This window comes from Amblyomma mixtum, chromosome 3 (genome assembly GCF_055824585.1).
Source record: "Amblyomma mixtum isolate Tamu chromosome 3, ASM5582458v1, whole genome shotgun sequence".
NCBI classification, from domain to species: Eukaryota; Metazoa; Arthropoda; class Arachnida; order Ixodida; family Ixodidae; genus Amblyomma; species Amblyomma mixtum.
In genome coordinates this window covers 267,946,014-268,090,192 of record NC_143014.1, presented here as the reverse complement: position 1 = coordinate 268,090,192, position 144,179 = coordinate 267,946,014, and the positions used below count along the sequence as shown (strand labels likewise).

The window sequence follows — 144,179 nt, the reverse complement described above, 5'->3', positions numbered from 1 at the left end:
CACGACGTAGTTGACTGGCGACGTCTGCTGGACGACGCGATAGGCCCGTGGTATTCTGTGCGAAATTTAGATGACAAGCCGGGTGGTGTGCCGGGAACCCATAGCCAAACTAGGGATCCAACCGGAAAAACGTGTTGCCTGCTAACGTTATCGTGGCGATGCTTTTGGCGGCCTTGGGATTCGGAGGTAAAAGAGCGCGCCAACTGGCGGCAGTCTTCTGCATGCTTTGCGACTTCGGAGAGAGGCGTCCACTCGCAGGCGTCAGGATTATAAGGTAATATGGTGTCCATCGTGGACGACGGCTCACGCCCATACAGAAGGAAGAAAGGGGTAAAGCCGGTGGTGGACTGCGTGGCGGTGTTGTACGCGTATGTCACGAAAGGGAGGACGGCATCCCAGTTGGTCTGATCTGCTGCGACGTACATCGTGAGCATGTCTCCGAGAGTACGGTTGAAGCGCTCGGTCAGCCCGTTAGTTTGAGGATGGTAGGCAGTGGTGGTCCGATGTACGATGCGACATTCGGCAAGCAGTGCTTCAACGACTTGAGAAAGGAAGGCGCGGCCTCTGTCACTGAGCAGCTCGCGCGGCGCGCCGTGACGAAGAACAAAATGGTGCAGCAGGAACGTAGCAACTTCGCGGCTTGTTGCAGCAGGAAGGGCGGCTGTCTCGGCATACCGGGTGAGGTGGTCGACGCCGACGATAATCCAGCGGTTCCCAGAGACCGTACAGGGAAGCGGTCCGTAAAGGTCAACGCCAACGCGATCAAAAGGACGTGCTGGGCATGGGAGTGGTTGTAAGGGGCCGGTCACTCGGGGAGTGGAAGTCTTCCGCCGCTGACAGGCGATGCACGATCGGACGTATTTTCGAATATAGGCGTACATGCCGCGCCAATAGTAGCGCTGAGAAATTCGTTTGAATGTTTTCAGCACACCGGCGTGCGCACACTGAGGGTCAGCGTGGTAAGATGCGCAAATTTCAGATCGTAAATGGCAGGGGATCGCGAGAAGCCACCGCCGACCATCAGGCATGTAGTTGCGGCGGTATAGGAGGCCGTCCCGGAGGGCAAAGTGCGTAGCTTGGCGCCGTAAAGTTCTAGAAGGCGCAACGTTTTCTGATGAAGACACGGCGTCTATGAGGGACGCAAGCCACGGGTCTTTTCGCTGCTCCGCCGGCATATCAGCGATGGTAAGAGACGAAAGCACGGGATCGGTCGCCGAGGAGCAGGCAGCGTCGCTGGGAAGGGGAGACAGAGACAAAGCATCGGCGTCCATGTGCTTACGGCCGGAACGGTAGATGACGCGGATGTCAAACTCTTGAAGGCGAAGAGCCCACCGAGCGAGGCGACCGGATGGATCTTTAAGCGACGATAACCAGCAGAGCGCATGGTGGTCCGTGACGACGTCGAACCGGCGGCCGTATAGATAGGGCCGGAATTTCGTTAGCGCCCATACAATAGCTAAGCATTCCTTCTCCGTAACGGAATAGTTGGATTCAGCTTTGGTAAGCACGCGACTCGCATACGCAACTACGTATTCTTCAAAGCCATGTTTTCGCTGGGCCAAGACAGCTCCGAGGCCAACGCCACTCGCATCCGTATGGACCTCGGCAGGTGCTGTGGGGTCATAGTGTCTGAGTATTGGCGGCGAAGTCAAAAGATGGCGCAGGGTAGCGAACGCTTCGTCACACTCAGCCGACCAGCCAGATATGTCATTGGTCCCGCCAAGTAGCTTCGTCAGCGGCGCAATGATGGACGCAAAATTGCGTACGAAGCGCCGGAAATAAGAACACAAACCTATGAAGCTTCGAAGTTGCTTGAGCGAAACCGGCTTAGGAAATTGCGCCACAGCACAGAGCTTGGCCGGGTCAGGGAGAATGCCTTCCTTGGAGACGATGTGCCCCAATATTGTCAACTGCCGAGCTCCGAAGTGGCACTTCTTGAGATTCAGCTGCAGTCCGGCGTCTGTCAGGCAAGTCAAAACCTGCTTTAAGCGTGCAATGTGTGTGGTGAAATCGGCGGAAAAGACAACAATGTCATCCAAGTAGCAGAGGCATGGTGCCGGCCACCAGCTCCACACTCTTGGCGACGTGCCTTCACGGGTGGCACGTCAACGGGGCTCCTTTTCCCAGTCGTCTCACATCCCCGAGAGAGCCGAGCGCCTGGCCGGGAGAGACGCTGGTACCCATTTGTGAAAAAAACCGACTGGGTGGGCCGGCGGCAGCGGGAGTCGAACCCGCAACCTACCGCAGCCGTGGCCTTGAGGTAGAGCGCCCGCCTCGGCTGCGGGAGGTTGCGGGTTCGACTCCCGGTGCCGCCGGCCCACCCAGTCGGTTTTTTTCACAAATGGGTACCAGCGTCTCTCCCGGCTAGGCGCTCAGCTCTCTCGGGGATGTGAGACGACTGGGAAAAGGAGCCCGCGCCTACAAATCCCGTGGCCAGTTGTGAGCATTCTTCATCGTCGTCGGCGCTCTGGCAGCGATCGGCCTAGGCGGTATCAGGCGCGGCCGTCGTGGTTCGCTACAATTGAGGGGTAGTTCGTTACGGAGAAGCAGGAAACCGCAAGACGATCTCCTGAACTCTATGGCATAAAAAAAATGAAAATATAAATTACTATATTATCAATGCATTTTTTAGTCAAGTTCAGCCTAGTACTAGCTGCTAATTTAGAATCAGTAACAACTATTGTTTGGCATGCGTCAACACTACAAGCTCAGATTGCACAAATCAGTTGCCTAAATACTTGTGCAGTGAAACGTTCTTGCCGCACCACAAGCGAAAACCCAAGCTCGTGCTTCCCGGCCCCAAAGAGCATGTACACTCCCCGTCAAAAGTATACGGCCCAAGAGGTTCGCTTGTGAGGCCTCCTGCATGCCTCGTTATGCAACCTCAGCGGAAGAAAAGGGGATAACAGAGGTGTTTCGAACTACCGCCCCATATCAATATTGACTGTGTTTTCTAAAGGTATGGAAAAAATCCTATTCAAACAACTTTCACGTTTCTGCCACAAATATGATATAATCACAAAATCGCAGTATGGCTTCCAAAAACATCGGTCTACAGAACCGGCACTTCTTGATCAAAAAGAATACATTTTGCAAAACTTTGAGCATAAGAACTATACGTTCTGGGGATTTTTGTTGACTTTACGCAGGCTTTTGACAACATTAATCACTCCATTCTTTTTGATAAATTACATCACTACGGTATCCGAGGACATGCACTTAATATGTTAATTAGTTATCTCTCTCACAGAAAACAATTTGTCCGAGTAAGCCATTTAACATCTAATCAGAAAGCAATAGTCGCAAGCGTACCCCAAGGAAGTATTCTTGGTCCCTTACTCTTTAATTTATACATTAATGACATAGTATGTATATCATCTGACCTGAAGTTTGTTATATATGCAGACGACACTAGTATATTAGTGCCTTCATCGTCTTGTGCTGACGCGTTCGTTAAAGGAAACAGCCTTAAAAAAGTTGGAAGCTTGGACAGATAGTAATCCACTCAATATTAATACAAAAAAAACAAAAGCAGTAATTTTGCACCCCAAGTGTAAGCAGCTATGTACCGATTACGATCTTCTATTAGAGGCACAAGGATTGAGGTGGTCGAAACTATAAAGGTTTTGGGCGTTTCCTTTTCCAAGACGTTGCAATGGGATGACCACGTAAACCATATCTTGCAGAAATTATGTTCCATAACAGGTATACTCAATCGAAATCGTTATGTCTTTCCAATGTCTGCAAAACTAGCCGTTTATTATGCCTTATTTTCCTCCTACATAAACTATTCTCATTTAGTCTGGGGCACAATGACCGACAAAAACCTCAGTAGTCTTTTAAGGATGCAAAAAAAGGTTTTACGGATCATTAATAATTTGCCTAAGTCTCACTCAAGTAAACTTATCTTCAGAAATCTTAAGGTCATTCCAATAACTAAAATGTATCAATATAAACTCCTACGCGAATATAAACTCAGCATCAAGGAAATTCAAAGGCTGTTTTTGGACATATAGAACTTAGAATTAATAGGCAACGCGGCCTATAATACAAGGACAATAGGCCGTTGGAAGGTGCCAAAATGCCGTACGAACTACGGGTTTCAGAGTCTTAGCAATAACCTGCCTCGATTACTAAATGAACATATTAAAGCAGAAGAGATATTTTAGAACTAAATTTCCGGAACCTGAAGGCGTTGTTTTATTAATTTGCATGTCCCTAATACGTACACACCACATATTTCATAAACAAAACACCTTGCAGACATTTTTCGCCACTGTTCCATTATAACTGTCTTTATTCCCCGACCGTGACATGAGCTTGTCGCCATATCATTCATAAAAATGTCAAATTATAATTTTGTTTGTTTCTGTATATTTCTGTACATTTTGTTCTGTACATTTGTATCTGGATTGTGTAGCTTCGTTGCCGTCAATGCCAGGGGGACCAAGATTTTTTTCAAGCCGTAAAGGAACGGCTTTTCTTCTTGGCCCCTTTCACAATGTGTACGTCATGTTGTGAAGAACAAATAAAATGAATGAATGGATCCTCCCAAGCTTTGGACTGATAGATGTGCTAGGGAGCCCCGCTAAACAGCTTAGAAGTAAACCCCTTGAGCTGTGTACTTCTGACGGGGGCACTGCATCGTCCAAGAAGCATGCAGGAAATAGGCAAACTATTTTACCCTACGTAAATGTGGATCGCTATAGGCGATACAAGATTGTTTAACTCTTTACGCCCGATATTACGAATTGGCGAGATATTCACGGTTTACCGTGTACAAGATCCTACATGGACCTTGGATACAAATTTTGATGTCAATATTTTCCTAGCAGGTAGCCCTTCTGATCGAAAGGCTTCGATAAAGTGCAAGGAAGGTTTCTTCGACGACTCTTCGCCGTTCATATTATCGAAAAATAAGGTATGTTTCTTATGGATAAATAACTCATTACGCTGTCTGGACGCTAGAAGACTGCCTTCGTTGAAACTATATGCAGGAAATACTTTTGTTTTGCGCATAATTTGTTGATTCCGCTTTGTCAGAGATCACGGCGGGGGCCATTAGCGCCCTTAAGTATAAGTTCAAGAAAAAATATTCAAAATCATTGCCTTGGTGAGTTTTCGTGTTTCTCTCAACGCACAATGCGTGTCATAAACTGTTGCGAGTCCAGTCAGCTTTTTTTGTCCGAAAATGCTGGTGCAGCTGCTTGACGAAGCAAAAGCCTGAACAAGAGAAGACAAGAAGGAAGCCTCAATTCGGTGAAAAAAGCATAAACCCTTACATAGAAAAGAGCTCTCAAAGACAGTGCAAACCGTCTTACAAGCCCCTTCTATTTCCACCCTCCAAGCCTGGCCTTGTCTCGCGGCGTGGCGGTACCTGTATCTCCAAGGATCACCGCCAGTGCCAACGAAGAGAAGACATTTTCTGGAAACTATGGGCAATGCACTGAGTATTCTCCCCATCCCTCCCTGCTTACAAGTTTTTATGTGTGGAAGGATCCTCCTCGACCTTATTTCCCGTGAACAATTCCATGAGTAGCCGCGACAGTAACGACCCAGATTCCCTGTACATTTCAGAAGGAATGAGTTGTATGCATAGCAGCAATGACGAATCGAAGGAACGTTGTAAACTCCAGCGATACCACGAGCTTGTATATCTCAAATAATACAAAATAACATAATAAATAAAAGAAAACTGATTTTTCTGACGAATAAACTGCGATGCCCAGATAGATTTCTGTTCCTAACTACACCATCGGCACCCCTCTAAAAGCAAGAACAACTGTTTGTACGACATCGATTACAAATGAATGTTTTGAAGTTGCTCTACGCAATTCTAATTGCATAAAAGGAACGAGATGCTCATTGCTGCGAAATCATGACATACAGTGTTCTCAAAATTTTGAACTTCCTGGTACTTTTCTTACCGTCCTGGTGCCGTCCTGGTAAAAGTACTGTCCTGTTACTTTTATTACCGTACTGCTCCTGAACTGCAACGCCATGCGTAGGCACTCCGCCGGTCCGGCAACGGTCAATATTGCTCATGTTTACTACTCGCAAATGTAAAGGCAAGAATATCCGAATTCTTCACGGTAATTGGTTTAACCTCATCGATCTAAACTAACTACACTCCGTTACACTATAAAGCGGGATCCTAAAGGTCCCTCCCCCTTTGAGCACCAAATCATCAAAGTCTCCTCAGCATCTGGCTGTCGAGTGACACCGCCGAAGTGCATCAGCTGCGGTAGACGACGCGTCACCAGCCGTGGCGATCCCAGAGATTGATTCTTGGGGGGCCAGAAACACTTCCGCATACCAAAAAGAATTGAAACAATGTTTTTTATTTAAATTGTATTTGGCGAACAATTTTTGTGCGCTTTCTTGTTCAAATAGATGGCGAAGGATGTACATGTTATACCCTAAGTCATGCTCCGAATGTTAAGAGTTGCGTGAGCAATAGTCATTCCGATACGAGGGGAAAACAGTTCGTCGTCTGAGATTTCCCGCCACGGCGTGTCCAGGAAGGTCGAAGCACTTGCCCGGGCATTTCTTTTAAATAGTGTACAAAGCTCTCCCCTGTCCTTTCTTGCTATCCCTCCCTCTAAACTTCTCCTCGCTATCCTCTCCCTTTCCCTTCCACCGCCGCCGGCTGCAGCTCGGGTGCTTTTCCTTCACCTTTTTCTTTTTTTTTTAATAAACCACTACCACCAGGAGCGGGTTTAGTGCCCTTCATTACTCAGTGCGGGGAAGGGGCTTTGTTGCATCTTCGGTCCCCTCCGACAAGGCGGCTGTTCGGTGCTCCTTGTCAAGCCAACAAAAGGGATGATCCCCTCGCTGGCGTCACTGTGTCCCATGGTGGGGTGAAGACATGAATGGGTGGCTCCTTGCCGTCCCGACGAGATTGCTGGCCACCGCAGGTGAATGGCACCGCCGCCGCCGTCATCGCTGCGCCGGCGCCAAGGCGTGACAACGGTTGGGGCGCGGCAGGGCCATGATTCCTCGACAATCACTACGAATTGTACTCGTGCAACTACCAACCTGTACAACGTACAATTGTGTGAAATAAGACAGTAGCTAACACGGTGGACGTACAAAGTAGCGGGCTACTTGACGCATCACAGACGAAAAAGCTTTTCAGTTCTACGTCAAAAAACACATCTCGCCCTATGAGAGCCCAAAAACGGACGTTCGGGAAGATGTGCAAAGGCTTTTGGGGAGAGGGCGACCACCCCCTCCGCTACCCCGCCCCCCCCCCCCCTTAGGCCCGCCACTGGTCACCAGTTGGCGTAATCCTCCCTTCGATACTCTCTACGTAGGTCACATAGAATTATTTAAATTTTTTTCTTCGGCAATGAATATTGCCTAAATGCATAAACAGAAAGATTATACGTACAACAGGCTTCGTGAATGAATGAAGCCCAGACAGGACAAGTAATGGTGTCTCTGTGTCCGGGTAGCATAGGACGCTGCACTGTTCTGAGAGAAACTCTTTCCTGACAGTGCCGCCGCGGAATTTATTTGGAGAGTTGACTTTCTTCGTTCAGAACAATAGCATGCAAATTACTTCGATTTTTCCTGGGCGTGTCTTACATTTCAACGAGTACTGACATCCTTCTGCGCCAAAAATGTTTTGGAAGCACTGAGCCGATCTGGGTGGCGGTGCAGGAAGCTTTGCCTCTGTCCCTTAGATCGAACAAAATTACGCAGTCGTGTAGTCTTCACAATTCTTCTGACAAGAGCCGTGTCATATTCGTTAGGTGCGCTCCGACATATGGGGAAGTCCACTTCCGAAATTTTTCATAATACTCGCAGCTGACAATGTCCCCTCTTCGGCTGAGCCAGTTGAAATCCTCTCTTAAGATCTCGTAGAGGGAAATTGGGTTAAAGATGATTGTTGTAGGATTCTTGACGTCTTGCTGATTCGAATTGCTCAATCACATTGCAAGAGGACACTTCTGGAGAGGTTAACTTTTTATAACAATTAAAAGCACAAATGAAGATACAAGCAACGAGAAAACATATTTACACTTGACTGGCTCGTACTTCTAAGTGACGAAAACCAGCCCTCGGTCCTGCCGAAGCAGCGGGTTTTAAATTCTATGTCCCCGCCCTCGGTGGGAGGAATTACCAATCAGGTACTGTACAAACATCCACCCAATAACTTATTGGGGAAAGGAAAACACAACCAATCAGTGATTGGGGAAAGGAGGTAGCTCATCGCGACACCGTACACATATCATATGTACACTTTCCACCATCACGATTTTGCTTTCCTGCTGCGAGCTTCGCGAACACTCTCACTTTCCCATAATGCAGATTACTTCAACGTCCGGTTGACCCAATTTCCAGGAAAGCCACTTCAATCCATCTGTTTCTCATCGTCGCTCCTCATGCCTGCAGCTAGCGTGACAATATGTCAAAGCACGCCGCTGCAGACATGGCACAAAAGCCCGCGCACTGTGATGCGGCCTAACGACTCCGTCCATGAGGGGAGTTTGACGTCTCCCGTAATCCCCCGCCATTCGGCGCCTCCTTTCTCCCGCTGGGTTGACTGACCCTTTCTGTGCGGTTGTGCGGAGGGCCCAAGAAAAAGGACGTAATGGGCATTGCCATAACGCGACCGGATGCGGCAAACAAAATACAACACCGCGAACTTCACTCCCGCAAAACATACCCGCTAAAAATGCGCTAAAAAAGCGCCAAACTTTTGCATCTTGCTCCCCACTGTTTGGAGCACCCTAGAGAGAATACATTGGCCCCAATGGGAGTAGTGTGCTCAGAGGTAGCGGTTGCAGATCTACTTTAGTAGTGAGATCCTCGCCATAACAAGCATTGAGAGCTTAATCTTAGCGTTCCTACCAGTTCATTTATGCATGTCAAATTCATCGTTTTTGGTGACTGTCTGCACAAAAACAGATTCCGGTTGGGACCTTTGCATCAAATGTTTCTCCCGAATCTTCGCTTATAATATGCGTTTACTTCTAAGTTATCCTTGCGACCTTCTGCGAACGCCAACAGTATTTCTCTTCCGTGCCCAGAGATTGCAGCGGAACGGCTTTATAGGAAGGTGCGTATCTCTCCTCCGATATCTGGAAATAATTTCTCTCACATAAACAATTTTTTTTTCTTTGAAAACGTACTGAAGCATTTCTCTTTTTTTTCACTATTCTCATTTCACTTTCTGGTCGTTCTTTTGCTCTTCGATGCTCCTGAGCGCCGAATGGCGTACACATATGCTTGCACTATAAAAAAAGGAGTAAAAGGCATGTATCTTCACGATTTACGCTATCTGAAGACGCATGCACTAGCAATGCACTCTGCAGGTCTTTAGTCTATTTCGAAAAGCTTGCATTCTTTCTAAAACCAGCTCTGTTCCTCCCGCCCGAAGACGCCGCGCAGCAAAGTACGCAGCCCGCACCGTCTCCCCTCTCGAAGATGGCCTTCTCCCGAAAGCGGGGTGGCTGGGTTGTCTTGAGGACAATAGTTAAGAGGTACGCTCTCATCGTCTAGCCAGAGCAGGTAGGCACGAGTCACCTGTGGACACAGCTTCCCACTGCACTGATCCTTTTGATTCTTGACTCGAGGACGCTGGCGAAACTGACCGCGCCTCTTCGCTTCTGCGAGGGCCCAGAAGGTGCTAGACCAAAGCACGGAAACGTTTTTCACGGAAGGACACGCACAGCGATCTCCTCTCCATTTCCGCCTGACATAGTCGACAATAATGGCGGACGAGGAGACCTGGCGGATGCGCAAAAAGTTACTGGAAAAAGGTTCCTTGGCCGCGATCGGCCAAGACAACCATCACGCATGCAAACATGCTCTTGGCTGCTAATTACGATCAAAATAATCACTAATGTTCAGTGCGTGCGCTTTCATACTCATGATTGGATATCGTCTTAAAAAAACAATAAGTCGGCAAAGACCGACGGAATGATGGATGCTTTGTTACTCCGTTGGCCAATCACAGCTCTGAACAAAATCATTTTAACGCTTTAGTTTAACAAACACACCAGAGGCATAAAAATTATTTTCTTGATAACTTCGGCATATGATCAACCTTTTATTAAAGCCGTCATAAAGCATTAAAAGGCACCGCTTTGCATCAAAGCCTGATTCATCTCTATTCGTTCCATGCAGCTCCAGCGTTGTTTTTTATTTTCTAGCAGCCTGAGATAAACACCACGACGCTTAATTCCCCCGCGCAGTGCCGAATCACGTGCGCTGCTTTCGGAGGAAACCTTCGTTGTGGCACGTGTTCCTTGAGCAAATAAAGCAACATAGCGTCACGTGAAATTATATCTACGCTCTCTCTTGAGACATTATTGAGACACGAGATAAATTCTACCTTCCACCCGTCAATACTGCCATCAGCAGTGCGCTGCTCGTTATACGAATAACAGAAATGATTGAGCTCAACATGCATACAAGTTATTAAATAAAAATCTGACGAACGAGTGAATTGTTGACAGAGTAATTTTATGTTAACTCAAGATACATGCTGAAAAACAAAAATGCAAAAAAACTAGAGAAAGAATAATTTGGCAGCTGAACTACATTGTGATAGTGGAGTGAAAAAACATTCCATACTACTTTTTTGTTCGAGCCAGGTCTCAGAGTTGCAGTTTTGCTGATCTACTATGAGTTCACCAGCATTTGTACATCCCCTCGGAAACTCTTCAATGCAGCGTAAGACATTTAGACGTTTCCTTTCCAAAAAGTTCACGCACTTTCTCTCGACACGAGATATCGCAGTCCACTGTTATCAGTTTTCTAGATAGCTGCATTTTCGGATCACGTTTTGGCGTCTATAAGTGTGTCACATAGAAGCAGTTCAATTTCAGCTTATTTTAAATTGATAAAAAGGAAGCGAGGCGATCAAAGCAATTTAAGTCTATTACGAACCTCTTTTGCGGCTGAAATTGTGCCGCACGCTCACAAGAGCATTAATGAGCTGAAATTCAGTACATGTGTATGCCATTTTTAGCTTTTCAGTTTTGCGTAGCTTTCATGCAGTCGAGATAAGCCGAAATGGAGTTGATTGTATCCATTTTTTTTGTTTCGATTAGTAGCGCTAAGAAAGCATCGTATTCAGCAATAAACCGGGTGCCTAAGGAAACAGTATGTAACCTTAGTGATTTGAAAAATGTGATTTTGTAATTACGATGGTTGTTAGCAGCTTGTACTGCCGCCTTGCTTGTTCCAGTGAATGTGTTTGGCGCGATGCTGAAATGAGCTTGGCGTTATGCAGGTAGTCGCACTGGTGGCGTTGGTTGCAGTGGTCGCGACCGATGTGCGAGGTACACGACGTTGTTTCTGCTGCGTACCCACGTCTGATTTTGATACTGTGCTTGAAAACTCACTGGACGGTTACACTGTCTCCACTGAAAGTTACGCTGCCGCGAAACGTGCAATGTTTCAGAATGACTGCGCGATTCTTATCGCGAATTTGTAAATCCACTTCACTGTGGTATTTTGAATTACTGACTAATAATTTAAAGTATGCAACCTTAGCGATTTGAAACAGTGATTTTGTGGCGCTGATATTACGGCAGTGTATTTTGAATTCTGATGGAATGGTTCATGGGTCAGGAAATAACTTTTTCTTTTAAAGGCTAATGACAAGCCCTAAATGGTACACTTCACTGGATAGATGCAACTCGAATACCCAAGCTCGGAATTAAATGAAACTATGGCGTATAAACAGACAGGTTTTCTTTAAACACAAATAAAACTGAGCTAAAGGACACATTGTATTGCACTATTAACCCCGTGAAGGATTAATAAATTATGAAAGAAGTAACATATGAAACATACATTCCCAGCAAGCTATGATACGCCTAAACAATATGCAGCCCTCAACAGGCCTACCTGATTGACTCACTCGAGGCCATCCAGAACCGGGCAGCACGTTTCATCACCTCGCAGTACAAACCTCGGCTCACTGTTACTCTCATGAAATCATCTCTCGGTCTCAAATCATTAGCGCGTCACCGAAAATTTCAATTATCTGCCTCTTCCACTAACTGTACTTTAACTTTCCACCACTTCGGGAAAACCTTCTGCGCACTCCGGTACGATCATCTTGCCGCTCATATAATTCATTTAGCATACAGTGCTTGCACGGCTCCACCAATGCATTCAACAAATCGTTTTTTCCTTGCGCGATCGAATTCTCTAATAACTTGCCCGAAAAAATTGTCTTTGAGTCTAATCCTTTCAACATTAGACTGCTACTCACCGACCATTTCTAAGAACAATAAAGCGTTACCTGTATCAGCTACGATGCACTGCAAAACGATGAAACACTTTACTGGACATGTTGTATTACTGTAGTGTGTATTTCTGTATGCTTCTTTTTTACATTGTCAGCGATTGACTTTATTAATTTGTTTACTGATTGCCTTTGCCTAGTTTTCTTCTTTTTTGCCTTTTCTTCCGTCGAACACTTTTATCACCCCCCCCCCCCCTTAAATATTGTCCCCACGGGACCCTTAGGGGTTAATAAATGATAATGATGAAACAAATCTTTAACAAAAACAAACTCAGCGGTGGCAGTTGCCTATCCTGAATAAAATGAAAGGACGTATAATAGACAGAATCACCTGTCGCTTGAGGGCTGGCAGAGCGCTGGCAGTGCTCAGTTTCTGCTCAGTAGACCCATCTTTGAAAATATTTCGAGAACTCCGCGTACACTCGAGCGATGAGAGGGGAGAACTGCTGCTGCATCAGTGGTCGACTGTTGTTTGAAACCCTCTTCTGCGCCATCTTCAACGAAAGGCCAAATGTCTTGAATGCCCTTTGTTTCCTTGAAACTTCTGAACACTCGGTGCGGCTTTGATAAATCCATATTTCTATAGCTGTATCTATTTCGCTCGAACTAAACTATTTTGGAACAGAGCTAGCTTTTTTTTCGCTTCCTCGGAATCTCCGGAACGTGCGGCCCCTAAGCAAAAGAGAAAGCTGGAACTTCATAACAGTATTACGAACTATTACTCTATCTGGCATAGAATCAATAATTATCTAGCATTCACATCGCTATTTTACCCAGTTCTATGAATTACTTCGGAGTGCAGGAAGGGAAATTTATTGACATTTATTTCGCACTGGCTTCCGTATGCGGCAGTAAATGAGAGCGGACGAACTCTGCTCGTAACATTAAGCTGCAGCTACTCTGAAAACTATTCCGTTGCATACACCGCAGAGTTACGGCAGCATCTGCGTATTCTGGCTGCCCCAAAAGCTTCAAACGGCTACTGCAAGGAATAGGAGGAACAGCCGGGACAAGACAGGTCTCGCCGGGCTCGTTGCCTCTGGGAACGAAAGAGCTGTGTGCATGCCGAAAACGTGGAAAAAGGCAGAGAGGCGTCCGCTAAAAGACTGCAAGCAGCGAAGGCTGTCGCCCCGCACGCGGGCGGCGTGTCCTTGGAACACAGCTGGGAATGGGGGTGCCGTTCCCTCAGTTACAGTGGCTGTACCTCAGTCAGCGGGGAAAAAGAAAAGAGGGGAAGCGTGGCGTCCGGCCGAAAAAAAAAGCAAGGCGCGAAGCAATTTTTTTTATACATTTGGTAGTTTTTCCCTTCGCTCTTTACATCACGTGCCTGTCTATTTGGATTGGCTGTTCGCTCCCGTAGAAGCGAAGACGAAGCCGCTGTTTACCGCGCCTGTCGTAGTTGTTGCGGGTTGTGCGTGTGAGTCACGGCGTGCGTCCCTGTTTTTTTGTGTTGTACGGACCGGTGGGCTTTTTGAGTTCGGTTGTGTTCAGCGATTACTTCATCGTGCACGCTTCCTCGATGTGCGACGCTGCAGTGAGCGACATCTTTTCGAAAGAGTCAAAGTCTGAAAGAAGCAGCGCACACCAGATCGTCGCGGCGCAGCTCATCGTACGGATTATTGGCGCCCAATTTGAACTGTACATGTAAGTGACCTTTTTTTGCCTGACATCAAATTATGGTGTATTCAGTAACGATGCTTTATCACGGATAGTGCGCTCGAGCCGCTACTTAATGCTATTGCTTCTTTCGAGCCGGTCGCGTAGAGGCTGGAGGGAGCCGATTCGTGTACAACGCACGACCGCAGCGGTGCAATGTGCAAGAATCTTTCGCACGCTGTCTTTCGCTGCCTGCTCGGATCTTTCGTGTCCTCTGCGCAAGAACATTGCCTGTAGTCATTTCAGCGCAACTTATTTGTCCCTGCTCACGACCATTGAGTAAGGTATGTCGAAAGCACAGTCACCGTTCAGAAAGGGGCGAGAATTAGTGTGCGCGCTTCTGTGGCACGTACTGGGCGCAGTGCTCACATCTACGGCAGCACTGTCTGATTCTCATTGGACAGTGAAATTATTATAATTTTAGCCCTACAAGACTACTCTTCCTGCCAGGTCACTTTTTTGCCGTCTCTCTTGTGGGTGAATGGACAGCGTTTTTTTTTTTTACCATGAGGTAGAAAGCAAACGTTAAAACAGTAAACGCGAAACGTTGATAGGCAAGAAATTAGCAGCTCATTTGTGCTCTGCGTCGACCGAAATGCCCCACGCCTGACAAATCGGCGAGGTGTTGAAGGATTCCATTGTAGCAGCTGCAACGCTTGCAAACCCCAGTAGCTTCTTTCAGAATCGCTACGCGAATGTTTGGTCCGCAAAAAGGTTCCGTTGTCTAGACGCTGGTATCTGTAACCGCTCTGCATTCCTGGCCATTCTTAAGGTAGCAGACGTAATAATGTTCTACTGATAACAAAGCTTGCACGAACTTACACGCGCCTGATAACACTCCTTCATTGTATTTCCAACGACCCGCAGACAGCCAGACCAAATGATTATACTCAGGTAGCTACAAACCACCTGCGAAAAATTAAAATTCTACAACGCCTGGCGCTTCTCATTTCACAGTGCAGGCAAAAACCCACAGAACAGAAACTTTCAAGGCGTAGTAAATATTGTGCAAAACTACAAAAAATACAAAGTAAGCGGCGAAACATGAAAAAAGCGTACGACAGCAGCAGAAAATGTCACTCAGAAGCTGTTCAAAGAGGAAATCTAGCGATTTCGCTTATAACACGCGGCGAAATGCAGCGCGGCGTCCGTAAATGTCGTCGTAAAAAGTCTTCTTGATGTGAGCCCGTTGAAGCGGGCTTCCTATACAGCCGTAACTGCCGAGCATGCGCGGGAGCAGATATCAGAGCGCCGCTAGAAGCGGCAGGCCGGCTTCAACTGTGGAACGTTTCTGGTCGCTCTGAACGCAAACTAGTGTCGAACTGTCTGTAGTGTCTGGTCGAACTGAACACAAACTAGTGTTTTTTCGTTCGCTGTTCAGACAAAGCCTAATGGGTTCAACCGAGTTGTATCTTTGAAGCAATACTCGCTTGCCATTTGCACGATTACCAGAACCCCTAGCTCTGAGCAATTCCGGAACTCAATTTTGCTTGAGCGTTCCATTGAAAAACTTACGTGGAGGTGCTTGCATTCTTTTGCAGCTGAACTTCTTTAATAACCAAATGAAAGTGGCACCACAATTTCTACGTAATTGTAGACGTGATTTGTTGTAGCGCACAGGTATACAACGAGTCCGAGCTTACCTGTCCACTTGTATATCGAGGATTACAGAGCTGCTCTTTATTCTTCCGTGAGAGTGCGTTGCAGGAGCGCAACAACACTCGTACCGAGTACCCACCACGGTGCAGAATATAAACATAATGTGTCAGCATCTCCAAGGCGCGCCTTTGTTTACCGCGGCCGGCGTGAGCTTCACTACCCAAAAAAAGGTATTGGAAGAATAATGTCGCACAGAACATGGAGAGGCACACTGAGAATACTAAGCTGCGTTTTCTAGGTCCTTAAGGTTGTACCATGGGGTATGAAGCAGGCGATAAAACAGTAAACGCGAAATGCTGACAGGCAAGAAATTAGCGCCCATCTGACCTCGGCGTCGGCCAAAATTCCTCGCGCATGACTACATCGACGAGAAGTAAACGATTCCGCTGCAGCAGACGCAACACTTCCAAACCCCAGGAGGATATATTTCAGAATCGCTACGCGACTGTTTGGGTAGAGTGTAGTTTGGGCTCCAAACACGTTCCTTTGTCTAGGGGCTGATATCTGTAACTGCTCAACATTCCTGGCTATTCTTAAAGGGTAAGTGACTGCCCTTTGGTCGATAATATCTTCTAGCTCTCTGGTAGCGAGGCTCCTGGCCCTCCGTTCCCTCCTCGAGATTTTTCTTTCTCGCGCCTCGTCGAATAGGCTCCGCAAGAAAAAGTCGCCCTTCCTCCTCCGATGTTAGCCGGAGGCGCGGTGTCTGGTGGAGTGCGTCACATGGCTACGTCATGGCCCCGCCTTGAAAAGAATTCTTTTCTTGGTTTTTGCTACCTGGTCTATGTGAGGGGGGGGGAGGAGCGACGGGTCTCCCAAAACTAGTGCAAGTAGCGGCGTCACGGGTCACGCGTTACTTTTTTCGGTAACTTAGTAACGTACTCGTTACCATTTCGGAACTGTAACGGGTAACGCACTTATGTTAGCATTTTCCGGTAACGTGAGGCGCCACGTTACTAGTTACGTTTTATTTCAATTGTCCCCCTCCGCCTCTTTTTCAGAAAAAAAAAGCCGAAAATGGTGTTGCAAATAAACAAAATCTACATGTGCTCTCGACGACCCTTGTTGCGGCTGCATACATGCCAGAAAACACCTGCCATTGACGACGCACTCAACTAAAAAAAAAACAAAACACGAACACGCATTCACACACTTCTCTTCATCCCCAAACCACTAACACACACAACTCTCTAAAGAGTGGACGCATGCCGAGCCACCAATGGACCATTTGCAGAAATCTAAGTCATAGCGTCCTCGATCACCTCGCACCGGGTGCTCCCCGAAACCAGCGCGGTTCCCTGCGCACCGCGGCGGTGGCGCACCGGCGAGGGTCAACATCGAGGACAAGATGCACCCCGCAGGGGCTCATGCATGCGGCGCCGCCTTTAAGGTGCCTTTCTTCTGGCGCGTGCATTTGATTGTAAACCACAACACCTTTCACACGCTTTCGGAACTGCAAATAAATCACACATTTCACATGTCCAAGGCCATGCACACTGCAGCTACATATGCCAAGCAGTGCAATGTAAACAGACGCTTACTCCGGTATCGGCGAGGCGCCTGACGGCCCGATAAACAAATTTTCGGTCGTTGATCGCCGTGTTTAGGCCATCAAGTCGATTATCATGTCATCTTCGCTATCAGACGAACTTGACAGCAATTGATCAATGGCGGCAATCATCCGTATTCTCTGCTCCATCGCGTGATTCTGTGCGCAGACACGAGCAGTATAGTATGGGCCACCGTGTTACCGTGTACGGCTAAAGGCGGCTTGTCCGCAGCACGCGTCCCGCAATGCTTGCCGGGATTGCACCCTTGCGAACCGCCGATTTTCCGGGTGCGAGTCGGGGCAACGAAAAACTGACCCGGTAGGGTGCGCTTCCGGTGATCGAGGACTGCGGGTGCGCACCGGTGCAGTTGATCGAGGATGGAAGGTGCGCACCAAGGCACCCCGGTGCGCACCGGTGCGGGCGATCGAGGATGCTATCAGTTTCTCCGTACGGTTGTTTTCCATCCAGTAGGTCTCGTTCCCAGGCGACACTCTCGCATTCTTTGTGGAAGCAGTTCCCTCTTCTGAGTAAACTCAGGAATGTCGCCAGTTTACTTCAAGATGGCCCCAAGAGAGCAGTCGAAAGAGTACAATGGTACAGCACAGAAAAGGGGATTGCAGTCAACCGGCTGTAGCACCGAAGTAGAGGAAAAAAGAAGGAAATGGGCCTTTGTTCCTGTGCGGGCAGTAGTGAGCTACCTCATACTAAAGTTTCTAAAAATTTTCTGCTCAGCAACACTGTCGCTCCAACTTTCTCCCTTCATAGGCATACCCCCCCCCCCCCTTCTCCCGTAGCCAGAACAAGTAACAATGCACTCCCCACAGCACTGTGACGAAGGACGACGAAGGAAAGAATGAGCTGGCTTGGATTTGAATTGTTACAGCTCTAGTATTTTGCAGTGGTTATCTTCGATGCTTCTTCTATGCAGTGGGCTTGTTTTTCTAAAATGTCCTTACCCTGGTCAGTTGCCCCGGAATATCAACATCTGTGATATTCCTGGAGCAGAAAAAATTTGTCGATCTCGGCAGCTTGAAGTTTCTCCGACGAGGTTGCGCACCCGTATCCCTCCTCTAGATTTCTATCTACACAGGTCTGGTTTGGCGTTATCTCCCCTCTGTGCAGTTTGCCGTGAGCCTGAATCTGTCGATAATTTTTGGCTCCATTGTCGCCGTTTCACCTCTTTGAGAAGAAGATTGCTGGAGGAGTCTGCAACAACTTGGCCTTAGTTTGAGCAGCCCACCCTTGGTATCATTTGGTGCCACCGCACTTGGGTTCTATCACACCTCTCTTTGTGCCGCTGTTCGAAATTTCTTGCTGGAATCTGATCGACTGCATTGCTAAATGTCATAATATTTTATTTTCTATGCCTTATTACATTTTGACTTAATCACTTCTTCCTTTTCTTTTTCTCTCTCTCTTTTCCATCCAAACTCTCATCTCTTTTCAGTCCCTGCCCTCCTTGTGAATGAATCTCCCGGTGTTGCTCTCCCGTGTGCTTTTCTTTTGCCTTTATTATGTACAGGTGAATAGCACCCTCTGCCTCCCGATTCTTGGCCGATCCTCCAGAGTGGGTATGGACCATCTTTTGAAAGGCTAACAAGTGCAGTAAGCAGCGATTATGTCGCCGTCGCTCTTGGTCAGCACCCGCGCTGTCAGCGCAGCCTGGTTTCAGGCTTTGGGAATTGTTTACTTGCTAGCAAAATGCGCACTCAGCACATGTTGAGGTGGAAAAGAAGCCGCCTTACATTTTTTATCACGACTACTGGGTCTTCCGATGCTTCCTTCACCGACGGCTTGTGCACCCAGCCGCTCGTGCACCCACACTTTAAACAAAAGTATACCCAAAAGGTAGTAAAAATGGTGGCGGCCACCCTTTTTACTCCATTTGTGAAAACATATACTCCATGAGTGGGAAGCAAAAAGGTGGACTGTCCTCCATTTTACTCCCATGAGGGAATAATGGAGTTAAAATGAGGATTTACCAGCATTTACTCCAGTCTAGAAAGAGAGTTAATTGAGCCAAATACCCCACCAGTGCCGAAATGGGGTAAAAAAACACCATTTTGTGCAATCCGCCCCGCCACCTAGCGTCGCGTCTGCTTCTGGTCAGTCGTCTGATAATGGCGGCGAGTGAAGACCGCTTGGTTACCATCGTCGCTAGATCTCTGCTACCTTCTGCTCCTTCACGGGCGCCTCCCGCGGTACAATATATCGGCTTGTCGCCGTTTTCCGCTACAGTACGGTACATAATTAAATTGCTCCTGTGGAGCATCCAGTGCTCTAACTATACCTAACTTTCCTTTGTTTGTGTCCCCACCCCGTTACAGCCCCCGCTTAGGCCTAATTCTCACAGGCTTTTTGCAGTGTGGTCCTCGCAATGTATTGCAGCATATTATGTGTTTCATGATCATGGAACTGTGATAGAACATAGTGTCAACCCTGAGCTCTTGACTGAGCTCATGAGGCTACATTTTTCCTCAGTCATATTGAAAAGCCAAGCCTTAATGAAGTGAATATGGAAGCAAACACTGCCATTCCAAACTACCATCAGGGGTGTTTTAAATTTTTTGCTCTGGTTTTTAGTCAAATATAGCGTGGTGCATGAGCGTGAAAACTACCCAGTGACTCCTTTTCAGTTTTGAACTATTGATTATAATGTTATATCCCTTTATCTACAAACACGGCCAACCAAACGAGCTCGTACAGGAAAGAGAGACGACAAGCAGACGACTCCTGCCGCCTACGCCGCCGCTGGGCTTGCAGGCGGCGAATAGAATGCGGGACTTGGCAGCGCAGTTTCCCAAGTTGGGTTGCCGGCGGCCCGCAGTGCTACTGCCCGTTTCCAGTTCTGTCACTGTAAGAATGAGCCTGAGTGAGGATAAATAAACTATAAACATCCCGCCATTTTCGGGCTCCATTTCTACAAGGGAGTAAAAATTTACTCCCTTCTCACTCCTTAATAACTCCATTATGTAAGGGAGTAAATAAAAAATACCATACATATGGAGTAAAAGAAACCTCCTTTTGAGTGTGCTTTAGAGGACAAGCCATTTACTCCCTTTTGGGTGTTTTTTTGCTAACAGTGCAGTTGCGCCTGCACTGCTGAACTGGCGCTGCATGAGTGCGGCACTTTTTTTGCACCGCCATGGGCTGCTTCACATCGTGTAGGGCGAATCGAGCGGACCTCGCCTCGCTCCTTCCTCCTTCAACGTCCTGCGCATCCTAGCTACCCTGACGAAAGCGGGTGGCTATGTCACTTGCGGAAGTTCACGCATGTTTATCAAAGCCTCTGAAAGCATGAGCAGCGAAGAATGGGCTGAAACATTTAGCCGACATGCTTACTATTCAGCCCGAAAGTGGGCATGTGGTGGGAAAAATTCGAATGAAATACGGAGACGTGCGGACTGTATTGAAGCTTCTGTGGTGAATTACGAAGGTAGAAACAGGAATTCATGATGCGCCCGTTACGAAATAATCTTATGCCTTCGGAATACTGACACTTCATATTCTCTCGATGGTGGATAGGCATTCAAAGATGCAGCAGTGATACTGCCAATCACCATTGATTGTAAACTATTTTATTCGCCGGAAAGAGCTACATAGCCCTCGGCGGCTTTATCAGCCCACTCCAGCCCTCCACTCCACCAGAAGCTGGGGACGATATGCAGACGACTGAGCGACAAGCTCACGAACGGGCTAGATGCATGGCGTTGCCTTGTGTTCACCGGCAATATCAAGGTAGTGTTTACTGCACCCAACAAACTCGGAAAAGTTTTCAGAGTTGTTAATGATGACTCCAACGGAAAACTGCCGTGCCCCATCAAGCATGGGAAGCCATTTTTGGCCTGCAGGGTAAATGGGGTCTATACGAGGGGGTGCTGAGAAGTTCCTGGCTTTGCACAGAAAGAATGTAGCCAGAGTTTTGAAAGTGCACATTTATTCAACATAATCCCCCCTGAGTGTGATGCACTCGTTGCATCGTTCTTTCAGCTTTTCTCATAAATTTAAAAAAAATTATGTGACAGGTCGTCAAACTAGCTTTCAGCAGTAAGTTTGACGTCAGCAATATCGTCGAAATGACGACCCTTCAGATTTTTCTTCAAGTTGGGAAACAAATGGTAGTCAGAACGGGCCAAATCGGCTGAATAGAGGGGATAGTGGACCATTTGGAAACCCAGAGCCTTAGGTTTGACAGCCAAAACTTTGGCCGTGTGCGCAGGTGCATTGTCCTGCAACAAAGGGATTCCTTTGTTCAGCTTTCCCTGGCGTTTCGTCTTAATTGCCTGTTTCAGCTTGTCGAGAAGGCCGGCATAATCTTCTCCGCTTATACTACAGCCCTGAGGTAGGTAGTCTACCAGCAGAATTCCATCTTTGTCACAGAAAATGAACACCATGTCTTTTATGGCCGATTTGTGGGCGCAGAATTTCTTCTGTCGCAGGGACCCACTGTGGCGCCATTCCTTTGACTGTTCCTTGGTTTCGGGATCATAAATGTGGAGCCATGTTTCATCGTCAGTTACTAATCTATTCAAATTGGGTTTTTGTAGTATCAAAATGGGTCAAAACAGCTCTGGATGCCTCAACTCGAGCCTCCTTCTGTTCACTGTTCAAACATTTCGACACCCACTTCGCTGAAAGCTCGCGCATGTCTAGGATGTTTACCTGCAGTTTTCTACAGTGCACCCAAAAACTCAAGAGTGTAATCACCAGAAGTGTTGAGACGCGGAGCCTTCAGACAACCTCGAGCTCGGTACGCATTCCGCCAAAGCTGCAACACAGGCGCTGCGCTTCTGCGCTACTTCGGAGCCCGGACGTTCACTAAAAAGCACCGCTGGCTGGCAGTCTGGTAACTGTGGAGGAGAGCCTATTTCCCATGAGTCAGTCCGCAAAAGGGCCCTCGGCAGCGGCGTCAGAGGAGGATGGCTTGCAGAGGCTAAGCGCACTCTCTCCTAGTTTTTTTTTCCTCCATGCGTGGACCGCTTGGCGAGCTCAGTTTTGGCCACGGTGGTTTTGGCCCCCTGGGCCCTCGGCAGCGGCGTCGGAGGAGGATGGCTTGCAGAGGCTGAGCGCGTGACGTCATGCTCCCTCCTAATTTTTTTTCCTTCCTCCATGATCGGCGGCGGCGCACGGCCATTTTCCCTCGGCGGCGGCGGCGCGGCGGCGTAAAAACCAAAACCACAAATTAAGAGAAAGCTGTTTCGCTACATCCTTCTTTGTTAAACAGGTTGAAATTCTGTACTTTTAATGTTAGGGGCTAATAGGACACACATACAGATGTGTTGAGAGCGAGAGAAATGAAAAACGATTTGTAAATCTTATTTTCCAGCCGACATTAAAACAAATTGGCACATATCTCAGTGCGCGTATGCTGAGTGTGTCATTATATATTTATTTTTCCCGGAATGTGCAGAACCTTCCTTGTTTTTCTTTGCCGTAGTCACAATTGTTTTCTCTATTTTGTCATACCTAGGTTTATATGACATTTTCAAGTGCGCAGTCAGTGAATTTCTCTTACATTGCTAAGCCAGCACCGACGCACGGCACACACTCGAAGCATTAACCTAGCTTCCATTTCTCCTGACTGAGATTGTATTTATACAACATGCTTTATGTACAAAATAAGCATGCCCTTTCTGTTACTAACCTTTAATTGTTTGATTCAGCACTTAAGCTTTTAACCAATCAGTACATGTTATAACACAAATGTTCCCGGCTGCATGAAATCACGTGTTCTGAATATTAATCGTTCTTTGCTTAAGTAACTTTCTTAGAACGGTAGTTTCCCGGAAGAAAAAAAAAGAATCAAAATACTTTTCTAGTAGGTGAACGTATCTTCAGCTGAGATATGACGATGTAGAATAGAAATTTGCACAATTCGTTAACTTATCACCGGGTTGAATGAACAAAGTGCGGGTTAGTTAAATGCAGGCATAGCTGGGGGGCACGATTAATTCCAAAAAGTTATTTTGAATCTAGAAATAGAAACTTTTTATAGTTCAGTGCAGCTATCGGTGTCAGTTGCATCATATTTGGGATATATATGAATGCTACAAAAAACAGCATCGTGGAGTAGAGATGTGGAAATATTTTTATTTGGAAGTCCAATGAACGTTTCAAATTTTCCAAACAATAAAAATGACAGGTAATAAAATTGAATATTTTAAAACTTTTAAATATTAAAGACAGGATATATATATATATATATATATATATATATATATATATATAGTAGTTGCAGCAGGTCTTATCGTTCAATGGGCCTCGGTAGACTTGTAGAAGAAGGGGCCACAACTTTCCAATTATCTTCATTTAATACCAACCGTTTCGAATGGAGGACCGTCCTTCATCAGGGTATACACACGTTGTGTGTATAAGTTGTGACGCCTTCTATGGCGCCCAGCCGCGCCGCCGCTGGCCGCCATGATTGACGTGCACGTAGCAGACGAACTCCCGCTCCGCGAGCATGTTGTCTTCGCGTGTCGCGTTCAGACTGCCGTTTGGAACTCAATTATGGCGGCCGGCGGCGGCTCACCGCAGCGCCGCGGCGCGTCTGGACGCCAGTACATACCACCTATATGAAAAATACACCATAAAACACATCGCAAACGAACAAACTGAGCATAACAATGATTGGACAGAATTTAGTTTAGAGTGTAGATGGGATTTGTACACCGAAGCTTCTCAACGGGAGCAGGGCTAACAGCAGTCCGAGGTCAGGCAGTGCAGCCAGGAGCGTGCACCAGGCGATGGCAATGTGGCTCGCGCGTATGCCCGTCGTCTCCCTTACAATGGGCCCCGGACAGAAGAGGAGCCATCCTGGCGACTTAAGGGGCGGACAAGACAGCGGGGTCGTGGTATGGCTTGAGGCGGTTGATATGGACGGTCTCACGGCCGCGGCGTCTGAGATCGGGTGACGACGTGAGGGGCTCAACTATACAGTTGACTGGAGATGTTTGCTGCAAGATGCGGTAGGGCCCGTGGTACATAGCGAGCAGTTTCCTGGAGAGGCCCGGAGTACGGGGAGGTATCCACAGCCAGACAAGAGAGCCGGGCGAGAAATGTTGGGGAGGTTGATCTTCATCGTGGCGGGTTTTCTGAAGGGTCTGGGTAGCTGTCGTGAGCGACCGGGCGATCTGGCGGCAGTCTACGGCGTGCCTGGCGGCTTCGGAAACGGTGGTGCACTCAGATGCGTCAGGGTGGTAGGGAAGAACAGTATCAATGGGAACGAAGGGATGTCGGCCGTAAAGGAGAAAGGAGAAAATCCGGTTGTAGACTGCGTAGCAGTGTTGTACGCGAACGTAATGTACGGGAGAATGAGGTCCCAGTTCGTGTGGTTCGAACCAACGTACATCGCCAGCATGTCCCCCAGAGTTCGGTTAAAGCGTTCAGTGAGGCCGTTTGTCTGAGGGTGGTAAGCGGTACAAGTCCAATGGATTATTTATTTATTATTTAGTAAGGAACCCACAGCGCCGTGGCATTACAGTGGGGGGGGGGGGGGGGGCAATGTACAAAAAAGAAGCACACATGACACCTCCGCTCGCAGGCAGAGTTACAAGCATAAAGCGTTCGCCATGTACATCTCACTTCAAAAGAACACATCACAATCGCATCACATCATTAAAGAACGAAAGAACGCATCATTTGATGTCACACTCACAACATCGCTCGGTAGTCTGTTCCATTCTCTAATGGTTTTCGGAAAAAAAGACATTTTAAACAATTCAGTTTTTGCCGCGAATTCGCGGACTTTAAAAACATGGTCAACACGGTTGGATCTATAAAAAGGCTCCTGCACATACCTTTCGCGTTCAACCCGAACAGTTGAATAATAAACAGCAGGAAATAGCTTCAGACGCAACTTCTTTCGGCGCGTGTCAAGCAATTCCCAGTTGAGTGCATCCTTCGTACGCGATGCACTGTAACGAGCCCCGCGTGTGCCAGACACGAAACGAGAGGCAATGTTCTGCACCCTCTCCAACTTATCTTTATCTCTAGCAGTAGGCGGGTCCCAGACAGTGCACGCGTAGTCCAGAACCGACCTGACATAAGTCTTGAATAAAATGTCACGACATGACAGCGGAAAAGTGCTTGCATTTCGGCGAAGAAATCTCAAGTTTCTGCATGCTTTAGCAGAGATATAATCGACGTGACGGCGCCAGCTCAAATCAGGAGTAAAATAAACGCCTAGATATTTAAATTCGAATACCTGTTCTAACATTGTGTTCCTAATAACATATGAATACACATCAGGGTTTTTCTTGTAAACTTCATATGGACAGTCTTCGACAAATTCAAATTCATATTCCATTTAACGCACCATTCTGAGATTCTGTTCAAATCTTCTTGGAACATTTCAACATCTCGATCACTAGTGACAACACTATAAAGAACGCAGTCATCCGCAAATAACCGCATTTGAGATACTATTCCGTCACCAATGTCATTCACGTAGAGCAGGAACAATAGTGGTCCTAACACGGAGCCCTGGGGAACACCAGACACAACCTGCACTCTTTGGGACTCGGCGCCATTCATAACCACAAACTGCTGCCGTAAACATAGGTAATCATTTACCCATGATATCACTTGAGGGCTAATATTGTAAAAAGACATTTTTTGAATTAGTAAAGAACGCGTCACGGTATCAAAGGCCTTTTTAAAGTCCAAAAACACGCAGTCCACGCTAAGTCGCCTGTCCAGTGCCTCAGCCAGATCGTGCGCAAATTCAGTCAGCTGCGTAGTACACGATAGGCCCCTTCGAAAACCATGCTGACGAGGATTAAACAATGAATGTGCGTCCATATGTGCTGCTATACTGGTGAACAAAATATGTTCGAGTGTCTTGCACGCAACTGAAGTTAGAGATACCGGTCTATAATTTGATACAGTGTTGCGAGGGCCAGATTTGTGGATTGGCACAACACTTGCAATTTTCCAGTCATCTGGAAGGCAGGATTCCTCAAGCGATTTTTCAAAAATTATCTTTAAGTAGGGTGCAACCGACTCAGCACACAGTTTGTAGAATTTGTTTGGCAAGTCATCAGGACAACCAGCCTTAGCAATCTTCAGATTCTGCAGCAGAGACTGTATACCGTTGATGGTGATCACAACATCATCCATAACACTCGCCACTGGCTGGAAACTCGGGGTATTCATATCAGCATGTTCGATTTCAGAGCTGAAAACAGAGCTGAAATATTTATTAAAGAACTCAGCTTTTTGTGCATCATCATCAACAAAGGTGTCACTAGAAACAAGAGGTGGTATAGTTAGTCTTTTCCATTTCTCTTTACATGTTTCCAAAATTCCTTTGATTTTCTTTTAATTTCGTCTCCATTGAAATGCCAAACGAATTCTTTGCAGCTGCCACAGCAACTTTCATTCTTCCGGCAATTTCCTGCAGCTTGAACTAATTCTCACGCGTCGGATTTCCCTTAAATTTAACGTAAACACGTTGCCTTTTGCGTGTAAGACTGCGTAGCTCCCGAGTAAACCATGGTTTGCTTTTACTCCCCCTTTTCGTTAATATCCATGTCGGAACAAAGCACTGCCTCAGTTCAAACATCTTATCCTTAAATCTAGACCATAGTTCAACCACTCCAGAGTTATCGGCATGCGCTTCAAAGATCATTCGGTACTTATTCAACTCTTCATTTATCTCCCTTACGTTTGCTTTTTCATAGTTATATACTCGCCTATGTGCTGTACCAGCGCTCCTTACATGTTCAACTTTCATTTCACAAAGCACAGCACTTCGCTTATTCCAGGTAGCACCTGAGTGGAATTGACGAATTCAGGTTGATTTGTGAACAACAAATCTAGGATGTGATCCCCACGTGTCGGTTCCAGAACCGTTTGACGCAATGCATAAAGTTCAACCAAGTTGATCAGTTCTTGGCAGGAGCGACTCGTAAAGGACTGGAAGTGAGGTTGATTAGTCCAGTTAATGCTAGGCAGATTGAAATCACCTCCGATCACTATAAAATCTGTTTGAATTGTGTCAACTGTCCCCGCCAGCTGCACAAACACATCAACGGATGAATCAGGCGGGCGGTAGAACGAACACACAGTTATAACTTTGTTGTTATTAAGCACCAGTTTACACCATACAGCTTCACATTCATCTGCAACATTTATTTGGTAAGAAGAAATTGTAGCATCCACAAGAATAAATACACCTCCTCCATGCAAGTGTCTGTCCTTTCTATAACATTTAAAGCGATCTGGGAATACTTCACCATCTGCAATTTCATTTGCTAACCATGATTCAGTGCCGAGAATAACGGACGGCTTCACCATATCAATTAGAGCTGCAAATTCATCAACCTTGTTTTTTATGCTACGGCAGTTAATTACAAGAAAGGAAATAAGCGTTGCATTACGCCGACACCGTCACTCAACCGGTACTACCTCCTTTGTAGCTCTGGCCTTATCGCCTACTATCGGTACGACCTCATTTGTATTATCATCAAACAAGTACTTCTCGCCGTTTATAGTAAGAGTGTCATACCTGAGGCTGATCTTGTCGCCACTTTGTTCTCGTGATTTTGCGAACTGCCATAGAAACTTTCTCTTTCTACGAACTTCCTCAGAAAAGTCCTCTGAAATACTGACATCACTTCCTTTTAATTTAAAAGCTCTCTTTAAAACCTTCTGCTTGTCAGCATATGAGGCGAAAATCGCTTTTAAAGGACGGTTTCTACCATACTTGAATCTGCCTAACCTGTGAGCATTTTCTAGTTTTACGGATTGAACACCTAATTTCGAATTACACACGTCAATTACGCATTCTACTGAGTCCTCATTTGACTCGTTTGGTTTTGTATCCTCGACACCAAAGAAAAGCAAATTGCAACGCCTCCTCTGGTTCTCCAGATGCTCAACCTTTGCCATTACTGAACTCAACATCCGCTGCTGATCTAAAAATCGTTTTTTCCATTCACCAACCGCACAGTTCATTTCATCAAGGCTAGCTATTCTTGATTCTATTGATGCAATACGGCTGCCGAGATCATGCATGGCTCTCTTACTTTCAACTTGGGTTAGTTCTATTGCACTCAACTTGGCCTTAATCGTATCTTGGCCATCTAGGAGCACCTGCAGAGTTTCTGCGGTAGACGGACCTGGGTTAGGCTCAACATCACCACATAAGAAGTAGCAGCAACAGATAAAAGGAAATACGACGCAATAACCGAAAACGACGACGCGAGTAACCTTTCGGTTGCGAGCGAGTTCTGAGACAAGAAAATAACACATGGGGTGGAACCGGCAAAACGAAATGCGCGCGAAAACAGTGCAAGTTTGTGTTACTAACCTGCAAAAGCAACAGGAAAAACGTGAGCGGCAGTGCTTCAGCCATGCCGGTTCCACGCCCCCCTGGTTGACTGCCAGATCCCGGTATTTGTAGGCTGTCGATAAGGCAATCACTGCACCAGTGTTCATAGACAGGTACGGCACATCTGTCGAAGTCAGCGGCGACGCACGTCGAATCGTCCCTGGCAGCAGCAGACGAACTTGCGTTCCTTGATCCGTCGGCGCATATCCCAGACGAAAAGGGTGAACTCGTAGGCGATGAACACGAAACGGCGCAACCGCAACTTTCCTTCAAAGCTGAGACGCCATGTGTCTGCAAAAGCAACAGGAAAAACGTGAGCGGCAGTGCTTCAGCCATGCCGGTTCCACGCCCCCCTGGTTGACTGCCAGATCCCGGTATTTGTAGGCTGTCGATAAGGCAATCACTGCACCAGTGTTCATAGACAGGTACGGCGCATCTGTCGAAGTCAGCGGCGACGCACGTCGAATCGTCCCTGGCAGCAGCAGACGAACTTGCGTTCCTTGATCCGTCGGCGCATATCCCAGACGAAAAGGGTGAACTCGTAGGCGATGAACACGAAACGGCGCAACCGCAACATTCCTTCAAAGCTGAGACGCCATGTGTCTGCAAAAGCAACAGGAAAAACGTGAGCGGCAGTGCTTCAGCCATGCCGGTTCCACGCCCCACTCACGTTGCACTCACGGAGAAGAGCTTTGACGACGTCAGATAAGAAGACACGGCCTCTGTCGCAGAGGAGTTCACGCGGGGCACCGTGTCGAAGGATGAATCGACGCAGAAGAAAGGATGCCACATCCTGTGCCGTGGCAGCAGAGAGCGCGGCGGTTTCAGCATACCTCGTGAGGTGATCGACGGCAACAATGACCCATCGCTTGCCAGAAGCAGTATACGGGAGGGGCCCATATAAATCGATGCCAACGCGGTCGAAAGGGCGAGGCGGACAAGACAGCGGCTGCAACTCGCCAGCAATAAGGTTGGTGGGTTTCTTGCGGCGTTGGCAGTCGAGGCAGGAGCGTACGTATTTCAAAACGAAATTGTACATGCCACGCCAGTAGTAGCGGAGGCGGAGGCGCGTGTAAGCCTTGAAAAGGCCCGCGTGACCGCATTGCAAGCCAGCATGAAAACATGAACAGATATAGGACCGGAGGTGGCGAGGTATGACGAGGAGCCATTTTCGTCCATCAGAATGATAATTACGGCGATAAAGCAGGTTATCTCTGATCTCAAAATGTGAAGCTTGACGGCGCAGGGCGCGGCATGGTGCAACCGCCGATGGGTCGGAGAGAAAGTCGAGAAGAGCACGAATCCAGGGATCCTTGCGCTGCTCAGAAGGGAGGTCGCTGATGGTGGGAGACGGAACAGGGGCGTCGATTTCGCAGAGGCTGGCAAGCTCGGCGGGGAGCGGGGAGCGAGACAATGCGTAGGCGTCCTGATGCTTGCGGCCCGACCGGTACACGACTCGGATGTTGTATTCTTGAAGACGCAGCGCCCATCGCGCCAAGCGGCCGGAAGGATCTTTCAGTGAGGAAAGCCAACAGAGGGCGTGATGATCCGTAACGACGTCGAAAAGACGGCCGTACACGTAAGGGCGAAACTTGCCTAAGGCCCACACAATGGCGAGGCACTCTTTTTCAGTCACAGAAAAGTGAGACTCAGCCTTGGTAAGTGTAGGGCTGGCATAGGCAACGACATATTCGTCGAAGCCAGATTTGCGCTGGGCGAACACTGCACCAAGACCAATACCACTGGCATCCGTGTGGACTTCAATGGGGGCCGCCGGGTCGAAATGGCGCAAGATGGGTGGTGTCTTGAGGAGACGACGCAAGGTGTTGTAGGCGTCGTCGCATGCAGGTGACCAAGCCGAAAAGTCAACATTGGTGCCGAGCAGCTGAGTCAAAGGGGCAGCAATTGAGGCAAAGTTGCGAATGAAACGCCTAAAATAAGAGCAGAGCCCTAGGAAGCTGCGAAGTTCCTTAGTTGTGGAAGGTTTGGGAAACTCAGTCACGGCTCGAAGTTTCGCAGGATCAGGGCGTACACCATCTTTCGACACAACGTGACCTAAAATTGTCAGTTCGCGGGCAGCAAAGGTGCATTTCTTTTTAAGTTCAGCTCCAGGCCTGCGTGTCTGAGGCATGTCAAGACGTGCTTCAGGCGACATAGATGCTTTGGAAAGTCGGGCGAAAAGATAACTATATCGTCCAGGTAGCACAAGCATGTCTTCCACTTGAGGCCACGCAAAACGGTATCCATCATTCGCTCGAAAGTAGCAGGAGCGCTACAGAGGCCGAAAGGCATGACGTTAAACTCGTAGAGGCCGTCAGGGGTCACGAACGCGGTTTTGGCGCGATCTGCAGCTGCCATTGGGACCTGCCAATAACCAGAGCGCAAATCAAGGGAAGAAAAGAGCTCCGCGCCTTGTAGACAGTCCAGAGCGTCATCAAAACGGTGCAAAGGGTAGACGTCTTTGCGTGTGATCTTATTAATGCGGCGGTAATCGATGCAAAATCGAACGGAGCCGTCCTTCTTTTTGACGAGGACAACCGGTAAGGCCCAGGGGCTGGTGGAAGGCTGAATAACGCCGCTCTGAAGCAAGGTGTCTACCTGTTCTTCAATAACTCGTCGTTCAGTGGCGGAAACACGATATGGGCGCTGTCGCAGAGGGGCATGGGCGCCGGTGTCAGTGCGGTGCTCGACAGTCGTCGTGCGCCCCAAAACACGTTGGTGGCAATCGAAGGAAGAGCGAAACTCCTCAAGAAGCGCAAGAAGCTGGGTTCGCTAAGTTGGCGGAAGAGTGGCGTCAATAGAGCGAAGGAATAGGTCGGTCGACAACGTGGCGGGCGCAGGAGTAGGTGAGCTGAGGGCGTCCATGGCGACCGGCGGTGGTTCTGCGGCAGCGTCGGGGTGGTTGAAAACAGAATCAAAGAGCTGCACGGTTCCGACGCATTCCCCGCGGCACAATGCGAAGGGGCTGGAAAATGGGTTGAAGACCCACAGTGCGGTGAGGCCGGCGGATAAAGTGAGCAGGGCATAAGGCAGCGGCAGACAATGGCGGCGTAGAAAAGTGGGAGACGGCGTGAAGATGACACTGGCATCGCGAACACAGTCACAGGATAGAGGCACAATCACGGAAGAGTACGCAGGAATATCGGTACTGCCGGAGACAAAAGCTTTGGCAGTAACAGGGGGCACCACAAATTTCAGTCTCTGGCACGGGATTCGGCAGCGTAGAGAGCGCTACTTGAGCCCGAGCACAGTCGATGACCGCGTCATGGCGCGATAGGAAGTCCCAGCCCAAGATGATTGAATGCGAACATGACGGCAGAACGATGAACTCGACCAAATATAAAATGTCCTTTATGACTACTCGAGCAGTACACGCTGCTAACGGCTGGATGAGGTGCGCACTTGCACTTCGTAACGACAGGCCAGAAAGGGGCGTCTTCACTTTCCTCAAAGAGCGACAAAGCGCTGCATCCATGACAGGAACCGCAGCACCGGTGTCGACAAGCGCCATGACAGATACGCCCTCTACAAAAACTTCAATTAAATTAGCGACAGACTAACGAGGCCTTTCAAATTTCGACTACTGCGCAGTTCTCGCCTCAGGAACTGCGGCACCTAGTTTTCCTCTTGAGTGGCCGAGGGACGCCGTCACATTGGAGAGATGGAGCGCCGACGTGGAGAAGGCGAACGGCGTCCAGAGAAGGCGGTGCGCTCAGGAGACAGAGAACGGCTTAGGGGCGGCTCAGCAGGAAGCGAATACTGTCGCTGGGACCAGTAACCGGAAACTTCAGGAGGTGGTCGTGAGGCATTCATGCGTCGATGGCAAAGCCGCGCCACATGACCTGGCAAGCCGCAGAAGTAGCAGATCGGACGGTTGTCAGGCGTGCGCCAGGAGTTGCCCAGTTGAGCTGGCGGTCGAATGTTATCAGGCGTGCCCCAGTAGGTTCGCAGATGAGCAGGCGGTGGAATAAAAGTAGCAGGCTCTCGAACAGGACCAGGAGGCGGAGCATAGGTAGGTGGTCGAGGTCGCGCAACAACCTCCGCATACGTCAACGGAACCGCGAGAGGTGTGGGCTGAGGGGCTTGCGGGAGAGCCTCAGCGACCTGTTCTTGAATGACGTGCCTCAGATTCGGAGTATGTGTGGTGATGGCTCTTGATGGCTTGAAATAAGCGAGAGCTGCCGAGCAACTTCTTCACGGATGAAGCTCTTGATGTGCGGCAGGAGCTGGTCTCTTGCATCATTCAGGCCAGCAAGTGAGTCGATGCTCATGGTGTGTTCGCGTGTCAGAGCCCTCTGCTTGCATAGTTAGTCGAAGCTCTGACATAGGGTGACGACTTCGGCGACGGTGCGCAGGTCTGGAGCCAACAGCATCTGAAAGGCGTCGTCATCAATTCCCTTGAGGATGTGCCTGATCTTGTCGGCTTCGGACATCTGTGCGTTCACCCTCTTGCACAGGTCCACGACATCCTCGATGTAACTCGTAAAGTTCTCTCCTACCTGCTGCGACAGCGCACGCAACCGCTGTTCGGCCCGAAGTTTTCTGACAGCCGGGCGGCCGAATACCTCTGATAACTTCGTTTTGAAAACGGACCACGATGTAATGTCCGCCTCGTGGTTCCGATACCTCAGATTTGCCACGCCCGTCAGATAGAAAATGACATTGTTCAGCTTGGTTTCCGCGTCCCACTTACTGTATGCGCTCACCCGCTCATACGATGTGAGCCAATCTTCAACATCATGGTCGTCCGTGCCGCTGAAGATAGCGGAGTCCCGCTGGCGGAGAGAACCAGCACACACGACGGCGGCCGGGCTCACTTGTACGGCTTGGTGGGTCGAAGGCATCGCGGTAAGGGGTAGCGTTCGGCTGCGGAGTTCCAGGGCGAGAGGATATACCCCGCGCCTGCCCCAAATGTAAGGTGGGATTTGTACAGCGAAGCTTCTCAACGGGAGCAGGGCTAACAGCAGTCCGAGGTCAGGCAGTGCAGCCAGGAGCGTGCACCAGGCCATGGCAATGCGGCTCGCGCGTATGCCCGTCGTCTTCCTTACAAGAGGCAAGATTTACAAAGGCTATAGTTATCGTGAATAAACAAGAGTTTATCTACGGTGAGTGGGTGCAAATTGGCTCTTCGAGATCGAAGTACGAGACCAGCCACCGAGAACACTCATTCGCTCGGTGTGCTCGTAGCCGTAATGCACATAATTTTTTTAGCCAGGCACGAGAGCCATGGTAGCTCGTTCTGAGCCCCTTTCCAGAATTTTAGAATGTCGTGCACTTGCGCACGGGGTTTGCTTAAAAGTGCGTGACACCTGCTTCGCTAGAAACTCAAGTTTGGACGTCTCCTTTTGCGTTACATACTCTTCGATAGCTTTTAGGTTTTGAAACCTGGGATCAAGAAGCGATGCAATGACCATAACATCAGTTAGAGGAAACCTGTGTTCAAATTTCTGCAGCACCTCTCTTTTCATTTCTTGCACTAGGCTACTGCCGGACATGTCGTCTTGAGGTGAGGCGAAAAACTCGCTTCGAATACCAATGAGCACCTTAAACGTGCTCAATTTTTGCTGCGAAAGAAGCTCCACTGCGCATTTAAACTGGCTTAGGAATTGCACAATCTCTTCAATTAGACACCAGTCTTCGACACTAGGGAACGGGCGCCCTAGCCGAGCCAACAACTTCTTGAACTTAGCCTTATTCGCGACGAGGCTCTCGAACATAGGTAATATGATATGCCACCTGGTCGGTGTGTCCAGTTTAACTGTCACTGCCCCTCCCCGTGCTACTGGAGTGGCGTTGTACGCATGATCGCTGATTTGACACCCTTCATCAAGCATAGGATCATTTTCGTCATGTTCAAGCGATTCGGCTGTAGTGACCAACGACAGCACTGCCACATTCAGTTCCGAGTCCGCTATCTCCTCCAGGTCGGAGGTTCGGTAGTGCACCGTCTTCACAATGCCACGGCAGTTGACTAGCAAGCTGTTGAGTTTTGGGACGCTTCCAAATCTGTCCTTGACTACCAGGTTATGTAGGCCGTTCCCAATACACAGGTGATGTTCCGTCTGCGCGAGATTAGCTGCGCGCTTCATGTTCAAGCCGGCGTCAGTGACTGCACACACTTCTTTTCCCACCATGTCGAATTCTTCGAGGCACCTTTGAAACTCATTCATGATGGCATGGCATCACTTGTATGTCTCTCGGTCATGTGTCTCGTGCTCAGAGTCAATGATACGAGCTCGTAGTTCTCTGAAATGAAAACAGCAACCATTGCACTCTGAAACAGCACAGTCAGAAAAAGATCAAAATATTCTAATTCAGGATTCTTACGTGAATTGGTCTGTTCTCAATTCAATCACTCTGTCAAAACCCGGCCCTCTCTCCTCCCCATTAAAATTTACCACTTTTTCAGCGTTCGCTACACTTCCCAGTATTAATGCAATCACAATTCTTTCATGATGTAATAAATATATGTTTTCAAGACAGAATCAAGAACGAAGCATGCGGGCTTTTTTATCTTTTCCTTGTTCTCAAAAGCTCACACAAGTTTAAAGAAAATAAAAACTTTAGAAAAGTATAGTGGAAGTACGCGCTGCAAGTTAATACATGGGTTGAGGCACGCGCTTATTGCTATCAGTACTCTAAAAACAGCATTCTAAACATACCGTCAATATGGTGACAAGTGAACGTGATGTAGGCTCGCCGCCTGTAGCTGTCGGTCCACAGATCGTACGTGACGGCACAGAACCTCGACCCCTCAGTTACCATCTTCACCTGTCCGTGCATGGCACGGTACACATCATCCAGGGCTTCCCTCGGCAAGGTCGTTCGGTCAGGGAGCTCGTGGAACTCTCTGATCACTCCATATTTTATGAAGAAGTCCTACAGAAGAGAAATAAACTCACTCTGTGTTCACACGTATAATATCACAAAAGAAGCGCAAATGCTTAGACTGCGTCGTAACCCACCTGTAACCCCTCTCCCTCCACTATGTTAAAAGGCAAGTAGGTCTCTGGCAGTAGGACAAGATTTCTGGCGAGCAAGCTCTTTCTTGACGATGTAATTGTTGTCTTGCACCTGGGAACTATTCGGAAATAATCCTTGACCGTCGCGGCTGTCTTGGCTGCCCCCTTCTTGCAGTCGTCTTGTAGTTCGTGAGCGTCCATCAAGTGTCTCTGCATGTTCGACGTGCTTACTGTACTAGCGTAGCGTTTTACCTTGCAGCTGCGGAAGAAACAGGTGAATATTAAAATTCTCACAATGAAATGGCAAAACGGCCTAGTAAATAAAGTAGTTCCATAAAGAAACGCTGACTTTTTAGAGTGTCTTCATTTTTCTGTTGCTCCCCTTTCTCATGATGAAAAACTGTAGCGCTCGAGACGAGGACACAACGAAGACGACAACACATGCGCTCGTCTCGAGCGCTACAGTTTTTCATCATGAGCAACCAACTCGCCCAAACATCCACCCTGATCCCCTTTCTCTTTCATTTTTTTTATCCCCTCACCCTCTTCCCCCCGTGTAGGGTAGCAAACCGATTATTATTCAGGTTAATCTCCCTGCCTTTCCTCTTCTACCTCCTCCTCCTCCATAAAGAACAAAAGGCGCTCTACTTACGATTCGAAAGGCTTTGAGTCTTCCTCCTCTGATGACATAGCCAAACAGCTTTCACAGTAGTAGTCGGTTCTAACTCTCTTGTGCTTTCCCTCAGTGAGGTATGTTAAGTGTCCAAAATGTTTCCAAACAAACCTACTTTTCACTTTCGAATGCAGCGGAATAAATGCGACAACGGGCATCAGCACATCAGGGCCAGAAATTCCTGTCTCGCGGCAAGTTGCTTCTCCAGCGCTGATGCCGTCTTCAGGCATATCGCCGATTCCACCCGCAACCACACTGCCTACGGCCCTCAACTCGTGATTGCGATTGATGGGAGGGCGTGCGCAGCGTGCTCCGAACGCACCGAAGGCCGGGGCTCCTTTGAACGTGGTGCCGCAAGACGCGCCCACCAGTGCCACGTGGCATCGTGTGTGTTTGTGCGAAGGCTTGTCAAAGCGCGGCGCTCAATTGGGAGATAAAGGCGCTCCGGGCTGAAGCGAGAAGGTTCCTGGAAGGTTCCTTAGTTTTCAGCAAACAAAGTTTTCTGTGACTATTAAAAAACCAGTTGAAGAGTGCCTTCAAACCTCACGAATCCCCCTCGCTTTCTGAATCTTCACGGCCAACAAACGAGATGGCGCCACCGGTGCGATCGCTGACAGAGAGGCTTAATTTCCTTCGTCGTCGCCGCAAACGATGTGAATATCCAACTCATTCTGTTCGAATCAGGCAAGTACCCCAAGCAAACGTAGTATAAAACAATTCTGCCGACCAAATGCCATTTCTGTGCGAAATTTGAGCTCGAACAATGCGCCCGTTTAGCTGAGAGAAGCATTTTACGACGCGCGTTTATTTCCGCAACACGCGATAGAGTAGCGAATAAACGATGCACGAATGCACGGCAATAGACGATATGCGAAATGCGCAGCGCCATCTGTCGACGCTCTGAGAACTAAGTCCTCCATGTTGGTACGGTACAGAAAACGAAATCGCTGCCCAGCGTTGGGTTAAAAGGCTGCGCTTCGTTTGAAAAGTAAAATGCCGATGCAGTGTTGCGCTACCCTCTCCACTATGAAAAGACACTACGATGCGTGCCAGAACTAGGTGCGTTCCAGCTTTTCGCTTTCCTATTTTTTTACTCCGTCCCAACGTTTTAGTAACGCAAAACGCCATGCGAGGTATCATGTGTCAGTACGCGGATCAGTACGCAGCTTTCGCTTTCTGCGCTGATTTTTTACAAAGCTTTCGAGGCGATTGGCGTTTAAATTAAGATAGGGACCACAGCCTTTGTTGTCTATGATCAAAATTAGAAGCCGATTTCGTGCATTTATCAACTCTCCGGTCGGGCGTGAATATATATAGACGCATACTTGAACAACGTTATAGAGAAGGTAATTTTTTTGAGCGGGCCAATCGCTCGTGCCGTGGCGAAATAAGTTCACTCGAAGGACCATATGCCGATTACTGCTTAGTTTGCTACGTGTTAAGTTTTTCCCGTGTTCAATTAGTTTTAGAAGGGCGAGCAAACTCTCTGGACCATACGCACATGTTATGCGCGTTAAGGAGTCTTTGTAAAGCAATACACCCTACGTATAAAAACTGAGGTGCGAATGCTTTATTTCTTGAGGATTCCTATACCTTCGATATCTGCGGCGACGAAAATCTAAAAAAAAAGAAGCGAATAATATAGCTATACTTTATTATGAAGGAGGGACGCATTTCGAAGCTAGAAAGTACATGCAACAGTGTTCTGAAAACGCTTCAGGCCATCAGATTTTATTATCGTTGTGGCAAGCTCCAACAGCTTGCTTCGCAACAAAGCCATTTGTCCAAGTTTGGGAGTAAGCTAAGTAAGTTTCGGAAGCAACCGAACATGCTAATTTCGCCCCTGAACACACAGCTTGACCAGCGTATCGAGTCCGTGCATGCACCTACAGCTGTAGCATCTTTCTCTATAATGAAGCCTCCGCGGTGGCTCAGTGCTTATCTGAAAAAAAAGCTGCGTCTTTGTTTACAATATTTTGAATTATATGTGCATGCCTACTTTCCTCTTGTCGATGTCGACTGACTGACTGCGTCTTAAGCAGGACGCGGTTTCAACGAATTGTGGCGAAAATCAACCGACGCCGGGCTCTGAAACGGTGACGTTGAAAACCGCGGATGCGCATTGCACATTACAGTAAAGGAATCGAATTACGCAGCTGGTCGAGGGTCTTGTGTGATCATACTGCAATGCACGAAGCTCCTGGCGTCGGCGCGAACGAAAGTTCGCACTGTCACAGAATAGTTTGTCAACACACGTGCGCACTCACCGCAAGATAACCGCTCGCTACCCTACCAGATGAATTCGCGTCCACCTGGGAATAAAATAGCCATGATAATGCGTGATGCTTGAACTGATGCTTTAATGCGAGCATTAAAACGACAACAGCACACGGTCAGGGTTCGACTTTCCAACCCACTTTCGAGTGCCGATTATTGCGATCGTCAGCGTCAGACTTCATGCGAAGCTGAGGACGCGGTAGGAGTAAGCTGGCGCTTATTGAAAGCACCTACATTTGGTCAAAGATCAGCAGTGAAAACAGCGCAGCAGCTGAAGCTTGCCTGTTGAAATTCCACTCGCAAGAAGAAAGTACGCATAGCAAACGATGCACCAGCTCGACGAGCTCGACCGAACCAAGATGGAAACCGGAAGTTTTGGGCGCGGTGTTGCCAGACCGCCAAGCAATTTCACATATCGTCTATTATGCAGAAGGCAGAGGGGGAAAATTCTGGAACCGGAAGTAGCTGGCAGACGATTTTCCCACGGTTCTTAGCGTTCACTTCGGAAACGCACCTCACCTATTGTCCTAAATACAATTGTTTTCTTTTCTTCCTTTTTTAACAAAATCCTAGACTGGTTGCAACCACACACGAAGCTTTATTTATTATTTCTGTTGCCAGATTTTACAATTGTTAGTGTGGCCAGTATTTTCTGCAATAAATTGTAACGTAAACATGGACATATTTTGTTTGTATTGCAATAAAAAATTAAGTGTATTTATTTTCTTCACAAGCTAATGCAAATATTTGAAAACTATTCTCCAAAAGTACTCGTTGCCAGATGTTTTTTATCATAGTTAGCCTAGTGTACTCCTACTTCCGGGTCGTTCGGCGAGATGCGCGTGTACGGCGCTCTGCTTGAAATGCGGAATTGCCGAGCTTAAATTCGCTCTTAATATGTTCGTATACGCCCGAACGAAGTCGTAAAAAGGTCAGCATGCTCTACGTGTATTATTATGCCCACGCTCGACGTTCCGTATTGGAATAGACGATATGCGAAATGCGCAGCGCCATCTCTCGGCGCTCCGAGAACTAAGTCCTCCATGTTGGTACGGTACAGAAAACGAAACCGCTGCAAAGCGTTGGGTTAAAACGGCTGCGCTTCGTTTGAAAAGTAAAATGCCGATGCAGTGTTGCGCTACCCTCTCCACTGTGAAAAGACACTACGATGCGTGCCAGAACTAGGTGCGTTCCAGCTTTTCGCTTTTCTATTTTTTTACTCCGTCCCAACGTTTTAGTAACACAAAACGCCATGCGAGGTATCATGTGTAAGCACGCGGATCAGTGCGCAGCTTTCGCTTTCTGCGCTGATTTTTGACAAATCTCTCGAGGTGATTTGCGTTTAAATTAATATAAGGACCACAGCCTTTGTTGTCTCTGATCAAAATTAGAAGCCGATTTCGTGCATTTATGAACTCTCCGGTCGGGCGTGAATATATATAGACGCATACTTGAACAACGTAATAGAGAAGGTAATTTTTTTGAGCGCGCCAATCGCTCGTGCCGTGGCGAAATAAGTTCACTCGAAGAACCATATGCCGATTACTGCTTAGTTTGCTATGTGTTAAGTTAAGTTTTTTTCGTGTTCAATTAGTTTTAGAAGGGCGAGAAAACTCTCTGGACCATATGCATATGTTATGCGCGTTAAGGAGTCTTTGTGAAGCAATACACCCTACGTATAAAAACTGAGGTGCGAATGCTTTATTTCTTGAGGATTCCTATACCTTCGATATCTGCGGCGACGAATATTTAAAAAAAGAAGCGAATAATATAGCTACTTTATTATGAAGGAGGGACGCATTTCTAAGCTAGAAAGTACGTGCAACAGTGTTCTGAAAACGCTTCAGGCCATCAGATTTTATTATCGTTCTTGCTTCGCAACAAAGCCATTCGTCCAAGTTTGGGAGTAAGCTAATTAAGTTTCGGAAGCAACCGAACATGCTAATTTCGCCCCTGCACACACAGCTTGATCTGCGTATCGAGTCCGTGCATTCACCTACAGCTGCAGCATCTTTCTCTAATCAAGCCGCCGCGGTGGCTCAGTGCTTCTCTGAAAAAAAAAGCTGCGTCTTTGCTTACAATATTTTGAATTATATGTGCATGCCTACTTTCCTCTTGTTAATGTCGACTGACTGCGTCTGAAGCAGGACGCGGTTTCAACGAATTGTGGCGAAAATCAACCGACGCCCGGCTCTGAAACGGTGACGTTGAAAACCGCGGATGCGCATTGCACATTACAGTAAAGGAATCGAATTATACTGCAATGCACGAAGCTCCTGGTGTCGGCGCGAACGAAAGTTCGCACTGTCACAGAAGTTTGTCAACACACGTGCGCACTCACCGCAAAATAACCGCTCGCTACCTTATCAGATGAATTCACGTCCACCTGGGAATAAAATAGCCATGATAATGCGTGATGCTTGAACTGGTGCTTTAATGCGAGCATTAAAACGACAACAGCACACGGTCACGGTTCGACTTTCCAACCCACTTTCGAGTGCCGATTATTGCGATCATCAGCGCCAGACTTCAAGCGAAGCTGAGGACGCGTTAGGAGTAAGCTGGCGCTTATTGAAAGCACCTACATTTGGTCAAAGATCAGCTGTGAAAACAACGCAGCAGCTGAAGCTTGCCTGTTGAAATTCCACTCGCAAGAAGAAAGTACGCATAGCAAACGATGCACCAGCTCGACGAGCTCGACCGAGCCAAGATGGAAACCGGAAGTTGTGGGCGCGGTGTTGCCAGACCGCCAAGCAATTTCGCATATCGTCTATTAAGGGCGGAAAAGCGTTGTAAGTGCGAACGTTTCGGCATGCGTCGTCTGTTCGCGCTGAAGTTTAGGACGCTTCATTCACTCGCTAAAAAGTCCGCCTCTTGTTACTGTTATCGTATGGCTGCTCCATAGTTCTCTAATATATATTACAGTACATATTTCCCAGAGGTTTCGCTCTTCCAGGCGCTGAATATGTGGACTACCAGCAACCGCAGCCTAGCATTACGTACGAGCGCACTGGTGTGCGTAGCAGAGTGGCTACGACGGCAAAGAGCTTGAACCGTGCAAATCCTCGGAGGATTTCGGTGGCCTAGCGGTTAGGGCGCTCGGCTACTAGAGAGTTTTATATAGCGTGAGCGTGATCAAGGGCGTCCGCAGAATTTTTTGCAGGGGGGGGGCCCATTGGTTGTTGGCGCCGGAGGGGGGGGGGGTATGTTCGTAGCAAAAAGGCACTATTTGCGGAGTAAATTTATTTATTTATATACAAATAAAATAAATAAGTAAAATACACACATGAAAGAAAAATTACAAACAGCAAATTAAAGCGAGGCTAGGAGAGATACATTGGAGTTTATCAACGAAGAAAAAATTAAAATTAATAAAAATGCAAAAAGATACTATCACTTCGTGGAGAAGAGTGCTCAGTCTTGCTGCATACGGGTTCTCGACACACCCGGATTGATGACCAGCACACAGCACAATATGTTCACAAACACGCAACGACAGTCACTCAGTCAGTCTTCCTTGAACAGAAACTGTAGACGCCTCGGATTTTTCTGGGCGAATTGCGTGATGACACTGGTGATAAATTCATTTCTGTGCTTCATTACACGCTCTCGGTGCACACTCATCATACAAAGGCCGTCCAGTCTGTCGTTTGTCATCGTTGAGCGTAGCCACGTTTTCACTCTCCTCATTGTACTGAAGGAGCGTTCGACCGTACAGGTAGTAACTGGCAAAGCCAGAGCCACCTCAATGGCTTTTGCAACACCAGGGAAGAATGTCTTGGCCTGATGTAGAAGCTCGCAGTAAGTTATTTCTGATGGGTCCCCAGTTTTGTTGCACCACATCTCGTACCAAGAGATGGCCTCTTCCTTGAAGTTGTCGATGCCGTAAAAGCACTGGAGTTCTTCGGCGAGAACAGCGAACTCAACACGGCTCAAGTGCTTCATTTTTGATGGATGCAGCTGGAGAAGTTTGAAGCTCCTCTCATTGCTTTCAGAAAAGCGCCGAGCTAAAGAAGCAGTGAGGGAGTCCAAGTACGGCACATATATTGCCACACGGTAGTATTCCTCTGGCGACTGAATCCCGTAGTTGTCTCGGTGGGCCTGACGAGAGACTTGTCTTGGTACAGATATCACCACATTTAAGTGAATGGCTGCCTCCCTTGCTGCATTCATGATGTTAGAGAACTCCTCTACAGCGTTTGTCCGGTGGCCGCGAAAAATACGTTGTAGCTCAGTGATGTGGCCATGCACAGAATGGAAGTCCATGGATACACCTTGCAGAATGTTCGTAGCTGGTTCGAGCCGAGCGCTGTACTTCGCTACAATATGCAAGCAGACGATGAAAGATGAGCTTGTTGTTGCGCAGTAGAGGATGTGAGCTCGTTGTCTAGTTGCAGCGTTCGAGCATGATTCCGTGGACGCGAGCTGCTCGAGTGCTTCGACTATGGCCACGTAATGCTGAGAGAAGATCCTAATAGACTTGTACTCTGCAGACCATCTTGTCTCACACAGCATCGGAATGTTGGGCACCAATTTTCTCCGGAGCACGCTCTCGCGGAAGAAGTTTATGGTTTGTTTGATTATCCCAATTGTGTTTCGAATTTCAGAGACGTCGTTCAAATCGTTGATGACGAGATTTAGTTTGTGACTTGCACAGTGGAAAAATAGTGCCTTCGGGAACTGTTTTTGTATAATTTTGTTCACTCCAGCTTCTTTTCCAGCCATTGTAGAGCATCCATCGTACCCCTGTCCAACGAGGTTCGAAAGAATCAGTCCGACATTCGTCAAAAGCTTCAAGATTGCCGCGGCGATGCAAGCGGAGTTTAATTGCTCCAGCTCTACAAATCCCAAAAACTGCTCTCGAACGCACACTTCGACTTCCGCCTTGTCAATAAAGCGAACGCCTATAGACATCTGCTCTTTTCCTGAAATATCTGCAGTTTCGTCAGCAAGAACGGAAAAAGCAAACGCTTTGTTAGTTTCGGTAACTATCTGCTCTCTCAGGATGTCGCCACAGATTGTGATGATCTCGTTCTGGACGCGGACAGAAGTGTACTTGGCATTGCCAGCAGAAGAAGCGAAATGCTCCTGAAGTAGAGTATCTCCAGCTTCTACACGAAAGTCAAGCAGATCATTGAAGACTCCACTATCGGACTGCTTGCCGCGAATCGGCAAGTCATGCGTCGCGCAAAAGACAATGGTGGAAACTATTGGAAATAGTTTCTCACGGTTCCTTTCAACTTGCGCGTGCAGTGCTCTGTTCAGCTGCTGTACAACGGGTAGCTGCTTGCCTTTCATCACATCCATAAAGTTCTGTGAGGCCGTCATTGCCTCCTGGTGCCATTGGGATTTTACGTGATCCCTGCACGCCTCGTGCATTTTTCTGTAGTTACTGAAAGCGCGCACGATAAAACTACCTTGAGTACCCCGGTGAACGCGCGGAGGAAAAATGACGCAAAAACGACAAAAGGCGCCTTTCGCTGTCGCTGAGTACGCAAGCCAGGGGGCGTAATCTCCCAGCCACTGATGTCGAAAAGGCCTCTTTCCAGGTGTTACATCCTTCTTAAAATCATATGTGACATTTGGCGACCATGGCTTAGTAAGAAGACGTAACTTCAAAAAGTCCGGTATGCCAGTGAGTTTAGCTTTGCCTAGAAACTCTCCTAAGTCATATTCTTGAGGCAAGTTATTTGTTTTCTTGATGTTGTCTCCGGACTTCGATCCCAAGCAAGGAGAAAGGGAATCGTTTCGGCTTACTGCGTGACCGGAGCTCGCTGGTGGAGTTCCTTCCATGGAGACGACGACGCCGGCTACTGTCCGGTGATGAAAGATTGCATCGCTCTGGTCAAATCCGGACTTGAATCCCAAGAAAGGAGAAATGGAATCATCTCGGCCTGCTGCATCACCTGAACTCACTGTTGACAGAGTCCCTTCCATGGAGTCGACGACATCAGCTACTGTCCGGTGATAAAAGCTTGCATCACTCTGTTCAAATGCTACACCGTTGTCACACGTCACACCAGAATCTGCAGGGGCGCATTTGGATAATGCTTCGTCAGACAACCGCTGACGCTTGAAGAAGCGTCGAATATCCATCATTCGGGACCGCGCGAGACAAAGCTGGCTATGGAGTTCCTCGGGGTTGGTAGTGTTAAAAATATATACACATTGATTGGAAAAACGGTTGAATGCGTACGTTGAAAACAAAAAATGACTATGTATGCAGCGAAAACTTATTTACAAGATAAATGCACGCTCGCAGCTTCATACACCTCGCTCCATCTTGCTCGCGCAACCGCACAGTCGAGTATTTGCACACACACTACTCGCCGCTCGTCGTTTTCTCGTCCGCTGTCTTGGTTGTTCTCAGCTTCGTTGACAACCGGCCACTAAAAACACCGAAGCACAAACAAAGAGGCGCGCACACGCAAGGAACGCCGCGCGACTTCCGAGGGGAAGGGACACTCGCCACTCCGGTCGGAAAATTTGTTTTGTGTGTTTTTATGAGGTTCAGAGCCCCAAAACGACTCAGGCTATGAGGGACGGACGGTCTCTTTACAATGCACTGACATCGCACAGTACATGGGCGCTGTTGGGATTTGAGGCCCAGCCAGAGGTGACAGGCGAGCCAGGCAGGCGCCATCGGGCTGCCTTGACCAAAGGCGCTGGTTTCCGGAGAAGACGCAAGGAACGCTGGTGTGGGGGCGCCTCTGGAGACTGCGTCGCCGTGAACAAAAGCAGCTAATCCCCTTTGCCGAAAATTCTGAAAGCGGCGCTTGTACCGAACTGCGCTCTCCCGTGGATCGGAGGAGACAGCGAGCGGCGGCGGCGCCAACTCATCGCCCGCTTGCCCCTGAGCAGTCCGACAAAGCGGGGATGGACACGGCTGATTTGTCCCTCCCTCCTGAAGAATTCATCGGTGGCCGGGGTGTGCACTGTCTGCCTCCGTGTCGCTATCTCTCTAGAGATCAAAGAAACAGGCACACATCTCAAGACGGCTCGAAACACATGCTCGCCGGTGCCGCTGTATGTCTGCAACGACGCGTCCCCGGACGCGGCACTTTGCAGATGTGACCCAAAGCGTGGAAGCAGGGCCGCTTTTACTCTTTTGGCTGAGCGCACCGCCGCCCCTGACGTGCGGCCATCACTCACGGTTCGAGTGAGTGATTTTCCAGGGGGGTGCAGCCGCCCCCCCTTGCCCCCCCCCCCCCCCTCCGGACGCCCATGAGCGTGATAGCGGACCTAAGGGAAATTACGTTAGTGTGCCGCAAGCAACTTATCCCCACAGAGAGTTTTGGTATAGCGTTTTGAAAACGTTAAACGCCATCTGCTTGACGTGCATGTGAACGGTCCTTCTAAAATGGTCGACACTGCCGCTAACTTGCCAAAGTATAATATTTTCTAGTTTTTTAAACGAATTATTAGTGCAGCGTTCATTTTCGTCTGCAAAATGAGACAAATTGAAATAAAATGAAATAAAAACGTAAAACAGTGGCGCCATCTAGTAAAGGCAATGTTAACTACAAGCCGTTGGAGCAAGAATATTTGCCATGACATGACGTCTAATGTTAAAAAAGCTTTTGTAAATTTAATGTAAACTCTCTTTACATAATTTAAGTCCATAAAAAACCGCGAAAAACCTCCAAATCTATTTTTGTCTCGTTCCAGACGTTTTTGCTAGGTTTCTGCCAACGTTTCTAGATAAAGACAGTTGGAAAACTCCCTCCGGGTATGCGGCCCCTTTCTGTCGCCGATTTCATCTTTTTTTTGATACCTCAAAGGCCCCTGGTATGGGGCATTACATGAGGGATGGGCATGACAGTTATACAATAATGGTCTTGATGGCGTTCTTAAAATGGATGGCGTTGATGTGATGCACGGCGTCCTGTGGTAGATCATTCCAGTCCCGGGATGACGTGACGAAAAAAGATCGAGAATGAGCGGTAGTTCTTGCGGTGGGGGCGTAGACGGCCTTATGGTGGTTAATACGGCTTGAGAGGCGATAAGCGGGTGATATGACTGATTCTCCTAAAGATGAATGATAAAACATATGAAAGAGGCACAATCGAGAAATTTTTCGTCGCGTTTCAAGGCTGGGTAAGTTAGCTTTAGTTTTTAAGGCAGACACACTAGTGTAGTACGAATAGTCAGAATAAATGAAACGGATAGCTCGATTTTGTATTTTTTCTAAGGTTAAAGAGAGGTTAGACTGGTGAGGATCCCATATTGCCGAAGCATATTCTAGTTTAGGACGGACAAAAGTTATGTATGCTAATGATTTGATGGATGGGGTGGCAAAACGTAGATTGCGCCGTATGAAACCAAGGGTACGATTAGCTTCGTTAGCGATGTTCGTGATATGAGATGACCATGTTAGGTTTTGCGTTACAGTAATACCCAGGTACTTATAGGAAGAGACGGACGATACTTCTGAACCGAAAAGAGTGTATTTAGAAGGAGTATGCATCTGCCGACGATGAAATGAGATTAAACATGTTTTGGAAATATTGAGAGACATTAACCAACGTTCGCACCAAGTTTGGATTCGGTTAAGATCTTGTTGAAGAATGCCAGCGTCAGTACCGTTAGTGATTGGGCGGTAAGTTACACAATCGTCAGCAAATAAACGGATGGTAGAGGAAATACTGGAAGGAAGATCGTTAATATATATGAGGAAAAGCAAAGGTCCTAGGACTGTACCTTGGGGAACACCTGAAATGACCTAGTTACGTGGAGAAGAATGATTGTTAGCATAGACAAATTGCTCTCTGTTAGTCAAAAAGTTAGAAAGCCATTCTAATACTAACGAATTAAGATTTAGACACGATAACTTTAGTAGCAGTCTTTTATGCGGTACTTTATCGAAAGCTTTTTCGAAATCAAGGAAGAGAGTGTCAGTAGGAACGTTTAAATCAAGGTTGGAGCTTAGGTCATTAATAAAGAGAGCCAATTGGGAGTCACATGAGCGTCCTTTCAAAAAGCCATGCTGGTTAGTATGAAAGAATTTTACGGAGACAAGGAATTTGACTATGTGCGAATAAATAATATATTCCATTAGTTTCGAACAGACGCTTGTGAGAGAAATGGGGCGGTAATTTTTGCATGAAACAGGTGAGCCCTTTTTGGGGACTGGAATGATCTTACCAACTTTCCAATCTTGTGGAAGGACACCTGTTGATATGGACTGCTGAAAGAGGTGGCACAATATTACACTTACAGTGTTTTTAGTATTTTTTAGGATTTTAGAATTTATGCCGTCAACACCAGATGAAGAAGTAAGTTTCAATGATTCAATAAGTTTCATGATTCCATTAGCATCAATTGTAATCTGTGGCATAGCTGGGTGGCCGAGAGCTGCGAAATCCGGTAAGTCACCGTCAGGTTCTTTAGTAAAAACTGAAGAAAAAAATTTATTAAGAGCGTGGCTAGATTCGTGTTCCGGGATAAGATTGTTGTCGTGGTCATGTAATGTTAGAGGCTTCGAATGTGATGGGTTTATAGTTTTCCAGAACTTGCGGGGGGTTAGTGTGCAGCATGGAAGGTAGAACAGACGAGAAAAATGTACGTTTAGTTTTGCCTGTTAAAGATGAGTATGTTTTTTCTGCAGAATAATATCTTTCCCATGCAGATGCGGTGTCAAAGCGTTTTGCGGATCGAAAAAGCCTTTTCTTTTTGTTTCTGAGGCGTTTCAGCTCTTTGTTGAACCATGGTGACGATGGTTTTTCGGTGATGGTGATAGTAGGGACATGTTTATCTATAAGTTGATGCATTTTGTTTCTGAAAAGGGACCAGTTATCTTCGATTGATCGTGCTGAAAAATCTCGGAGAAACCACATGCAGAAATCAGCTAGTTCAGAATTAATGGCTGCATAGTTACCTTTGTCGTATAGAGTTAATGTTTTTTGTATTTTTTTTGTGTGTGACAACTGGCAGGAGTACGTGGATTGAATTACGGAATGATCACTGAGTCCTGGTAAATGAAGAAGCGGCGGGATGTTATCAGGGTGAGAAGTTAATACGAGGTCGAGTATGTTGGAGGAATGATTGCTTTGTCTTGTCGGGTTTGATACGAGCTGGGACAGACCAAAGGTTAGGCACGTGTTGACAAAATCGCTTTCGATGTTATCTTTACATGTAGTGGTGGAAAGGTCGGACCAGTTTATTGCAGGAAAGTTAAAGTCGCCGAAAAGAACAATGGGAGTATGTTGGTGAGCCGCTGTTATCGCGCGAAGTGTTTCGTGAAAATTAGCAACAAAAGAATCGGTTAAATCAGGTGGACGATAGCAAACTCCGATGATTACGGGAGGAAATGAAGCGTGGCACTGAATGAACAATATTTCTAGAGGGGATGAAGTTTTAATTTCAGAACAACGAAGCGAATCATGGGTTCCTATTAGTACGCCTCCTCCCCGTCTATTAGTTCTGTCGCGACGGAAAATGGTGTAGTTGGGAAAAACGGAAAGTATTTCAGTCATGTATGGCTGATGTTAGCCATACATGAGATGCGAGCGCCATCTCTTGGGTAGTGGGAGTACCGCGTTTGTTTTCCATGCCCTCCGTGACCAGCTCCAGCATCAGTACTTCAACACCGCGCTTGATCCCAGAGGCCACGATTTCTCTTCACCGCCGCGGCGTTCATTGACTGCGCTTGGTCACTGTTTGCTGCGCGAATGATTAACGTTAGTTCGCGCCTCGCATCGTCTGCGCCGGGGGCGGCTGCTTCTAGCCGCGCTCATCTACGAATTGCGAAGTCCGCGTGCGCTCCACGTCTGGGGTACGTGAGGGCAGGATGCTCGAGGTTGAGCTTTTGGCTGTAAATATCGGAAAAAACTGGAAGCCTCTCTTTCCGCGGTTTAGAGAAACATGACGTACCGCTTGCCTCCTCGTAGTTTATGTTGATAATATTCCTCCGGTGGGTAATATTCCTTAAATACGTTGTTTTTTTAACGGACGCGAGCCATCTCCTTCCGACGCTCCTCAAGCTGGGAGTAGCAGACGACGCGCTCATCCTAAAGCGACCGCAGCGCCACCGCCTAGACGGCGATCGCGTGGGGCCGCTCTGCTCCCTGGCTCGCCGGCTCAGTTTCCCAACTATTGGTTTCTGCTGCGTTTCGGGCCGTTGCAGACGGTAGCAGTGCAGCTTGAGGTTCCATTAGGCTTGCGCGCTCCAGAATCAAGAGCGTATCTCAAAAACTGGGCTGAATTGCAGCTTAATCTTTATCGTAGAAGGAAGGTAAGTCATAGCGAAAAGCAAAAACACCAGTAGTTGCCGGTAAACACGCCGACCGGAATCGCAAGAGCTGGTGAATCGGCTGAAGCGGGCGGCTCACGCTTGAAAGGACGCCGCCATGTTTTCACGCGGGCGCAAAATCCGCAACTGCCGTAACGCTAACTTCTGAAAATTGCGTTCGTACGCTAACGCTATTTCCCCGTTAGCGTTCTGCGCATGCGCACTCGGGACCCGCTATTCCGCTATGCACGCAATTACGCAAAGCCCGCAATACTACTTAAAACTCTCTACTAAGTCGGAGGACCCGATCCGGGACGCGGCGGCCGCGTTTCGATGGAGGCGAAGCGCGAAAGGCACCCTTGTGCTGCGCGATGTCAGCGCACGTTAAAGAACTCCCGGTGGTAATATGGAGGCTTCTACTACGGCGTCCCTCAATCAAATGTCGCTCCTCCTCTCAAAAGTCTTTGGACTTATCAATGTTTTACAACCTTACCAAGGGGCACAATCTGTTTTATTGTTGGTTCCTGTACTTGTCAACTTAATTGCGCCGGAGGGGGGGGGTATTATCGTAGCAAAAAAGGCACTATTTGCGGAGTAAATTTATTTATTTATATATAAATAAAAAATAAGTAAAATACACACATGAAAGAAAAGTTACTAACAGCAAATTAAAGCGCGGCTAGGAGAGATACATTGGAGTTTATCAACGAAGAAACAATTAAAATTAACAAAAAATGCAAAAAGATGCTATCACTTATCGTGAAGAGTGCTCAGTCTTGCTGCATACGGGTACTCGACTCACCCGGATTGATGACCAGCACACAGCAAAATATGTTCACAAACACGCAACTACAGTCACTCAGTCAGTCTTGAACAGCAACTCTAGGCGCTTCGGATTTTTTCTGGGCGAATAGCGTGGTGACACGGGTGATAAATTCATTTCTGTGCTTCATTACACGCTCTCGGTGCACACTCATCATACACATTGATTGGAAAAACGGTTGAACGCGTAAGTTGAAAACAAAAGATGACTATATATACAACGAAAACTTATTTACAAGATAAATGCACGCTCACAGCTTCGCACACACACTGCTCGCCGCTCCTCGTTTTCTTGGTTCTCTTGGTTGGTCTCAGCTTCATTGATAACCAGCCACTAAAAACACCGAAGCACAAACACAGCGGCGCGCTCACGTGCAAGGGCTTTCCCCGAATGCGCAATGTGGGGGTGAAAGGAACGCCGCGCGACTTCCGAGGGGAAGGGACACTCGCAACTCTGGTCGGAAAATTTGTTTTTGTGTTTTTATGGAGTTGAGGGACGTAGTAGTACAAAGTTCCGGATAATGTCGATCACCTGGGTCTCTTCGCCATGCACTGACACGCACAGTACATATGGGCGCTGTTGTGATTTGAGGCCCAGCCAGAGGTGACAGGCGAGCCAGGCAGGCGCCCTCGGGCTACGTTGACCAAATGCGCTGGTTTTCGGAGAAGACGTGGGCGCCTCTGGAGACTGCGTCGCCGTGAACAAAAGCAGTTAATCCCCTTTGCCGAAGATTCTGAAAGCGGCGCTTCTACCGAACTGCGCTCTCCCGTGGATCCGAGGAGACAGCGAGCGGCGGCGGCGCCAACTCATCGCCCACTTGCCCCTGAGCAGCCCGACAAAGCGGGGGTGGACACTGCTGATTTGTCCTTCCCTCCTGAAGAATTGATCGGTGGCCGGCGTACGAACGTACTCTGATTATAGCGAGCGACGAAGGCGAAAACAAGATGCCCTGTGCACTGTCTGCCTCCGTGTCGCTATCTCTCTAGAGATCGAAGAAACAGACACCCATCTCAAGACGGCTTGAAACACATGCTCGCCGGTGCCGCTGTATGTCTGCAACAGGTCGCCCTTTATTAGAGCTAACGATGGCGTGGTTTGAAAACGGCGGAATGACGCCCGCCCGGATGCGGCATTTCGCAGATGTGACCCTAATAAGCGTGGAAGCGGGCCTTTTACCCTTTTGGCTGAGCGCGCCACCGCCCCTGGTGTGCGGTCATCACTTACGGTTCGAGTGAGTGATTTTCCAGGGGGTGAAGCCGCCCCCCCCCTTGCCCCCCCCCCCCCTTCCGGACGCCCATGTATGCATGGTTATGCAGTGTAACTGCACTGCAATGCATGTCACATCCTGCATGGCGATGTTTACATGCCATTTACATATAACTTGCAGCTGTGAATAATAACAATTTCTGTACCCGATTTCCCTATGCCGGTTGCTGCATTGTGTAGATGAAAAAAATGTACAAAAATAAATGCTTTGTTTTCTGTCATCTCTGAACATTCACTAGCTTCAGGATGTAAAATCAATGTGGCTTCCCATCAAGGCAGAGGAGAGCCTGTAGCCATTTTGCTGTCGTGTACTTTGTGCTCCGAGCCTAGTTGAAGGAGAACCACCAGCCTGTGTACAGACAGATGTCGCCAATGGTTGACACCTCAGCTGTTGTTGCCTAGCTATGTATAGAAATGTGGAAATGTATAACTTATGCACTGTATGCACAGTGTTCAAGGAAAGGTAGGTAAGTCACAACACTAGCAGTTAGGCAAAAAATGAGCTTGCCTTCTGTTTTTCCTAATGAAAACCTAAAGCCAAAACAAGGCATCAAAGCCTGCTGCAGAGCTTCGCTACAGGCACCACAACAGGCACTTCAGCGCTCGTCTCTTCTCCTTTCTTTGTTTGTGTTTGCATGCTTTGGTGCTGCTCCTTTTCTCCGATTCAAAATGCACCAACTAGCCCAAAAAGTTTTATTGAACATAAACAAAGTCAGGCACAAAGACAAAACAGTAAGCAACAGGACCCAAAAGCAGAACAAGCTCTTGACGTGGGCAGCTTTACTGTTGAACTGCAAGAGGAGCAAGTTTCTCAGCTATTAATAAGAAACTCTTCTTGTCCTGTAGGTAATAACATCATATCTTTGTCTTGCAAAACTTTTTGCAGTGCATTTTCTATAGCATGTAATAAATGAGTTTAATGCAGATATTTGTGAAAAATAGTAAATTATAATAAATAGTATGGCCGAGCGAAAAAAATATCATGCTTCGGCTTTTACAGCACACACAGAAGCTTGATACAAGTTGTTTTCAGCATCTTCTACAAGTTCCTCTTACAAAGTCTTGTGCAATGTTGAACAAAAGGCATTTGCACCCAGTTTTAGCTTTGGTGTTAGCAATGCGGCACAGCTTGCATCTTAAATGACTTTAATAAACCATCTCTAAGACACTACTGATACCAAAAAGTCTGGAATGTCTGTGAACACAATGCTTTCCTTGGCTTTTCAAAACTAGTAATTTTATAGCATGATTATTACTCTTGATCGTTATGGGCCCAATGATCACTAGACCATCCTCTGCCTTCCTTGTAGCATCTTGCACTTCTTGAAATCACCAATGTCCCTCTCAGTCAGTCAATCATGAAGTGCAATATTACTACATGCAAGCATGCAATGCATCACATATGTAATCCATAGATGTAGACATTTATTTACTTCACATGCATGTTCAGCATATAAACTGTGTGCAAATGACGCTTTGCTGCACAGTGACAGTTAAATATTATAACATTTGTCTCAGATGTCAATTCTCTTAAGTTCAGTACAATGAAAGGTGGAAAACAGCTAGGCTATGTTGGCTGCTATTTTTTTCAATTATGTTATCCTGAAGTGAAGCTTTTCCCAACTTACTGACTCTGAGTATGAAAAGACAGGCGGTTAGTAATTCTTATCACTTTCTATTACGTTCACCTTGTCTGTCGGCCTCCCTCTCTGCACACAGGAAACGAAGAAACATTACTGTAACATGCGGGTTCAAACAAACAGGGAACTTGAGGGTTGCTTAATTATAATTTTCCACACTTGCTGCGTGCTCATGTCGACTAGTGTTCTGGTGAAAATGTGTTTCAGTTTGAGCACGAAATTAGCGAAAATGGCCTCAGAAAAATTTACAACTCTTACAAGTGCTCGTAAACATACCTTAACACTGCGACCAGAGCAGTACCAGCGAACGAGACGCCGTCGTACGTGGCCGCGGTGTCGCCGTTTCGACAGCTGATGGCAGTGACCACATACGCGAGCTACTCGCATTCAACGCAAATGTCTGAGGAATAATTGTCCTGTCCTTTAAAATGTTAAGTTGTCACGGTGTACTGACGGAGGCCGAACAGCATATATTTGCAAACATAGCCCGCGCGGTGCTGCCGCCGTCATGCGAGAACGGTTGTGGCACGTAGCTGGAGTCGTCCTAGCGAGAAATTGGTGCTCCTCGAGGAGAGAAACAACATACTTCACCGAATTCTTCAACTTCCACAACGCTCTCAAACTCTGCCGCCAACGCTGTGCTCGAAGCATAGCCTAGGGTTGACCATCGAAGGCAGTCTGCCAGTGGATCGCAACGGAGCACTGTTTTTGCCGTTCCTTATACTTGATGGCATTCGGAACATGTTGCATCCCGTTGCAGCGAAGTTTCTGCACGTTGAGGCAGCGCACAACATCCTTTTTCCAGCCATGTGAGCGCCATTATTAAGGAAAGACCGAAACCGCACGTCTGCAAGCAATGCCTACACAAACCAAACCACAGGAACGACCCAGAAGTTCAAATTCACGTGACAAATTTGCGCCGTGATGCAATTAACGCAATGTCCGCCGTAGGTTGGACACCACCTCCAATATCGTCGCCAAAACAATTGTTTTGTTCTTTTTCTCTTTTCTTACAAAATAATAAAATTGTTGTAACTACACACTAAGCTTTATTTATTATTATTTTTATGTTGCCAGATTTTCAAATTGTCACAAGGTGGCCAGTGTTTACTGTAAACTAACAAAAATTTTGATGTAAACATTGGAGTATTCTTTGCTTATTTTGCAATAAAAATTGAGTGTATTTATTTTCTTCACAAATTGATGCAAATATTTGAAAACTATTCTGCAAAGGTACTCGTTGCCAGATGTTATTATCATAGTTAGCCTAGTTTCCGCAGCTTGCAATAAATGTTGAATGCTAGCCTAAGGCAACCTCCGATATAGCCGTCAAAACGATTGTTTTCTTTTTGTCTTTTTTTTACAAAATAATAAAATTGTTGTAACTACTCACTAAGCTTTATTTATTATTTTTATTTTGCCAGATTTTAAAATTGTCACAGGGTGGCCAGTATTTTCTGTAAAGTAACAAAAATTTTGATGTGAACAGTAGTTTATTCTTTGCTTATTTTGCAATAAAAACTTGAGTGTATTTATTTTCTTCACAAACTGATGCAAATAGTTGAAAACTTTTTTTTTAAAAGGTACTTGTTGCCAGATGTTTTTATCATAGTTAGCCTAGTTTCCGCAGCTTGCAATAAATGTTGAATGCTAACCTAAGGCAACGTCCGATATGGCCGTCAAAACAATTGTTTTCTTTTTTTTCTTTTTTTACAGAATAATAATATTGTTGTAACTACACACTAAGCTTTATTTATTATTTTTATGTTGCCAGATTTCAAAATTGTCAGTGTGACCAGTATTTTCTGTAACTAACAAAAATTGTAATGCAAACATTAAACTATTCTTTGCTTATTTTGCAGTAAAAAAATAAGTGTATTTATTTTCTTTAAAACTGATGCAAATATTCGAAAACTACTCAGCAAAGGTTCTTGTTGCCAGATGTTTTTATCATAGTCTGGTTTGGTTTATCGGTTTATCGGGGTTTAACGTCCCAAAAGCAACTCAGGCTATGAGGGACGCTGTAGTGAAGGGCTCCGGAAATTTAGGCCACCTGGGAGCGTGCACTGACATCGCATAGTACACGAGCCTCTAGGATTTCGCCTCCATCGAAATTCGGCTGCCGCCGGGATCGAACCCGCGTCTTTCGGGCCAGCAGCCGAGCGCCGTAACCACTGAGCCACCGCGGCGGGAGCATAGCCTAGTTTCTGCAGCTTGCAATGAATGTTGAATGCATTGCAATCTTATTGATGATGCGTTCAGGTCTCGAAAAGAAGCGTACTGCATAGACTATCCAAGTAGCTTTTATGTGACACACTATCCTCGTCTCTGCATGCATCATTCACCGAGTCTTCTACCTTGCTGAATTGTGGCTCTAAATCATGCTCTCCTGGCACAAATGGAAATAACATTGCGCCAAAATGTTTTTCGCAAATTTTTTTATTTGAATTTCCGCCTCTCTATGTCGGCCTAATTCTGATTCAATTACGTGATCTCATTATCTTTTTCATTTCCTTCATATCATTGTTATTCGTGGGCAGCCCTGGTGGCTCAGTGATTATGGCACTCGGCTGCTGACCCGAACAACGAGGATTCGATCCCAGCCGCGGCGTTCGAATTTCGGTGGAGGCAGAGTTAAAGAACCCCAGGTAGTCGAAATTTCCGGAGCCCTTGACTACGGCGTCCCACATAGCCTATAAAAACAAATATTGGTAGATCAGTATTTTAAAGGCTTTATTTATCTGTTCCCAAGCTTCCAATCGGACCAAAGAGTACATATTCCGTATCGAATCATGCCACACATCAAAATCAAACCCCTCCCTTAAAGCTTTGAACAAGGACAGCATGATGGTAGGACAGCAGCTAGGGCAAAAGCCTTTGAAAATGAATATCGATTGAATTCACTGGCTTATGTAGTTGCGCAAATATAAGTGAGAATTACTGCTCAGCCTCTGTGGCACACGGATAAGACCTCTGGTCTCTGGAACTGGCTGCAGTGGAGGTCAACTTGTCTTTTTTTGGGGGAAATTTTTTTATTGTTGGAGCACCTTTCAAAGTCAGCCTAATTCTGATCTAATTATCTGATCTCTTTATCTTTTTTGTTTCCTTCATATTATTGTCATTAGTATAAATGCAACAGCCTATACGTGTAAAAGGTCAGCTACGAGGCAAACTTATCATCTTCTTTCTATGTACTATTTTGGTGGTGTATTGCAGTAGTAGTTTCGTTGTTTGGCATTTTGTTGGATTTCTTTTACATTCTTTTAGTTATGATGACAAGGGTGGAAGTGATATGCCTTCTGGTTTGGTGTGGCTGAATGCTAGGAAAAACATGGGAAACAAATCTAGCCTGTTTCAGTTTCTCCCTGATCGGAAGTGGTGCAGCGTTCGACTCATTAACCAAGAGTGGCATTGCTTCAAGCTAAGAATTTAGCAGTTCCGACTTTACCTGGGTACATTCAGTGATGATTGTTATGAAGTGTTTTTTTTACAAGAAATTCATTAATATTTATTTATTTATTTATTTGAACATTCTGCTAAAGTCACATTTGAGGCCGTCGCAGGAGAGAGACATCATATAAGCCGATAAAGATAAGCCAACAAACACAATACCTCCTCAAAAAGTCCCTCCCCATAATATCCTCCAGGACAGTTGGAATCTCCCCAAAAAATTCTCGAGATCTGCTTTACCACGCAGAGCACATGTGATCATCATTAAATTTTGTTGCAGCTCCTCATTCTAAGACACCCGAGTCTAGCTTCAAAGAGTAGGGCAGTGCCTCTTGAATTATCATAGAATGATTCCTTCCTGATCTGCCTTTTCCACTATTGATATAGTTCTACGCTATGCTTCTTTTCTATTGAATTAGTCCAGTACGTATTTCTCTTCCACGGATTTTTACCTGTCGTTTAATGCTGCTTCTTTCTGCATCCATGTGTCCTGCATGCTTACTGGTTAGGTTCCTTGTTTTTTTCTGCCTTTGTGAGTCAACACTCCTTCCGTATAAGTATTTAAATTCATATATAGTTGTCCACCTGTTGTTGTCAAATTTGCTCAGGCATTCTTCATATAATATTTGCTCTGAGCTTCCCATGTTTCAAACGATGTCCAGCCCATATCTCCCTGTACTGCTTCATTAGTGGTTTGCCATGATAACCTAGTGCTAATGTTTCAATAGCTCTCTGATTTACTTCTAATTTGCCCTTAAGCACAGAACCGCGTTCCCGAAAGTAAGACCCGGCACCATTATTTCTTTCCAAATACCTCTTAGTACTACATTTGTTGTATGCCCATAATGCCTAATGTTTCTTTATCCCGGTATCTCTTAAGCCTTTTGCCCTTACAGACTGCTCATGCTTTTCCTTGGATATCTGTCCTTTGTTTATTCGTACCCCAAGATATTTGTATTTGGCCACTCAGAGTGTTTTATTGCCTTGTATTGTAAGTGCCTGAGCACTTGTATTGCTGAAAATCAGCACACCTGACTTAATTGTGCCAAAACGGAAACCTAGAGTGTCTCTTTCGTCTTCACAACAACTAACCAGAGTTTACAAATCTTCCTGGCTATCTGCTAACAGTACAATATTGCATTAAACTAGAGAGCCATTGCTCAACAACCTTTTCGCCTCATCTGTACGAGTGATTATAACCTAGACTACGGTCCTGTAGCCTTTTTTTCATATTTACCATATAAAGCACGAAAAACCGCGGTGATAGAGAAAAACCTTGCCTTAAATCTTTGCGTACCTCTACAGTTCTACTTTAAATCCTTTCCCATGTAATTTTACCTTCATTGTCTCGCTATATTTCCTGTAGGGAATCAAATGCCTCATTACTGATACTTTCATCTTGTAACATGTTCCACATGAGTTCCCTGTTCACATTGCTGCATTCATCGCTTATGTCTAAAAAGGCTTACTAGAGAGGTCCGTTCTCTGCCTTAGCTATAGCTATGAATTAGGTAAGCATGAACAGCACCTACCCCTTCTGAACCTATGAACTTCTCCGAGTATCTTATTACTTTCTACCCATGACTACATTTTTCATTTCACTGCCTCTTGAATCTGTTCCTTCTTTCTTTAATTCATTTTACCCAGTGAGGTTACATGGTTCCAGAATTTTCTTGGGCGCTGTTTAGTTGCGTTGTGCACTTTAGTCAGCCAGCAGTCAGTGGACTTCTGTATTTTAGCCTCGATGAGGACCTGCACTTGCTGTTTCTTTTGTTGATAAGATTCCCATTTTTGGTGTATTTCTCCTTCAGATAACTGCACCTTCTTTGCTTCGCTGTGTTCCATTGAGGCCACCTGTTGTTGTTCAATGGCCCCGTTAATTTTCTTATTCCACCAGCTTCGTGGCTTCCTCTTTTCTCTCCAGTGGTTTACCCCGTTTAATTGTTTCATTTTTGTACTGATGAGTAATTTTAACTGATTGTAATCCCACTTTTCCATTAGGCATTTTTCTATTGTTTCCTTTATGCCTGCTGCTATTAGTGCTATTTGTTTGTCGTTTGATTTTTCGTTCTCTTTTTGACTTCTCTGCATTTCCCTTTTGATCAGGGTTCCCAAATGCAGACTAATGCATGTATGATCACTTCCTAGACTCTGCTCCCCTCTTCGTCTGTTTCTATTTTTGCGAGCTTGCTGTAGATTCCCTGTGACATTAGGTAGTAGTCAATGGTGGTCTGCCTGTTACAAAATTTCCACATGATTTGTCCCTCATATTTAGTTTCTATATTCACAATAACTAGGCTGTGCCATTCACAGATGTCTACCATTAACACCCCGTTACAATCTGTGTATCCATTCAAATCCTCACTGTGGCCATTCATGTCACCCAGTAGAATAATATTGGTCCAGTCTCCAAACTGTTCTATATTTTCACTAAGACACTTAAAGAACCTTGTTTCCTGGCCTGCATTTATCCCCGATCCCTACCCCTTGCCATCTCCTTATACCATCAGTTGTTCCTGATACCCCGACATGTTCTTTGCAAGTTGATTTTATTCTTTGACAATTTGTTCATTGATGTGTCAGCATACCTACTCCTGCTCCCTTCTTCGTTGTTCTGTGGCACCCTTTCCCAGATGTAGACATCAATAAATGGTGAATCTTCTAGATCCCTGACATGTATCTCGCATAAGGTGTATCTACCTATTTCATGGTCTTTTAACTGCTGTTCTATTTCTGGCCATTTCACTCTCTTTGCACCCCCTTGCATGTTTATGTAACTGGTCCTGGTGTTAAATTCCTTTTTGGTAGTTTTCTTGCTGGACCTCCTACTTTCCATTTTGTTTGGCTCAGCCTCATTATTACACTTTCTTCCTCTCTTCCACCTACCCTTGCACCCAGAGACATTGTGGACGCCCCTCAAAAAGCTACTGCCCATCCTGCCAAGTGCCAGCCAATTTCTGCTCCTATCCTTCCACTAGAATAGTTGCCATCTGGTGCCGCCGGGGTGGCTCGGTGGTTATGGTGCTCGGCTGCTGACCCGAAAGATGCGGGTTCGATCCCGGCCGCGGCGGCTGAATTTCTTTGTAGGAGAAATTCTAGAGGCCCGTGTGCTGTGCGATGTCAGTGCACGTTAAAGAACCCCAGGTGGTCGAAATTTCTGGAGCCCTCCACTACGGCATCTCTCATAGCCTCAGTCGCTTTGGGATGTTAAACCCCATAAACCAACCAAACCAACCAGTTGCCATCTGGTGTAAACTCTCTGTTAATGCCTGTTGCATGCACTTCTCTATTTATGTCTGCCAATTCAAAGGCTTCCTCCTGGCTTAACTTCCTTATCTCCCGATTAACAGTCACCATGTCCTTGTCAAGCTCTCCGTTCCATCCTTGCACCTCTGGTACTATGCACACCACGATCTGCACTTGCTGTCATATTGCCCTTAAATCATCAACTCCCTCAGCTAATCTTTCCACCACTTCTGCAGCATTATCATCGATGACATCATTTAGCCCCACCCAATGGCATTGCCATAAATATTTTTCGAGGGGTGTTATATGCTGCCGTTAAAGAAATAAAGGAAGAGAGCCTGTGCCCTAACATTATCCTAATAATTTCTCTTCTTTATTAAAGCCAAAGGGTTAGTTGTTTCATTTGCTCTAAAATCTACATAAAAACATGAGTGCACACATGACTCCAAGGACTTGATTCATAAAGAATATTTATTTTCTTACAAAGAAAAAAATACTGTACAAAAAATCATTGCTATTTAAAATTTTTGTACACACTATACAACAACAAAAGCTGCTCCACAACAAAATCAGCAACTGCGCACGAGTGGAATTTGTCAAAACTTCTACCCCATGCATGTGAACCTAGGCCCGCCCACAGAGGCGCTTTAAAAAAAAGCGCTTTTTATTTTTGCGATAGTTTGTGATCATTTGAGAATAATGCAAAAGATGAAAAATTAGGCTGCTGGGAAAAGGTACGTTTAATTTGGTTAACTTTGCCTACAATTAAAAGGAGTGGCATACACCATGCAATGGTGAAGAAGAATGGTTCTTTCTGCAATAACTTCCACTTCCTATTACAGTGCCGCAAGAACATTCATCAATCTTTTTATTTATTTTATTTATTTATTTATTTAACAATACTGTCAACCCTCGTGTGAGGGTCCTTACAGAGAGGGTATAAAAATTTCATAGAGAAACAGCACTATTCACAAGCATTGAATACATCAGCATGACACGGTACATCATTCGGTCAAGCATCAAATGGCACTTTCAAGCAGGTGGTTATCCAGAGACCGTTCGAATGCATGCACATCACTCTGTTCCACAACACTCATTGGCAAATCATTCCACATTTCAACTGCATGAGGGAAGAAGGAATGTTTGAAAGTTTCACTACGGGCGTTGTAAGGCTGAATGATCCGACCATGATTTGTTCTAGAACTGCGTTTGCCTGGTGCTTGTATGTATGTTTCCTTCTGAATATTTATCTGTCCTTGGAGCATCTGGAACAATAACTTCAGCCGATTTTTTTGTCGTCGTGTTTCTAATAAATCCAGGTTACAGGAAGAGAGCATATCCGCAACTGAGTCTGTCCTTCGATATCGGCAGCAAATAAAGCGTACTGCGTACCTCTGAACTCTTTCTAATTGTTTCTTTAAATAATTCTGTTTAGGACTCCATACTACTGACGCATACTCAAGGACTGGCCTCACAAAAGCTTTATATGCAAGTAGTCTTACATCCCGTGTAGCATGCTCCAATTTTTTTCTCAGAAAATATAACTTCTGGTATGCTTTAGAACAAACCTCTTCTATATGTGTGCCCCAATTTAAGTTTTGTGTTATTGTCATTCCTAGGTACTTAAACTGAGTTACATTTACCAAACATTTGTCACCAATGACATATGGGAACAAAAGAACAGACTTCTTCGTTGTAATGTGCGTGTATGTTGATTTCGAATAATTTATTTCCATGTTCCATTTTTTGCACCATTCGCTTAAAGCCTGTAAAGAGTTGTTAATTCTAAGCTGGTCGTCCTTGTTTCTAACTGTAGAATAAATTAAACAGTCATCTGCGAATAGCTTTAGTCGTACATTTGGTTCCAGAACAGCAGAGATATCATTAATATAGACTAAAAATAACAATGGTCCCAGAACAGAACCCTGCGGAACTCCTGAAAGCACTGCTAGTGGGCTGGACACATGACCATCCACTTTGACCACTTGGTTGCGATTTGTTAAATAAGCTTTAATCCATTTCACAATATTCAAATTAATTCCAGCTCTTTCCAGTTTAAAAACTAATTTATTGTGCGGCACTTTGTCAAAAGCTTTGGCAAAGTCTACAGCGATTACGTCAATCTGCTGCTTCCCATCAATCGTCATTGCAAAATCATGAATTGTCTCTACAAGTTGTGTAGTGGTGGAAAGGCCCGCTCTGAATCCGTGTTGGTGAGGGTAAAGTAAACCGCTTGTTTCTAGGTGATGAAAGATGTGCTTCGCTATAATATGTTCCATAAGTTTACAAGAAATTGATGTAAGAGATATTGGGCGGTAGTTATTTACAAGTTCTCGGTTTCCCCCTTTAAACACCGGAATTACTAGTGCATTGCGCCAATCTTGTGGTACACAATGGGTGTGCAAAGATTTTTGAAAAATAAGTATAAGGTATCTCGACGCCCACTCGGCATATCTTCGGAGAAACTGGGTTGGTATGTTGTCTGGTCCATTGGCCTTCTTAGCATCCAAATTGAGGAGCTGCTGAAATACACCATCCTGCGTAATTATGACGTCATTCATTTGGCTAGGCAACAGGTGTTCTGCACTAAGGTCTATGTCATCTTGGGTTGCAGTGAATACCGACTGGAAAAAGTGATTAAAGTAATCTACTATATGCTCCTTCTTTATCAGTACCTTATTTTCGTGCTTAATCTCCTGTATTCTCTCCTTCCTATCACTAAAGTATCGCCAGAACTTTTGCGGCGACGTTTTGAGGAAGCGGCGCAGCGTTTCATCGAAGAACTTTTTTTTAGCTTCTTTCAGCGCTTGCTTCAGCTCAGCACGAAGTCGCAAAATTGGGATACGTTTATTTTTCTTTTTACGTAGTTTTTTTATTTTACGTTTCATATGAATTATGTCCCTGGTGATCCAGGGGCTTCGGTGCTTCGTCTTTTTAACACGAGTTGGAATATATCTGTCAACGCAGTGTTGTATAATTTTCTTAAATTGCTGCCACAACTCTTCTACCGTTATGGAATCATAGACAGTTTCAAAATCATCAAAGGCAGATTCCAGGTAGTCAAGAATGGAGGTGTCGTCCGCTCGCCCATAATCTTTAACGCGCACAGGGATATAAGGCCTTGAGCACTCACTGGTTGCAAGTGGTATGGCAACAACAATCATCTTGTGGTCAGAGACACCATCTTCAACGTTAACAGTGTGTTCTTTTATGTTATTTGACAGGAACACCAAGTCCAATAATGACCGCGAATTTGGCGTTATTCTTGTATCTTCTTGCACAATTTGTTTTAGGTTATACGCGAACAAAATTTCTAATAGTTTCTCTCCGTTACACGAATCAGGACCAACAGAACATAGCCGTTGCCAATTAATTTGTGGTAGGTTAAAATCGCCGGTCATTATTAGTCTCGTGTTCGTTTTGACATTCGCACATAAAAAAGTGTCTAGTTCATCTAGGAACTCAGGTGAAGCAGAGGGTGCGCGGTACACAGCTCCAATAATGTAAGTAACGTTATAAAACTTTATCTTGCACCAAACTGTTTCAGCAACATTGCATTCCATTATTACTGCAGATAAAGAGTTTTTTACGATGATACAAACGCCCCCGCCACGTGTGTCCCTGTCTTTCCTAAACATTATATAGTCCGGAGGAACAATGCAGTCAGCAGATATATTGTTATTCAACCAGGTTTCTGTTATTATTACAACATGCGGACTTTGTGAAAGGAGCAAGTATTCTAATTCTGTAGTCTTATTTACAATGCTTCGCGCGTTGAGACTTAAAAGGCGTAGCTATATCTGCGATGTGTCCGACGCTGCACTCTTGATTGAGGTATCAAGGTGAGCTGGGCTGCCTGGTTCATCTGACTGGTGCTGTCTGGAATTACCAGCCTTATCTCCGCGGCCTGTAGACAGCAGACATCGTTCGTTTCGGCTATGATCCCAGATATAGGTTTCATTGTTTACGCGAAGTTTATCATGAACAAGAAAGACCTTAGCCTTCTTAGCCCTGTCTGCAGCCGCACTGTCCCATAGTTTTCGGCGCACTTCAACAGTTTCTTTGGCATAGTCAGGGCTAATACGCCAAGAAATTCCCTTCAGCTTTGTGCCTTTTTTCAGCAGACTCTCCTTTTCTCTGGAATCGTAAAATTTAAGAATAACTGGTCTACATTTCTCTGGTTGGGCTTTACCAAGGCGATGAATTCGCTCCACTGTGTCAACCTGCACGCCCATAGTTTTCTGAAATATATTTTCCACAACAAGTTCCTTCAGTTTTGATTCTGTTTCCGTTTCAGTGTCTGTTTCAGTTTCAGTGACGCCAAATACTAGTAAATTGTTACGTCGGCTTCGGTTCTCATAATCGATAAGCTTTGCAGCCTGCTGTTGGACTAGAAGAGTGTCGGTTGAGAATAAACCGACACTCTTCTTATTTTTGTCTTACATTTTAGTGTATTGATGTGATGTGTATAGTCTACGTGAAAAAAAGGTTGAAAGGAGGGGGGAGAGGCACATGCAGTGTATGGAAAATTTCGGGGGGTGTTCTGACACCGAAACACCCCCCTGGCTACTCCCCTGGCCCCGCCGCTACCACTACCAAATTACACCCTGCAACATTCTCTGAAAATTCGCGTTTCATCTCTCTCAGCACTGTGTCCACTCTCCTTCCTGGGAATTTCCCGAATGCTACCCGCCTATAACCCTTTCCATGCTCCATTATAGCTCTTTTGCATCGAGTCACCAGCGATAAGCGCTTGGGTACTCTCTCCCTCACTCGTAACTTCCGGATGCTGCTTTCTCTGTTCAGTGACTGTGACCTGATTTCCTGGGCTTACCTTGTTCTACTTCTCTCCATCGCCTCTAGACTTCCTGGCAGCCACCTGTGCATTGATGTTACTGTGCGAGCTTGCTTGACCTACTTTCTTGTTGCTGTCTGTGCCAGTACATGCCCCATCCACATGGCTGGCTCTGAAATGTCCAGCAGTGTATGGTTTCTCGTGGTGTTGTCAGCCATTTTTGCTTCCAGGTGACGAAGCTGTTCTTGGAGTTCTTGCTTTTCTGCCTTCTCAACCTCTAGCTCTTTCTAGAGCATCCATACGAAATGCTAGTTTGGTGTTTCCTTGGCCAATGCTGTCCAGGCGTAGACTTAATACGCAACATTTGCACATAAAATCCATACCTTTGGCCTCCTCTGCTGGGTGTTCATAGATTGCCGCGACGCCCATGGTCAGTAAATTAAACCACTATCAGTAAGCACCCAAAAAGTTGGTTCTAACATTCTCCTAAACTAAAATCATGCTTTTGCAACGGACTGCGAATCACTGTAACCTAAAAATCAGAAAAAAATATTTTATTTCTTGAGTTATTAGAACCAGGCAACGCTCTACAGGATACAAAGCATTAGTTAGGAAACATTGAAAATATCAAGTGGTTTTTAATGTAATTGTTGCAGTTTTACAGTACATTGTGAAAAAATTGAGAAATGAATAATAATAAAATAATAATAACAAAGCATTTTAAAAAATCTCGGCCACAAGCAAGAGGAGAAATTTTAATGGTTTTCTGATTTTAAAGTCTCGAATTGTAAAGTGCCCTATGTTTAAATTGAAGCATATGGTGTCTTTGGTTGACGCCACTGGTGGAGTTTTTGGTCACTCCTCAGGAAACCAAACCCAGCTACAACATGACTTGACTCAGCTTGACTGGACTTGACATGGCTGGTACTATACTTCAAGAACTTACATTGGCGTTTTGTATACATCTTGCAGTTGAAGTCTTCAAGGCACACCTCTTAAGCCAATAAGCAGATGTGCACGTGCATACTATACTGACTTGAGGAGTGTGCCTCTTTATATACATGCCAAAATTGTTAACTTGATCAAACAATCGGTTAATTCATTACAGTAATTTTATGAGAATAAAATATAATAAAAAAACCTTCAGCACAAAGTGCATTTCGCTTCTGTTGGCTGAAGGGCCCTGTGTGTGATTGAGCAAAGAAACGCTACTTAAGTTGGTCACTTATTCCTGTTGCTCTCTCTGTGGTCCTCCAACAGCGCTGCATCCAATTTTCAAACAAAATTCACTGCACCTAGAGACATATACACCTAATTTTAAACCACCTGCCATTAGCTGCAAAGCTTTTGAATGCTATATGGCACTAAAACAGTTTTTGATCATTATTGTCAATTCTGAATTTATTAAAAGCAAAGCAGACAAATCTTATGCTAATGCTTGTTTTAAAACCAAACCTGAGCAACTTCTGCAGTTATAGTGTGCACGATTGCCACTGCTATGCGCTGCCACTGCAAGCATTCCCATTTGACCAAGTTGGCCAAGCCGCTTGATTCATATTTGTTTCATGTAGTGTAGCATTTGCCACTTCGGAAGCTGGGACATGTGTGACTGGCTGTGGCGAGGTTTTGTTAGCCACACGCTTTTTTTTGTGGAACCTTAACCAGTCCTGCTGCATTACCGATAATCGCTGAGTGATGTCGACTGTCAGTGGTGGATGTCGTGCAGTCTGAGGCAAGATTATTCTTATTTTTTCTTTTAAGCCTCTTTATACTTTTATGTAAATGGTGGGTGATATTTATGTACTTTCATTTCTGAGCTCATCTTCCGCTTGTTTTCAAACCTTGAAGACCTAGCATGCTTGTTCTTTTTATGTGCTCCTCCAATTGTGCATGCAGTTGTGTCAGTTAATGGTCGTGCGTACTTGGTCCTTCTCATTGTGACGTGCGTATGCTAACACCCTGTGTGTCTGCTTGTTCATACGGCAGCTATTATCGTTCCACATGCTGTATCTTCATCATTTCATAGTGACACATGCTTGTCTTCACACTGACAAGGCGTGTGTACGTCAGCTATTTTCTCGGCTCTACGAACAATATCAAGCTGCTGCTCTTGGTTTCGAGAACCGGTGTTGCTGCGAATTCAAATTTGCCCTTGACGATGCTTGTTGGGCTGTCATTTTAAAACTGTGTGTTCTCATACAACAAACACCGCAGTGGTTAGGGTGCTCCACTACTAAGCTGGGAACCCTGAATTCAATCCTGGACATAGCAGCCACATTTTGGTGAAGGTGAAACGCATAAGGCACCAATCTGCTTGCTGTGCGAGTTAGCGCATGGTCAAAAACCCCATGTGGTCGAAATTAATCCGGAGCCCACTACGGTGTCCCCTCTTAGCCCACGTGGTGCTTTGGAATTAAGTTAAACCCCTCTGCATTTTTTAATCTTGCCATGTCTTTCTTTCACAGGTTAACAGCTTCTACCCGCCGTGATGGCTCAGTGGTAAGGCGCCCGTCTACCGAGCCGGAGTACCGGAGTTCGAACCCGACCGTGGCGGCCGTGTTTCGATGGAGGTGAAACGCAAGAGACACCCGTGTGCTGTGCGATGTCAGCGCACGTTAAAGATCCCCAGGTGGTCGAAATTATTCCGGAGGCCTCCACTATGGCACCTCTTTCTCTCTTTCTTCTTTCACTCCCACCTTCCTCCCTTCCCTTACGGCCTGCTGAGATATGTGAGACAGATACTGCGCCATTTCCTTTCCTCAAAAACCAATTTACCAATTTATTTACCAATTTACCAATTTATTTTTACAGCTTCTCTATCTGGCCACGGATTCTCACCTGTGAAAGCTTTTTGTTGCCGGCCCCAGCGTGAGGGGTATATTGTTTGGTCTGCTCTTAGCTATATATTTTTACCCATTTCTTGTGACATACATACTGGCAAAGACTGATTCTCCGAAAGGTAAGTAGAAAGCATGCTTGTGTTTTACACTTGAGGAATGGCAACAAGGCGAAAAAAAGGATTCAATGAATTATTTCATTACTTGAAGTAATTATTCCATTACTTGAAGTACGCAGAAAAATTTCCCGTCTGTTGTTTATGCATAACCTTTTAACACATAAACTAAACATACCCCGCCCTGTAATTCTCAAACAATTGTCGCGCCGAACACACCATTCATGAATTCATTTGCTAGAATCCATTTTTGCAAAGACTGACTCATTCAAGCACAGTTTTTTCCACGGACTGTTTCCAACTGGAACTCTCTTCCCGAGGCCATTTTCCAGTCCTCAAATTTTAGTAAAGCTTTTGAGAAGCATTTTCTCAAGTGAATGAGTGTTGTATTTCATTATTCTGCTCATTGTTTGTAACCCTATGTATTTTCTTAGTATTTGTCATTTTCAATGCCTTGTATAGCCCCTCCTGCATGGGCCAATCTATTGGCCGGCAGTATTTTGAAGTAAATAAATAAATAAATTTCGCTGGCAGACACACCGGCGCTTAATGTTGTCAGTGAGAGAATTTGCATTTTTCCAGAGCCCATCATTGCGTGAGCCGCTTCAATCTGCAGATGAAGCAAGGCCAGGGTGTTCAACTTCAGAAGCCTTTGAGGTAGAATTCTCTTGTTGAAGTGAGCAACACCCATGTGTGCAAGAAAGTACAGGGGAGAACAGCTGCAGTAGCTCAGATTCTTTCTCAACAGGGTCATTCAGAACAGCAAGTGCTTGTAGCATTTTTTTTGCTTCAGAAAGCTATACTAGTGCCAACAAGTACATATATAGTATGACCCATGAAAGCATGAAAGACTTTTTGACCATCTGGGTTTGTCGAAATAGTGTTTTACACACTGCTGTAAGCCAACTCTTGAAGAAAGTTCAAACTCATAACTGCTGTTCATGTTTTGCAGATTTACTTTTAGATGTTAGGACACTCCTAGTGTAGATGCTATCAGTGTGCCTCCTGGAAGGTATGTACACATAGGGTTGCCAACCTGTTTGAAGACTGTCCTGTTGTCAGTTTTAGACATTTCAAAAGTACTGTTGCAAGTGGAACTTGTTTTTTTTATTTTTTATTGACGGGGTGCTATGGACAAGAAGCTCTGCAAGCCAGCTATGTTCTATTTTAGGCAGAACAGATAATATTCTACCATGGAAATAAAACATGTGAATTTGCCTCCTAGGGATTACATGAAGTTAGTATGTAGCAAACTAAGAGCCAAATGGCAAGCTTCCTGGGAAAATGAAGGAAACAACAAGCTGCATACTGTAAAGCCCATTTTAAAAGAATGGAAATCAAGCTGCCATAAAGAGCGTTTTATCGAAGTAATTTTGTCGTTTACGCATAGGTCACACACACATCACACATAGCTTCTTATTAACAAAAAAAGACAAACCTGTGTGTGAAATGTGTGGTGAGGAGCTCACGGTAAATCACATTTTAATTTCTTGTTCGCAACTCGAAGAACTTAGAAAAAAATTTTTTACGGTATTTTACAATGAACACATTCCATTTCATCCCGCATTGCTTTTAGGCGAGAAAACACTTGTCGAGTTTTCACTTGTTTGTAAGTTTCTAAAGAAAGCCATTGTTTTAAATCTATTATAATGTAACCTCTATACACTTAACGTAACATCATCTAACCTTGTGTTTGGCGCATGATAGCCATAGTTGCTTATGCACCGTAAAACCCCATATAACTAACTAGATAATATTCTAGGTTGTGGAATGTTTGTTGTGGGCTGCTAATAGGGCTATGCAAAGCCAGGGTCTGCTGATACCTTTTCGTCTCTGTTTGTGAGCAAAGTATGTAAGCTGATGCAAAATGGATTGTGTGTCAGCGGCAGGCAATTAACTGTGGGAATTAAGACATTTTTCTGTGGCACACCAGCACATGCTTTTGTTCCTGGTGTAAAAACTCATTCTGGGCATATCAGCTGTACAAAGTATACCGAAAACAGGGTATGGGATCAAAGGGGTGTGTTCACTGGCACAAAATTACTCCCTCACACAGATGATGATTTTACCTGTCAAGTGCAGAAAGAACACCATGTAAATGACACCCCTCACAAGAAGTTTCCAGTCAGCTTAGTGTCTACTTTCCCCTTGGATTATTTGCACATGGTGTGCATAGGAATAACTAGGAAGTTACTTGTGCTGTGGTCAGAGGGTAGCCTGCACTACTGCTTATAATTGTCATCTATAGCTCGTTTATTGGAGGCTTTGCTTAGTTTGGTTTGGTTTGATTTATGGGGGTTTAACATCCCAAAGTGACTCAGGCTATGAGGAACGCCGGAGGGAAGGGCTCTGGAAATTTCGACCACCTGGGGTTCTTTATTGTGCACTGACATCCCACAGCACATGGGCCTCTAGAATTTTGCTTGAGTCAAAATTCGGCCATCGCGGCCGGGATCGAACCCATGTCTTTCGGGTTGCACGGCCGCAGTGGCTGGAGTTTGCACAGCCGCAGTGATCTCTCAAACACGTCGTTCATTGGAAACTAATGAGTTGCGTGCTTTTTTTTTGTATGCAGGCTGAATAGTCCTGAAGTCTGTTTTTCCTTGAAAACAGTATGAGCATTTTGTATAGTCTTTCATGGGGCTAATTGAATTCCTGCCAGCTCTTCTTTGTGCATGTCTTGGAATGGGTGCAAATGATCTGCTGTGCTACTGCGCAACATGTTTCGGTACATTGTATGGTCATGCTTAGATGAGCTACAACATGCATGGGCTGATCAACTGCGAGACAATGTTTTGTTGCATGGTTGCTTGGACAACTTCAGTGCCTTTTCTGGAGAAAACTTCCAGCACCAGCTGAAGTCTTGTCGAAAGTGGGAAAAACCACTTGAGCTGAGTAACAGGATTCATGAGCTTATGGCCAAAAGAGAGCTGTACATGTTGTGTATACCAAATATGTCCTCTTGTAATGTCATTCTCAAGGATCCTCATGAAGATGGTCCAAAGCCAGCAATTAGCAAGGGCAATTAGCAAGCACTGGTGACAACTGTTGCTTGCTTTTAGATAGTAGTGTGATCCTAATCTTTAATTTGTTGTGCGATCAAGATTGGCAGAGAATTGTAGCACGTAAAAGATTTATTGTTGCTGAAGACCTTTTTTCAAAGTGTGCGAAATCATCGCAGCTTGGTGTTCTCAGGGTTCGCAATCTATCGGAGCCGACGGCACGGCACTTGACAGATATCAAATGCAAGTTTGTCGCCATCAGTGTACGTATTTTCCGGTGTATAAGACGCACCCTTGTATAAGACGCTCCCGCCATATATGCAGACCGCCATTGAAAAAGTTGGTATATAAGACGCACCTGTGTATAAGATGCACCCCAATTTACCCAGTTAGGCTAGTGAGGCTTAATTAAATATGCTTGTGCGACCATTGCGAAATGCACTGTACCTGTGAGAAGTTCTTAAGCAATGCTAAGTGATCGAAAAAAGGCAACACTCACGCCATACCCGCCCAAGTTTTAGCAAAAAGAAAAAAAAAATTTAAGAACTCTCCTTATGTCCATAACAACATTTTATTTTTACTTAAAACCCTTGAAGTCTTCATCTTCGGATGCGCTATCAAAAAGTTCGTCCATTTCTGGAGGCAACGTGGCTGAAACATTTTCTTCGCACTACGTACATGGAGCAAACAAAGTTGCAAAGGGTGACTAAAAAAAACGCCTGCTTGTCTTCGCTTGTCTTGACAATGTGAGAAGCACGACTGTCACCACCTTTTGGCATTTTACTAACTTTTGCTTGGGGCCTCTGAAATCATAGTTTATGATCCCGGAAGTCGTCATCCCCACCATTTCATGATAAAGTTCACTTAAACTTCTTCAAACTGGAAGCTTATTAATATATATTAAAATCAGTAAAGGACTCAGAACAATGCCTTGGGAAACACCAGATGTTATGGCACAAGGAGATGATAGTCATAGCTCACACAAACTAGGTGTCGTTAGTAAAAAAATATTCAATCCATTTAGAAGATTAGGGTCAATATTCGGCAAACCTATTTTAAGGAGTAACTAAGTGATGTGACACCTTATCAAAAGCATCGGCAAAGTCGAGAAAAGTGCAGTCAGTTAGTAAAGCACTATCTTAAGACGATGCTAAGTGTGTAGTAATTGTGTGACACTGCGTCATTTTTTATAATCACTGTAGCTTTGACATAGCGAGAGCAAAGCATACTATTTACTTTTCACACTATGAGGGGCAGCAGCTTGTGAGAAGTCTTGCAGAGGGGATTAGTCATTATAAAAAAACAATCTATTCCAAATAGCCGTAATGTAAGATACTGTTTAGCATGTAAGTCCACTAATTAAAGGGGAAAGTGTTTGAGTTGATGCTATCTGTGTACACCAGCACAAAGCCACATAGTCATGTGCTTTTCATATTCCAGGTAGGGGACGTGGTAGGCAGTGATAGTTCTCAAGAATAATCTCTTCCTCTTATTCTTCTAATGAAAGTAGCCTTTAAGTAAACACAGAATTTTAAATATTCTTCTTGCATGTGCTGTGTGCAGTTATAGCTTCTGCAACTAGTCCTCTTGCTCCGCATGCTACTCTAAAACACAGGAGCCTTATGACTGTCGAAGTAGGAGCGATTGTCGCAGACATGTCTTGGCCATCCCTACCGGAGGTGCATACACCTGCAGTCATCAAGCAGGTATTGCGTGTGCCCAAAGTCCTGAGCCTATTGCTAATCAAGCAAAAAGCAAAACTCTGGAACAAGGCTGAGGCCTGCAAGTGCCTTGGTCATCAGTACCACAGCATTGCATTGCACTCCTTTAATACTGAGCACGCACCGCGCACCAAGTGTCCTGCTGGTCGGGCACTAGACCAGGAACCGGTTCATGTCGAAGACAAGCCAGTTATTGCAATGTTGAAGTCCTTAATGGACACCACGCACATGCTGCTTTCCAGCCTGCACAAGCCCGCTGCACGAAATGCACTGCAGGTACTGGATGTGTTTAATCCAGTTCTCACAGCTCTTCAGTAGCTGGCACAATGGCTCCTCCAGTGTCATTATTCCAAAAAGTTGGGTGTCTCACTTTGTCATCCATATTATCAACCGCAAAAGCAAGCAGCCTTGTTTCACTGTGCAACATCTGCACCGTGTGACTGCCTTGTGTTTAACGATGAAAGGCTGTCATTGTACTGTACTAAAGTCGTAGCGCTCGGCTGCCCTCAAGGTGTGCAGACCATATCTGCGGCGGCTTGGGACTTTTAGCATGCGTGTCTTTGCTTGCTGTGCTTGGTCTGGGCCACATTTCTCTACTTCTTCTTTTCCTTTCATGTCCCCTCTCCCCCATTACAGGTTGCCAACCAGAACATCCTTCTGGTTAACCTACAATTCACGAGTTTAGCTGTGAGAAGCATTCTACTGTGCACGCTTAATTGCAGAACAGTCTGTATGTTTGCATTTTTTTTAAATTAAAAAAAAACACATGTGCATGGCAGTGTTAACTGCATATTGTTTAGAGGTTCTCATGGGCTTTACGTTATCACAAATTGCAGCCCAAGAAAGATTGCCCAAAGTACCAAAAAGTTCCTAGGAGCAGCAGCCAAACTCATCCAAGCCCCAGGAAGGTCATTCAGAGTGCAGCATCTGTACATGTTCAAGATGTAGCTAGAGGCTCAAACACAGGTAACCAGTATGAATGACATGGTACTTCATTTGAAATGTTTTGTCGTGTGTGCGATGTGCAGCTGTACCCTTAGGTGGGTTTTGTATTTTTTGCAGCATAAATTTGATTAGGCATTTTTTGATTATTGCTTTGGTCATATATGTAGTTTCTTATTTTCAAAACTGCTCTGTCGTGCTAACAGAACTGGAAGTAATCAAACATCAAAGTGAGAAAATTCTGGGGATTTAAATATTCACAAGAACGAGGCTGTTGCAATGCAACTACCTCTCAAAGATGGAGAGAATTGAAAGCCTGGAGTTCCATCTTGCCACACCTTGTAAGAAATTATTTTGGTACAGAATGCAGCATGCGCCCTGGTAAGTTGGCAGAACTACCATATGCTGAAGTGAACATTTTATGTATTTTGCGGTTGTATTTTGTGTGCACCAGAGATGCAAGCTGATTCAAAAGCATTGCTCTCAGGCTGAATTAGAACAAAAAAGTTGAGGGTGGATGGTTACTGGCAGTACCAATGGCTTGTCACAAGCAGCACAAATGGCATTCATGTTCTTAATGCCTCCTTTCATATATCTACACATAGAGTTTTTGAAGTTACTTTCAACGAAATAAATTTTTACCACTAGTCGAATTAAGTCTCACTACATCACAAAGCCACACATCGGTGCTCCCCAATTGATTACTATTGTTATGAGCTAACCGTGACTGATTGGCATATGCACATTTTTTATTCTCGTCATTCTGCCTATGCTTTACTCATTCTCAACTGCACGTCCTCTCCCATACTATTCTTGTTACTTTGGCAGAGTCTGTTCAGTGCATCTTTTCTCAGCCCATTTAATATCAGCTAGATTGTCATCTAATACTCATTTTTGCTGTTAGCTTTGTTGCTCATCTGCCTATAAAGAGTGGGCAAAACACATTTTTGTTGTGATTTTTTTTTCTAGTGCTGTGCGAGGAATGTCATCAGGTCAGCAGTAATAAAAAATTGTTTAGGTAACTGATCGGCTATTGTGAAAAATTTTCACTATTGCATTAGTAAAACTACTGTGCTCGGATGCTTTGGGTACAGCGTTAGACACAGTGCATCATATTGAAGTGAAATGTGGAAATTTTTTGCATGTCTTCATCTTTTTGCTTTTTGTTTAGACATTTGCAGTTTGCAAACCAATTAAATACTTTTCTTCGTTGTAGTAAGTTTATAGAACTCCATCTTTTATGGCTCTTGAAGGGCTTCTGAATGCTTGCAATATCAACAATATCTTGAAAGATCAGTGCTGAAGCTGTGCTTGTTGTCTATCATTTTTTAGGCATGGATACTCACATTGATTGGGGCCAGAATCTGAAGTCTAACCGCCAACATCATGCGAGCAGTTTTTACGGATAAAGCAGGGCAAGCCTGCAGTCTGCACTGACAGCGTGGAAAGAAGAATTTTAAGGAGCGTTTTTACAATACTGTTGAGTGTGAGTATTTCTGGGTAATGCTTTTTGCAGTACAAAAAATAGCTGCTTTGGACAAGCTATACTATGTCAATGCAGAGGAGGAAAAAGGCATACCTATCATTGGGTGTGTTGCTGGGCAAGTTGGTTTGACATTCTGAACATTGTAGCACTGGCAGACGAGGGACAAAGAAAGGACGAGACACACAGTACCTGAACTAACAACTGTAATATGAAAGGAAGGCAATCCACATGTTCTTGTTCACTATCCATGAAGCCAGTGATTGTAGGGCACATGTGCAAATCAAGGCAAAAAGAAGCAATAAAACGTTGAAATGAGGGTCACTGAATGGCACAGGTCAAGGCAGAATGAAGAAAAAAGGCTGTTTTACTGGAAATAAACCTGAGCAGGGTGTTGCGGGGCAAGTTGGTTTGACATTCTGAACATTGTAGTGCTGGCAGACGAGGGACGAAGGAATGACAAGACACGCAGTACGCTGAACTAACAACTTTAATATCAAAGGAGGGCGATCCGCGCATTATTACATAGTATTCTTATACAGTCTATTCCTTTTTTTTTCCTTAATTTAAGCATGTGCGCTACAATCACTGGCTTCTTGGATACTGTATAAGAATGTGTGGATCGCCCTCCTTTGATATTAAAGTTGTTAGTTCAGCACACTCTGTGTCTTGTCCTTCCTTCATCCCTCGTCTACCAGAACTACAGTGTTCAAATACCAGACATAACTGATTCAGAGAGATGTGCAGGTTGCTGCATCAGTCATGACTTCTTGTGTTCACTTTAGTTGAAAATTAACATGTATTTCTGTACGGTTGTTCTAGTTGCATGAATGTATGAATGATGTGTTGCATTACCTGCATGTTTTTTTTCTCTCTGTTCTTCCTCCTTACTGCAACTCCTATGGGCGCTGTGGGTACTGCGATTCTAAAATTCTAAGAGAAATTCTAAGAGAAATGAGTCAGTTTTTGCATTATAAGTGTAAGGAATATATACTAGACAGTCGGTCTCTGATATGAATGGCATCTACTGAAAAGCCACTGGACATCCACAGGACATCCTAAACATTCCCACGGTATTCAAGGGAGTTCCAGTTCTCATTGGTATATTGTGGGCCACACCTGGCTCATCAAAGAAACAATTTGTTCATAGCTCACACGAAGTAGTTTCCTTGTGCAAGTGCCTTGAAGTGGGTTTTCTCTGCATTGTCCCATTTCAGTGTGCTGCCCTAGCATTGGTTTGAAGCAAAAAAGTCATTTGAAAGCACACCCACTGAAATATGTTATTATAGTGGCCTTTTGAAGTGGTGGTTACAATGCAAAACAGTTTCACTTGCACAATATATGAAGCATAGATTTGGTTTGTGTTGGTTTATAGGGTTTTAACATCCCAAAATGACTCGGGCTACGAGGGAGATCGTAGTGAAGGGCTCTGAAAATTTCGACCACCTGGTGTTCTTTAACATGCACAAACATCGCACAGTATATGGGCCTCTAGAATGCTGCCTCCATCGAAGTGCGACCACCATGCCCCGGATCGAGCCCATATCTTTTGGGTCAGCAGCCCAGCGCCATAACCACTCAGCCACCGTGATGGCCATATGAAGCATAGACTTGGTCAGATAATTTTCTCCCTGCACGTGAACGGATGTGCTTCTCTGCAATTACTTTGCTCTTCATTCAGAATGCCCAGCTTACTCTCAATGGCACACATGCAATTTGGGGGCAGTCACGGGCTTTTGTGTACATTTATTTGTAGTCATGGAATTGCAGTGTTTTGCGTACTAGACGTGGCCTCGAAGCCACAAGTTTCTCTAGTGTCTCGGTAATGTTTCTATTTTTCGCAAGCTGTTTGGATGAATTCGCATTGGAGCATTGCTTCAACATTTGGCACGCAGCAAGCTTTGTGGCTTGGCTAAAAAGACTGCCCTTTGTGGCTTGCAACAGCAGTTAAACGGTAATAACAGCACATTTAAAAAACAATTACGCTCTTCCATGGGACCTCCTTCTGTATAAATTTAACTGCCTTATATTTTCTTTTTTTATTACAATAAAATGATTCTGATTCTGTCTTCATGCATTGCAATACAGTAATGCCTCATTAATACAACCCCTGATAATATGGGCAACTCGATTTATGGGTCATTTTTCTAGGAATCAAACTTTTTCATTGTATTTACAACTTGTCAAAATGGAAACTTGCAGCCGAGACAGATGAACAGGGTAAAAATGTTTGTAGCTCATTGGGACCCATATATTTAATGTGTCAGCATATATAGGTCATTCGGTCGAAAAGCCACCGGCGTAATAGTATTAGTAGTCGGCACAGTGTGTCAGAAATAATTGGGGGCTGCATAAAAACAATCTTATCATGCCAACCATTTGCTGCAGAATGTTCTGGATGGTGTCATACGATTCAGTGTTTCGTGCAGCATTAACTTACTAGTTAAGTTAGAGACTAACTTGTGACAGGGATTCGAACGAGCAACCTATAATCATGAAACTGGCCACCTATAATTGGGGGCTGCATAAAAAAATCGTATCATGCGTGGTACAGGTGCCTGCCAAGATAAGTGAGACTGTTACTGCGTCATTTCCTGTCCCCAAGAAACTAATTTTCGATTTCTCCAATGTGCATAGTGTTGCACGAACACAAATATGGACTCCTGTTAATATGGTCAGCAATGTGTGCAAAAAGCTGAGTGCCTCTGCCTCATGTATTTGCAGTGCAGACCACCAGTGGAAGAAAGTGTGAACGTGCAAGTACTGTAGTAATGCCCTTTTCGTGTGTGTGTGTGCGTGTGTGCGTGGTTATATGCTTTACAGTGGCATGTGGCTGTGGATTCAGGGATCATGGTAGCTTGGTGGGGGGGAATCTACTGTCATCAGTGAATTCACAGATAAGGGGTGCCTGGATCAGGGGTTTATATTTGAATGATTTAATTGTGTTAGTAATCATTGACATACAGATCTCCTGCAGTTCTTGCCTTGCAAAATTCTTCGCATGATTGTGTTAGGAAATCTTGACTTACAAAACCTGTTGAAATTCTTGAATTACAAGCATATTTGTTGGTTATTGTGTAAGGGCTACACTTCTTTTTTTAAGTTCAGATATGAATTTTTTAAGGTGCCCATACACAAATAAAAAAACACCACCATAAATTTTTTCTCTGTTATCTATTCCAAAACTGGGTGCAGCCCATACACACATGTAGCCCTTACACACGATTATACTGTATTATTGAAGAGGATACTTCAGAACTGAGAGTACTGTAGCCCATTTCAAGTCATCTATTGCCATCTAGCAGCTTGACTGCTAGCTTTTAGAAAAGTTGCTGGGCTTCACAAGCTGACAACTAGACATCTTGCATTTCTTAGCGGACTATTTTGCTATAGCGAGATTCTGTATAGCTCAGCCTTGCATTTACAGCATTTCATAGATATGCATCTCTGAGAATGACAGCACCGGAGATTCCCTTCTGTCGTTTGGAATTTATGTGTTGGGTATGTGATCATGGCCAAGTGCCATTATACTCTTTTCTTGCTCTTATGTGGCCACCAACAGAAGGTGCCAGCACCTTATTTTTCCGGTATCACCTTCATTGAAAAGCACAGGACGAAATGGCAGGCGCATAGCCAATATTGTTCTGTCCTCCAGATCTATACATAACCTCCTGTTTCAAAATAATCTTAACAATATTTTGAAAGAAACACCTGAAAATTTCTTCGTTCTGAATAGCCAAAAAACACTTCGCCTGTGATGTGCAAACCTCACCCTAACCTTTCATATCCTTCCATTGCAATCACTCTGTTCCTTTCCATGCCTTGCCCTCTTTGTGAGAATCCATTCTTTCTCACTTTCCTTTCTTTAAAAGGTACCCAGACTGAGTCTTCTGTGCGGCTTGAAAAAGAACTCGGCAGGGCTATGTTGCCAGCATGAATCGATGGCGCTACACTAGCGTGTCTGACTCTAGATCAGAAGACTACGTGTTCGAACCGTGTCTGGGTCAACTTTTTGTTCTTCGCACACTTCTTAGCCAGTGCATTAAAATAAAATGCACAAAATAAAAAATTAACCAAAATTTGTTTTATTTTTATTTATTCAAAGAAACAGCAAATTCATGTTTTTTATTAGGCAAATGAGTTAATGAGTTTTTGTGTGCTTGTACACAGCTTTTCAGATCTTTTGTTGCCTTTTTTTTATTTTGGATAGCATTAATCAAAGAAGCACGATATTACGGCCCTCTTGGCTAGTTAACATGGGCCATATAAGAACACTGAACAGCCTCTGCAGTTAAACCAAGAAAATAATTATCATATAGTAACCCCCATGAAACACATTCTGATGGGACAAAATAGCCCTGATTGATTGTGCTTAGACTCAGTAGAAAGAAAACATGCTAGGAAAAATTTGCTGTTTATATTTCTTTATGACAAGTTAAGAAAACAAAGCGAACCTTTTTTATCTCCACACACTCCTTGATTGTGATTGCAACACCCCCACAAAACAAAAATTACCTCTTAATGTAAATTTATAGATGTAAAATTCAAGCGAGCTGTTTTCAGGCTATATCTACAAATGTTTGAAATGTTAACAGAATACTTAGCACAAAAGATTTGCTACCGACAAGAACTTCAACTGGCAAACAAACAAGAATGGCTTGGTTTTCCAGATCTCTTAGTGCATCAACTAGCAGTACACAATACCTGCCAAAAGGAGAAATGCCTGTTTCATATCGGAATATGATTGCATTGTCTAAGAATCCAAGTCATAGTCCTATATTTGTTCTCTATACAATTCGGCGACATGTCTGGCATGTTGAAAACGAAGTCAGATGTTGCAATGTTAGCTCGAGTTGGTGGCCCAACGGTATACACCTGATTCCACATCAGAAGGTTGCATGCTTGAACCATGTCTGGATAAACATTTTTTTTACTAGGTAGTGTACTTAGAGCGACTGCTTGAAATAATAAAAAGTAAGCTGAAATTTTTTCCTAATTTGGATTCAACCAAGCAAACAGCCAATTAATCTATTTCAATTGGCAAATGAGTTAAACATTCAATTTGTGTGCATGGCTGCTCAGGTCTTTTACCACTTTTTATTTTGTAAAACATTTTTTATTTTGGATAATGGCCCTGGCGGCTCGTTATCGTCGGTCATAAAAGAACTGTGCAGAGCTTCAGCAGTTAAAGCAAGAAAAATAAATATCCTAGAGTAACTTTCATTAAAAAAAACCTTGTTGTCACAAGACAAAACAGCCCTCTTTTTAAAAAAGAGGTCCCTCTTAAAAGTCACATTAAAATTTGCTGCGCATCACTTGGTGATGGTCATGTTCCACTTTCACGAGGGTTACAACGAGTGCTTTACAGTTGAAGAAATGTATTAGCATGCTTCCGGTATTTTGCGCTTGTTCTGTTAAGCTTGCGGGTTCTGTTGTCCATTCCCAGTGATTAATGTGGGATCCAAACAACAATTAATGATATGGCAGTGTTCATAGTAGCATTGAATCGGCTCCTGTCATCAATTCCTTTTCAACAAAGTGGGGTAGCAAACTGCTTTGTGTGTGATGCAAGACAGCAGGCAAAGTCATTTTATGGGCATATTTGTCTGTGCTGAGGCTTCATTGGCCCCTCTAGCTGATGGACTGCTGTCATCATCGCACATTTATACATTTCTACCTGCATGGTCAGGTTTTCATATGTAAAAATCTGTCTTAACTGTGCTTAAATATGCCATTTAATATAACCAAAATCTCCGAATCCACACGTTTGTTAAAAAATGAAGACAACAATATGCTGTCTGATGTCATGAAAAGTGAAGAAAACAGGTGTAAGCCCAGAATAATGAGATCTAGCATCCCTCCTCGCATACACACATGCAATTATATTGAAATAGAAAAGAAATGACATCAATTCTGTGGATGTTGTATGCTGGGTTTAGTCCTCGCTTAGCACTTGGTTTCGGCCTATCAGAGACTAACACATCGCTTTGCCCTCTTGCAGTTGCTTTAGGAAGTGCAGCTAGAACATTCGAACATTCGGAACAGCATCAACCTAGAGCAACACATTGACTGGTTTGACTCCTCAGTGTTGGCTTGACAAAGTCCACCTCGTAGACCTTCGGACTTAAAGGGCTACTGACCATGGGGTCTGGACATTTCAAACAAACAAGCCCAGTGCATAGATGAGGCATCAAAGATTACTACTGCAAAATACTAGAGCCATGCACAGTGCAGCCTTCCTACCCCTTCCTACACCCCCCCCCCCCCCCCCAGCCACATTGAGCAGTCCCCCCCACCAACGTAGGCCCCTGGCTCCAGAGTGCTCTCTGAAATTGCCAGCCCAACATGTAAGAAGCCAAGAATTCCATTTACACATCTGGCTACAAGTAGCACCATCCCTAGTCTGCGACAGAGGGACAAAAGCAGGCTGTAAACAAAAACTGCTTCCCTTTCGTGGGTGCTCTTTCGACATGCGGGAAATTTGTGTGATTGGTGTTTGCGTTGCGTACAGTACATATTTGTAATGCACATTCACTCACTTGTTCCCTACGGCCAGGGTGTTAATGAGTATTGCTTGCTCTGTGCCACTTCCGGTGCTCAGTAACTGCAGTCGTTTTTTTTTTCAGTTTCGGTTTGAAAAACAGTAAATTTTGGAAATGATTTCTGCTGCACTCAAATCTATTACAAATTCTATCTTTTGTTTGTAGCATGCTTTCTTTCCAGAAAGCAAAAAATTTCAGTAGTCTTTTAAACAACCATAAATTTCACTTGCAGGCTTATGTCTTTCAGCAATGATTTCGTCCTGTGGACATAATTAAGTGGGCTAATGATGACAACCTTGGTGCAATTTAATTTTTTTTTATGCCCTGGCTATACCCCGGTGATCATAGATTGTGATGCAAGAAATATGCGTTAGCAGTATTGGTTGTGCATTTTCATTTTACATTGATCGCCTTTCCACTGAGTCTTTGAATTTGATTTCACTGTGGGCTTCTGGTGGGTGGAGGTAGGGTCTAAGCTTCCAGTGTTCCTATAATACAGGAACACTACAGAGGACACACACACACAAAAAGGCCATTACTCTATGACATTTGTAATTTTGCGTGTGCACACTCACACAAGCCAAGGCTATCACTGCGGCATTCGCCCTGTCACACTGCTTTTCACTGATGTCATGCGCTCAAAATTCAGGGAGCAGAACACCTTTAGGGGCAGTTCAGATTTAGTTCTTATGTGACGTTTGATGGTCTACTGGGCCGTTATTTTTGCTAGCGTGCATGTGTGAAAATAAATCAGTTGCTGCCTCTCTCAAGTAAACACAATATTCATTTTAGTAGGCACGTAAAATGCTATCAGATTTGGAAACAATTTAAAATGCATGGCACTTCAAGTGCCTTGGATGACATGACGATCACCTGGGTCGTTTTTTTTGGCAGCTCCCCTGCTATTTATAGAAGAATTACAAGTTCACAGAGGAAGCTGAAACAGAACTCAAGCTATGGCAGCGAATCCTCTATTTTCCCCTTCCCTCCCCCCCCCTGCCCATTTTTACCGAGTGCCATCGCTGAAGGCTTTGCAGCAGTGGTAAACATCAGAACAGTGCGAATGCCTTGTTAGTTTCATTTTTAAAAAGTTCTTGTTGCATTGTGTACGGTATTTGATACTCCAAATATTTATTCCTTGAAGTAGACATCAGCAAAAGGCCTTGATGATTTTTATTAAGAAGCTGGGAGAGTTGGCGAGAATTCACTACCAGAGTTCGAATTGCTGCGCCATTTGCGCCATGGCGCGCCATAAGGATTTCTCTGTGCCATCCTGCTCCATAGACGGCAAATTGCGCCATAAATAGTTTCTGGCACCACTCTGTGCCGCGCAAAAAACTGTGCTCACAAAAAAAGAGTTTCGGTGTCTGTTTGCCTGTGAGTGTTTTGCTTGGCTACGGCTTGGCTGAATGCAGCCCTGAAGCTCGCATCAGCGGCCAGTGGTGCCAGCTAGCGTGGTGGAGGCGTGTTCGTGCCTGTCTGCGTGCATAGCCAGCGTAGCGCGTTGCGTCGTATCATACATGTGCAGTGAATGACGGCAACTGTGATTTTGCACGGAGACGCAGAAAATTGAGAAATGGTGAAAAGTAAATACTATTTTGCTTTATTTAGTGCTGTTAAACTGACTGGAGCGAACCAAGCAGTGGTGATGCTATGAAGGAGTGAAATTACAATCCACTTGCAGTGTGGCGATTTTTTCCAACCGCTTTTATCATTTTCTCCGGTTTCATCGCAGTCTAGAAACCGCATATTGCCGCATAGTTCAGATAAGAAATGTACGACAGAAATGTCGGGCTAGAAGCTAGCCCACGCAATCGCACCACCTACAGTGCAGCGTGCACGGCGGGGCGCCCCAGCATGCTGCTGATGCTGTGAGCCAGCGGATCAGTGCAGGCAACAGTGTGTAGGCGCTGAGGGAGTTTTTCATTGCGGAGGGGCTTTCTTTCTCCTCACATATGAAGGAAAGGCCGTTGCGCTAGGGCGTGCGCTCCAACCGCGTTAGAACCGCGTTGGCCAAAGGGAAGCACCTTTAGCAGGCTGCGAATGTGTTCGAAACTGGCCTTGGCCCGCAAGGAGCGCAGCGGGGTTTATGGAGCTTCTCCCAAACGTGCACCCCTAATGAAAGCCGAGTGCCAGGCCAGGGGTCGCTTGTACCCATTTTTACCGGTGGCTGTCCAGCGGTGGGTTTCGATCCAACCACCTCCCGCAGCCGAGACGGGCGCTCAAACAACTGGGCCACGACTGCAGTTTGTGCTTCTGGAGGAAGCAAACAGCAGTCTACCAAACATTCTTTAATGTCTGGAAGAAGTTCATTCCGCTCTGATGCAACATAAGTAGGCAATTTAAAATTGACTTTGTGCAGTGGTTGACAGTGTGTGAAAAATCACCTCTTCATCTGCTCCTCTGTTATTTATCCCAGTTTATTAATATTTTGGTAACGTGCAATAAAGGAAGTTGCAAACATATTCCTACAGGGCTTGCTGTACATGCAGCCAGACACCAGCAGTGTGTGGAGTGCATATACTAGATTTTAGACCTATGGCTGCTCATTGCAGTTGTTTCTACATGGTAGCATAATTTCCAGGCAGCTGCTGTGTTATATATATTGAGGGACCAGTTGGACAGATGTAATGTTTAAACAAATGTAGCATTAAGACAGAATACACAAAACTACAGGTTTTTCCACTGACTTCTAGTACCAGTGGAAATAATCTAAGCGCCAACAAATATAATCTGCATGCCATGTAATTTTATCTTAGTGCAGAGCACTTAATCTAAACGCCAGCGTATTTAATCCAAGCACCACTCGAACAATGCCAGCGCCAACCAATTTAATCCCAGTGCCAATGCAAATAATACAAGCGCCAGCTGTTTAATCCAGGTGCCTACCAATTTAATCCACACGCGAAAAATGAATGCGGTAGAAGACTCCAAAGCACATAATATGAATTCCAGAAATAAAACGAAGTTTAGATCATTTCTGAGACCATGCGACGCCTGTGAGTCCCATTCTCATGCGCAATTTCCTTTTCATCGCATACCTTACAACATCAAAGAGCCACTAGCAGCTGTTAAACCCCAGTATTTGATGCAACTCTTGGGGCTTGTAACTGTCGTGCATTATTTAGTTGGGTAACCACTGCTGATTATCGGTTGTCATATGTGCTGAATCTGCATGCTAGTTACAATTACGGCCTTCATACTGTTTTCATACTGCCGTCTGTTTTCATGCAACTGGTGCAAAATGTTTTCGGGAGGCTGTGATAAAAATTCAATACCAATAGCAGTAACAAAAGAGAGTATTGAAGGCCAACAGCGCAACGACGCAGACAAAGTAGAAGAAATCACAGGACAAGCGCTGACTCACAACTGAAATTTATTCAAGAAAAGCAGTACAATTTTATAGAAAAAGTGGCCAACTTATGTAGCTGATAAGTTTGCCTACTAGCTGTACTAGCTGATAAGTTGGCCACTTTTTCTTGAATAAATTTCCATTGTGAGTCAGCGCTTGTCCTGTGTTTTCTTCTACTTTGTGTGCGTCGTTGCGCTGTTGGCCTTCAATATGTACCACCAACTCGCCCGTTTGGCTATAGTGAAAAGAGAGTAGTGTAATGCAGAGTTCTTCCAGGTGGTACGAGTCATAAAACAGGTGTAACGGTTCTTCACTTTATCGCTTATTCACTTTTAGAAGGGAAAGTGAGCGAAGCTACACCAGAGCTTACAGCCTAGTTCAAGAACAGCTACTGGCGGCTACCCTACAGCGGTGTAGGTTACTAACAGTCTAGGCTTATACAAGCACAGAAGGGCAGTCTTTGAAATGCAATTTTATTTTCTGGAGGACATTAGGTGGCTTAAAGTCTGACCTCACATTTTTTGCATATCGTCTTCACGGAAAGCTGCTGGTATAAAAGAAGAGTTATGGCGGTCGAAAGCAGCGCACTCTACCTGCTGTATTTGCTGTATCGAGCAGCGTCGAGCAACAAACTGCGCTGATGCTCCCTTTTATCAATCCGGGCAGAGCCATGAGCGCCAAGTCTCTCCGCTCGCTGAGGAAAGCTTTGACTTCAGACTGGAGCTTCAAAAAAACTTCCTCTATAGGGTTACAAAGTGGGCTGTAAGGAGGCAGTCTCTTGATTGAGTGCATCTGACTGGCCAGGCTTGCCTGTTCTGCATGGCTCTGAGCGGGAGCATTGTAAAAAATAAAAACCGCTTCTGAACCAGGCTCTTTACTTTCAACATGGGCTGATATGTCGCTCAAAAATTCGTTGAACATGACTGAGTGAACCTTGTCGACAGCCGTCCAATGTATGACACCATTTGCTGACATACAGGCGATAATGCTAAGGTTTGCTTCCCTAGTGCCAGTCGTCTTCTGCACCGCAGGTTGCCCCTTAACCGCACGGCCGAAGCTCCTTGAACAGCATATGCTATAGTAAGTCTCTTCAACGTAAAATCTGCACAAGCGGGGTCCTTCACACTGCAGCCACTGCGTGTATGCTTTGTGGGTGCGTTTCACGTCATCTCTGTTGCGGTCGATCGGCCTCTGAGTCACCAACTTCATAGAGTAGCCGTGCACAACAGTAGGCGATGGTGATTCCGGGCAATTCTTCTTCCACCGCCTGCTTTATTTGCTTTAGCGTGAAAGCAATGTTGTTGTCCACAAAATTTTTTTGAGCCACTACAACCTCATTTCCGAATTTCTTCGACATTCCGCCTTTCTTCAGCGCCTCTCTATCAGTAGCTGCAATGGATCTTGCTGTCTTTAAATTCATGCCCAGCGTGTCTGCCATTTTTTTCACATCTCCTCCACGCCTTGACACATTGAGAATTCTGGGCCTGTCATGTTCAGAGTCTTTGCTGTTCCTTCTTCTTGGTGCATCGGGGGGCTTGAAAGGTGGTCCTCGTTTTCGGTGTCCAATTAGTACATAAGAGCACGGCTAATCGGCTTCCATGGAAGAAAATACTGCACGTTAATGTCCATGCGAGATGAATGAAAAGTCGTACACTATCACCTGCTTATAGTATACGAGTACGTGCCACCACCGTCTGGCTCTACTCCATTGTGTAAATGCAGCCACAATGTGGCACACTCAAAGCTGTCTGCTTTGAAACTTTCTTGTCTTCAGTGCTTTTGTCAATGCTTTTTACGTGCCTGAGAAATAAATCCTGATCCTTGCAAAAGAAAGTTCACTGATTTCTAATAATGAGTGCACATATCTGTGTCTTCTTCTGTTGTCCTACCATATTGTGCGAAGGCAGACAATCCAGCAGCAAGGAAACGGAGGCGCAAAACTTGCCTTCTGCTTTGGAACTTTCCATCACTGGCTGTGTACTTTTTTTTTCTCATGAAACTACGTAGGACTAAACTAAGGTACGGTTTATTAGCACTTTCTTTGACTGTCTGACAAAATAATCGTATCTTTTATCGAAGGCAGTGAATTCAGTGTTCAATTATAAACAGTGCGTGCATTAGTGCCCTCCTCCATTCTATGTTCATAATAAAGAGCCAGTAAGCCATAGCACTGAGCCCCTGTGTAGTTTTTTAATGCTGATATTGTGCGCTTTAAACGGCGTTTTAAAGCACTTGTATCAAGGCAGTGTTAGTTATAATATTAATGAAAGCTATGCAATATGTGGACACTTCGCTTAGGCGTCGCATGGTTTGAAAAATCATCTCAGCTTTATCCTGCCATTTGTGTTATGTGCTTTGGAGTCTTCTACCACATTCGTTTTTCGCGTGTGGATTAAATTGGATGGCACCTGGATTAAAACAGCTGGCACTTGTATTATTTGCATTGGCACTGGGATTAAATTGGTTGGCACTTGCATTGCTCGAGTTGGCGTTTGGATTAAATAAGCTGGCACTTAGATCAAATGTTTTGCACTCGGATTAAATTACATGGCATGCAGATTATATCAGTCAGCACTTAGATTTTTTCCACTGTCACTAGGATTAACTTCAGTGGGAAAACCTGTAGAGAACAGGCTGTGTCAGGCTTTTCTGTATGCTGTCGGTGCTCCATCATAGTTCAAGCTGGAGTGTTTGATAGAACTGCTGGGGAAACTTTGGTAGAGTTAAGTATTATGAATGCACAATGCATTTTGAGGAGGAAGTAGCTAGGAGTGACAACACATTTTGCAAGTTTTATAGATCGAATGGTTCGTTGTGTATGTGTAAGGTCTATACTGCTCTGAAGTGTATTTCGTCCTAGTTTAAAATTGATAAATCCACATTTTAGGTGCTCTCAAACTGCTCCATAACTCCATTTTGCCTGCTCCAAACCTGCTCCAAAAGGCAGTTTTTCCTGCTCCTAGGTGTGCTCCAAGATGCTGTTTGTCAGTTCCACCCCTGCACTACACAAATGCAGCACTGAAAATGAGCATGAGCGAGCAAGTTTCGATATTTGCTTTGTTTTTTGCTTTGACATGATATTTCTGCTTGGTTTTTGTTTCTTCTTTTGAGGTGGAGCTGTCTTTCCATGGAGGATGCATTTGCTCTTCTCTAAACTTCACTTTGAGACATCCTTTGTGGCTTCCACACCGTTTTTGTCATCCTGGTTGTCCCTACAGACTCACAAGTGGCTTAGCACCCTGGCGTCAACTTGGTCTTGTGTTCGAGGTTCTATCGAGGTCTTATCACGCGTGGATAAAAATAGGCTAATAAAATAAAAACAATACCTCCTCAAAGTTCCCCCGTAATATCCTCCCAGGACATTTGGAATCTCTCCAAAAACTGCGCTGTTTTCCCGAGCACTTCCCAGGAATGTCCCCACAACCAGGTGTATCCGATAAGCTGTCTCTCCTAGGAATGGCCCCAAAAGGTAATGCCGTGATTTCAAGCCTCTGAATTTATGCACTGCATTATTTTTTTATTCTATGACACGAGGTCATCTTGTCTCTTTCTTGCACAATAGTTCATGCTCCGGGAACAATAGCACCACTAGCGTTTTGTTGTTAAGGTGGCGGTCTCATGCTGGCAACGGCAACTCACCGTTTATTTGATGTTTGCGCGATCACTGTGGCCCTCCAGCTTGCTCTAGAAACATCAAGTTTTAGTTCAATGCAAAGAGTCGTATTTACTTTTGATTGCTATGCGTTACTAATATGCACGTAACCATGCTTGTGCGCAGGGTTTTCCACCAGGGAAAGCAAAGTTTCACCATAGCGCCCTCCCGTCCACCCCCTTCCCTATCCCCCCAACCCCCTCCCACCGAAGCCCCACTGGTCGGAACGCAGCACAAAGGTGAGCAATGGTTATAAAGCATTTATTTCGATCTGTTGGAATTACAAAAGTATGCAATATTACACATGAAACTATAACTACGCTGAGGCATCAGTCGCACTCCCAAAGGAATTTCCATTTTCTCTTCAACACAGAAAATATTCGGTACATTTTTCTTCGATAACTCCAAAAAAGCATGAAAAGATTGCTTGCAAGTAACCATGCAAATAGTTCTTGAAACGTAACATCACCTGTCCTCATCCGTCACTATCATCAAAAAACCTGCATGGCCATAACAATGCACTATGAAAAATGACGGGGCAGGTCCCACAGAGTTTAGAAAGGTAGGTTCACTCTGGCCAGTCGTGGGGGTCGCGCGACAGGTTTAAATCGGTTTGTTACGCTAGCTCTAAGCTTTCCTAGTGCTTAGGAAACAGTAACTATAAAGCAGGTTCACACTGGCGCGTAGTGGGGGTTTGCGCAACAGGTTTAAATCGGTTTGTTATGCTCCCTCCCCACTTTCCTAGTGTTTCGGAAACAGAAACTAAAGGTGGGTTCACACTGGCGAGTCGTGGGGGGTCACGCGACAAGTTTAAATTGATTTGTTACGCTCCCTCCCTGCTTTCCTAGAACACAGCCGGTCTCGACGCGCATGCTCGCTCTCTTACGGCCTGTGTATGAGGGGCGGTTGCTACCTATCTCCGCAACTCTCCAGAGGCACTGCGAGGCAACTCAATCGAAGGTGCCTCGATGCGCTCCCACCACTCAGGGTGAGGACAGCTGCGTCGTCTGCTAAGGCGGCTGCTGTTCTCGTGCCCGCGGCATGCAGGTTTCGTTTTCGTGGAGGGAGGGCTGCTCGCTTCTCGTTTGCCGCGGTCGCTTAAAATAAGAAAAATAAGGAGTCTTGCAATGACCTTTTGTTTCACATAAGAAATACAATACTAAATTTTGTTGGAGAGCCTTCTGCTTTAAAAAGCAGGACAAGCAGCCAACGTCAAGGCGCAGACGGTAACAAGGAAAGCGGGTATGCAAGATATGTGCCATTTATGTCAGTGAAGCTTCTCTAGAATCTATCGCTATAGTTTGAAACCGATCTCTTATGCACTGACCCTGTTGGTATGTCAAAACAGCACTTTACCCCAACATAAATTTGCGTCGTCAGCTAGCTTACTCGCATCAAGTGACCATCCTCCTAGAGAAGCAGAGGAAAAGAAATCCTTAAAACGTTTATTTACCGAGGTTTGCGATAGCTTACGATGAAGGGAACCGTTACTAAGCAGAGGAGCATGCAATAGAAAGTTTTGGGCCGCTTTGAAGACCAGTTAGATCTGGATGATGGTTATGTCAAGGCATATTCTGCATACCACCGTGGGTATTGGCAGACCCGTTGGTGTTGTCCTTCCTATGCATGTTTAATCTCCAGGTGAACAAAACACTTGAAAAATGCCACACTCCACTGCGTGGAGGGGAAAGTTTGAAAATTTATATTAGACCACATCATCCACAATTGAAAGCATTTAATTCTGTTCACTTCTTTTGTAGTTCATTTCAAACTACCAAGTTTATTAGAATTGGTGAAATGCATCGAGTGATTTCTGTCCAAGCTTGTTTAGCATTATTTTTAAAATTTTTTGCTATGAATGTCCCAATACAAGTTAGTGTAATGGATGGGTAAGAAAACTGAGCAAACGTGGTCAATGACACAGTGTCTTGTTTTGGCACAGTTTGAAGAAACAAAGATTATCAGCAACAGTACTAAAATACTCGCGTGTTTGTCTGGGTATACCTAGATAAACACAAACTGTTACCCAAGCAAACATGAAATCATTCATTCAGTGGTTATGAAAACACACAATAAAGTTACCAATATTTCTGTTTATGGGAATGCGAGCATTACTGCACTTTTTCAAAGTAGACATCTATGTTAAATAGATATCTGTAATTGACAAAACAGTTGCGATTGCATATATACATAGATGCAGAATTCAGGCTTCGAAGCAAAACTTTCGCGGAGCTTTATATTCCCGCTTGGTTATGCAAGGCTGACTCCGGCACAAGTTTTGCTTCCGTGGCCACTAGAAGGAGGGCTCGGAATTTGGCGAAGATGAATTCGAAGCCTCACTCTGGCGTACGCAGCAGTCAACATTTTTCTTATTCGCTCTTTGTGAGCCATCCAAGTCTTCACAGCGGGCTTGTCTATCTCTTCAAGATAAGCGATCAAAGAAAGAATTGGCGACTTCATGGTGAAAAATGTGCCAGTACACCATGAATTGATGGCAGTAAAATGCTCTTTTTAGTTTTTCAATGTTTCATTACATCTCTGCTGGGATACAGGAGGTTTTGTCCATCCCTGACGTATTCCTTGAGTGCAGTGAGGGAAGCATACTCATCATCAGGGTTGCCAAGGAGAGCAGCCTTGCACTGCACACAAGTTATGAACTTTAGAATTCCTGTCAAAATAAAACCGCCAAGGTAAAACAAACACTCGATTGACGTGAGCTCTTCACTGAACAGGATTTTCTAATAATTGATTTCATCGACTTTGTTTTCTGTACCTTCCTTTTTTGCGTGTGCAAGCAGATTGACAAGGTATTCACGGTCGTCAGGTTTGTAACTTGTTGACCTGGGAGTATGAAGAAAGTGGCTGATGCTCCTTTTCAGGTCTCTTGGAAAATGAAACATGCTTCAACCATTTCTCGCATGGTTGGAGCACTGAGGAACGCAACATCCAGGCATTGCATGGTGATGAAAGCTGCGCGAACGCAGGCACGACAGCAGTGACGCCCGCACAACAGCAGTGACGCCCGCACGACAGCAGTGACGCCCTCACGGCAGCAGTGACGCCCGCACGACAGCAGTGACGCCCGCACAACAGCAGAACAGCGAGGTCGATGCAGGCAACACAATGGCAGAGGGAGCGCGTGAAAACAGGTTTAAGCGGTGCCCAGAGGTTCAAAGGGTGACTTCAGCCTAAGCGGGGGCGCGCGCATCGATGCACCCTAACCCCCTCAGCTCGAGGGGAGCCGATGAAATGTACCCTCGAGGTAGCCTCAGTGCGTGCTGGTTCAGTTACTTTGCACATATTGCTTAATGGCTGCTCTGAGCATTCAACAAGAACTTGACAACCATATCTTATGCAGCCACTGCTATCAGCACGTAAAGCAGGGATCTCAAAACATTGAAGTCGGCAAGCAATGATGGCTCATAGTATTAGAGGGTAGGGCTGTATCATTTGCAACTGACAGGAATAAAAGTGAAGCAAGATATTTTAAGGCGAAACCAGGGTTATGAAACATTTATTTTCATCTTCAAGGCTGGCAAAGTCTCTGTCGGTACTTGGAAATGTATGAAGAAAATAATAGCACTTGCCATTTGAAAATGTTCAAATGTATTTGTGTCATCTATTCTCACTGCGCGAAGCACAACAGATCAGAAAGATCCCTTGCTCTTTGAAACTCTGATATCGTTTCACATACTTAAAAAGCTGAAAATAATAACAGGCACTGCTTGTAATGACCTATACAACATTGTTGTGCGACTCACAATTCCAAGGAATGTCAGCTACAGTCTGAAATGCTTTCGCATTGGTTGGTGGATGAAACCAGATGGCTTCTCATTTTGGTTTGTCAATTTCTGTGTGTAGTTGACGAGAAGAATTCAAAGCAACTTCTTAGAAATTAGATGTGCTAAGCGTTTGGCGTGACTTCTGTCAACACCTTCCGGGTAGCATACGAGGGGCAAATCTTCTAGGTGTGTTTCCACGATTAGTTACAAGTCTTCGAGAATTTTTGATCATGGGAGATCCTTGACCACCTTTTCAAAAAACGCCGAAATCATTTCCAGGAGAGCTAGAAACTCCAGCTTTGGATAGTGAAGTTCACCATTCTCTTGAGTATGCCGAAGTTTGTACAATGAACTGCTAGTGTTGCTCGTCATCACAAGCATGTCAGCAAGGCACGCGAAGCAGTAAACCTTTCGTTCACGCGTAAGCACAGTGACACAACAGTACACCCTAGCCATAATAATGATATGCGCATCTTCATTTCGCAAGTTTCTGAAACGAATATCCATAACAAGTCTGATGCAGGAAACTTGCCGAGAAACATGACCTTGTCAGCAAAACGCGCGAAGCATGAGGCACATGGCAGACTTTTCATTCATGAGCTAAACACAGCGACAAAACCAACACATGAAAAAATGGGCCCATGCGTGCCGACTGCTCAAAACCAGCGGGGGGCGCGCGCATCAAAGCACCCTAGGAAGGGTTAGGGTGTCTTGATGCGCGCGCCCCCACTTAGAGTGAAGTCACCCTTTCAACCACTCGGCGCTGCCTAAACCTGTTTTTACGTTCTCCCTCTGCCATTGTGTTGCCCACGTCGACCTCGCTGCTCTGCCGTTGTGTGGGCGTCCCTGCTGCGTGCCTGCGTTTGCGCGGCTTTCATCGCCATGCAATGCCTGGATGTTGTGTTTTTCAGTGCTCCAACCATAGGAGAAATGGTTGGAGGATGTTCCATTTTCCAAGAGACCCGAAAAGGAGGCTTCTGTGGCTGGTCCGGATCAAGCATGACAAGTGGCGACCGACGAACTCCTCATGTGTGTGTAGTGTAAGTGCCGCATGTTGGTTCAGTGCTGTTTTTGTTCAGCTAAGTGTAGTACAACATTTGTATTGGTCAGATATCATTTCTGCACTATTCGTCTTGCTCAGCATAAAAAAAAAGGCACGCTTCAGCACCGAACCGGCCATTTCTTGCTGCTTGCCTGTTTGCATCTGAAATTGCTTGACACAATGTTTCCGCTCGTGAATGCGTACCAATTGTGCTTTCGCCGCTTCTGTTCATTAGAAAATAATTGCCTTTACGGGGCGCTTGTCAGCGAACCGCGGCCAGCACGAATCGAGGCACAGAGCATGAGAACAAGCGAGGGCACAGAAACTGTGGCATTTACTGTGCACCTGGGTTGTCTAGGAACCAATACGGATTAATTTACTTACGATTTTGTTTAGTTTTTGACCTGCGTGCTGCATTGGGTAGCTTGTGCTGCCTGTTAGCCCGATGCTTCGTCCAACGACGCTGCATTAGGTGAATAAATGAGATTAACAGAATATGTTGTTTTGTGCAGATTGACATGCTCATTTGAGTAATTCGACAGATATATTTGGAATACTTTTTTCTTGTGTGCTATTTTCATTGTTCTTAAAAGCAGAAGGCTCTCAAAGAAAATTTAGTATTCTATTCTCATGTAAAACAAAAGCGCACCACAAGACTCCTTATTTTTGCTGATTTTAAGCACCTGCGGTAAGCGAGAAGCGAGCAACCCTCCCCCCACGAGAACGAAATCTGCATGCCGCGAGAGCTCGCGCGTCGAAATCGTCCGTGCCTAGAGCTTCCTAAAGAGTAACTGAAGGCGGGTTCACAGAGGCGAGTTACGTGCTCTGGAGAGATTGCTTTGCCTACAAGCTTCTCGAAAGCGCATGTATTTTGGCGCGATGTAGCCAAAATTTGTTTGGACATGGCGCTGGGGGTAACCATGTTCTCGAAACTCTAAAACTGATATGGATATTACTTGCAATGGCCTACATGCCTCTCAAAAAGGAGCCTAAGAGTAATAGTTAAAAAGCTAATTATTCATTGCTAGTCAAACATCTGGCTATTTAGCATGTCTTTGATATATATTCCGATGTACCACACCACTGACAATTCTATGCTGAAAAATACTCTCCTTGACTCAAAAATCCTATTTTTAACAATTGTGTAAAATCTTAGGCAAAACGCCCTGTATTTGCAACAAGAAATCGTATGACACCACCCGTAAAACTCTGTGATGAAGCGTCACACTTTTAATACAAATGTTGGCGAAAGCCTATAAGTGGAGGTAGATCTTCAGTTTATATCTATAGTCGGTTGGAATCTCTGTAGCAAGCTAGCCTCAAACTTGACTAGCATATGTGTTATGTGGAAAGAGAAATCGTATGACATGACATCACCCAGAACGCTGTACAATGAACGGTTACGTCATAATTTTGATATGAAAGCCGCGAAAACTGGCACCACATAGAGGTCCTACAGTTATGCCGCATGAGCAAATAGTGCATCGGAGGCGAGGTGGCTGCTCCTGGTATCTGTTGTGCGTGCTGTCGCACTCTCCGCTTCAGTGGCTAGACGACGGCTGTTACAATATCTTTTTCGATTATTTCTTGGCCTAAACGTGGTCGCCAACGGAATTTCACCTTACCAAGCTAATAGGGCCCTCGCCTTAGTCAAATGCACGCCGCACATGGTTTGCACCTGGTGCCAACTGAAAGGCTCCCTCTTGTTCCGTCACGTGACCGCTATGAGAAGGCCTGACGTCGTCTCCTCTGACTCGGATTCTGGGCTCACGTGAACTGCACGCTATGGGTCGGAGGATTGAAGGAACCAGTATAATTACATGCAAAACTGCCTGCTTCAGAGAACAAGGGAAGAACCTAACGAACCCATGTGATATATGGCCCCCAAAGGAGAACAAATTTAATGGTGCCTTTACCAACTACGAAACTTCTGATAGGGTCCATATGTATTGAAAAACAGTGATCTGATGTGGCCAAGTTTCAGGTGAATGGATTGATGCAAAATAAGAGCCTCCCCTTTGAAATGGGGTGGTGGCAGTTGCCACCAAGCTCAGCTGTTATTTTTATTTAACTGTGTCATAAATTGGTCTTGAAATTCACTATTTTCTTTAAATACATTTTCAGTCCTACACTTCTAACCTTATGTCACCTCTCTGCTTTTGAGCCACCAATCTTCCAATTGCTTTTTGCTAACTTCCACTGCAGAATTATTTACATGACCATTGTTATCTCTACACCCTAGGGCCTCAGAGATAGTGACTGTGGCTGCATTGATGTCGGGAGGGTTATCATCACATTCGAGTTCATATGAGATGTTTAGTTGTTTTTAGATTTACCACACACAGCATATGTGATCTTTGTTAAATTTCTTTTTGTATCAGCACTTTCTAAGACACCCTGACCTAGCTTCAAAGAGTCTCTTGAGTTATCATAGAAAGATTCCTTCCTGATCAGCCTTTTCCAGTATCGATATAGTTCTACACTATGCTTTTTTTCCATTGAATTAATCTTAGTTTTAACTTCCATATTATTTACCTGTTGTTTAATGCTGTTTCTTCCTTCGTCCTTGTGTACTACATACTTACTGATTAATTTCCTAGTTCTTTTCTGCCATTGTGAGTGAACGGTCTTTCTATATGAGTATTTAAATACCTATCTACCCACCTGTTGTCATCGAGTTTCCTCAGGCATTCATCATATAATATTTTACTCGGAGCTTCCCGTTCTTTGAACAATGCTCAGCCTATATCCCACTGTACACCTTCGTTTGCGCTTTTGCCACAGGTACCTAATCTTCCAACAGCTCTCTGATTTACTTCTAATCTCAACTCAACATCTGCCCTTAAGCACAGAACCGCATTCTCTAAAGTAAGCCCTGGCATCGTTATTCCGTAACAAATGCCTCTTAGTACTTCATATTTGTTGTGCCCCCCATAATTCCCTGTTTCATTATCCCGGCATCTCTCTGTCCTTTTTCCCTAACAGACTGCTCGTGCTTTTCCGTGTATATCTTTCCTTTGTTTACCTATACCCTGAGATATTTGTATTTGGCCACTCTGGGTATTCTATGGCCTTGTATTGTAAGCACCTGATCAGTTGTATCATTCAAAATCATCACACCTGACTTATTTGTGATAAAACTGCAACCTAGAACGTCTCCTCTGTTAGAGTTTGCAAATCTTCCCGGCTATCTGCTAACAGTACAATATTATCTACATACATTAAACCAGAGAGCCGTTGCTCAACAACCTTTTCGCCTAATCTTTATGACAGATTATAACCTAGATTACTCTCTTGTCGCTTTCTTTCCATATGTACCACATAAAGCAAGAACAATAGACCTTATGCAAAATTGCTGCCATCTACCGCAAGAAAAACGAAATGAGCAAGCGACGCCATGTTGGGGGCTTGTGGTCACGGGGTCAACGTAGTTTCTTGGTGCGAACTGTGTGCGATCGCTTTATTTTAAGTTTTATATTTTTTTAAATTTTATTTTAAGTTTTTATTTTAAGAGCTTTCGTGTTTTCTTTGGCTTGGAGATTGCAAACACTGAAGGTACAGCCGTGTCGTTAGCATCCTGCGCCCACTAGCTAGCTATGTTCTTCAGGAAGTCATTTTCTGTGAAATGCTTTCAGCAGATGCGGGCAGTGGCAATGTTGAACGAATGATCCCTCTTTATTGTGATGAGTCATGCTTTGCACATCTTTGGCTCATCTGGAATGCAGTGGAAAGATATCTGCAAAAGAAAGATGCACAGTAAAATATGCTGCATTCCTGGAAATAATGTTTTCTGCATTTGGCTCAATGCATGCTTTGCTCAACATCTTGTTTACATTGGAACTAAGAAGATATTTTGTAGTTATGGTTTCTGAAAACTGCTGCTTAATGCACAAATGCATGATAACTGCGTGCACCATGCTACAGTGAGTTTAGTTATTTGAAATAAGTCAGAACAATTAGTCAAGCATTAGGGACGTTAAGAGCTGCATTCAAATTTACATAAAGCCTAAAATGCCTGGTGATAGCATAGCCACCTGATCAACCCGTTCTGGTGGCTCAGGAGCTAAGGTGTTGGGCTGCTGAGCCGAAGGACGTGGGTTCGATCCCGGCTGCAGCGGCCGTCTTTCTGATCGAGGTGAAAAACTTAAATGCCAGTATATCGATGTTTCCGCACATGTTACAGATCCCCAGGTAGTCAACATTAAACCAATGCCCTCCACTACTGCGCACCTCATAGCCCAGGTGTAGCTTTGGTACGTTAAAATAAAAAGAGACGACCTGAACATCTGTGTTGCTCGCATTTCTGCGCCCCACGATAGTAGGTATTCAGCAGAGTTATGGCCCGACCATGGCTGCTGACGCTGCACTGTGGTTCACACCATCCCTTGGAAAATACGATCTTCACAAAATACGTGGCGATCGAGCAGCCGACCACGAACGATAAATGATCGATTTATGCTGCCTACTGCGTACGCTAGTTACTGACACGGGTTACGCGAAGGTTTGTTGCAGATCTGTTCGCCTGTGACACTTCGCAAATTTAATATTGCAAAGACTTGCATAAGCAAACCGAAGGTTCAGGATAAAAAAAAACGGGCACTTGAAGACGAGCGGCAGATGCAAAACTAATCCCATGTGATAAACTACTAGCTGACCAACGCAATGCGCCGTAACTGCTAGCATGCAGGAGCACTTCTCGGCAAATGCAAGATGAGTGAACAGCCCTCTTATTAGCCTTTTTAGCTCTGCAAATGGTATTTGTGTTGTGACATCGTCTACAATCTAATTATTAGCTCTCGAAAAGCACTCGACACCCGCAAGAGGCTTCCCGCTGCCTCGCATCATGCTCCAGGCGAGAAATAAAAAAGTTGCACGAAGCTAGCACTCTTACCTTTTTTTCTTGGTTATCCTTGAGTCCTTTTTGTGTACAGAAAGGTACAGAGCAATATTTGGGCATCTTGGACGACGATAAATGCCAACGTGCGCATTGCTATTCCCGTACTGCCATATAGTACTGCGGTATCCGGAAGCCCCAACATGGCGGTAACGCGCGCGGTCAACACAAGGGGGCGCCAGTTTTTCCATAAGGTCTATAGCGATGATAGACTACAACCTTGTCTTAATCCTTTGTGTACCTTTTACAGGTGTAGTACTTTTTATCCCTTCCCATGTAATTTCAATTTTATTATCTTGGTATATTTCAAGTAGGAAATTAATTACCTCATGACCGATACCTTCGTCTTGTAACATGTTCCACAGGCACTCCCTGTTCATGTTATCATATGCGCCGCTTATGTCCAGGAAGGCTAAATACAAAGGTCTGTTCTTCACCTTAGCAATTTCTGTGAATGGGTAAGCACAAACAGGCTATCTTCTAAGCACCTACCCCTTCTGAACCGATTCTGAATTGTTATGCTAGTATCTGATTGCTTTCTCCCCATGACTGCATTTTTATTTTCACCACCTGCTGTATATAACAGATGTTATTGTAATTCGTCTGAAGGATTTTATTTGTGTCCTATCTCCTTGCCCTTTATAAATCAAACTCATTTTACTCTGTCGCCAGCTGTCTAGAGTTTGCTTATTTGTTACGACTGCCTCCAGTGCTTCTAACAATGTTTCCTTGCTTCTTGGAGCAAGTTCATTCAGCTTGATTGGAATTTCGTCTATCCCTGTGCATCTGCATTAAGGAATACTTGCTTCCGCCTCTTTCCAGTTAAGACTGGTCAGTTCTAAGCTGCTTTCTATTATGCTGTCCTGTGTTGCTCCCTCACTGAGGGAGATTACCCTATCGTCTCTCCGAAATGACTCAGCTATAACTTATGCAATTTAGTTCACAATGTCGTCTCCCTCTAAACATTTTCCTTCAGCATATTGAATCTGTTCCTGTTTTCTTTGATTCGTTTTAACTTTCTTGGCCTCTCTTTAGTGCATTGTGATATTCAGGCAGCCAGCGTTAAGTACAACACTTTATTTTAGCTTGGATGAGGCCCTGCAGATGCTGTTTCTCGTGTAGATAAGATTCTCAATTTTGATTTATTTTCTCTTGAGAGAGCTGCACCTTCTTTGCTTTTCTGTGTTCCATTGAAGCCACTTGTTGTTGTTCTATGGCCTCCTTAATTTCCTTATTCCACTAGTTTTGTGGCTTCCTCTTTCCTCTCCAGCACTTTGCCCCTTTTACTTGTTTTAATTTTGTACTGATGAGTAGTTCTGATTATAATCCCACTTTTTTGTGGGGCATTTTTTTCTTGCTTCCTCTATGCCCGCTGCTAATAACATTATTGAAGCGAAAAGCTTCACTAGGCTAGTCAACACCGGGTCTGGTGTATGCTCCGTGATCAGAATTAGCCACAGCTGCGCGTGCGCAGAAGCGAGTGACGTCACAGAAGAGGCGCAGGTGGTCGGAGCAGCTACCATGACTCCACCGCCTGACCTTTCAGCGCAGCCGCGTGCTACTGCACATGTGTGCCGCCTCCTCACCACTACTACTACTGTACACTCGCCTCCTCGCCACCATTTGACCTTTCATTGCAGCCGTGTGTTTACCACAGTTACTACATGTGCAGAAGGAGGGCATATAACGTGCTTGCCTACACTGTTATCGTGGTGCTCCCAGTGCATTGCGCGCGAACTGCGACAGCCATGACGTCAAACAAAGCATAACTGCAGCTTTTCGCTTGTATATCCAGGGTTAACCAGAGCTAAGCCGCGCCAATTTTTTGTTTGTCGTTTAGTTTTGTGTTCTCTTTTTGACTTCTGTGCATTTCTCTTTTAATCAGGGCTCCCAACTGCAGACTAATATCCCGACTGTACGCCCCCTCTTCGTCTATTTCCATTTTTGCGAGCTTGCTGTAGATTTCCTGCGACATTAGGCAGTAGTCAATGGTTGTCTGCCATGATTTGTTCCTCACATTTAGGTTCTCTGTTTACAATAACTAGGTTGTGCCACTCATAGAAGTCTAGGATTCACTTCCCATTACAATCCATGTATCCATCCAGACCCTCGGATGTGGCCATTCATGTCACCTAGAGGAATAGTACCGACAGTCTCCAAGCTGTTTTATATTGTCATTGAGACAGTTAACTAGATCATTGTTTTCTTGTCTGCATTTGTCTCCTGTCCCTACCTATAGCCATGTCCTTTCACCGGGGATTGTTTCCGATGCCCCGACAAGTTCTTTGCAAGTTGACTTTATTCTTTGCCAATTTGTTCCTTGATGCATCAGCATATCTACTCCTCCTTCCTTCTGATCTGTTGTTGTTCTGTTGCATCCTTCCCAGACATAGCCACCAATAAATGGTGAATCTTCTAGATCCCTGCGATGTGTCTCGCACAGAGTGTACACACCCCCAGCAAACCACAAACCTCCTAGAGATGTCCAGATTAAGTCTAAACGTCTGCGTACCGAGGCATAATCTCCGAGATGTCTTATTTACCAACCTTTTTTCGTGGAAAATCTGGAGACGTACCTACGACATTATATCTGCCTTTACCTAGGCTGCTTGTAGATATTATTTGTCACGTTCTGGGAATGTGAGATATGTGGTTCAAAGGGTGACTTCAGCCTAAGCGAGGGCGCGCGTATCGATGCACCCTAACCCCCTCAGCTCGAGGGGAGCCGATGAAATGTACCCTCGAGGTAGCCTCAGTGCGTGCTGGTTCGGTTACTTTGCACATATTGCTTAATGGCTGCTCTGAGCATTGAACAAGAACTTGACAACCATATCTTATGCAGCCACTGCTATCAGCACGTAAAGCAGGGATCTCAAAACATTGAAGTCGGCAAGCAATGATGGCTCATAGTATTAGAGGGTAGGGCTGTATCATTTGCAACTGACAGGAATAAAAGTGAAGCAAGATATTTTAAGGCGAAACCAGGGTTATGAAACATTTATTTTCGTCTTCAGGGCTGGCAAAGTCTCTGTCGGTACTTGGAAATGTATGAAGAAATTAATAGAACTTGCCATTTGAAAATGTTCAAATGTATTTGTGTCATCTATTCTCACTGCGCGAAGCACAACAGATAAGAAAGATCCTTTGCTCTTTGGAACTCTGATATCGTTTCACATACTTAAAAAGCTGAAAATAATAGCAGGCACTGCTTGTAATGACCTATACAACATTGTTGTGCGACTCACAATTCCAAGGAATGTCAGCTACAGTCTGAAATGCTTTCGCATTCGTTGGTGGATGAAACCAGATGGCTTCTCATTTTGGTTTGTCAATTTCTGTGTGTAGTTGACGAGAAGAATTCAAAGCAACTTCTTAGAAATCAGATGTGCTAAGCATTTGGTGTGACTTCTGTCAACACCTTCCGGGTAGCATACGAGGGGCAAATCTTCTAGGTGTGTTTCCACGATTAGTTACAAGTCTTCGAGAATTTTTGATCATGGGAGATCCTTGACCACCTTTTCAAAAAACGCCGAAATCATTTCCAGGAGAGCTAGAAACTCCAGCTTTGGATAGTGAAGTTCACCATTCTCTTGAGTACGCCGAAGTTTGTACAAAGAACTGCTAGTGTTGCTCGTCATCACAAGCATGTCAGCAAGGCACGCGAAGCGGCAAACCTTTCGTTCACGCGTAAGCACAGTGACACAACAGTACCCCATAGCCATAATAATGATATGCGCATCTTCATTTCACAAGTTTCTGAAACGAATATCCATAAAAAGTCTGATGCAGGAAACTTGCTGAGAAACATGACCTTGTCAGCTAAACGCGCGGAGCGTGAGGCACATGGCAGACTTTTCGTTCATGAGCTAAACACAGCGACAAAACCAACACATGAAAAAATGGGCCCATGCGCACCGACTGCTCAAAACCAGCGGGGGGCACGCGCATCAAAGCACCCTAGGAAGGGTTAGGGTGTCTTGATGCGCGCCCCCACTTAGAGTGAAGTCACCCTTTCAACCACTCGGCGCTGCCTAAACCTTTTTTCACGTTCTCCCTCTGCCATGGTGTTGCCCATGTCGACCTCGCTGCTCTGCCGTTGTGTGGGCGTCCCTGCTGCGTGCCTGCGTTTGCGCGGCTTTCATCGCCGTTCAATGCCTGGATGTTGTGTTTTGCAGTGCTCCAACCATGGGAGCAATGGTTGGAGGATGTTCCATTTTTCAAGAGAGCAGAAAAGGAGGCTTCTGTGGCTGTTCCAGATCAAGCATGACAAGTGGCGACCGACGAACTCCTCATGTGTGTGTAGTGTAAGTGCCGCATGTTGGTTCAGCGCTGTTTTTGTTAAGATTTACCACTTTTGTGTTTAGTCAGCCAAGTGTAGTACAACATTTGTATTGGTCAGATATCATTTCTGCACTATTCGTCTTGCTCAGCATTAAAAAAAGGCACGCTTTCAGTGCCGAACCGGCCATTTCTTGCTGCTTGCCTGTTTGCATTTGAAATTGCTTGACACAATGTTTCCGCTCGATAATGCGTACCAATTGTGCTTTCGCCACTTCTGTTCATTAGAAAATAATTGCCTTTACGGGGCGCTTGTCAGCGAACCGCGGCCAGCACGAATCGAGGCACAGAGTATGAGAACAAGCGAGGGCACAGAAACTGTGGCATTTACTGTGCACCTGGGTTGTCTAGGAACCAATACGGATTAGTTTACTTACGATTTTTTTTAGTTTTTGACCTGTGTGCTGCGTTGGGCAGTTTGTGCTGCCTGTTAGCCCGATGCTTCGTCCAAAGATGCTGCATTAGGAGAATAAATGAGATTAACAGAATATGTTGTTTTGTGCAGATTGACATGCTCATTTGAGTAATTTGACAGATATATTTGGAATACTTTTTTCTTGTGTGCTATGTTCATTGTTTTCATTCTCGAGCAGGAAATGTGGGGCTATTTCCTGCTTAGTAATGGTTCCCTTCATCGTAATCTATGGCAAACCTCGGTAAATAAGCGTTTCCAATAATTTTTTTTCCCCTGCTTCTCTAGGAGGATGGTCGCTTGACGCGACTAAGCTTGCTGACGACGAAAATTTATGTTGGGGTGGAGTGATGTTTTGACGCAGCAACGGGGTCAGTGCTTAAGAAATCGGTTTTGAACTATAGCAATAGATTCTAGAGAAGCTTCACTACTGACATAATTAGCACATATCTTGCATACCCGCTTTCCTTGTTACCATCCACGCCTTGACGTTGGCTGCTTGTCCCGTTTTTAAAAGCAGAAGGCTCTCAAACAAAATTTAGTATTCTATTCTCATGAAAAACGAAAGCGCACCACAAGACTCCTTATTTTTCTGATTTTAAGCACCTGCGGTAAGCGAGGAGCGAGCAACCCTCCCCCCACGAGAACGAAATCTGCATGCCGCGAGAGCTGGGGACCCTGAGTTCAATAGCGACCATGTTGGCCGCATTTCAGAGGAGGCGTAACACAAAAGGTGCCTGTGTGGTACCTGTGAAAGCGCATGTTAAAAAACCCCAGGCGGTCGAAATTAATCTGGAGCCCTTCACTGAGGTGTACTGCTTAGCTCTTGTGGTGCTTCGTAATTAAGTTAAACCCAGCTGCAATATTTTTATCTCACCATGTCTTTCTTTCGCAGGCAAACAACTTCTCTGTCTGGCCACGGATTCTGACCTGTAGAAGCTTTGTGTTGCCAGCCCCAGCGTAAGGGGGTTACTTTTTGGTCTGCTGTTATTTATGTATTTTGCCCTTTTACCTGCAACGTACGTACTGGCAAAGACTGACTCTCAGAAAGGTAGCTATAATTCAAGCGTGTGTGTTACACTTGAGGAATGGCAACAATGTGCAAAAAAAAATTCAGTGAATTATCTCACTGACAGGAACAGCACTGCTTAATGTCTTCAGTGAGAGAATTTGAATTTTTTCAGAGCCCATTGCCTGAGCCACTTCAATCCGTAGATGAAGCAAGGCCCCGGTGTTTAGCATCAGCACCCTTTGAGGAAGAATTTTCCAGTTCATGTAAGCAGCACCCAAATGTTAAAAAAAAATACTGCGAAGGACATCTGCAAAAGCTGAGATTTTTTCTCAACAGGTTCACATTCAGAATGGCAAATACCTGTGGCATTTTTTAAATCATAAATCTATACTAGTGCCAACAAATAAATAGATAATGCGACCCATTAAAGCATAAAATACTTTTTGACCATCCGGGTTTGCCAAAACAGTGTTTTACACACTGCTGTAAGCCAACTCCTAAAGAAATTTTGAACTCAAAACTGCTGTTCTTGTTTTGAAAATTTACCTTTAGATGTTGAAACACTTCTTGCAACTCCTACGAGTGTAGATGCTATCATGCAGTGTGCTTCCTAGATCCTAGAAGGTATGTATGTGCACATAGGGTTGGCAACATGTCTAAAGACTATCCTGTCATCAGTTTTGGGTATTTGAGTAGTGCCATCACAAGTGAAACTTTTTTTTTATTGATGAGGTGCCATTGACAAAGATCCACAAACCTGCTGTGAACTATTTTGGGCAGAACAGATGATATTCAAGGTAGTGGTATGCTTGTTGTGGGTTGCTAATAGGGCGATGCAAAGCCAGTCTGCTGATACCTTTTCATCTCTGTTTGTGGATGAAGTATGCAATGTTATGCAAAATGGATTGTGCATCAGCGGGAGACAATTAAAAATGTTTGTCTGTGATGCTCTAGCATATGATTTTGTTTGTTCCTAGTGTAAAAACTCATTCTAGGTATTTCAATTGTACAGTGTGTATAGAAAAAGGAGGGTATGTGGATCGAAGGGTTGTATTCGTTGGCACAAAATCGCTTCCTCACAAAGGTGATTTTACCTGTCAAGTGCAGAAAGAACACCATGTAAATGATCCCCTCTCAAGAAGCTTCCAGTTGGCCTAGTGTCTACATTCCCCTTGGACTATATATGCACATGGTGTGCATAGGAATGACTAGGAAGTTAAATGTGTTGTGGTCAGCGGGTAGCCTGCACTAGCACTTATGACCCTCATCTGTAGCTTGTTCATTAGAGGCCTTGCTTAATTTGAGGAGTCACTAGCTGGTGCTTAGAGTTTGCACAGCCACTGCAGTCTCTCAAACACATCAATCAGTGAAAAGGTACTGAGTTGGATGGTTTTCTTTTGTATGCAGGCCAAATAGTACTGCAGTCTGTTTTGCCTTGAAAACAGTATGAGCATTTTCTATAGTCTTTCACGGTGCTAACCAAATTCTTGCCAGCTCGTCTTTGTGCATGTCTTTAAGTGGGTATGCAAAGAATCTGCTGTGCTACTTTGCAACATGTTTCAGTACATTGTATGGTCATGCTCAGATGAGCTACAACGTGCATGGGCTGATCACCTGCGAGATGATATTTTGTTGCATGGTTGCTTGGATAACTTCAGTGCCTTTTCTGGAGAAAACTTTGAGTACTAGCTGAAGTATTTTCTGAAGTGAGAAAAACCACTTGAGGAGCTGAGTAACAGGATTCATGAGCTTATGGCCAAAGGAGAGCTGTACATGTCATGTGTACCAAACATGTCCTCTTGTAATGTCATTGTGAAGGGTCGTCATGAAAGTGGTTCAATGCCATCAACTTGCAAGGGCCCAGAAAATCTCACGGCTGTCTTTCCACTTTTCATGTTCCACAGCAAAACAAAATGTAGATGTGTTGCTTGTAAACACAGTTAGTAGCAAAATAACTGCGTAACAGTACTTGATACGCATCAGTGTGTAGAGTCATAAATGCTACAGTTTTTCCAAAACACTTTCTTGATCAAGGGCATTTGGGTAAAAGTGTCACAGCACTATTTAAAATTATTCGATGTTGTTAGTCATTTATAAGGCACTGCTGATGCTGATGTTTGCAGTGGTTTGGTATTCTGAAGATGGCATTGTTGCTGTGGTTCCTGCGAGCTGGCTATAGACAGTCCTGGCTGCTTGTGGCCATGCCATCTACGCAGAAGACTACTGATGCAAGCAGCTGAGCACACTGTGGCCCCAGATTCATCTTTTCTGCAGCATGAGGCAGTCATCCTTGAGACTGAATGTAAGTCTTTTTGTCAGATGCATGTCAGTCCTCACCTAAGGTACTGAGTGAATGTTCTTGTGCACTTAAATGGCTGCTGTTTTTTGTAAGTAGGGCAGGATATGTTTCTCATACACTCAGATTTATTTTTTTGATTGCTATTGCACCTTCATAACAAGTGGCATGGGCACAGCTATCCAGAGCAGAGGAAACAGACCACATTTGGTTTGGTTTATGGCGGTTTAACATCCCAAAGCGACTCAGGCTATGAGAGACGCTGTAGTGAAGGGCTCCGGAAATTTCGACCACCTGGGGTGCTTTAATGTGCGCTGACATCGCACGGTACATGGGCCTCTAAAATTTTGCTTCCATTGAAATTCGACAGCCATGACCGGATCGAACCCACGTCTTTTGGGTCAGTAGCTGAGTGCGATAACCACTGAGTCACCATGGCGGCTCAGACCTCATTCAGTTATCAGAAGCTGATGGTGTCATGAATTGTAGTTGCAGCTGTGGACAGTCATGAATATGTTCTCTTTCTTGGTTGTCAGTAATTTTACACTAGCATCCTCTTGCCAAATGCAGCTTCATTGTTATGTCTTGTTTGTTTGTTTACTTATTTATTTACAATACCCTTAGGGCCCACATGCCATTATAGAGTGGATGGATGTGAAAAAAAGAAAATCATGCATAGTGAAAAATCATGGGCAAAAAGCAAAAGCATGATGCAGACTCTTGTTCAATGATAGATATACTCCGTTTCATACATAGCTGTCAACGCTGCCAAAGGTACGAAAGTAGTCCTCTGCAAAAAACAAGCAAAATGTATTCGTCTGCCTCGCGTCGTGGCTGAGTGGTACGAAGCGCGCGCCTGTGTGTTCATTTTACAAGATGCCAAGGTTCGACTCGCGGCTTTTGCTGTTTTTTTCACTTTTTTTATTTTTATTAAAATAATCATTAGGTAGAAAGTCGAAACTGTCAAACTCTAATGCCTACCTTGAAAAACACAGCGCTCTTTACTTGCTTCGAAGGGAAAAGGCACTGTATTGTATTGGCGACGGACGTGATTGCGAAGTGCTTTTCTCGGGCAATGAGCGACTTTTTAGCATGCGGCACACAAGGTGATCTTATTCCAGCAGAGAGACCTTCTTTCTTGAACCTCGCAACTGTCCGAGGGCTCACCCCGGTCACCTCGCCCACAGTTTCGAGAACATCACGCGCAGTCTTCTCCGGGAAGCGCTTCCTTACGCTACAGTAAACGTTGACGATCACTTGCTTGCAGTCTTTCGAAATTTTTGGAGGCTTCAGCTTGGAGAATATGCGAGCAGGAGATGTTTTTAAAGCCGCAGTGGGCAAAGAAAACAAGCGAGTAGGAGATAGCGGTGCCATTTTCGCATTCTCGGAAACCGAAAGACGAAAGCAGACGACATCGCCGGCCGGCCTAGCTGCGAAAACCTGATACAGGAGGAGCCGAAAAAAAACCAGAAAACTAAGGCACTCTGTTTTGAAGAACATTAAAGAAAAAGCAATCTTTCTGCAAAATAAAACACCATTATCATTATACTGCAATATTAACCAATAATAACTTTAATTTTGAGTTCTTTACTCTTTTCACTTTTGGCGCACTACATTACGATGCGGACGAGGAGCGCGAACAGGCGCCGTAGCCTTGGCTGCGTTGACAGCTATGTATGAAACGGAGTATAGATACAGAGAGGGGGGGGAAGAAAGGGATGCTAACCAGAAGGGTTTCTGGTCGGCTACCTTGCACAGGGGAAGGGAATGAGGGGATTAAAGAAGGAAGAGAGAAGAAGCGGGAAACACAGTCACAATCTATCAGTCAAGGTAGTCTTTCACAAAAAACAAAACAGTGCCTTGTAAGCCTTCAATTCAAATTCAAATTCTTCTTTTTCATTTACATTTAAAAGTACAAAAAGATGTGTCCAACACTGGACCCATAGCCATAGGCTAGTCATGGGTCCAAAAAATTAAATACAATCATACAGACACTCCAGTACAATGCAACTAGAACTTGTAACAGCAGGGGGGGATACATGTACATGAATACAAATGCAAAAACAAAAAAAAACATCACAAGGAACAATTCTATAATATAAAAAACATCTTCGATATCCAAAAAGAACTATTAATAGTAATGAAAAAATGAATGCACGCAGCAGGTTAAGTGAGCATTAGTTCTCAGTATGTATGTGATGAAAGAATTTTTTTGCTGTAGGAGTGAAATTTTGAGCATATTTTACTTCATGAGGAAGAGTATTCCATATTTTTGCACCAATAAAAGCGAGCTGTCATTCTCCATATACGTTGTGAGTGGGTGGCAGATTAAAGCTTCCTAGTGTTACATTCCTGGTGGGATGTGATGACGTGTGAAATAGGGATATATGGAAAGGATGGTTGTATCTTACGATGCTGTTGATGGCAGTAGCTGTTCTCAGTAGGCATAGTGAATCGAAAGGTAGTATCTTTAAGTCATCGAATAATGATTTGCTGTGATGATCCAGTTTAGAATTGGTTATGATTCTTAATGATCGCTTCTGTAATTTTCGGATTGGCTCGATATGACTGTTGTAGGTCCATCCCCAAGAATCTAGGCAGTAAGAAAGGTGGCTGTGGATAAAGGAGAAATATAAAATGCGTAATATATTTGTCAAAGAAGTCACATGCTTGTAGCAGTTTATGGCACCCGGATGGCATTTTTGCCCCCACTGCTATGTGATTTTGCCAGTGCAGGTGCCTATCAAAGACTATGCCAAGATATTTAAAAAAAGGTGTATGTTTCAGTAGAGAATTGTCAGTGGTAATGTTCATACAGTTAATATTTACTTGTTTACTACTGGAGTGAAATACAGTATATTTTGTTTTGTCAACATTAACAGACAGCTTGTTAGCTGAAAACCAGTAAGAGGTGCTCGCTAAATCTAAGTTCGTTTTAGACTCAATTTCCTTCGTTGTTGTTTCCTGTAATAATTATAGCAGTGTCATCGGCATACATCAGCATATCTCCAAAATGTAGTGCACGTGGAAGATTGGAAACACATAAAGAAAAAAGCAGGCGTGCCAAAACAGACCCGTGGGGCAGGCCCGTGTGTATGCATTGTGGTGATGATACATTGTTCATTACGACTACCCGATGTCGTTGATCAAATCAACAAGAAAACAGCTCGAAAATCTGTTCTCTAAAGCCGTAGTGTTTTAGCTTGTACAAAAGGATGGAATGGTCAACGGTATCGAAAGCCTTTCTTAAGTCGAGGAAGACCATAGCCACAAGTTTGTTGTCATTTGAAGCACAATTTATTTTTTCGGCTAATGACTGGACTGCAGTTGACGTTGAATGGTGCCGCCAAAAGCCGTGTTGCTGTGGGCAAATTATATGGTATTTTTCTATAAATATCTTAATTTGATTTGCAAGATTTTTTCGAAAAAGATATTAACAGCACTGAGCACTGATATAGGTCAATAACTAGAAAGGTTTGAGCTGCCTCCATCCTTGTATATTGGAACTACTCTGGCCGTTTTTAGCGGCGTTGGGTACTTGGCGGTTTGCAGTGAGTAATTTAGAACATGGCATAATATAGGACCGAGAATATCAGTGCTGTCTTTCAACATACGTACAGTTATTCCATCCAATCCAGCGGCTTTATTGCTAGCCATAGTTGCCAATGTAGAATGTATTTCGCTAAGTTCAATGTCATCTAGAAAAAAGGTATTTGGTAGTGGACTTGGTAACAAAGAGTTTACATCTGTGCTATTTACAGAGGTAGTTGAAGAAATCCCTACCGTAGTAAAATATGAATTAAAGCTCTGATCAATAAAGTTCTGATCAATAACTGCCAGAAGCATCTGTTTGCGCGGTTTACCAACAACATTGTTCACAATTCCTCACAGTTTTTAGAGTTCCCGGCGCTATGTTCAATGAGGCGTGTATAATATTCTTTTTCCGTGTGCGCATAACTGCCACAGATTTATTACGCATTTTTTTGCATTGACCCAAGTAATAGTTGTTATCCTTACACTGTTTCCTTTTGTGATACCAGAAATCCTTCTGTCGTAGCACTGCTAGAATCTGTTTTGTCATCCAGGGTGAAATGGGCTGCTTATATGAGTGAGCAGATAACTTCATACTGCTGCTTGTTGTTCCGCATGTAAGAGTGTGAATCAGATTGAAGAATTCAGTTTCAATTTCATCATGGTATATGGTACTAGTGTCAATAGACTGAATTTTGGATCTGAGGAAAGTGTAATAGATTCTCATAATTACTTTGATGGGTATTGATTTTGGTTTAATGACGTTTTGAATTGTTATTAGGTAGGTAGATGATCAGAAATAGGTTGAATGCATACCCTTGCACTTATATTTGAAGTTATATTTGTTAAGATATGATTAATGACCGTTGCACATGTGCTGGTTATTCTAGTGGGGATAGTAACCAAATTCTGAAAACTAAAGGAATTCAGCAGATGCATGTAGTCATTATGGCGTACGTTACGGATATCTATGTTAATGTCTCCGCTAATTATAACTGGGTATTTGTGCTCTAACACGAGGGTGAAAAATATTGATTCAAGTTTTTGAAGAAATAAGGCTACAGCTGAATTCGGGGGCTTATACACGACACCCACGATAACAGAGTTGTCCAGTCTGATAAATAATGCTTCAATATCAGGTGTGCTGCAAGAAACGTTTGGCAATGCTGAGTTGATGCGACTGTTGTGAACAAAAAGTGCTATGCCACCACCACGCGAAAGTGAATCACGTGGATGTGAAAGTGTTAGATGATTAGGAATGAGAACATTCTCGCGTTTTCTGAGCCAAGTTTCAGATATTGCAATGACGTCATAAGGTTTTTGGTGCTGGGAAAGATAGGCAAGCAACAAGTTCAAGTTTTTTCTTATGCTACATATGTTGCTGTGAAATCTGTGCAAAGTACCATTCTTTGTCTTCATGAACGCCATATTTCTCAGTCGGGAAGTCCCGATTGCCACAAGCAAAGATCTCTGCTGTCAGACGGTGATTGATGACGTCTGAGAACCAAATAGCACGAGTGAACTGCCTCAGTGGGAACCTGGAAGGACAAGAGAACGAGTGCGATTTCAAATGCTGGAGTGAAGGCTTCCTAGCACCGCCGTCACATAGATTGCTTGCACTGACATCATAGTAGGCGACATGATGGAGGCTAAAGAGTAGTAGAGTAGAGAGCTGGGCCTGTTGGCACATAGTTATAATGAAAAAAAAAAACAGCGGAAGGACGGAGATACAGAGAGGGACACAGGATAACGCTGAACTCGCAACTGATTTATTCACAGGTAACGCACAGATAAATACCCTTGAAAAAAAATAAAAAATAAGAATGCCCGTCACTGCATGCTGAGTTATCTACAGGTTCTCTAAAGCGCTTTAAGAAGCGATATTCTTTTTGATACAATATCACAGTCGTGTCACTAACACATTTATCTTCGTTTTTGACGATGTGATACGCCTCCAAAATTTCGCGTTGGTTTTTTGTTTTGCCCCTACCCTGAATGGTAATAGTGTTCATTGCCATCCTTTGTTTAAGAATAGCACCACTCTGGGTAGAAGCAAAACAAAAAGCCAACGTGAAATTTTGGAGGCATATCACATCGTCAAAAACGAAGATAAATGTGTTAGGGACAAGACTGTGATATTGTATCAAAAAGAATATCGCTTCTTAAGCGCTTTAGAGAACCTGTAGATAACTCAGCATGCAGTGACGGGGCGCATTCTTATCTTTTATTTTGTTTTTTTTTTTCTATATGTGTGATGTATAGTGTGCGCATGTGGTGGTATACTATGTTGAAGGATATTTATCTGTGCATTTCCTGCGAATAAACCAGTTGCAAGTCCAGCGTCGTCCTGTGTCTCTCTCTGTGTCTGCGTCCTTCCGCTGGTTTTTTCTTTGGGGATAAAGAGTAGTGGAAAACCAGGAGAACGCAAGCTTCGCCTCAATAGTACACGTGATACCGCTTTCCCTTCATTTTTACTCTTTTTATTCATTTTCTTTCCCATTTCTCACCGATTACCAATCAACAATCAAATTACCGATCAGGGTCATTAATTACAGTCACAGTTAGCGGTCACATTGCTGATTGCCAATCACCAGTCACAATTATCGACTACCAATCAGCAGTCACTATCTAGGTTACACTGCACGACATACTACGCCACAACTTACACATACACATACATACCATTTGTTTCAGTAAGTTAGAGATGAAAATTTGCAGGAAGGGGCAGTTTATAAGACATTCGACGCACACACAATGTATTGAAAATAAACAAGGGCTACATTAAACATACAACTCAATTCTTCTTCGTGCCCTTCCCAGTAAAAAAAAACCATTGGAACCAATTGGATTTCCAACTGGTTCCAAATGGTTCCAATTGGACTAGTTGAGTTTCCAATTGGTTCCAATTGGAATGGTGTTCCAATTGGATGGTCCAATTGGACAATTGGACTATCTTGGACTATCCAATTATACCATTTGGGTTTCCAATTGGTGGGCCCAATTGGTCTTACCCATTACATCCAACTGGATCGCCCAACTGCACCCAATTTTTCCAATGAATGTTTGCATTTTTGACAAACAAGGTAGAACCAATATGGTTCCTATAATAAGAGCTATCAGCAGCTTAACCCACTAAATTGTACTCATCATCTGCACCACCACTGCAGCCAAAATGAAATTAAATAGCTGCACTCAGTGGGCAAGCGTCACTGGCCCCAGCTTGAGAGCCTCACAAGTGGGGTATATAAGTTGGAGCAGAAGTATGTTCTCTGGATGTACATATTGAGCTAATATATGCTACTAGTGCCTGAATGTTGCTTGCGTGTGATGTATTTGTGCCTGTTGACTTTGATTTCCATAAAAACATGTTAATCTCAATTCCGTAGAACAATGTTGATTGGCACTAGGCACGACATCTCCCTGCAGTCCTCATAAATGAGTTTTCCTTTTGCATATTTTAATATGTTCAGTTGTAGAAATATTTGTCCAAGATTCTAGAGCATATTATTCACAAACATTTAGCTACCTCTCTCAATGAATATAACATATTTTGTGAATATTTTCTGGGTGAAATAACTGCCTGGCCTAATGGGTCCAATTGGCTAGTCCAGTTGGATCCAATTGGTCGGGTGTCCAAAAACACCACTGGAACCAATGGGAATGTCCACTTGGTTCCATTTGGAATGTCCAATTGGTTCCAATGGTTTTTTTTGACTGGGTTCAGTGTGAACACCACCCCGCGCACGTCCACTCCTACTCACGTGCACGACACACTGCGTTTCCCGCCGTCCACGCTGCTGAGTCCATGCACCGCACTCGCAAAAAACATCACAAACAAAAAACGGCATCCAGATGGCGGCGGGAAGAAAGGAAGGCGATGCTGTAGGCACTGTAGGGTCAACGCACCGGGTAAGACGTCACGTGTGCACCCTCCGATGAGACGACTGCCGCCGTCTAGGCGGGAGTAGGCGCCGATGTAAAATTGCATCACGCTATCGCTTAGAAGTACAATGAAGCACAATAACATCGCCTTGTCATTCTGCGCAATATTTGACGCCTAATAAACATATTACTACTAGTTTTTTATAACTATATCAGTACACACCCCAAACACAGGTTGCTAAGTCATACACGCCACAATACGCCCGCTAGGGGCCCCTATACACAATTTCAGTTTCGATACCTGGGGGCTGCCATACTGCTAGACCCCAGCGCCGCGTAGCGGCGCCACCATTACGGGCTGTTACTTTGGCTTTGGTTTCTTGGGCTGCGCTGCGTCTCTGCGTGTGTTCGAGTGCAGCTCGTCGACCTGCCGGCACCCGCTCGCAAAACAAAGCTACCGAAACGTATCAGCGGTGAGCTCGAAGCTGCAGAAGTGTGTATTTTGAATGGCGCAAGCGGCTGGAAGCGACCAACCGGCAGCTATGGCATTGGCGGAGCAAACGATCACGATCGGCGAGTGTCAGTGCTACTCACTACTGAAATACTGAATAACCGTAGTAAACAAATAAATAGTGTTTGTTAACGGCGGCCTAGTGTGTTACGGTCATCGTAAGGTACTGCAGACCACCTGACATTCAGCGGAATGACGGACCGGCTGTCCGCTGACAGCGGCGTCGTCGGAGCTCCGCGCTGCCTTCTGCCGCCGATGAGCTGGCGTTCCGAACTTGCTCGCGAGGACTCCGGCAATCCCGCAGAGTTCGTCTTTGGCCGCATCTGGCGTGTACTGTACGTGCTACTACATGTAAATCCTTCGAATTAGCTTCGTCAGTACGCGCGATCTTTCCCGTTGTCAGCCGCGTCCCACATAGCCACAACACTGCAATGTGGAACTCGCTGCGTCACGAAACGGAAAGTTGAAAAGAACGAGATTGGTAGACCCTTCACGCCTCTTGCGTAGGCTGCACGACCGCATGCAGCTGTGAGAGCGCAATTTGATTATCTGCGAGGCAGTGTTGATAGTCTGCCCAGTTGCCTAAATATGTGTAAGCTCGCCAAATCCTGTCGCCTCAGAGTACGTTGCGCAAGTAGATGGGCTTTGCGATCGGACTTGTGTGCCTTGTATTCGGGCAGTTAACCAGCATTATCGCGTCTGTTTTGCAGTGCTCAAATTTCGAGAAGGCAGAAACAACTGTGGGAACCATATTATGGCAGCGCTACAGTGAACTCATGATCGTACATATCTCCTTAAGAGCTGTAGCGTCCAATGCATTCCTGCCGGCCATTGGAGGTATCTTTGTTTCAATGTCCTTTGCATGCCTTCTTTTTTTTTTCAGATGGTGACACCCATGTTCATCCACTGCTCGTGCAGCAGTGGACAGATGACACCAAACTTTGGCCAAGCATAACAAGTGCCCATATTGTATGCTACTTGATTCGAACAAAGGCCTGTGATCTCAAAGAGGCAGACGTGTACAAAAGCCTGGACTCATATAACCAGCTGCAGTGCGGTTGGGTCGGCCGGGTGCTGAGTCACGAAGCAGCTGCCGATATTGTATATGTGAAGGCCGACGTGCGACCCTCTCAAGCAGTAAATAAAAAGCCATGGTCGCCATGGGCCTGTGTGAGGAAGAATGGGCAAGTGGTGACTGCTGGTTGCTCTTGCATGGCTGGAACAGCACGCGTTTGTAGCCATATTGTTGCCCTGTTGTGGTAGCTGGAAATGGGCGTCCAGCTAGGCATCACTGGCATCTCATGTACCGACAAGGCGACAGCATGGAATAGGGGTACAAAAAGGAATGTTGAGCCAGCCCTTCTCAATTCTATGACGTTCAATCTGAAGAGGTCAACAGTGGACCCCGCAAGCACGCAGCACCCAAGGCCGACCCGAAAGATTAAGCATTTTGCTAACAAAGAAGAGCTTACAGACCACGTCAAGAAATCACCTTATGGCGAGCTCTTCAATATTCCTGGTGAGTATTGCTGAGACGACACATATCTATTAAACAAGCTGGTTGCCAGTGTAGTAATACGAGTGTGCTTTGCTGGTATCCATTGTCAGATAACATTGTCGGCTTTCCAACAAGGAAGCAGCAAGTGATCAAAGTCATTAGCATTAGTTTCTAGAAGTTCAGTAGCACAGTGAGGACCATGGACAATGGTGAGTGATCAGAGAAATAGAGCTTATATACTTTATATGGAATACACATGCAGCTCATTTTTGGAAGGCCGTCATTTTCACTGACACAGGAGAAAACAACCGTAATAGTGTTGAAGATTTCACATTCCAAGAAAAATCTGTTTGCAAGCACATGTGCATGAGAAAAATCATGAACCTGATTGAATTCTGTGGAATGGGCGGCTGGACGACAAATTTTCTTGTTGGTGACAAGGGAAGAGAAGCCATTTTTGCGAACTCCGGCTCACAAGAAAAAAATTTGCTCATGTACACATGTATATCTGGAAGACAATGAATGCTGCTTTTAATGTGAAAAAAAAAAGTTCACTGCTGTGTATGTGTTTAGTCCCATTTTGCCGTGTTCCTTATGAAAGAGATGATTGCTTTCTATGTTAGAGCTGCATATTCAATGCAGTTATGGGCTGTGGGGATAAACAAATGGAACCACTGTAAGGAGCAAAAGATAGTGTAAATGTAAAAGGGATCAATACCTTTGAGCGCTAGTTTGAGGAAATATTTTGCCAAGCTTTGTTTCCATTGACAAATCCTCGGAACATATGTGCTAGCCACATGCTTCAGTGAAAAATATTTCTTTGTAGAACATATTTTCTACTTTTTGATCAATGCAGTAGCGAGTGAACACTGGGCTGATCCATCCATTTATTCACTCTTGTCCTGATTGCACCGTCATATTTTTGGAAATGAAGGCAGTACATTGGCTTTTATATGTAGGTGCCAGTTTGAGTGCCTGCCATGGAATGAAATTGGCTGCTAAGCATTGTGGTAATGCTTTTATGCTTTTATGTGCAGGCACCCTTCTTCACAACACACTGACGACGAGAAGGAAGATCCAGCAACCTTCTCAGGCGCCAGCAAGTGTCCAGAGGGAACAGACGACACATCACTCAGAGCAGGTAGTGACAAAAATGCATAAGCCTTTGTCATGCATGAACATAACTTGAGGATTTATTTATCTTGAATCTGAGTTCAATTTTTAGGAATGACCTGAACCCACAGCCATGCTCAATGTAATCTTGCCGACAAGGCAATGTTACTGCCTTTTTATTGTTGCTTAAACTGTCACATTCAGGCTTATTAATTGCTTTGCCCTTAATAAATATTGTGACTAGACTAATGAAGACATTGTTTTCAGGTTGCCTTCCAGTCACCAAAGAGTAAAGAAAGGCAGCTGAACAAAGTGGAGCAACCAGTGGACGACTTCGAAATTACTCTTGAAAGACCCCTGTGCGACCTCAACTTCGGAAGGCTGCTTGGAAGTGAGCGAGCAGTGGAGAAGCTCAGCCTCAGCATGAACTCTGCAAAAAAAATTGAAGCTGCCACAAGGCAGCAAAAAAACTGTGCCGAGTGGTTTTCCCACCGTAAGGGCAGGATAACTGCTTCAGTGTTCAAAGACGTTTGGCGTTCCAAACAGTTGAAGTATGAGTCATTAATGAAGAAAATACTTAATGACAACTGCATTACCAGCCTTGCTATGCAGTATGGCATAAATTATGAGCAGTTAGCGAAACAGCGTGCTCTTGGTGCTTTTCAAACAAAGCATACAAATTGCAGACTCGAGGATTGCGGTTTGATGACCATCCAAGGTATCCATATCTTGGGTGTAGTCCAGACGGTTTGCTTTTCTGTGATTGCCACCCCCCGGCACTTTTAGAGGTTAAATGCCTATACACCTTGCGGCATGTGCATCCGGGCGAATTAATTAAGGAGGGGCAGTGCAAAGCAGATTTTTGCTTAGATTCTGCAGGTGTACTAAAGGCAGCACATAGATACTACTACCAAGTTCAGGCACAGCTGCACCTGAACCTGGTAGGAAGCACTGTTTGCTACCTGTACTTGCATGTAGACCAAGGGGGAGCATTGATTCCAGTCAACAAGGATGAAGGATTCATGGAAACCCACATTAATAATCTTGAAAGCTTCTTTGAGAACATAATATTGCCTAGGCTGTAAAGAGAGTCATTTGGTAAATTTACCGGAATAACAGAAGTCCCTGCTGGACGATGCCTTTATGGTGCAGTGGATATAACCAAGGCTGATGATGTACAGCAGAAACTTCCTACTCCTTGCACTGCTGTCTCCTTAAGATGCAGTGACTGTTAGTGATGTCTGTGTTCTGGATTTTTTTTGCTTTATTTGCATATTAATAGCATGGTAGCATCTCAAATAAATGAGTCAAACCCTAACAGTATTGGGATTGAAGCTCAACCTTTATTCTTGCTGTTCTTTGATCAGAGGGCCCTTCAGATTGCATAAGCCAGCACACACGAACACAATTGTGTTGATATGTTTTCTTGACTTGATAGGTATAGCCTGCTTAAAAATTCGGTAAGTCTTTATCCGATTGATAGCGCGTTCAACATGAATGCGCAGTGAGGCAATTCGCCTGGTTTTTGTTACTTCTTGCTCGGACAGTTGACTCTTTCCTGAAAGACAACAAATATGAGCATTTCAAACCCAGAGGTGCATGAAAGCTTGCAATGTAGAGAACATAGTCTACATACCTCTGGTGAAGGCGGGCACATTCATGTGGATTTTTTGTGCTTCAAGATGAGGCTCAAGCTTGAATCCACGATCTGCCATAATTTTGTCGCCTGGCAGTAAATAGTCTTCCACACCACATGTCGGAACTATGTATTTATCGGAGGCCCTTCCACCATACACATCCGAGACAAACATGATTAGCCCGTTGGGTGCTATGACTGTCAAAAACTTGATAGTATTCGCTCCTTTGTATGCGCTGTAGCTCTGTGCCCTTGCCATTAATTTCTTGGGTCTTTGCAGCCATGCCTCTGTGCAGTCAAATATGCACGTTGTGCGGTCGTAGCCATTCTTCACAAAGGTGTTCGGCATACTGTCGTAAACTACTGACCGAGGCAGCCACACCACTATGTCTTCCATTACTTTGGCCAAGATGGACATCATACTAGAGAATATTGTCGACACTGTTGCAACAGAAATGTTGAATCTTCTTGCAAGGTCACCACAGAGGAGCCCAAGTCTTAGCCTCATAAGTGTGAGCAACAGTTGTTGTTCTATGCCCAATATTCCTCCTGCTTTTGTGCCATTGGCCCTCAGTAAAATAATGAGCTTATTAAAAGCATCAAATGGGAGGCCAGTGTAGAAGTGTATGTCTTGTGGTGTTAAGTATTGAAAGTGAATGCTTCTCATTGTAAGAGGAGTGTTTGAACTGTCTTTTGTGTCTGCATATGTGTGGTCTGGGACTGGCTCTTCCAATTCCCACTGTGTCCAGCTGTCTTTCATCTCCACCTGAAATAATACACAAAGTTGTATCTTGTTTTGAGAATCTATTTTCTTATAAATTACCTTCATTTCTGTTTCCTCCCTTGACAAACTGCAGTTTTGTTGGTCAGCAGCCATCTATCGGAAAAAGGCAGGAAAAGAAAAACATGAAGGCAATGCAGGTTGTCTTGGTTGGAAAAGAGAACCCTGTATGAGCACTCACAGCTGTTTCTTCAAAGCTAGCATCCAGGCGAGATGAAGCAGCATCAGTTTTCAATGAGTCCTGCTAGAAAAAAAAGAGGCAACATCAGAAACAAGTGTCTGGAAGCTCAGACAGCCTTCAAGCTTATATCCAGTTTACTGCTGCAGAGCAAGCTCGTTTTTGGAGTTTGTTTTTGGAAATTAATAAAGATTTGGCAGCAGATTTATAGCCATCAGAGGCAAACAACTTGCTGGCAGACAAACACAAGAAGGGCGAAATTGGCCTATTATTTCAGCATGTCGTGGACTTGTATGTGCATGCATACTTACATCTAGTTCATTGCTGGTAGCAAAGGCATCTTGAACGTTACTGATGACCTGTGAAAGAAAGTGCAACAGATGGCTGCAATTTAGCTTCAGTAACAAAGGAATGATGAGAGCATGCATACTTACACTCTCTTCGTAGCTGACAGGCAGGCTGACCGAGTGATGTCCGATACAAACAACCTGCCAATAGAGAAATATTTAGCTGTGAGTCTACCTTCTCAGCACGTTGCAAAGCATCAAATAGTGAATGCACACTAACACTGTGTTTGCTGATTGAGGAAAGGCTTGCCATGGAATCTTCTGTGTTGGATGAGACCTGTTATGAAACAGTGCATTAACAACCCTGACCTCAAATTATCATAGCATGTGATGATGTTGAACAAGCTTCTCTGAGCAGTTACTCTGGCTTCACTAGAACAGTCATACCTTGTGGAGGCAGGTTCAGTGCAAATGACATGACAGATGCCTCGCACCTGTTGTGTGCCATATGTGAGTTGCTCCAGACGTCACTCTGCATAGGACCTCTTGCATGCTCAAATCTTTTGGGAAAATTTCCCTCACAGTGATACATTTTGTTAGGCAACAAATTGCACAATACTCAAAATCGTGCTCTGAAAGGCAGTGCACTGCACAAATTCTTTTCCCTGCTTTACATGGTGGTATCAGCGTAGATACGTGCCTAAAGCCATCTGCCTGCTAATGCATAATTAAATATGGTGCTTGATGGTTTTGTGAAATTGCTCTTCTGTATTTTTTTGTACACAAGTCTCATTTCTTGCTCGAATTTCATACCTGTGCATTCATCTGAACCGAACATTTGAGACTGCTGTGCTTTTATTGCTTTGGAACACCGTGCCTCCTGTCTGTACTTCAGCCCGCTCCTGTAGGAGCCTAATAAATGCTCACAGTATTGTGAAATAATAAATGCGCATTTCTTACATTGTGGGGTGCTGTCTGCTGCACTGCATCAGATGCTTCGGACTCGTCACTGAGGCTTTCTGGTCTCTAAAATGCGAAGAAAGTGTATCATGAGCAACAGCTAGCAAGGCAGCAATGTGGGCTAGTTGGTCGTACATTTGATGGGAATAACGCTCTACCCAATGAGAAACAACTGAAACGAGGGCGCTTGTCCAGTGTCCGTCGTTTCTGTTGTCGTTTTTCCTTGTGTAGCGCGTTATTCCAATCAAATGTAACGTGAGTTCCAGCATTTCTATGTGCAGACTCAACAATCTGACCTTTCGTTTGACAGGTGGTGGACCACGGTCATCGCGCATCAGGCGTCTGCGGCCGTGGATTACCTGAAAAGATTATTATTTCCATTAACGGAAATAAAAAGCGCTCCTGTAGATCACATATGGCGCTGGTAAAGTTGTGAAGCTGCAATTTTACTTTATCGCCAACGTTTTAAAGTTCAATCTGCGGTCAACCAGCACATATCGCACCGCTGCCGCTAACGTGCCTGATGACCGAGCAAGCAATGAAAAAAGAGCGACAAATTCTGTCCGTGCTCTTACGCACGTAAAATGCAGCATACTAAACATTTAAGCCCTGCAGCAAGCAAACTGCGTGTTTACTATGCGCAAAACGACAATAATTGTAGCCTGGTACTTACCTTTCGCTCGTAGCCGACGTTCAGCATGGGCAGTGGGTTTTTCTTCGTACGCTTGCCATCGACGAAATGCAGGGAACAGACGCGCGAGTTTGTAGTCGGGGCAAAGTCCTTTCTGTTAACCTGCGACGCCCACTGACGATTCAACTCGGGGTCGACGGGAAAACGGTGCAACATGAACATGTCACACCCATGGGCGTCCGGAGGGGGGGGGGGGGGGGGCAAGGGGGGGCGGCTGCACCCCCCTGGAAAATCACTCACTCGAACCGTGAGTGATGGCCGCACGCCAGGGGCGGCGGTGCGCTCAGCCAAAAGGGTAAAAGCAGCCCCGCTTCCACGCTTTGGGTCACATATCTGCGAAATGCCGCGTCCGGGCGCGCGTCGTTCCGCCGTTTTCAAACCACGCCATCGTTAGCTCTGTTGAAGGGCGACCTGTTGCAGAGATACAGCGGCACCGGCTAGCATGTGTTTCGAGCCGTCTTGAGATGGGTGTCTGTTTCTTTGATCTCTAGAGAGATAGCGACACGGAGGCAGACAGTGCACAGGACATCTTGTTTTCGCCTTCGTTACGCCGGTCACCGATGAATTCTTCAGGAGGGAAGGACAAATCAGCCGTGTCCACACCCGCTTTGTCGGGCTGCTCAGGGGCAAGCGGGCGATGAGTTGGCGCCGCCGCCGCTCGCTGTCTCCTACGATCCACAGGAGAGCGCAGTTCGGTAGAAGCGCCGCTTTCAGAATCTCCGGCAAAGGGGATTAGCTGCTTTTGTTCACGGCGACGCAGTTTCCAGACGCGCCCCCACACCAGCGTTCTTTGCGTCTTCTGCGAAAACCAGCGTCTTTGGTCAACGCAGCCCGATGGCGACTGCCTGGCTCGCCTGTCACCTCTGGCTGGGCCTCAAATCACAACAGCGCCCATGTACTGTGCGTGTCAGTGCATGGTAAAGAGACCCAGGTGGTCGACATTATCCGGAACTTTCTACTACTCCGTCCCTCATAGCCTGAGTCGTTTTGGGGCTCAGAACCCCATAAAAACACAAAAACAAATTTTCCGACCGGGGTGGCGAGTGTCCCTTCCCCTCGGAAGTTGCGCGGCGTTCCTTTCACCCCCAAAGTGCGCATTCGGAGATATTGCGGCAAGTAAAAGCCTTGCACGTGTGCGCGCCTCTGTGTTTGTGCTTCGGTGTTTTTAGTGGCCGGTTGTCAGCGAAGCTGAGAACAACCAAGACAGCGGACGAGAAAAAACGAGCGGCGAGCAGTGTGTGTGCGGTTGCTCGACTGTGCGGATGCGCGAGCAAGATGGAGCGAGGTGTATGAAGCTGCGAGCGTGCATTTATCTTGTAAATAAGTTTTCGTTGCATATATAGTCATATTTTGCTTTCAACGTACGCGTTCAACCGTTTTTCCAATCAATGTGTATGATGAGTGTGCACCGAGAGCGTGTAATGAAGCACAGAAGTTAATTTATCACACGTGTAATTACGCAATTCACCCAGAAAAATCCGAGGCGCCTACAATTGCTGTTCAAGGAAGACTGACTGAGTGACTGTAGTTGCGTGTTTGTGAATATATTGTGCTGTGTGCTGGTCATCAATCCGGGTGAGTCGAGAACCCGTATGCAGCAAGACTGAGCACTCTTCTCCACGAAGTGATAGTATCTCTTTGCATTTTTGATTAATTTTAATTCTTTCTTCGTTGATAAACTCCAATGCACCTCTCCTAGCCGCGCTTTAATTTGCTTTTTGTAATTTTTCTTTCATGTGTGCATTTTGCTTAATTTTTATTTATATATAAATAAATAAATTTACTCCGCAAATAGTGCCTTTTTGCTACGAACACCCCCCCCCCCTCCGGCGCCAACAACCAACGGGGCCCCCCCCTGCAAAAAATTCTGCGGACGCCCTTGGTCACACCCGCACTGAGACCTGGACACAGCATGCTTGGCGCAAGTGCTATCGGCGATGTTTTTCCTTTTACGCTGGTTGTTGCCACAACCGACGACTACGCAGTGCTGACCAGATGAAGTTCGCGCCGAGTAAGGCATCGCGGCAATAGGGAAGCGCACCTGAAGTTTGCTCCCACTGCACCAGCGCCACTTCTCCCCTGCCGGTCATTTTGGCGTTGCTGTCCGGGCACGTCGCCGGCGGAGCGCATTGAGCCAGCAGCCTGTCGGCTGGTACGCGCGTGCTGCTCGCGCAGCTGGCACTCTCTCTTTCATTGTGAGCACGTGCCGTCCTGCTCGCGGGCGCACAAAAGTGGTGTTGCCGCTCGCTGTGAATTCCGCGACGTTCTAAGAGTGGAGAAACTGGTTGTGTGTGCGGCTGTCACAATAGTTCTCTGAACATCAACGGCCAAGGAATGCCCGTGTAATTCTACAGATTTCCTGGTGATGTCCTACATTCTTGGGAAAAAAAAATTTAATATTGGAAAATTGTAACGTACAGTAACGGAAATATTGAAGGTAATGGTCCACCCTTTCTATATGCAGCAAAATCTTAAATATTTTTCATCGCTCGTATCGAGCAGTTGACGATAGGAAAAACGTTAATACGAAAAAAAAATGCAAGCCTATCGATGGGAGATTGCTATAGTCAAATCTTCCAGTATATGAAAAAAGATGCGGTCATACATTTTTTACTATTCAAAAATGTTTTTGTCCGGAATTGTTGCGTATGAAATGGATGAGAACGAGAAACGGCAGGCCTCGATAACTGCTATGGGCAGGGTGAAGTAAGCTTTTTCCTGTTACTAAACACGTTTGGTATGTCGCACGCGTAATATTATTTCTGCGCAGTTTTTGCTGTAATTCACTAAGCATGCAGTGTTTAGTAAAGCTCGCGCTAACGAAACTCATTTTTTTTGCCGTTTCTTATTTTCGAGACTGACTGCAGCTAGCGGCATTATGCAGACGCGTGTAAGGCAAGGTAAGTGATCGCCTGAATGTTCCGACTTGTGACGCCGGGCTCAATTTTCGAAGTTGCTTTACATGTAAAAAATTTCAAAAAATAAAAATAATCAAAATGTTTGCTTGCACATGAATGAGCGTTTGCATATGAGCGATGGCTCTGCAAATAATTGTTTTGGGGATGCGCGTGCGCTGTAATCGGAATTAAAATAAATATACGAACCGCTTATCTCCGTTGTAGCGATTGACAAACTAGAGCATTTTTTATCTTAGCCGTATATAGCAAGCAGCTGGTAGGCGCATTTCGTGCGTGTTTTCGTTTTTCTCCTCAGCCTCGCGCGTCGCCTTAAGGCCACTTTATTTTAAGTTAAAATAAAAATTATTTCCATCATTATTCATCGAAACACGTAACAAAATCCTTATTATTTGGCCAACAAACCTGCATGCACCGAAGTGCTCAGTCACCCAACGAAATTAAGCATCTTGCGAAGATGGCCGCGCCAAAAAAAAAATGGTATTTACCTCGAATTCCACGTCTTAAATGATCTCGTCATTTACTTGCGATACACATTTCGCCAAAACGGTACCGGCTTTTTCGTCAACAATCTGCTTCACGTAATGGGCCTGATCCACTGGCAGTTCTTTTTTCAAGTTCGCAGCGAAAAAAAAATTCACTGTACACTATTTCTTTTAACCTACATCTCAGAGCGTACTGCCGCGACCGAAAGAAATGCGAACAGCGGAGTGCCTAGGCTCTCCGCCGTTGGAATTTATTTTCGTCACGCTTATACTTGGCTCGCAACACAAGTACGCTAGAGACATCCGTGATACAATAATGTACCACTCTAGCGTCTTTTTGGTACTACCGAGATAAAAACGCATTGAAGATAAATTCCGACTGCGCAGCGCGTGGGCGCCGTGCTGTTCGCATTTTTTTCTAGCGCCCCTGTACATTTTGCTAATCCTCTGAAGCTCGCCAGCGTTCAAGCACGAGGGAAAAAGCTCGGGACTGCACAAAGAGATTTGCAGGCTGGCCAACACGTGCAAAGTACGTGCAGAACTGGCTTTTTTTTCAGGGGAAAGCGCGCTGCTCGCGCAGCTACTCAATGGGAGGGGTGACCGGTTTGCCCGGACAAAAACACGGAGTCGGTCGGAGAGGGCGCTTTTCACTGGCGTCCGTAGCGCCCCCCTGCGAAGCTGCGGTCCCCTATAGTTGACAAGGGCGAGAAAATCGCGATAAGTGGCGGATGTCTGTGAACAAGCTACGCCGTGAAGGCAAGAGAGCCGGCGATGCACGGCGATGTAACAGCCCGCAGTCAGTTGGCCACCGTGGTAGGCTGGAGAAGAGCGCGGTTTGAGAGTATTTTCTCCCTCTCCCAGTAGCCCTTGGTAAAATCGTGTATAAGACGCTTGAACCAACGACCCTTCGTAGTCTAGGTACAAAACCAAGCTTTTTTGGCGGCATCAGGTGGGACTCCAAAGACTTACAGTATTTGGGGGTTCCCTTGCATCACTATCGTAATAGTGGGAATCACTGGGATTCTCAGAACTCGTTATTTAGGCGACAAACCCAGGCTTGGAAGGGCAGAGCGCTGTCTCTATTTGCAGGAGCACCAGTTTGCAATATCTTATTGGTTTCGAAGCTTATCTATGCCATGCAGGTTTTGCATTGTGGAAGGAAAAAATTTACAAGGGTTCAGCGCTGCTGAGCCGAATGTCGAGCGATAGCTCCGGTGATATAATACACAACGCTGGTTTTAATGTTTCATTATTACCACGCCCGGCCAGGAGCTTTAATTAGCTGTGTGCGACCGGACGTTGCATCGAACACAACCAGCGTTCTATTCAACGCATCAAAGTTCACCGACGTTCTATGCAGAACCCACTTTCATGCCATGCGTGCGATGTCAGAGCATGTTAAAGACACCCAGGTGGTCGTAATTATTCCGAAGACCTCCACAATGGCACCTCTTTCTTCCTTTCTTCTTTCACGCCTACCTCTATTCCTTCCCTTACGGTGCGGTTCGGGTGTCCACCGAGATATGAGACAGTTACTGCGTCATTTCCTTTCCTCAAAACCAATTTTAATTTCATGTGACGCGACGGCCACGTCTCGATGGAGGCGAAAACAAAATGGTGTGGCTGAACTCGGCTGAATCAGGTTATAGGGAGCGAAAGGCAACCGAACCAGTGGCTGATGTCGACGCGGAGACTTTGGCAGCATCCGCTGCTTTTTTCTGCTTGAGGTACATTGCTACCTGTGCTGCTGCTTCTCCAGACGCTCCTCCCGTTCTTCATCGGCTTCATCAACTAGACGAGGCCGCTTTCGGCTTGTGCCCGTGGTGGCACCAGCCGAGGCGCAATGCTCAAACAAATGCTCGTTTTTATATAGGTGTTCCTGCAAGCGGAACTGCGCGTCAGCGATGGCCTTCCAAACCCAATCCGACACGTTCCTTCGTCAACTTGATACCCGAAGCATCATGGGAGGTGGTGCGTCCTTTCGGGACACCGACGGCGACAGCGACAATGTTCGGGCCGTATAAAAGGGACAGGCAACCGCGCGGCCACTTCAGTGTGCTCGGTGGCACCAGGCGCAATGCTCAAACAAATGCTCGTCTTTATACAGGTTGGTAATAAATGGTCTTTTTCTAAATGCTTAAAAACTAGCTCTTCTGGGCTAGTGGCGCTGCCAATCCCCGAGTGCCTTTGCCGCTGTTGCTATGATTTATTCTGTGTGGTGCGTTTGCTATTACAATTGACTCGGAAATGTCGAAGAAAATCCAGGGCCTAAGACTGACTGTGTTCTGAAGGTGGTTACTGAAATTCAGGCCTCCTCAAGCTCTTCTTCAGACCGGAGGAGGACTCGCATCACTTAAAGCTTACCAGAAGGTAAATAATTGCATGCGAAGTAGCAATTACTGCTGTACAGAAAGAAATGTTACACATGATCAGAAAGCTGGATGATCTAGAAAATCAGAGCCGTAGAAATAACCTTGTCATCTTTGGTCTAAAGGAAGACGATGAAGAAAATGCCACACCTTGGGCGAAACATGTCACGAAGGAAATTTTTAAGTACAAGCTTGGGGTAGAGGTAAATTCACTCGAACGCATATATTTATTCACATTTGACAAATTTACATATTTAGGCATTCGCGCATGAACAAAACCATAACATAAAACAACAGTTTAAGTACCACAATACAAGCAAACATGCTACAGTGCATGTATACAGTTACCAATAATGAGCGCAAGCAGGAGAAATTTCGGACAGTGCTGATCTTTTAGGTGGTTACGCGGGACCAAAGGTTGCCCCGAGTTGCTTTGGGACGTTAAACCCCAATAAATCTAAACACCAAAGGTTGCCGCTCACTCCGCTGTTCTGCCGCAAACTGCCTGATGACGTCGTCTATACTTAAGAGCGCCGTTCTTTCTTTGTGTATATGCAAAATCAAAGGATGCGCTAACCTATTTTGAGTCGTTCGGTTGCGCAAATACGTTTTTATTATGCGCAGAGCGCTAAAGAGCGTTCCCCGGAAGAAACAGACGCTGGTATGCAAAACAGAAGCTGAACATACTTCACGACCTGAATCATCAACTCGCACATGTTTTGCGATTTCTTTTGTAGGATCTCTAAAATGCCCAGAGTTGTGGTAGAATCAGCGCCGTTTAGAAGAGTTCGTCATAGCATAAACTGCGCCGAGAGTCTGCACAAGTCAAAATCAACTGCATGCACTCCCAAAGCCGCCTCTAGTTTATCTGCTGTATACCGACTACCTCCAGTGGCGCTAGTTAAGATGTCTTCTAGTTTTACGAGCTGTTCCATGCTCGGCTGCTCAAAAGGCTGCTTTGTTTCACTTATGATTCGGTCAGCAGAAGCGAAATACTCCTTGCGCAGCGTGGCCTTAACGTCAAGTGCAACTGGCTAGACATGTCTATCAGTCGTCTCATACCTCGCAGGAGGCTTTGTCGGTCTTGACATATGAGGTTACTTCAGGCCTAGGCGTGCTGCTGTTGTGCTCCTGTGCTGCCACAGCTTCTCAAACGCAGTTTTGAGAGTGCAAGTGGGAGATCGCCTCGCAGAGAGCCTGTGCTACCTTTTTTGCACCTGCGGCGCATTATGTTGAGCTCTGTAGAGCCTTTGCTAGTTCTTCACAAGTCCCGAAGAAGGCTACGGAAATGTGGATACCTAACAAGGTTTCAAATTTCTGCAAAAGCCGATCGTAACCTCTAAAAATAGCCTTGCTGCTTTCGGTCACTGAACCTGGTGTCTGCAAGCGCTCCTTGAGTGTCTCTTGAACTCTGGCGTAATTCTCAACGAATCTTTGCATCTACTTTAAATCTAACGGTCCATCGCGTCGGGCCAGCTCCCTGCTTCTGCTGCTACTGAAAATTCCAGTCGGTATCCTGAAGAAGGGACGGAGTTGGGGCCAGAATCTTGGATTGAAAATAAACGGTTTTCTACATGCATTGTTCTGAATGCTTGAGGTCTTCGTGCTATGACCTTATGTGCTCTCCACGCAGCCATTAATGACGCTGTGGAGTGAGATATGCTTCTAAGCTTGGTGGCTCGAGGCCAAAGTACTGGGATACTTGAGAGCCATAGACACATGTGTGGCAATTTGCAAGAAGTGCACTGACCCTGTACATGCGAGGCAAGTTCTACCGGTGGGGCTTCTGATTTTTCTGAAATCAAGAAATGCAAACAACCCTGCGATCTTCCCAAAGCCCCACTCGACAGCTTGCCTTACTTTGCTCATTTCCCTATTAAGTGATTCCTGCCGTGCTGTTATCCTGCCTCCACCATAGGGCTTTAACCAGGGTGTCGAACCGGAATTTTTTCGGGTTCGGTTCAGGTTCGGGTTCACGCCTTTCGGGTTCAGTTCCGGGTTCGGCTCTGGAGCGACATTCCGTTCCGGTTCGAACCGCTCCGGATAGCGTCGAACCGGTTCAAACGGGTTCAGACTATAAAAAATTCTGAACGTATGTTTTTATTCAACCTTGTTTTGCTGTTTACTTTTCTATGTGATATCAGCATATAAAACAGCACTGAAAAATTTGCTCAATGCTGGATGTTTTATTGTCCGCGGCAAAAAGATTTAAACTTACGCAAGAGCCGCGAAATCAAATGAACTCAGAATTAGTGTACACCGGCTATGTGTACTAGACTCTGCCGGATGAGATACATAAAAAGAAAAGCTGATGGATTTTTCATCTACAAAACCTTTCAGCTTCAGCAGTTTCGGAGTCCCCGTCAGGCGAGTAACAGATCTCTCTTGATGCTCGTGTCAATCGGGAATTTCTCCGGCGCAAAATGCTTAAGCGGGCGCCGTCAGGACCACTGCATGCGCCCACTATGAGCGGAAGTTGCCTTGTATTTGCAGGTATATGCAGCCAAGACATCTTTCTGTCACCCCAAAAGCGGCTTGCCAGTCACCCCCCCCCCCCACACACACACACTCTGGCACACCTGCAGCATACATCTAGAGAGTTTACCAAAAATATTATATTTTCATCTCCTGCTCTACATCGCCTTCGTAACTCGCATTATATATATCTCGACCACCTACAGCTCAGGTTCTTCAAAAACACAGCTAATCATAGCTTGTCGCTAGTACAGTGTAAAGTTAAGATTTGGGCCTAGGCTGATGTCGTCTCCGTCTCTTGCTCTGATGAAAAGAATATTACAAAAAAGCAGGCTTGCATTGGTTGGGGGCACATCGTGTCTGTACGGACACAAACTTGCGACGTCTTCGATGCAACGTTGCATTGTGAAAATGTTGCAATTGGTGCATTGCAAAAAGAGGACCGCAAATTCGTTACATAGAATTTTTGTGACTTCTCTAGGGCGCTTTCAAAGAGAGACCATGCGTGGACAGAATTTCATGCTACCTTGATACAGTGTGGTGAGACTTTCGTGCAGTTTTTGTCCACTAACCTGTTTCATGATTTTTATTTTTCGAAACCGAAAACCACCGCTTACTGGCAGCTGTGCTTATTAGGTGACTAAATGCTCATCTGTCTTCTATGTACAGTATGGTCCACTGTCAAAGGGAACCTCGCGCAGCATTCCCGCCGCGGTCCGCGAAGCGCCCCTTTTGAGAAGCTACGAGAATCGGCAACACCAGGCGCATGCGCGGTAACCGCGGAAGGTGGAGCCAGCCCCGCGTCGTCTGCTACGGCGCTCTTTTGGCGCTTGGCTTGCGGAGGTAGGAACTCTGGAACGCGACGGCTGAATTTAACATAAAAACCAGATTTCCTCACCGCTACGTAATGGACGTGTGTTTCTGCAATGTATTTTTTATGTCCGATTCTTCTTAGGAAATTTTTCCGCGATGCATTCGTGGTTCAGGAGAGACATGTCTAGTTCTCGTCGACTTTCTGTTCTGATCCCACGAAAAAAACCTCCTGTACCTGCAGCGGGGCTATTTTGGTCCGTCGCCATCTCGAACAGACTGCTGCCAGACAAGTGAAGCCGTTGGGAACCGAACAGCGTTTTATCACCGTCGTCTGCTCCCTGGGAAATACGAAATGCCGCATCATCCCTTTTGCGACCAGGCTGCTTTCGATATCAACGGCTTTCTGGTTATCTCCAGCTCAGTTTGTATGTTCTGCCTTTATTTTAGTCTTTCAGGCGAAAGTGCTTCAAGGAACGACATCGCTGTTGCAGACCACACGCGGCCGGCTACTCCTTCCACGCTTAGTGCCCGTGTGCCTGGTGCCGCCGATCGTGCACTCGGGCGTTGCGTTATGCACGATTCCCAATTTCGAAAATTTGTACCCCCATTGCTAGAGCAGAATGAAGAGTAAAAATTTTTTTGCATGAAATTGTGGGTATTTCTGCATCATTAACCTGTCTCGTTGCCAACAGCTGCATCGTTTGTCGTTCTGGAGTATGAATACCGGAACCATGTCGGCCATTGATGTTGGGCGTCAGAGCAAATGCACTAATAGCCCGCCGCAGCTACAGGAGGTTGCTTTCGTGGGTTCAGAACAGAAAGTGGACGAGAACTAGAGATGTCCCTCCTGCACCTGTATTGCATCGCGGAAAAATTGCCTAAGAGGAATCGGAAATGAAAAAAATATATTGCAGAAACACACGTTCATTACGTAGTTGCGAGAAAAATCTGGTTGTTATGTTAAATTCAGCCGTCGCGTTCCAGAGTTTCTACCTCCGCAAGCCAAGCGCCAAAAGAGCGCCGTAGCAGACGACGCGGGGCTGGCTCCACCTTCCGCGGTTACCGAGCATGCGCCTGGTGTTGCCGATTCTCGCCACTTCTCAAAAGGGGCGCTTTGCGGAGCGCGGCGGGAACGCTGCGCGAGGTTCCCTTTAACAGTGGACCACACTGTACATAGTCGTGAGGGAATTTTGTGCTGACACACTCGATTTCCTAAATATTCGCTTTTCCTTAGAATACCTGTACGGCTTCTCCAGAAGGCAGCTGACAAAGGTTCTAATTGGTCATTACTTCCTCTACGTGCAGCCTTACCTGGCCTTTCTTGACGGTCTTATATTAAGGCGAGTTCAGAGGATGTACATTCAATAGGCCCCAAAAACCTTTCTTAGACTTCAAACATCGACCTTACGTGTTGGGACATGTCATCGAGCCAAGCGGACGTTTGTGCCATGATCAGTGAATTGCTACCTCTGCAAGCAAGGAGGAACTATTGAACAACGAAATTATTTGTGACGCTATGTTCGTTTGAGACGTAGCTCACTTCAGTAGTCTCTTAAAAAGGACAATGATGTCATGCCTTACGCTAAAGACTTGTGCCAGTAATGAAGGTCACCGGAATTCTGTGTGAACTTTTCCTGTTAATAAGACTGCTTAGCGTGCGAAGAAGCCGTATGATTGATAAACACGCACAATCGCCACTTTCGGCGAGGTCACTGTTCAGAGAACAGTTCATTTTAGCTCAGAACGTATATCCTGCGAAAGTTCAACCTCCTGACTGGTCGCCCTTTCATGACGTGTGCGCCATCAGGAATTTTTATATGCAGGCAGAGTAATGGAGTCATAGTGCCATGAGGCCGTATGCCGAGGTCGCGGAATTCAACCCAGTCAAGTAAGGCAAGACGAGGTCAGGGAGGTTCCTGATACTCCATGCGGCAACAATAAAAAGAATCTTCGAAGATGGCCAAGTAGCCTAAGGCATCAGTAAACGAAGCTTCTCTGTTGCGCCCGCCACCACAGCCACTGAGCCATCGTGAGTGGTCTTATTCATTATCTGCTATCTGAGACAAGGAATGCCTCAGAAAGTGAATGTTGCACGACGTGATTGGGTCATTGCGCCTACGCTTCACATATTTATGGTACTCGACACAAAGAAAAAGAAACCATTCTCACTCAGTGCTTTACGAGTTAAAGCAGTGCTAACAATTCGATTAAAGCTGTACGTAAGCACGTGAAAGCGGGATACTATAAAATCCAACATTTCACGTCAATCTGGCGTAAAATACTTCAGAATTACCAAAAGGACATTCCGGAAATGCCAATTAACTTTCTTCCTGGACACGATACTTCTTTCAGTTTTGTTGTTGACCTGGATGCCATTTCGACTGGATGCCATTTTCGCACTTCATAGCGCCGACAGCTTTCACTGGGTAAATCTACGCGTTGGCATATGCCATTTGGTCTGTAAAAAAAAAGAAAAAAGTATACCATGTTGCACAAAATGTACGGCTGAACCGAGTCCTGAACCGGTTCGGAACAGTTCCTTTGATTGAGAGGACATAGTAGTAGCGCTAAAAAAACAAGGACGACAGGGTAGAGAAAGACAACACAGGCGCTAGACATCAACTGACTTTATTCTCGAGAACAACAACGAATTTATAGGCGACAATCAGGAGCATAAAAAATCAACATTTGAATCGCATGCGTGGTGCCACTTCCCGATACAAGAACCTCAAATCTTTAGTGCACAGATAAACATTTGGTTTGCTCACGCACGTTTGCCTTTCCAAGTGAATGAGAAAGGCTTCCAATACTTCCCGCTCTTTCTGATCTGCACTGACATAAATCACACGTGTCTGCTCAAACAAAGGGGTACATTTTTTGTCATCATGCTTACAACGTTTGCAATGTGCCGCCAAGGTCCAGGGCCTGATATAGCAGCTGCCAAATTGTTCTGCTCCATGAGGCGAACATTGATGCAACGGCCGGTTTGGCCGATGTAGCACTTTCCGCAACATAGCGGAATCCGTTAGACCACATTGGTCCTGCAGGCCATAAACGGCTTCCCATGCTTGATGGGGCATGACAGTTTTCTGTTGCAGTCATCATTCACCACTCTGCAATGTTTCCCGAGTTTGTTGGGTGCCGTAAGCACTACCCTTATATTGCCTTTCTAGGCCACCTTTTTAAGGCGGTGCGTAAACTGGAGAACATAGGGCAGTGTCACGCATCTCGCCCGTTCGTGAGCTTATCGCTCAGTCGTCAGCTTATGGTCCCCAGCTTTAATCTTGTGTATCAGACACTCGGCGACCGATGCCACCAGTTATACAGGAAAAGCTGCCTTAGCCAGGCGACCCGCCTGCTTTCCAACGCCCTCAAGCATATTGTGCGAGCAAGACTTTTCTAAAGCAGCAAGAAGGCATGTCTTAGCAATGCCTCTTTTAACCAATTTGGAGTGGGCCGAATCAAAATTCAAAATTGCTTTTTTGGGCCTTGGCTGGTACATGTGGCAAACGTGTGATTCACCAAAGAAAAAAAGAACATTAAGAAACTGTAGGCTACCATTATGTTCAAGTTCATGGGTAAAACTCAGAGCTCCGGCACAGGACTTAAAAAGATCTAGAGTATGCTGGATTAGATCCTCATTTCTGTGGTCTTCACGTTTTGCTACCACAAGAAAATCGTCTACATACCTAAAAATGCGTAAAATCTTGTCATTAAGGCGCGCTTCAATGCGTTTGTCCTCTATGTCCTCTGAATCCAAACACCAACTAGCCCAGCTTTCTGCCTTAAAGTTCCTTTGAATCGTTCCGGTTTGGGTTCAGTTCCAAGATGGCGAAAAAAATTTGGGCTCGGTTGGTTCCAGTTCCGACCAAAAATTCGGGTTCGGTTCCGGTTTCGGGTTCAGGTTCGGTTCCGGTTCGACACCCTGGCTTTAACAACAGTGGCCTCAATGTTAGGTAAGCCGGGTCCCCATAGGTGTGCCCTTGGACAAGCTTTTCCAGTTTTTCGTATGTCTTGCTTTTCCGCAGGATACCTGAAAGACATGTAAATAAGTAAACGGGTTAACTCACTGTTCCCTTCCTCTACAAAAGTCAGTTGTGCTCAAGCCACGCCAAAAAAAGCGGAACAAGGAACTCACCAGCGTCGTGCCGGCTACCAAAGAATGGCCCGCTGAGCTGGCATATATGATGCCGTTCGGACACATGATGGACTGATACTTGACAGCGTGTATGCGTTTGTGTCCAGAGAAGAAAATCTTTTCGCTAGTTGATGGCCTGCTGATAGCTCGGGTGGTTCCGTCTATGAACCCCCAACAGTTGTGGAGGGGAGCCCCTTTGAAATTCACAGCCTGCAAAGTAAATGTCTGTAATGGTGGTTTAAGAAATTCGAATGAATTCCTTACCTGGGAGAACGCTTCAATTGTAGGCAAATCAAGCCAGCTGTGATTGTTCACGTCTTTTAGGAGGTGAACGAAGTTGTCCTCTATGTGCGAGAGCACAGTGCTGGTCACCGACGAAATCACTGAATAGTGCCGGCCGAAAAGTTGCTCTAATTCACAGAGCCTGTTCGGGTATGACAAGCGACGCAAAGTGATGCACAGGGCTTCATCTCCGGGGACGATCACTCTTTGCGGCGTCGCGATGACGTCGGGAACGAGCAGAGCACTTTTCAATCTTCTAATACCAGCTTTTTTGAAGCGACAGTACGATCGGAGAAGTCCATTTTCCATAGCGTCGAAATTCAGATACCCGGACGCCGAAAGCGGATCTCGCCGAGTCACAGAAAACAATGCCATTACTAAAAGGTCTTCAATGTCGTGCCTGGTGAGCTGACTCACCAAGAGTGGGTCTTGCAGCACACTCCTCATTCGTGTCATGACGCCGGCTCGTAAGCAAAGCACTAGCTAGCGGCCTAGCGGTACAAGACAAACGCTGCACGTATCGCGCACAAGACAGCAGAGGAACGAACTCGAGGCTCGCCTCATCACGACTACTTTCTGACCTGGCATTGGCTCGCAACTGTGCTCGATAACAGAAATAAAAAACGACTGCTCAAAAACAGCATATGCATTTCACCTTACATATTATAAAATGTTATATGCCTTTATACTGCGACGGAAAATACAGCTATTTTTTTTCCTGTTGCCTATAGTAGAATACAATTTTAAAAAACAGCAGTTGCTAACACTGGGCCGTGGTCCGCGGCGTCTTGTATTACTCCGCTGGCCAATCGCAACAGTAAACGAAATAACCTTTTTAATGTTTGACTATACCACACAAACCACGTATCAAAATTTTAGAGCTGATAATTTTCTCCTCGTGGTAAGCTCCTCGTTTAGGTAACAAGAAAGGTTTAAGCAGCGGACTACTTTTTCGTCGTGGAGGAATTCTGTGCGCGGAGGCTGAATGTGGGCGGAGCTTCACTGCAGACTTAAGTTGTATCCGACTATATTTTCACATTTCAACACCAGAGGCTCTTTGTGCACCAGAGGCTCTTTGTGCGCCTCGTTCCCGCTCAGCTAAAAATAAATTTTGTGGCCAACGCTCCGGTTAGGGTGAGCGGGAACCGTGAGCGGAGCGGAGGCGCAATAGACGATATGCGAAATGCGCAGCGCCATCTCTCGGCGCTCCGAGAACTAAGTCCTCCATGTTGGTACGGTACAGAAAACGAAACCGCTGCCCAGCGTTGGGTTAAAACGGCTGCGCTTCGTTTGAAAAGTAAAATGCCGATGCAGTGTTGCGCTACCCTCTCCACTGTGAAAAGACACTACGATGCGTGCCACAACTAGGTGTGTTCCAGCTTTTCGCTTTTCTATTTTTTTACTCCGTCCCAACGTTTTAGTAACACAAAACGCCATGCGAGGTATCATGTGTCAGCACGCGGATCAGTGCGCAGCTTTCGCTTTCTGCGCTGATTTTTGACAAATCTCTCGAGGTGATTTGCGTTTAAATTAAGATAGGGACCACAGCCTTTGTTGTCTCTGATCAAAATTAGAAGCCGATTTCGTGCATTTATCAACTCTTCGGTCGGGCGTGAATATATATAGACGCATACTTGAACAACGTAATCGAGAAGGTAATTTTTTTTGAGCGGGCCAGTCGCTCGTGCCGTGGCGAAATAAGTTCACTCGAAGAACCATATGCCGATTACTGCTTAGTTTGCTACGCGTTCAGTTAAGTTTTTCCCGTGTTCAATTAGTTTTAGAAGGGCGAGGAAACTCTCTAGACCATACGCATATATTACGCGCGTTAAGGAGTCTTTGTGAAGCAATACACCCTACGTATAAAAACTGAGGTGCGAATGGTTTATTTCTTGAGGATTCCTATACCTTCGATATCTCCGGCGACGAAAATCTAAAAAAAAAAGAAGCGAATAATATAGCTACTTTATTATGAAGGAGGGACACATTTCTAAGCTAGAAAGTACGTGCAACAGTGCTCTGAAAACGCTTCAGGCCATCGCTTCAGGACAGCGCGCGAAGGGGGGGCAAGTGGCCGTTAGGACGGAACACTGCACTGGTAACACACACACACACACAAAGGAAAGAAGGGGACACAACACTTTTTTACTGTTATTTGGACCGTTGTGCTTTTTTTGTCTGGTGACTCACTTCTGTTGGAGCCTGTAGAGGGTTACAATATTTCTATATAAATAAAATAAATCAATCTCTAGGCAACGCGACTTCGGGATGCTCTCTGTCGTAGAGATCGCTAGAAAAAGCCCGGCGCCTGCTCAGCCGAACAACTCGTCCCGGCGACCGGTTCGGTGGCGAGCGCTGGCCTTTATGCAGCAAGAGCGAATCACTTGGTTAGTCACGCGGCGCAAATGGCGAGAGCGAGCGGTCGGAGAGGCGGTCGGCGCAGCGGCGGAATGAGCGCTAACAGCTGTGACAAGTCACGTGGTATGAACTCACAGCCACACCTCCGGTGAGCCCCCACTTAGAGGTCAAATCAAGGTATGACTTGACCTTCAGCTTTGCGATGAGAAGTGGAGCTTTTCGCTCCAAAAAGTACTGGCAATGCGTAGAATTTTGCGACATTTATGTGGCGCGCTCAATGGGAGCCTATACGACGAGACAATTTGTTTCTCCCTCCGGAGGTTGGTCGAGCTGGTATTCAGCTCTTGTTTCTTAATCAGCTTCTTTCAAGGTTTTTCCTTTTTAAAACAGTAGACCATCCCTTTCTCCTGGTTGTGTTTAACAGAATATTAAGGGCTCATTTGCCTATTCTGTTTGCGCCCACTGGTCGTAGTAGGGGGGGACCTCTGTGGAGTTTTCTTAAAGAAGTCGCCGATACATTCCATTTCCTCACTGAACGGTTTTCCTTAGAATTCCTATGCAGTCTATCCAGAAGACAGATGACAAACGTTCTTATTGAGACGTTGTTTCCTGTACCAATGTATTGGCAGCCTTACCTCTCCTTTCTAGACAACAGCGTAGTAAAGCAGGTGCAACGGATGTGTGTTCAATCGGCCGCAAAGACTCTCAAACTTAACACGTCAACTTTACCTACCAAGCGTGACTTCGTGAAAGACGGACTTTTGTGCCATGGTCTGTGAGCTGTCGCTTGTGCCAGCAGCCAAAAACTATTGATCATTGCTTTGTGTTTTTCGTGATGCTGTGTTTTTTGGGACATTCTTCAACGAACTGTCAAAAATGACATTTAGATTACGCCTTGTACTATGAGATTTTTGCTCACAATGGAATGTTCTAAGGCTCTATGGGATCTTTCAGTGCTCATGGGTTTGTTTAGCGTGTGGAAGACCCTCATAACAGATCGCCACGCACAGCCGCCATGTTCATCGAAGTCTCTATTCAGAGAGCAGTGTGCTATGGAAAGGGGGGTATAGTATACTGCGCAGGATCGTCCTCTGCCTGGCTGCCTTTACTCGATGCACGCGTGTGTCTCCCGGAATTTTGATCTGCTGACGAAGTGAGAGCTGGGTGCTGGTGCGATTGTGTATGACGGCTTGCGGGATGCGACCTGGTTAAGTCAGGCTTGAAGCCTGTTAGGATGGGTGTTCTTCAATGCAATAAAGAAAAAGACCCTTCGTGACAGTCACTGTCTTCGTAACTGTATTTCAGATGGCGTACAATCTGGCCGAAGTGTGTGCTGGAGGAGACGACAGGATTAGCCTGCCGGTCCAACATGCGCGTGTGACTATCAACCGGACTCGTTCCCGTTATTGATGTGTGGTCTTTCTTTGCCACCGTTTTAGTTAACGTGTGTTAAGACGTGTGCTTTAGTTGTGTGGTGTTTTGTTTCTATTCAACTTGCTCGGATACTGGCTCATCCCTTTGTAAATACGTATATAGCTCTTTCCTTCATATAAACGCGTGTTATAAATACCATGCGAAAAAGAAAACACCCTTCGTGGCATATGCGTTGGGTGCCCGCCTGACACGTAGGGGGCTCGCGTTGGAACCCCAATGCCAGCTGTTTTCTTTCTCTATATTCTGATTTCAGGAATTCTGGGATTTTTTATGACTTACGCAGGACGGACGACGCCGCCGGGTTTTCAGCAGAACAAGCTGTTTACGCTACCACCTAAAACCGGGAACTCTAGCCCAGTAAATAACTTCAACGCCCTGTTTGGAGATTACAAGTACGAGTTTACGGGATAATTGATTCTGCATGGGGAATATACAGCGCAAAGCACAAGGCAAGGGACAAACAGTGACGTTGCTGTCCCTTAATTCTCTTGTGCCTTGCGCTGTATATGCACAATGCCCTACTTGCGCTTGAAAGCCTGAAAGAGCGCTTGAAAGATACGGACAGATACGAAGTAGACAACGCCAGTGCAAAGCTGTGTCTTTCAAGCGCTACAAATTTCGTCATGACGAGCCAACTTGCTTGAACAGCCACACTGAAGGAAGGGGCACGGCCGTGCCCAATCGTGGGAATGAAAGCTTGAGCGATTGCTACAGTTTGAGAGCGGCCTGCAGAGATAGAAGCCCGCAGGTGTTTGCGTTAATAGTGGCGCGATTTAAAAGCACCCGTTGCAGACGAGATATTCCATGCGAAAGCTCGTATGCAGTGTTCCATTGGCTTATGAGCCGAAAGAAGACATCGCAGAAAATCCACTTGAGGCTGTGTAGGCTGTGGAACTATAGCTAGGCCTTCGGTAACAAGTTTGCGCAACATAGGACGAACACGAGAGGAGAAAGGACAACGCGCTTCGTACATCCGATTCTTTTTTTGAAGGATACACGTAATACATAGGTACACCGTCACACTACCTATCAGCAGCAGCATACTTCAAAAGGTTGTACAGGTTCATAAAACGATGAACGGGAACAGGTTTGACATGGCGTGCGTTAAAAGTGATAAAGGCAATCGATGATTCATTGAAAGGCAAAATGGCACATGGTGTAAAAGGCCAAAGTAGCATGGTATAATGAGATCTGAAGGGATGATAACGGAATGAAGTTGCATTAAAAATGCAAAGCCAGAAGAAACATGTGAAACAACATATAGCCTTCGGAAATGGTTGGTTGGTTTATGGGGTTTAATGTCCCAAAGCGACTAAGGCTATGAGAGACGCCGTAGTGGAGGGCTCCGGAAATTTCGACCACCTGGGGTTCTTTAACGTGCACTGACATCGCACAGTACACGGGCCTCGAATTTCTCCTCCAAAGAAATTCAGCCGCCGCGGCCGGGATCGAACCCGCGTCTTTCGGGCCAGCAGCCGAGCACCATAGCCACTGAGCCACCGCGGCGGCCCTTCGGAAATGGCTTCGTGCACTGAATAGCTAGGCCTACTCCCACTTCTTGTATCCCTTCTTCAAGGGACCTACCAATCGGCTTAGAGGGCGCGTTTAAAGGGTCAGTCTACTGAATTTTATCGACCATATTTTCTTTGCGGCAACCGATAGCTCTTTACTCAAATTGCCGTTTAGCCAGCTGTGGTGCCAAGGAGTGCGGTAGAACATTTTAAAATAGAATTTTTTAATGTGTCAACACATCTGTATGAGATGGTAGTCTCATCTGGCAACCATCTGGATTTCCGCCGCGCGGCGACAAACATGGCGGCGCCCGTCGAAGCCGGACCTCTTGCTTCGGACTGAATTCTCGTTGTTGCTGCCTTTTTCAGTGCGTTCACTGGCCATAAATGGGGCGCCTGTCTTTCGCTTCGTCTCATCTCGCCTATAAGAAAACATATAAGAGATAAATTTGCTTTATTTTAATAATTATAGTGACGATTCTGCCGCTCCTAGGCTTAAGTGGAGAGTCGGTTTGTTTACAGCAATGGTTCCCGTCCTGACGACCAGATGGCGCCACTATAGGCTGAGTTTATTTTTGCGTCTCTGCTAGCATACGCTGAACTAAAAGTGGGAATGTGCCTGCATTTTGCGTACGTGTAACTATAAATATTCATGTGATTTACAGAAAAAGCGAGCGGTACGCCTTCTACAGTTTACTAGAACAAAACGTGCGTTTCTCTGACATTGGGGCATACAAACGGTACGTAGTATATTCACTTATGCTTCTACAAAAAAAGACTACCACTTTCTTGAACAAAATGAACGTTTGGGGTCGCCACCATGCTTTTTTACGCGACTTTTAACGCCGAAATAAAATATAAATTCCTGCCTAAACCGGGCGCAGACCCCTCGTTATTGATGTTATAGGGTGCCAACTACCAGAATATGCCATTATTTATACACTCATCTCGGTGAGTAGACTGACCCTTTAAGCTCGAGCAGCCAAAAAATAAAAACAGCGTCACCGCCACGCGGCTGCCGCGGTCGGGTTCCGCCGCGGCCGGGTTTTCGATGGAGGCAGAACGCAAAAGGCGCCTGTGTGCTGTGAGATGTCAGCGCACGTTAAAGATCCCCAGGTGGTCGAAATGATTCAGGAGGTCTCCACTGGAGCTCCTCTTTCTTTCTTCTTTTACTTCAACCAGTGGCGGTCCCAGAGATTGGTTTTAGGGGGGGGGGGGGGGACGAACTTCCGCATACAAAAAAGAGAAATGGAAACAACAGTTTTTCATTTACATTTTATTTGTACAACGATTCTTGTGGATTAAGAGTTTAAAAATAAATGGCGGACGATATTGATGTTATACCGTAACTCTTACATTGAATGTTAACGGTTACGCGAGCAATATTCATTTCGATGCCAGGCGAAAACAGGTCGTCGGGTGAGATATCCCTCCACGGTGGGTCCAGCAAGGTCAAAGCACCTGTCCGAGCATATCACGAGCGCGGTTGGCGTCCTTCATTGCTCAGTTCGGGGAAGGGGCTTTGTTTCGCCCTTGGTCCCCTCCGACAAGGCGGCTGGGCGGCGCGCCTTGTGAAGCTAACAGAAGGAATGACCCCACGCTGGCGTCGCTGTGCCTCATGATGGGATAGGGGGTAGTGGTTTATTTTAAAGAAAAAATAAAAAAAGGTGAAGAAAGAACGTTGCCAGCTGCGGCAATCGCCATCTAATATCTGAAGCACGCGATCTGCAGCCAGCGGAGGTGAAAGAGAAAAAATAGCGAGGAGAAGTATAGGTGTTGGTGTACTGGCTTTTAACGTCCCAAAGCGACTCAGGCTATGAGGAACGCCGCAGTGAAGGGCTCCGAAAATTTCGACCACCTGGGGTTCTTTAGCGTGCACTGACATCGTACAGTACATGGGCCTCTAGAATTTCGCCTCCATCGAAATTCAGCCGCCGCGGCCGGGATTGAACCCGCGTCTTTTGGGCCAGCAGCCTAGCTCCGTAGCCACTGAGCCACCGCGACTGGGCCGAGAAGTATAGAGGGGAGCGATAGCAAGAAAGGACAGGGGAGAGCTTTGCGCGCTATTTATGAAATACAAAAAGTAATCACGTTCGCGCCGCTCGTGCGCAAATGTCCTGGCTCTGTCCGAAAGTAAGAGCGCGCGCGCGGCCACTGTGCACATTCATTTAGAGAAAACGACAAATTGTACGCAGCGTCCTGTCTCGAACTAATCGCGCGCGCGATTATTTTCACGCGCGACAAATACTTTCACTGCATGAGCGGCCGGGGTGGGGCGCCCGGCCGCGTACCGTCCGAGGTAGCACCTACACAGCGTGCATGTCACTCGTGCACTACCTGGCAAAGCAAAGAGCAAGCGGGAAGTCAAGCCCGCCTGCTCGAGCATGGTAGGATAAGTACATGACTGGGTAGCTCCCTTCCGCCCCAATGAGACTGCTATCCAACCCAAGCGCAGATGAATGGCACTTCCGCCGCCGCCGTCGTGGACGCGCCGGCGCTAAGGCAAGACAACGATGGGGGCACGGCAGGACCCCGATACCTCGACAATAGCTACGAATTTTACTCGTGGAACCTGTAGAACATAGAATTGTATGAAATAAGACAGGCGCCAACATGGTGAACGTACAAAATAGGGGACTACTTGACGCACCACAGACGAAAAAGCTTCCCCCCCTTAGGACCGCCACTGACTTCAACCTTCCTTCCTTCCCTTACAGCGCGGTTCAGATGTCCACCGAGATATGTGAGACAGATACTTCGCCATTTTCTTTCCTCAAAGACCTATTTACCTATTTTATCACCGCCCCAGAATACGCATGGCTGGCCCATCAGCTACAGGGGTCCCTTACCGAGCTGGTACGTTGGGGCCGAGTGGAGTATGCGGCCACGACGAGCAAGGGGAGACAGACTGAGAAGATGGCAGCGTAAAAGAAGAACGTGTGCGGAAACCACGTTACAAAAGCCAGTGGAATTCCGAAGCCCACAAAGTACATCCAGTAGTCTTCGACGAATTCGAACCTCCGTGTCAGCCCCCAGCGAAAGCTGCGCCATTTGTAGTCGAACCCATATAGAGAGCACTGAAGGCTGAGGTACATCAAGGCGAGGTTAGCAACGGGGAGCAAGTAAGAAATGTCTGTCTGGAGTAGGAATGCCGTGCGCATGAAGACGTTGGGGGCCGCGTCGACCAGCCTAAGGCTCAGGCTTTTCACAATCCTGGAATGGCCGCCAACGGCGCGAGCGAACGCTTGGTCGGAGGACTTTTTGAACATTAGGTTGTTCAAAGGCATGATGTACAAGAAAAGTGGCGTCAACCACGGTGCTTGAAGGTCCACTAAAGAAGAATCTGAACTTGTCTTTTTACCGCTGGAACTCGATCTACACGTTCCGAGCATTCTTAGAAACTTCGAATTATTGTCCTGTGCGTCCGATTTCCATAATTTAAATCGGATTAAACGTCCCGGCTCCCGCCTTATTTGAACTCACCGCAGCCAGTCCCGTGGTGGCTTGCCGCTCTGCCATCAGCAGAGTGATACGTAGCGATCGGCAAAAGCAAAGAGCCCCCGCGTACTTTTATTTCCGTGGACCTAATCAGCGGCTAAGTAGCCTCTGACTGGATCTATTTAGTCAAATGTTTAGGGGAGTCTCCCAAGGTGGAGTAGATTTGTAATAAGTGTCTCAGATATACAGCTTTCCTGGGGTGGATGTCAATAAGTAATTACTCCTTTATTGTGGATCTATTTATACGCGGATATCTGAAAACAAAAAAAAATAAAAGCGAATGCTTAGCCGCCACGCGACTGCCTGAAAGGCACTCCACGCGTTAGTTGACTCTTCCTGCTGTCTGCGGCGAGTTCAAAAATAAAAGGCGGGAGCCGGGAGGTTTAATCCGATTTGAGCTGTGAAAATTGGCCGCACAGGAAAATAACTCGACGTCTCTAAGAATGCTCGGAACGTCTAGATTGAGTTCCCGCGGTAAAAAGGCGAGTTCAGAGTCCTCTTTAGTGCACCTTTAAAACTTGTGGACGAGGAGCGGTTGTGGCCACGTGCATATGTCATGCGTCTCAGAGCTGTGGCTTTA

The 144,179-nt window shown here is 45.3% G+C and overlaps 1 protein-coding gene, 1 long non-coding RNA gene and 3 pseudogenes across 7 annotated transcripts; 2 read left to right on the top strand and 3 right to left on the bottom strand.

Moving 5' to 3' along the window:
• Positions 1–32,592: 32,592 nt before the first annotated feature.
• Positions 32,593–33,312, bottom strand: LOC149354683 (uncharacterized; annotated as a pseudogene).
• Positions 33,313–73,359: 40,047 nt separating this feature from the next.
• Positions 73,360–88,656, top strand: LOC149354682 (uncharacterized). Its single transcript, XR_016289675.1, has 3 exons — positions 73,360–73,472; positions 74,781–74,934; positions 88,604–88,656. It is a non-coding gene; the product is annotated as an uncharacterized LOC149354682 (long non-coding RNA).
• A 13,727-nt stretch (positions 88,657–102,383) lies between these two features.
• LOC149354681 (uncharacterized) lies at positions 102,384–117,627 on the top strand (annotated as a pseudogene). The gene is made up of 7 exons (XR_016291370.1): positions 102,384–102,499; positions 103,841–103,905; positions 104,130–104,220; positions 106,081–106,259; positions 115,061–115,696; positions 116,713–116,816; positions 117,056–117,627. The product of XR_016291370.1 is annotated as an uncharacterized LOC149354681 (transcript).
• LOC149354680 (uncharacterized) lies at positions 117,196–121,486 on the bottom strand. 5 transcript variants are annotated; one of them, XM_089583469.1, is made up of 9 exons: positions 121,304–121,486; positions 120,927–120,989; positions 120,631–120,696; positions 119,951–120,007; positions 119,695–119,871; positions 119,387–119,449; positions 119,248–119,301; positions 118,425–119,190; positions 117,196–118,346 (listed from the first exon to the last, which is right to left on the bottom strand). In XM_089583469.1, the coding sequence occupies exons 1-9, from the start codon at positions 121,481–121,483 to the stop codon at positions 118,132–118,134; spliced, it is 1,641 nt and encodes a 546-aa protein (XP_089439595.1). In that variant the 5' UTR covers positions 121,484–121,486; the 3' UTR covers positions 117,196–118,131. The 5 variants fall into 5 exon arrangements, with proteins under 5 accessions (XP_089439595.1, XP_089439597.1, XP_089439598.1 ...); XM_089583471.1 differs by having other exon boundaries at positions 118,425–119,301; positions 119,695–119,742; positions 119,818–119,871; XM_089583472.1 differs by having other exon boundaries at positions 118,425–119,301; positions 119,387–119,446; positions 119,695–119,742; positions 119,818–119,871.
• A 7,240-nt stretch (positions 121,487–128,726) lies between these two features.
• Positions 128,727–135,254, bottom strand: LOC149354679 (uncharacterized; annotated as a pseudogene).
• Between the last annotated feature and the right edge of the window lie 8,925 nt (positions 135,255–144,179).

Bases quoted from the DNA above. Each gene is read 5' to 3' on its own strand.
- LOC149354680 (XM_089583467.1), bottom strand. From the start codon at position 121,483: ATGTTCATGTTGCACCGTTTTCCCGTCGACCCCGAGTTGAATCGTCAG. The intron at 119,450-119,694 runs GTAAGTATGCAT...TTTTTTTTCTAG, and splicing joins CTACCAGCAATGAACTAGAT to CAGGACTCATTGAAAACTGA. The intron at 119,302-119,386 runs GTGAGTGCTCAT...TTTTTCCGATAG, and splicing joins CTAGCTTTGAAGAAACAGCT to ATGGCTGCTGACCAACAAAA.